The following is a 121,896-nucleotide window of genomic DNA, read 5'->3' as shown; positions in this document are numbered from 1 at the left end:
AGAAACACAGAATGGCATCCACCTCTGAGTGGGAGCAGAGGCAGCAGAGGACTGGGCAGAGGGGCAGGCTCTATAGGAGCGGAGCATGCGCAGTGAGTGAGCCAATGGAAAAGTGTCCTGGAAACGTTTGGCCATTAACCCTGGGTCAGGGTGGTAATTGCCAAGTCCCAGGGCTGGGGGTAGACCAGGGGCAGGGTGATTTCCCACCAGCCCGTTACCTTACATTTACTTCCAAAGAATAGCGGCAGACATTATGTAACCTGGTTACTCCATCCTATAAACCTGGTATTTACACATCACTTAATCTAATCTCTCGATGGTATTCTAATTTGGTCTTTTGACACAGGTGAATACACACATGCATTTTCCCGTAGGGGTTAAGGCCCGGTGTATTCCTCAATCTCTGTCACCCTAATTCTGATTCAGGGTCATTGACTGATTGGCTAGGCTGTCTGATCAGGCAGCCCCTCGCTCTGCCTGTCCTTTCCTCCTCAGCACAGGGTTCAGGGGTTGCATGCCACCACACACAGCTTTTATGGAGTCCAAATTCAGGTCCTCATACTTGACTGGCAGGCTTTACTCCCTGAAGCTAAGTCTCCAGTGCCCTGGGTGGGGTCTGTCATAGGCCCTTCCCCATCAGCTGAGGGCACAGCCTGGGATGAGCACAGGGTCTGTAGTAATTACCTTTTTAGCCTCCTTTATAGAACGCGCCTCTTTGCTTCCTTTTCTAGTCCCTTAAAATCAAGTCTCCCCACATAGCCATGCTGCCCTGTAACTTTCTGTCAAACCCAGGGCAGGTCTGTACCTTAATGCCCTCCACCCTTGGCCTCTGTGGCCTTGGGGTGCAGGCATGCACCATTGTACCCGCTCCTTGGCCTCCTTCAGTCTGGAATGCCTCCGTATTTGGGAGTCAGTCAGAGTGCCTCTAGACAAAGGCTTTATCACACCCTCTCTTGCAGGTTGCACAGGTGAGCAGTGTCTCCCTGAAGATGCCGCATCCCAGCACAGCCGATGCCCAGTCACCTGCTCGGCACCATTATGTTGTGTTGAGGGTTTTTTGATTGCTTGTGTAGAGAAGACATTTGTGTTAGCTCTCAGCTTCAGAGACATCGGCCCATACTGGTTAACTGACTCCATTAATTTGGATCTAAAGTGAATCCAAACGCGGTGGCGTGTGTTGGCTGGGGATGCTGCTCAGTGTTTACCCAGCATGTACAACACCTTGAGTTCTGTCCCCTCTGCTGCATGAACTAGATGTTATGTTGCATGCTTTTAATCCAGCCCTCCAGAGGTGGAGGCAGAAGGAGCAGGATTTCAACGACATCCTTACACACATAATGAGTCTGAGGCCAGCACAGACAATGAGACCCTGTCTAAAATATAAAGAAAGAAATGGAAAGAAGAGGCTGGAGAGGTGGGCTCAGCAGTTCAGAGTACTCACTCAACTGCAAGGGCCAAGTTCAGGCCCCAGCACCCACAGGCTGGCTCAAACTGCCTTAACTACAGCCTGTTTCTGGCCTCTTTGGACACTTCATTCATATGTGTGTGTGCACGAGCATGTGCTCATTTTCACACACAATTAAAAACAAAATTAATCTTAAAAGGGAAGAAAGGGGTCAGCGTGGAGCTTGGTGGTGGAGAACATGCCTGCTCTGTGCCAGAATCAGGGTTAGGTTTCTAGGACCAAAGACTAGAAGCAACCAAGTAAGCTGTCATTGTTTGAATGTGATAGAACTATGTACTGTCAATCAACCAGGGACACAGGAGATGTCCCGGGCCTTGCTGGCCAACCAAGCTAGCCCCAAACCAACCATCTCCAGTAACAGTAAGAATAATGGTGGGAACATGGCCTGACATCTTCCTCTGAGGTCTGCATGTGGCATAGAAACACACACACACACACACACACACACACACACACACACACACACACATTAAGTAGATAGTAAAAGCATTTCACTTTAACATTCACAATCCCAATAAACTTAAAAAGGACGAAAGCACAAGATTGTAAGGAGTAAGGTTTTTTCCGCCTGCCGCCGAGTCTTGTCCCGCCGCCGCGCCAGCCCCAAATAACACACAGAGACTCTGTATATGATATAATTCTGTTGGCTAGTTACTAGTTTCTTATCGGCTAGCTCTGTGTTAATTATTAACCCATTTCTATGTATTTCCACGTGGTCTTACCAGCGAGAGGCAGGTGGTGGTTCTAGTCTCTCCAGACTCTCCATGTTGACCCCTCCTTCCTCTTTCCTCCTTGTCTCCTAGTCCCTCCTACCTTCCTTTCCTATTGGCCAGCAGTGCTTTATTCATTAATCAGTATGAGAAACATATATACAGAATGACATCTCCCATCACAAGATGCTATGTAGCCAACTTGATCTGTCATAATGAATCTTCAAAAGTCTGGGAATGAGAGAAAACTTGCTGTGTACTGCCCTTCCTAGAGTGATGAAGGGTGGGCATGTCAGCCGCATCCCCAGTCCCTCAATGGGGAACTCCAGACAGGGGTTCTACCACTGAGCAGCACACCAGCCCCTTACTGGATGCTGTGTTTGCTTCCTTATCCTAGCGCTGGAGCTGTATGTGCGTGTTTGGCTATGCCTGTGGATTTGAACTCCAGTCCTCTTGATTGCAAACTGAGCGCTCTTCTCCACCGGGCATCTCTGCACTTTCCTTTTTATGCATTTGAGGCATGTTTTGCGTATGTTGGTTCTTCTTTATCATCTTCCTGAATGTGGATGAGGGTGCACCACCTTTCCAGTGGTGATAGATGCATTTTGAGAATATTTTAGTCATATGGCATTCCTAACCCTCAAATTGGAACGCACCGTGTTCAAGTCCCAGAGCTGGAGCATTGCTGTAACACAGGGCACAGTTCTTCCCATCTTGAAAGGAGGGTCACAGTCTCAACATCCCTGTGAAAACCATGAAGTTACCATCAGGCTACAAGTAGAAGATGTGTATGAAACATAAATGACGTCTGTTTGTCTTGATGTGCCGCCTCCTCCTTCTCCTCCTTCAAGACAGTTTTTCTGGGTAGCCTTGGCTGCCCTGGACCTTGCTCTGTAGATCAGACTGGCCTAGATCTCAGAGATCTGCCCTGCCTTTGCCTCTCAAAGTGCTAGGATTAAAGGAGTGTGCCACCACTGCCCTGCTATGATGGACCTTTTACTTTTAATTGTGTGTATGTGTGTAAGTCTGTGTCTGTGTATGTGCACATGAGTGCAGTGTCCACAGAGGCCACAAGAGAGCATTGGACCCCTGGAGCTGGAGTTACAGTGCTGAGCTATGTCATACCGGTGCTGGGAACTAAACTCTGCTTCTTGGCAAGAGCAGCAAGCAGTCTTCACCCTGAGCCTTCTCTCCACCCGCCCCCCAAAGTTATTTTCAATAAGAGAACTAACTGTATTTAATTGCACACCTACTTTGTGCCAAGCCCTCATCTAGTCCTTTGCACCTATTAACTGATTTTACGGTTAGAGAAGAGCCATAGATAGCATGCCTAGGAGGTGGCTCTCTAGAGTTCAGGACCCAACCTTCCGAGCCTAGCAGGCCTTAGATTGAGTGTCATATCCCTCAGGCTTAAGGCTGATCTTTGGAGTCACCATAACGCCTGGTCAACATGTTTTCCTGGAAACGTTTCCCAAGTTCATCAGCGGACTTCTGCTCTATACCACCCTGCCCTGAGTGTCAGCCTGGGCTGATTGGACAGACAGACATCAGAGACAGAGCCTTTAGCCCGACTCTGGCCTGCCATTCCAACACATCATAAGAGGTGTGATAGGCTCTGGGTGTCCTGGGCAGGGTTGGGGAGTTTGGGGGTGTGGAAGGGGGAAGGGAAGACAGGTGTGGGTGAGGAAATCACACAAGGTGTGGTGTTATGTTTATAATTCTACTACTCAGGAAGCAGAGATGGAGGGGGCCGGTTCGGGCATGGAGGACATAGTCTCAGGAGACCAAGGACTGAGGCTCAGTGAGGAAGTGTTTGCTTAATGTGTCCACAGGTGACTTCCCTCCTCTGCAGGGCCAGAGCCCGAAGTTGACACTGGCCATCCTTGCACAGACGCTTTATTGTCACACAGGCTCTCTCACTGTCCTGGGACTGACTGAGTCAGCTGGAGTGCCTGCCCAGTGAGCCCCAGGGATCCTCCGGTCTCTGCCTTCCAGGCTGGGAGTTGGTACATCCAAATGGAAACACATTGCTTCCTCTCCCTTTAGTAAATTTGGGGTCCGTATCTCTGGAAATGCACCTCGCCTCTACAGGTCAGCCTTGAATAACCATGTAACCCATACCTCCCAGATGCTGGGAACCCAGATGTGCACCACACATGGAAGCATCTACTTTTAGAGCACAGTAGACTCACAGAGCTTCTCCCAGTCCTCTTGTTTTGTTTTTGGGTTTTTTTTTTTTTTTTTTTTTTTTTGGTGTGTTTGTTCTGGGGACTGAATTCAGGACCTCACACATGCCCTCTATGGCAGAGCCACCTCCCAGGCAGGGGCTGTACTCCTAACCTAGTTTCCCTTTTAATGAGCTGCTCTTGGTGAGGTCGGTGCTGCTGACATCTTTACAGCTGACATCTCAAGGGCCGGTCAACAGCTGCTTCAACCCCTCCCTTTCCATCTTCATCACCGGGGATTTCCAGCAGAAAATGTTCTACTCTCTAACTTCTGCCCAGGCTGAGTGTCTGGGGAAGAGGGTTTTACCATGCATGCTGTCCCTGAGATCAATATTCCAACAGTGGATGGAATCCCTTGGGTTCAGACTAGAAGTCCTTTGTCTTAGTTAGGCTTTCTATTGCTGTGAAGAGACACCATGACCACAGCAACTCTTATAAAGGACAGCGTTTGATTGGGGTGGCTTGCGGTTTCAGAGGTTTAGTCCGTTATCCTCATGGTGGGACATGGTTGGGTGCAGGCAGGCGTGGTGCTGGAGAAGGAGAAGGAGTTCCACATCTTGGTCAGCAGGCAGTGGCTGTAGCTCTGTGCACACCCCTCCAACAAAGCCACACCTCCTAGTAGCGCCACTATCTGCGGTTATGGGGGCTGATTACATTCAAACTACCACAGCCTCTTTCATAGTCTGTGAACAAATACAGTAACTTTTGAGACCTGCTTCTGCTTCTAGAAAGTTCTCCTAGAAATCCATCATCAAAAACCTTCTAGTATAGACATCAGCATCTGTTTCCCACATGGTGAACTGTGAAAAAGAAAGACATTTCATTTGCACATACACTGACATGTGACTGATTTACGGCCTATAGGTTGCAAATATGTATAGGAAATGTAACTTCTTTAAAATGACCTTCAATAAAAAGGTATCCTGGCAGTCGGGGGACCAAGGAATACCACAAACTCACAAAGCCCACACAAGAGATTTATTGGTAAAAACACAGGAGGCTGCCTGTGCTCCGGAGAGAAGCAGCAAAGGACTGGGTGGGAAGCAGGCTTTATATAGGGTTTCTTGGGGGTGTGGGTAGAGCTTTCCAGGCTGGCCTGAGATTAGTGGGATTTTGGGGCCTGATCTTGGGCTTTTTACTCTGTGGGGCGGAGCTTGGTTGCCAGCATCTTGAGGGGCTGGGTTCAACTGTTAGAGCATTCTGGGGAGCACGGCCTGGCAGGTTGGATGTCCTCAGGAGTGTGTTGGAGGTGTGTGTGGGGGGGGGGGGGAAAGCTGGTCACTCCCATGCCTTGAGGGGCTTACCAGCAAAACACCATGCTAGTTTTTTTTTTTTTCCACATAAAAGTAAATCTTGTTTTTTAAAGAAAGGGGAAGAACTCTGCTGTCCTTGGACATTGCAGAATGCACTTTGAAAGAATCTCTGTGCTCTAGGGATAGACAAACAGAAGCCACATTCATTCAGAAACATCAAAGCCATCCTCAGAGGAAGATCTGTAGACTTAAATCTCAGGAGGAGAAAACAAGGTCCAAAAGGAAATTAGCAAATGGTTCAAGAAGCAAGAAAAAGAATCACAAAATAAATGCAGGACAAGTTGAAAGGAGACAACGGTAGAAGCTGAGGAGGGACGAGTCTTGGTGAGACGCAGGTTCTGTGGTAGGAGCAGGCGTTGCTTGTTCTTGCTGACACACGCCTTCCCTTCCGTCTTCATCTCATGTAGCTCAGGCTAGCCTCAACCTCACGCGTGACTGTGGCTAGCCTTGAACCACCAATCCTTCTGCCTCCGCCCGCGTCTGAAGAACTGAGCTCAGGTGTGCACCACCATGCCCTTCTGTTTCTCAGTGCCTAAAACACATCCACCAAAGTTGAAAGGGAGTGTGGATGCAGGAAAATGGGCTTCTACCCAGTGAGCCTGAGAGACAAGGGTATTGTGGGGGTGGCTCCTGGGAACCAGGCCACAGGGTGAGTCCAGTATGGTTTGACACCCACAGGCCCACTCCCAGGGTTCTCTCACTTCCCAGAATTCCCACTCCCTTGGCTCCCTCAGTCCCCACGGGCCTCCCCGTAGTTCTGCGGAATGTCAGTCTTAGATCTGCCTTCCTCTGGAAGGGAGAGTGGGACCCCGAAGTCAGCTTCCTGATGAGTAAGTACTTTAGCCTCTGTGGTTGCAGAAGTCACAGGGAGCCTCCTGGGGACAGCAGGCTGCCCTCTGGGCAATTGACTGGAGCATCTCTAACACGATCCCCATGAGAAGGGGACTCCTTTGTCAGATGAGGAAGCTCACAGATGCTCACTGCATCCTAAGTCCCAAGTCCCAGATGGGCATCTGTAGGCATGTAAGCTGCCGGAATGAGCACCTTGTTCCTCTGGTCACAGATGAAGCTATTTAGCTCAGATTAAGTTACTTACTGAGGGTCACACAGCAAGGGAGTGATGGGGTCAGGGCTCGGTGGGTGTGACTGCATAATACACTGAATTAAATTCGTAGGACACCTGTCGGGTAAAGGGTGGACAATTGGGGGAGGGGCAAGTATCTTAGGGGTGGTGCTAATGTTTGAGAGGAAGGGCCTGACATCTGGGGAAGGAGCTAATATCTTGGGGAGGGGTTGATTCTCCCAGAGGGTCCATCTTTATACTTGAGAGCCTTGACTTCTCTTCATCTCCTTATTCAGCAAGCATGGGCTTAGCACACAGTAGATACACAGGCTGCTTCCCAGGAGCTTGCAGCATGCAGTGCCAGAGCCAGCACCTTACAGAGGGAGGCTTTGTTCTTAATCACCTCCATGTATCTCTCCCAGAAGGCGGAAGGTGACAGGGGAGGCAGAGGCCCCAGTCTAGGTTGGTTTTATCTTCCCAGCCATAGGCGACAGTCTGTCACCCATGTTGGGAAATAGCTGTCATGAGCTCTTCGCCCCCTGACATCTCCCCACCCAGTGCGGAACCTGCCCTGGAAACAGGTGCAGGGCCTGTGGCTGTTCCCCCAGAGCCTGCGTTTTCTCATCCTGTGGCTGCTCAGAAGGTCTGGCAGACCCGTTGGCCAGGCAAGATTCCACCTCAGACCCAGGGGGCCTGCAATAAGTTGTCCTCCAACACCAGGTGTGAATTCTGGTTCTTATTCTTGTCTGTAAGGATGGAAAAATACAGCCTAACACTCCAATGACCCCAGGAAGCTAGAAGTTTAAAAATGCTAAATATAAATACCTTAAATTCTAGACCCTGTCCTCAGCCAGTAGGTGAAAGGTCACACTCTTTGCAGCTTACCTGACTTTGTAAACTGTTTGTGAAACTCCTGCCCCAGTGACCTAACCTGACTGCCATTTGTCACCCCACCTAGGAGCCTGCACAAATGCAGACCTCCAGGGCTATAGAAAACTGGTCTATAAAGCGCCAGCTTGGATGGTTTAAATTGATTGGTCTGCACAGCGGGGGCTCTGCATGCTCTGAGATGATTGGTTTACAATGCGCAGGCTTTGCTGTAACCCTATAAAAGCTATCTCCATTCTATACTCAGGAACTTCAGTCCTCTACCCCTGTGTGGCACATGACTGTGGACCCCAGTGCACTTGGAATATAAAAGACCCACACACACACCACACACACACACACACACACACACACCACCACACACACATACGCACCACACACACACCCACCACACACACACCCATACCACACACACCACCACACACACGTACGCACCACACACACACCACACACACACACACACCACACACACACACACACACCCTCTCCTTCCTTGTCCCCCTCTCCCACTTCCCACAGCAACCCCAAGACTAAGCCTGGGATATACAGGCAGGCAAATCACTAAAAAAACATAAAATTAAAATTTAAACCTAAAAATTATATTTATGGACTCACATGGGAGGTGTAAAAACATGTGGTGTTTGTGTGAAGGTCAGAGGGCAGCTCATAATTCCCTCTGCTCACACTCAGACTGTTAGGTTTTGTGACAACTGTCTTTACCTGCTCAGTCATCTTGTCTTTTTTTTTTTTTTTTTTTTTTTTTTTTTTTAAAGACAGGGTGGTACACGCCTTTAATCCCAGCACTCAGGAGGCAGAGGCAGGAGGATCTCTGAGAGTTCGAGGCCAGCCTGGTCTACAAGAGCTAGTTCCAGGACAGGCTCCAAAGCTACACAGGGAAACCCTGTCTCGAAACCAACAACAAATAAGACAGGGGCTTCTGTAGCTCAGGCTGGCCTCAAAGTTGCCAAATAGTTAAGGATAACCTTGAACTTGTGAGCCTCCTGTCTCCACCTCCCAAATTCTGGGATTGCAGGCCCCAGAGCCCAGGGCTTCCAGCTAGCTGGGCCAGCGCTCGGCCAACTGTATTCACCCAAGGCCTCATGTAATCCAGGTGTTATTTAGATCTCAGTGTGGGGCTGCAGAGATGTCTCAGAAGTTACGAGCATGGGTTGCTCTTCCAGAGGTCACAGGTTCAGTTTCAAGCTCCCTCAAGGTGGCTCACAAACTTCGATAACTCCAGTGCTAGGGGGCCTGACACATTTTCTTGCCTCCACAGGCACTGCACATACATGGTGCATAGACATACATGCATGCCAAATGTCCATGTGCATATAAGAAATAACCCTGTAAAAGTGTTGCCCTATGGGAGGGGGGAGTGCGGGCAGAGGGAGGAGAGGAGGGAGGGGGCTGGGGTTGGAATGTAAAAAATAAATTAATAAAAAAAGAGAAAAAAAGTCACACTGCACAAAGTAGATGCCTAACCCTTACCCAAAGTGTGGCTGGAACTCATTCTTGAATGGCCATTCTTGGTGGACCCTGCGTTCAAGGACAGTGACTCTCTCCCAGCCTGACGAACTAAGTGATAGCCAGAGGAGGGCTTCTCAGGGGGTGCCACTCAGTGAGGTTTTGAACAGGGTTAGGGTATCTGCAGCAATGGCGCCAGATTCTACACTACACTAAAATAGCCGGGACAGGCTGTGTGTGTGTGTGAGTGTGTGTATGTGAGTGTGAGAGAGTGTGTGTGAATGTGTGTGAGTGTGTGAATGTGTGAGTGTGTGTGAATGTGAGTGTATGTGTGTGAGAGTGTGTGAATGTGTGAGTGTGTGTGTGAGTGTGTGTGTGAATGTGTATGTGAAAGAGTGTGTGTGAGTGTGTGTGAATGTGAGTGTGTGAGTGTAATGTGTGTGTGAGTGTGTGTGAATGTGTGTGAGAGTGTGTGAATGTGAGTGTGTGTGTGAATGTGTATGTGAGAGAGTGTGTGTGAGTGTGTGAGAGTGTGTGAGTGTGTGTGAATGTGAGTGTGTGAATGTGTGAGTATGTGTGTGTGGTGTGTGGTGTGTGTATGTGTATGTGGTATGTATGTGTGGTGTGTGTGTGTGTGGTGTGTGTGTGTATGTGTGGTGTGTGTATGTGGTATGTATGTGGTATGTATGTGGTGTGTGCGTGTGTGTGGTGTGTGAGTGTGTATGTGTGGTGTGTGGTATATATGTGTGGTGTGTGTGAGTGTGTATGTGTGGTGTGTGAGTGAGTGTGTATGTGTGTGTGAGTGAGTGTGTGTGTGTATGTGTGTATTCTGATGTGGGGGCTTTGTCCCTCCGGCTCCACTCAGCCCATGGAGGACCCTGGGGAGATGCAGCAATCAACACCTCTGGAGATTCTGTACCTGCCCTGGGCAATTCTTTCTCCTCTACTTTCTGGTGGCAATTGTCTCTTACCTCCTGAACATGGCCAGCCACAGCCTGCTGGCTCAGGCTGGAGAATCCCTCCTTCCTGCCCCTCTGTCTGCTTCCTGGGTTGGCCACCAGCTCACAGCTGACATCATCTTCCTGGGGCTCCTGCCTCTCAGCCTCACCTGGACCCACTGGGTCTTGCCTTCTGCCACCTGGATCCTCATCTGGCCTTCCTGACTCAGTGCCAGTGGCTGGCTGCTGGCTCATGTGGCTGCTGACCACTGTGTATCCTTGCTCCAAGCGTCCTGGGCACTGGACCACCGTATAGCCCGCCAAAGTTATCTGGGCTGGTAGGTTCTGGATCCTTCTGGGTTCGGGGTGCCCCTGGGGGTACTGAGTGTCTTCCATGCAGGAGCAGCTGCAGCTGGCCAGGGTCTCTGGGAGGCCGCCGCTGCTGAGCTCACCAAGAGCCACGGCGGCCATGCTTGGTCCCCTTTCACCTTCTGCCGCTGCTCAAGTCCCTGGGCATGTGGGGGTCCCGACTGAAGCTGGGGGATGTGTGGGCGTTGCTGAGCCCTCTGGGGCTCACTCTGCTGGGATCGACTAGCTTCCGCAACCCACTGTTGTACGTGCGTGGGGAACCCACGCATTGGGAGTGGAGGCAGAGAGGCTCTGGGGCAGCCTGAGGGAGTGGGGGCTCCTGGCAGAAAGGAAAGTACAGGAAGCGGGGTGGGGAGGAGAAAGACTTAGTAAGGAGGGACAGAGACCCAGAGGAAGGGGTGGGGTGTGCCTAGAGCACCCAGGTAGGAGCAGAGAGAGCAGCTGGTCCTGTAGGAGTCTCACAGACGTGGCAGACAGAGGTTCTGACAGGGAGCAGGGGTGTCAGACAGGAGGCTCCCATGAGGCTTGTAAATAGAACTGGTGCGGGGTGAGTAGGGAGGGGCAGGCAGGCTGACTAGGAGACCACAGGTGTGAGGTAGCCAGATGCCCTGGTGGAAGAGTGTCCCGGTCACCAGCCACCCCTGCTGGCCCAGGACTGGCGGTTCCTGAGGCCCAAAGCCCAGTACCAGTGCTGGGACGGCCCCACACATTACCCACAAACCTGGCTGATTGCCCTACTGGGTGGTCCCGAGAGAGGACCACCAGCTCTGGACCTCTGGGGGAGCTGCTTTCTGGCCAGGTGTCAACTCTCCTCTGGGATTTGGAAATTTCCAAGTCCCTTTGGGAATGGAACCCAGGACTTGAGCCCTGACACCCACCAAGCTGCACCCCACCCCTCAATGGGGGACTCTGGGCAGGGGCTCTGGCACTGATCCATGCTCACTGGGGGATTCTAGAAAGTGCTCTCCTCTCATGCCACCAAAGGTGAGCTCCACCTAACTCCAGGTTTCTGTTGTTTGGTTTGTGTTTGGGTTTTGAAGACAGGGTCTCGTTCTGTAGTCCAGGCTGGCCTCAAACACATCATTGTTCCTTTGTCTCAGGGGCCCCTTCCAGTGCTGGGATGAGCATCTTACAACCGCCATATCTGGCTGTCCTGAGCCTTTGACAGTGTCCAAGGAGGCAGGATAGAAAGGGGAAATGAACCTTCACCACCAGTCAAGGATCCTAGCACAATCAGTATTTGCAGGCCAGCAATGATAGCTCAGTGGTAAAGAAAGGCACCGCCAAGCCTGATAAGCTGCATTCAATGCCCAGGGCCCACGCAGTGGAAGGAAAAACTCCAACTCCTGCAAGATGTCCTTTGACTGCCGCGTGAGTGCTGTGGCACACTGGCCACCTTCCCATCCAAAAACAAGCAACAAAACAAAATAAAAACACCAAGACCTATTTGTTGTGGTGACTGCCTATGAGAAACCAGTATTCCTTCTCCACAGAGCTATTTTCAGTAGGTTAAAACAGCAGCAAACCTTGGGTCTGCACCCAGGCTCCTTTCAAAGCTGTCAATTGCAAAGGTTAACGAATTTTAAGAGCAATTTCCTGGGGGATCTCACAAACGACACTAAACACTTGGTGTGCAGATCTAAGCACCCCCAGCTCCCCTGTGGACTATGGTTTCATCTTCACAGCTGTAATCTTGTCTAATGAACCCAGGAAAATGTCTTGTTGTGGTTTTGCAAGAAAAGGAGAAAAATAAAGTAAGTAATGTTAGAAAGTTCCAAACAATAAAGTTGAATACGTGACCAGACACTCAAGGGTGATTCTGTCTTGAGAAGCCCATACCTGGGTATGTAAGCCGGCCCCCAGGCATTTCTCTATTTCCCAATCTTGTCTGGGGCTGGAGAGGTGGCTCAGAAGTTAAGAGCACTGGCTGCTTTTCTAGAGGATGTGGCAACTCACAATTCCCTGTAACTTAACTCCACGGGGATCAATGCTCTCTCCGTGGGCACTGAGCTCATGTGCACAGACACATGGTCGAAAATAACAGATGCATTTTTAAAATCTTATTTTTGTACGTGCTTGTGAAGGGTCTGCAGTGGCATGATGCTGTTGAGGTCCCTGCCTTCCACCTTAATCGAGACAGGCTGCTGTGGTGGTTTGGATGAGTGGTCCCCATAGGATCATAGATTTGAATGCTTGGTCACCAAGGAGTGGCAGAATTTGAGAAGGATGAGGCGGGCGGCGGCATCACTAGCAGTGGGTTTTGAGGTTTCAAAAGCCCACACCAGGCCATTGCCTCTCTGCCTGCCGCCTCTCCGGGGATCAGTGGATTGGAGGGCTTGCAAAATAGATATTGCAAAGGGCACCTGAGCTGTGTGGGTCGCAGCAGGTGGAAAGCCATGGGTGTTTTGAGTTACAGGGCTAAGGATGTAACAGAGGCGCCTGGTGGGGGCCTGAGAGCAGGGACTTCAGCTCTCAGCTACTTCTCCAGCACCATGCCTACCTATGTGCACTCCCTGCCATGATGAACGCAGATCAGTCCTGTGAAACTGGAAGCAAGCTCCCAATTAAACGCTTTGTTTCACTAGTTCCTTAGTTACGGCGTCGTCACAGCGATGGGACAGTAGCTTAGGTGTCTTTGTGCTGTTTCCACTGTGTAAACCTGAGTAGCTGCCCTTGGAGTTTCCGGGGTTCTCCTGGGCGCCTCATGCTGCCACGCCCGGCTTCATGTGGGTTTGCAATGTCAGGCTCAGGTCCCCACTTTACCTAGCAGGCACTTTTAACCCACTAAGCCATGCCCTCGCCCCTAAATTGTTCTTTTCTTCATTTTTTTAAGAGATATACTTTTGACACTATGCGTGTGAGTGTTTTATCTGCACTGTCTTGTGTGTCACACAGCGCCCACACCGGCGTCAGGTACCCTAACCCTGGAGTCACGAGAGGATTGCAGGACTGCTGCGTGTTTGCTGGGAATCCCACAGGCCTTTGCTCTTAACTCCTGAGCCCCATCTCTTCAGCCCTAAAATCTTAATTCCAACTCTGTTTCACACTGACTCAGGAGGCTGGAGAGATGCTCAATGTTAGGGCACCTGCTGCTTTTGCAGAGGACCTGGGCTATGAGTTTGTTTCCCAGCACCCATGACTGGCGGGCTGCAGCCTGTTACTCCAGCTCCAGAGGATCTGGCACCCTCTTCTGGCCTCCATGGACACCCCTACACATATATCCATGAACATTTACACACACGCACACACACACCATATACATGTAATTTAAAATAAAAGCTTGTCCTTTTATCCCAGTACAGACAGGCAGAGCTCTGTGACTTTGAGACCAGTCTGTTCTTATATAGTGAGTTCTAGCTAATTGGACTCAGAAGTAATTGGTTAATTAAATTATAATCTTTAAAGCACATAATGCAATTCTGACACATAGCATTTATTTTTAAAAATAAAATAAACAGTGAAAAATTTTAAAAAGTTCCATCTTTGAGTAGAGCTCTCTGAAAGAATTTCTCAGGCGGCAGAGCTGCCTCTGGGAAGGAGCAGCTTCCTCCCAATAATGAGCGGCCTCAGAACCCCAACTGCCCATTCATAGCACCCTGGGGAACTTTCAGAGCAGAATCCGATACTCTCTCCTTCCCCCGCCCGCCACCCCCCCACCCCCAAGCTCAGTGGATCACCATAGTGCCCGCCTGAGACATATCCATCTGCGCTGGACTGCGGTTGAGAAAATGCTAAATTGATAGCTCCCCGAGGACACAGAAACCTCACAGGAGGGATGTGGATGACCCAAAGGTTGACTTGGTTGTGCGGTTGAAAAAAACCCTGGCAGCCAAGCCCACCTGGGGAGTGAGGAGGGGAGGCAGGAAGGTTTTCAGCAGATGCTACTAAGTGCACCTCAGCTGTGTGGGGCACAGCAGGTGGAAAGCCACGGGTGTTTTGAGGTATGGGGCTAAGGATGTAACAGAGAGGCCTGGTGGGGGCCTGAGAGCAGGGAGGGTGGTTCAGAGCGTTCACTCTACTGACAGGAGGCCGCCCAGGCTTGGGAAGAGCCTGGGAGAGAGCCCAGGCAGGAGGACCAGACTGCTTTGCAAATCCAAACTCCAACCCCGTGGCCACTTATCTGGTAAGATAGTCCGACATCGCCACCACGCGGCTATTTCTGATTTTGCATCCAAGAGTCATTGCATTTGATGACAGAGGGTGCGGTTCCAGGCTCTGGTCAACAGAGGGCCTGGTTGCCAGTTTGGCTTGGTCTCAAGTGCTTGTAAGCCACTAAAATAGCATGGATCTGAGCTAAACAGATTCACAAATCTGTTCATGATTGGAAATTTCTAGTCCTTATCCTGAAGACCCAGTGCATTCCTTGTTCAGAAGCTACTGTCTCAGATCCTGGATGGAAATGAATTTGCTTGGACAGGTGTGTTCCTCAAGGCATTCACTCGGGGAGGTTGGAGAAGGTGACAGGGAGGTGATTGAGTGTGGGCTAACAGATCTCCTATTTGGGGTTCTGGACACTTCTATAAGAAAGGGATTTGATCATAGGTGTTTGCTAAGTAAAATGGAGAAGTGTCAGCATTCCTTAAAATAACAAAGAGGGAAATTATGTCCATCCAGACTCCTGACACACTGCCATGTCCGCTCAACCTTTGACATCCAGCAATGCTTAGTGTGGCCTTCTGTTAAGCAGTTTTCAGCTTGGCTGGCAGGAGTGCTCAGAGAGAGGAGACAGCACTAAGTCCTGAACAAGCTGCTTGGTGCCAGGTGGAGAGCATGGCCACCCTCTGTGCTCCAGCACTCACAGCTGAAAGCCCTTCAGATACCCACGTGCCCTTAAAGACTCCTACTCATCCCTCAAAACCCAGATCAGACACTGGGTCCTGATCCTCCAACTAGAGGGCATTGCCACTTCTGCCTCAGTTTCCAAAACTGCCTCAGACCCAGGGACCCAGGGGTCCAAGCTCCAGCCTCCTCCCTCAGACTCAAGAGGTGCAGGGCCCAGCCTCCTCCCTCAGACTCAAGAGGTGCAGGGCCCAGCCTCCTCCCTCAGGCTCAGAGGTCCAGGGCCCAGCCTCCTCCCACAGACTAGGAAGGCCAGGGTCCAACCCTCTCCCACAGATCTAGGGACCAGGTCTCTACTTTTCTTCTTCTGAGATTTTGGCTGATTGTGCAGTCCGTGGAGCTGTGGGAAGCAGGGTTGTGGGGCTTAGGGAGTAGGAAGCCTTGGTCTGATGCTGCTACATTTATTCGATCTCAGAGGCTAGAGCGGTGGTAGAACAGACAGAGGCTAGGCTGGCGGACTGGGGAGCCACAGTGCCGTCTCACTGCTGAGCCTAGAGCAGAGACAGAAGCATGATGGAGACATACAGTGACCCAGTGCAGAAAAGCTACACAGACCCTCCTGCGCTCCATCCCCCCTCACCTTGTTGAAGAAGTAGATGGAGGCTAGGATGGTGAACACGGCCATGGCCAAGGTCACATTCTGAGGGAGGAGGTCAGGAGTCAGCTCCCTTCCCTCCCTGTCCCCACCCCTGCCCCAGACCCTTCACCTGTCCTCACTTCCTGCAAGTTCATGGCCATAGGTCCTAGCCACACAGCGGCTTGACCTCCCTCCCCCAGGCCTCTGAGTCAGACAGGAAAGAGGCCCCAAGAATGGGAGGAGGTTGTCGGGGAGACCAGAATGGTGACCATGGTGACCGGGAAAGGGCATTTTGGGTAGAAGAGACATTCACACTGGGGGGTTGGGAGAGGGGGATGTGGGAGTGGAATGTCACACATGGTACCTAAATCCAGCATCAGGACCTATGAGAATGGAGAAGTCAGAACTAGATCTCCACGCTGAGTTCTCTGGAGTGCACTGGGGAGCCAGGGGAGCAGGGGAGGAACAGATTGGCCCTGGTATCTGGAGACAGGAGAATGCCGGTATGGAGACAGGTGTAATGCATCCTTATGTCTGCCAGATGCAAAGGTGGGGGCCGCAGCCAGGAGTTAGAGGAGAATTTGGTCCCCCGTTTGTGAGGGTGGCAGCGGCATCATGGGAGTGTGAAGCCTGGTGGGGGTGGCAGGCTGACGCCTGGACCACAGGGCTCTGAGCACCCAGTGCTCTTTGTAGATAGAAACACGTACTGAACTGCCTTTGCCTTCACCGTAGCGGTGATGCCCCAGCCTGAACACTGAGGAGGGAAGCCCAGGGTGGGAAGCCTCCTGGAGGGAATGTCTGTGTGGGCTTGAACCCCAGCTCTGACACCTGTCAGTGGGTTGACCTCAGGGAGTCACTTTTGATGTGTGAGCCACTTCTGTGTGAAATATAAAGAAAACATACCCCCAGTAAGGGGCGAGGAGGTGCTCGGTGGGTAAAGCACTTATCACATAAGCATGAGGACCTGGGTTTGACTCCCTAGCAAAGGTGAAGCCAGGCTGTCACCTTAGCACCGGAGAGGAGGGGACAGGAGGATCCTTGGGACTTGCCGGCCAAATCAGTAAGCTCCAGGTACAGCGAGAGCCATCAGATTAGGTGAAAAGCAATTTAAAAAGACATTTGACATTGACCTCTGGCCTTTACACACAGAAGAGAATGTGTTTCTCTGGGCCAGGGTGGGAAGGCTTACCAAACTCAAGACAGTTTTCCAGGCTCACAAGTCATGTGAGCAGTAGGTGGCGCTGGAGGGAGGACACTCTCCAGTGGGGCTGCCTGAGAGGTGCCCAGAGGACTCCGGTGCCGGAGCTCCTGGCATCATTCCTCTGTAGGGCCCTCTAGAGCTCCAGCTGCTTTTGAGTCACAGTCTAGTGAGTGACCCCATGCTGGGCTCAGATGGAGTCATTTCTGGGGTCCACTGTTGCTCTCTCTGTCGGAATTAGAGTTCAGTCACCTTTGGCTACATAGTCAAAGAGAGTTCAAGGGTAGCCTGAGGTACACCAGACTCTGTTACTAAGTGAATAAACCAATAAATAAAATAAATAAGGGCTGCTGAGATGGATCAGTGGGTAGCCTGTTGACAAGCCTAATGATCTGAGTTCAGTTCCCAGAACTCACACGGTAGAACAGAACTGACACGCTTTCCTGTGACTTCTGCATACGTGCCATGGCATGTGGGTATTCCCATCCCACCGTGTAATTTTCAATGAAGAAAAAGAATAAACACACATACACAAAAGGAGAGCAGCTGGGCATACCAGGTTACACAAAATCCAATGGAGAAGGAATATAGCTGTCTTTGGGAATGGAGTTCTCCTGGGTAAACTGAGGCGGGGCGCAGGAAGGAGGAGGTGGGGCTGGGAATATGAGGGATCGAAATGGCCAAGTTGGGGGAGGGACAGCAATGAAAGGTATCATGATAGTGGGAGCCATTCTGGGGTTAGGGAGAAACCTGACACAAGGCAAACTCCTAGGGACCCACAGGGTGATCCCAGCTAAGACTCCAATAGAGGGTAAGATGCCGGCACTGGCCTTCCCCTATAATCAGATTAGTGACCACCGAAACTCCCATCACAGGACCTATATCCAGTAACTGATGGAAGCACTGGGCTGAGCTCTGGGGTTCAGTTGAAGAGAGGAGGGACCATATGAACAGAGGGGACCATATGAACAGGGGGGGGGGTAAAGATCATGATAGGGAAAACCACAGAGACAGTTGACCTGAACTAGTGGTAGCTCAAGGACTCTGGACTGGCACCTGGGGAACCTGCATGGGACCAAACGAGGCCTCCTGAATGTGGGTGATGGTTATGTGGCTTGTCCTGTTTGGGGGCCCCTGGCAGTAGGACCAGGTCTTATTCCTAGTGCATGGGGAGGCCATTCCCTGTGGTGGGATACCTTGCCCAGCCTGATTCAGCAGAGAGGGGCTTGGTTCTGCCTCATCATGGTATCCCAGACTTTGGTGACTTCCCAAGGGAGGCCTTATCCCCTCTGAGGAGTGGCTGGACGGTGATCAGGGGAGGTGGGAAGGGGGAAGGAAGGGAGGGGAACTGGGGTTGGAATGTAAAATGAAGAAAAAAGAGAGTGGAATCCTGGAACACAGCTCCAAGGGATGGGAAAGGCAGGTATCGCGGTAAAGATGCCACAGAAGGACTATCTCACTACAGGCAGGGATGAGGTTCTCCTTCATAGCTGGTGGTGGATGCACGGGGCCTGAGGACACCTTGATTCCCAGCCAGTCACACAAACTGTGGACCTGATCCATCATAGCAGCACAGGAGGCAGAGTATGCTGACATTTCTGGGGACCACTCCACATTGTTCCTGTGGTTCTGTCACCTATGGTTGTCTCCTGTTTTGCATTGGGATTAAACTGTTACATAGACCAGGCTGGCCTTGAGCTCAGAGATACACCTCGTCTCTGTCTCCTGAGTACGGGAATAAAGGCAAATACCACTGTGCCTAGGTGGGACTAATCGGACTTTTGGAGCCCTGGCAGCACACGCCTGTCATCTGAGCATTTGGGAAGCTGAAGTTGGAATAAGTTCCAACTACAGAATGAGTTCAAGGCTAGCCTGGGCAATGGAGTGCAATTCTGTCTACAACATTTAAACATTTTAAGCAGGTGTTGTGGCTAAAGCTGTGGCTCAGAGATACAGCCCTTGCTCAGCATGTGCTCAAATGACAGCAGTACCAAACAAGACCCACCTGCTTTCTTGGTTGCTTTCCTGGGGACCTGGTTCAGGTTCTGGAACCCATGTGGTGGCTTATGGCCATCTGTAACTCCAGTTTCAGAGGATACAGCGCCCCTCTTCTGGTTCTGTGGGCACTGCATGCACATACAAAGATGCATATAAAATAAAAATACACAAAATCATGGCCCGATGAAGCTAGCGATGCATGCCTTTAATCTCAGCACTTGAGAGACAGAGAGCTGTGAGTTTGAGGCCAGCTTGGTCTATGTATGAGTTTTAGAACTGCCAGAACTACACAGGACGACCCTGTCTTAAACCACCATCTCCAAACCAAAACAAAAAACAGCTCAAAAATTAGACAGCCAGACTCCCAATTCTTGACCCATAAAACCCATGAGCAAAAACAACTGCCTTAAGATGTTGAGCTTGGGGCTGGGGAGGTGGCACATTGGCCTCTCAAGCGTGAGGTTCTGAGTTCGGCTCCCCAATACCCATGTTAAATATTTGGCCTCTCACACACACACATTGCTAAAGTCTTAGGGCCATTCATTAGTTGTAAACACCACTTACTAACAGTTCTTTCTGCAGACGGGTTCCCTTAAGTGCTTAATGCTCTTTAAACTCAGCTGATCCCTTCTGTGAGATGGAGGCACACAGAGCTATAGTAACTTGATATCATACATCTTCTAATGGTGAGAGATCTGAACCTCGCCTGACTGACTCCTGGCTTGGGTATTTTGCTACAGGGCCCTGTTGGTTTTAACCAACTGTACATGGTATGTTAAGAAAGCGAAATCTTCAAGAAGTCCAGGAAGGCCTCCGAGAGTCCTGACATTTTAGAAAAGGAACAGGAGACATTGGGGAAGCAGGGCTGGTGGGGGTGGGGTCCCCTGTAACTACCTCTCAGCTTTGCCACTTCCTAGATGTTTCCTCAGGCAAGTCGTGGTCCTGTTGTGCCTCAGTTTCCCCATCAGCACAGCAGGGATGCTGGTGGCCAAATGGGTATCTCCTGGGGGGGGGCCTGTGAAGATGAGCTGGGTTAATCCCAGGCCTCCCCAGTCTGGGGCAGTGCTGGGGAGCATGCTGGGGCCTGCGTTGCTTGCAGGGGGCTGAGTCGGAGGCTAATGAGCAGGTAAGGCCACAGTACAGACGGAGGCTGAGCTCAGCGTCTGCTCTCTGTGGAAATGGCCGTGCCCGGGTCTCAGGGCCACACCGCTGGACCTTTGCTACTGCTGCTGCTGTTGCTGCTACCACCGCAGGCCCTGCTGGAGGGGCCCCTGCTATTTGTGGCTCTGGTGCGCAGCCTCCCATCCCACCTGACCCACTCTCTGCCTCCCAGATCAGCCCTGACCTGGTTCTCCAACATCCCCAGGTGTTTCGCCATGGCGACCGGGCCCCACTGGCCTCCTACCCCACAGACCCACACAAGGAAGCTGCCTCTACCTTGTGGCCTCGAGGCCTGGGCCAGCTGACCAAGGTGAGGAGGGAGAGGGGGTGAGGAAGAGGGCTGGGGGACAGGTGATGAGGGTCTGCTGAGGCTGCCTCTGTCCCCAGGAGGGGATCCGCCAGCAGCTGGAGCTGGGCCGATTTCTGAGGAGGCGTTACAAGGCCTTCTTGAGTCCAGAGTACAGGCGTGAAGAGGTACTTTGCTAACCTTTGACCCCAGTGCCCCCTTTGGCCTTCAACTCTTGTTTTTGGTCTCTATCAATTTGATCTGCACTCCCATGGGCTTCTGAGTCAGTAGAGAATCCGTACTGGGCTCTGACCCCTCAATGTATGACACAGTCTGACCGCTGACCCAACTGCAACCTTTGTCTTGAGTCCCAACTACTCCATCCTGACCTTCTCACCTTTGAACCTGATTTGATCTTTTGGCCCTTGCTTTACCCTCCTGTTTCTTGGGGGGGTGGGGTTTCTTGTAAGGGATGTGGGCCTACACATGCTTGTCAAGCCCTCATCACTGAGCAACACCCCCCAGTTCCAACCTCCAACCTTTGATCTCTGCCTTCACCACGTCTGACCTTCCTTTTCTGTCTTCTGACGTCCTTGGGCTGCGTCCTCCGGCTCCGAGTCCTCTGAGGACTGGGTACTCTACTTTAGCTCCATGTTATTCAGCTCCCACCTTCTTTATCTCGACTTTTTACTTCTGACCCCCCTTGATCTGACCTCCCTTTAACTCTCAACACCAGTAGATTCTTGCAGTCCAACACATCCCCCTCTGACCTCTATCCCTGACACTTGAACTCACCTTGAGTTTTGACCTAACCTACTCCAAACAGAACCTGAAGCCTTTGATTTGGGACACTGCCCACCCCTCTGCTGCCTTCGTCCACCCCAGGTGTACATCCGCAGCACAGACTTTGACCGGACCCTGGAGAGCGCACAGGCCAACCTGGCCGGGCTGTTCCCCGAGGCTGCCCCTGGAAGTCCTGAGGCCGACTGGAAGCCCATTCCAGTGCACACAGTGCCTGTGTCTGAGGACAAGGTCAGGGGGCTGGACCTGATGGGGAAACACAAGGGCCCTGAGTTCACGGTCATTCTGGGAATCTTAGTAAGCCTTTCCCAAAATGAAAAGTTTAACAAGATTAACAAGAGAAATAAGATGCTGGTCAGTGATAGGCACCTCCCCTCCAGCTTAGCCCAGTAAGGGGCTAGAGTGTGGCTCAGTGGTAAAGCTCCTGCCTAGAATCCCCCAGTGAAGGACTAGGGTATGGTTTAGCAGTAGAGGGAATGCCTAGCTTTTCTAAATTCCTGGGTTCCTTAACCAGCACCACACATATACAAAGGGGCAGAAACAAAGCATAACACCGAGCAGGAGAGGGGTAGAGGCAGCTGCCAGCCAGGTGAACCCATTTCAGATTGTCCCTGGTGGAACTGTCCAGTGGGGTAAGCTGTCATCCCTGACCAGCAATAGCTGGATGCAGGGGAAACTGGGAGAGACAAGGGCCAGAGAGCGTAGCCCCACGGCCAACTGGGAGCCCCCAGACTGGCTGTGTCTTCCCTGAGCCTCAGTCTCCCCCAGTTGCTGAGATTCCCCATGCGCAGCTGCCCTCGATACCATGAGCTTCTGCGGGAGTCCACAGAGGCAGCCGACTACCAGGAGGCCCTGGAGGGCTGGACGGTGAGTTTGCTGCAGTGGGCTGGTGGGGTTGGGTGCCAAGCAAGGATTGGTCAGGCAGCCCTGCATCTCCACTCAGGACTTCCTGACCCGCCTGGGCAACTTCACTGGGCTGTCACTGGTTGGAGAGCCTCTCCGCAGAGCATGGAAAGTTCTGGACACACTGATCTGCCAGGTAAATCTTTCTCACCTCTCCAGTGGATTATTTCAGATTTGCACTTGGCCTGTTTGTTAGTGATTTAGTCCTGTGTAGCCTTGTTTCTCATCTGCATGGTGGGGACAGTGATAGACTGGTAGGACGTCATATCACACCCCTTTCCTGGTACCATCCATTGGATCTTTCTAGAATCCCAAATGCCTGATTCTAAGGCATCTCTGGGAAGGGCTTGGTCAGGACTCTGGTCTGGCCCACACTGGTGAGCCGATCTTTGCAGGCTTTGAATGAGGGTCAGGGTCTGGAGGGTTGGCTGTCAACAAAGTGCTTGCAGACAAGCATGAGGAGTTTGGACTGCCAATACCTACATGGAAAAGCTGGATGCAGCAGCTTACACCTAAACCCTGGTGCTGAGGAGGCCTTGACAGGAGGCTAGCCAGCCTGGCTTACTTGGTGAGTTCCAGGCCAGTGAGACTCTAGAACTAGGTGGGCCAGGCCTGGGGAACATTGCAGGTAACCTCTAACACACGCAAACACACACACACACACACACACACTTGCGTGCATACACACTGTACACATGTACACACATGACAAAACCAATGACCGGGGAGGTGACCGGGGAGGTGACCGGGAACTCCCTCTTGAGGCCCTCTCTCCTTTCCTCTCTTCAGCGTGCCCATGGTCTCTCCCTTCCGTCCTGGGCCTCCCCAGACGTCCTGAGGACCCTGTCACAGATTTCAGCTCTGGATATCAGGGCACACGTGGGGCCACCCAGAGCAGCAGAAAAGGCCCAGCTGACAGGGGGTGAGGTGTGGGCCCATGGGTTAGGGGAGCTGTTCTTCAGGCAGGGAGGAGACATACAATACTCTGCTCCTGTCACTCAGGGATTCTGCTGGATGCCATCCTCAGCAATTTCTCCCGGGCCCAGCGCCTGGGGCTGCCCCTCAAGATGGTCATGTACTCAGCTGTGAGTCCCTGGGAAAGACAGACATTGCCGCTCCATGGGTAGCAGGGGTGGTGAAGACCATGTAACCTAAGCCTACTGCGTGTGTCTCCTACAGTGTTTATGGGACTGCATCACTAGAAACACAGGAAAGGTGGGGGAGGGGGTCAGTGGAGCAGGACTCCAGGGTCCCTGCAAGGACAATATGTGTGTCTGGACAATCAGAATGCCCATGGTGTGGATGGGAGTGGTCTGGCGTTATTTCTAAGGGGGAACAATGTGGCTGTTAGGAGCATTCTGAGGTCCTAACTCATCTCCCCTCAATGAAATTATCTGCAGCATGACAGCACCCTGCTGGCCCTCCAGGGGGCCCTGGGCCTCTACGATGGCAACACCCCACCTTATGCTGCCTGTATGGCCTTTGAATTCCGGGGGAGCTCCAGGGACCCTGAGGAAGACGACGGAGAGTGAGGATGGGAGACGCCTTGGCACTGGGTGGGAGGGAGGGACTCTTAAGGGGGAAATGGGCGATGGCTACTGTCCTTTTCACCTTCAGGAATGTCACCATCTCTCTCATCTATCGAAATGACACCTCCCGCCCACCAATGCCGCTCAGGGTCCCTGGGTGCCCAGCTCCCTGTCCGCTTGGGCGCTTCCAGCAGCTGACTGCTCCAGCCAGGCCTCCAGCTCATGGGGCCCCCTGCCATGGTTCCCACGAACCTACCAGCCCCCCAGGTGACAGCCCTCTGCACAGGGGTGGGAGTGGGGAGTCCCCAAGACCTGGGATTCACAACCCCCATGTTCTTCCTGCAGCCACAGTGCCCCTGCTGGCCGGAGCTGTGGCAGTGCTGGCTGTGCTGAGCTTGGGGCTTGGCCTACTGGCCTGGAGGCCCAGCTGCCTGAGGGCCCTGGGAGGGGCCATATGAGGGGGGGAGATGGATAGACACAAAGCACCCCTTCAGCCGCTTCAGCTGATCCTGGATCCCAACACGTGTGCTCACCTGCCGCTCTGACTTGTCACTTACTGTGCTTGCGCGTGTGGGGATGAAGGCTGGGTGGGCCCCAGGAGTTATTCACAGTCCTATCTATGCAGTCAGGCGCTACACATACAGGTGGCATGCAATAAGCATGTGTGCAGGTGACAGCCCGTAGCCTGAGACCACATAGACCCGAACCGTCCTTAAGGGGTTCTACCCCTAGTAATCACTTCTCACTGGTGGCAGTCAGATGGGGCTGCCTCCTAGATCACATAGCACACTAAGTATGAGTAAGATGAAGACAGGCATCTCCAGGCATTGACTAAGGTCACCAGTATCTTCTGGAAGCCCCACTCACTCTTACTACCCTAAGCTCTCCCTGAAGAGGGACAGTCCCTAAGGACCTGGTGATGAGCTTGCACTCAGGACTGCCATCCCCCAAACCCACCCGCTCCTGACCAGCAACCATGTTACTGGCATCTCCTGGAGTCCCACCCCCACTGTGTAACCATCGCTCCCCAGAGCCCTCAGCTGACACTGAGAAAGTCAATGTGAGTTCCCTGTCTTGAGAGGTGGCCAGGCTCCTATCTGGGGGAGTTATAAGACCCAGAATTGAGAGGAAGTTAAATACCTTGGAATCTCAGGATAGCCTGAGCTAAAGGGTCTGGTTCATAAGAACAAAAAAAAAAAACTCAAACCAAATGCAGGTACAAGGTAGGGGCCAAGGCCAGCCGGTGGCTGTGACTGGCTCCCACCAGCCCGCCTTTCCTCACCAGACCGCTGGAGTATCCTCTGGAAACAGGCCAGGGGTGGGCAAGTACGCCTGTGCCTCACCTGCCCTGGACCCAGCTCATCACCCCGATTCTACCCACGCCGCGAACAAGTCAAACAGCACACCTCACAGAGGGTAATGAAGCAGCCATTTAATAGGAACTCACGAAGGCAGAAGCTCCAGGGCTGCCCATCTCGCCCCTCCATTAAATTCAGATCTACACTGGCCAGGAGCCATGTGTGCAGCCAGGGACACCAGACCCAGCTGGAAGGTGCTTCAAAAGGGAAGGGCATGGCTAAAAGAAAACGGGGACAGGGCCCCCAAAACAAAGTCTTTACAAAAGGGGGCTCTCCCCTCCCCCAAACCAAAGTGTCACATAAGCTCAAAATAAAATATAAAGTAAAAATGCTGCATTAGAAAAAAGTTTACAATGTTAAGCCTTTAAAATAGGGAGACTGGCCCTAAAGTGTTAAACACCTAGTAAAGGTCCACGGAAGCGTGGCCCATACCTAAAATATTATGTAAGTGTTGCATTGAAAAAGTAAAAAATTCAAGATGGCCTGTACGTAGTGCTTTGGGGCCCATGTGGAAGCAGAGGGGTGGGGACCCTGCTGTGGCCACCTACCTCAGCATGGCCTTGTGTTCCAACTCAAGGGGCTTAACTGAGGGCCACCAAGCACCCTAGACTCACAGCACATGGACGGTGTGGCTGGGGACGTGCACACCCCTCTTTGGGGGAGGCCACTGAACTTGGCACAAGTGCTAGAGGACAGAAATGTGGGGAAGGTGCTTTGCCAAGCTGTTTCCCAGTGGCCGAGGTTGCAGGCAGCCTCTGTGCAATTCCTTTCCCCACCTTCAACCCCGGGTACAAGTGTGCTCTCGAAGCCAGTCTCCGGGTCTAGTCATGCCTCACAGGTGGCTCTTCCCCACAGGCCTGGTCGGAGTAGGGAGGTGGTGGGGGCTGCTCCTCAGCCAGCCCATAGCTGGGGTGGCCACGACTGCGCTTGGCTTCTTTGATGTACAGTTCCAGGAGCACCTTGGTGGGCTGCCTGTCCACCTGCTCCCGGGGCACGCCATGGCTGATCAGCCAGCTTAGGAGGTCCTTTCGAGTTGGATTGGGCCCCAGCATAAGCTTGGTGCGGCCTGGCTGGCTCTGGCGCCAAAGCAGGCCCACATCAGCAATGGTCTGGATCTCCATCACAGCCTCCAGTACCGTCATGCCACGCACCAGCAGGCTGACCAGCGAGAGTCGTAGCTCAGAGGGTGCGGCTGTGAGCAGGCGCCTCTGCAGGCCCTGGGTGAAGGCCACATCCTCTGGGGCCAGGTCCACAGGCCCCTCTGGGTCAAGGTAGATCCACTCAATCATACCCAGCTCACGCACCAGCTGGATGCCTTCCTCCATGGTGGTCCAAGGCCTAAAGGGCAGCTCAGTGGCCTCAAAATGCAGGGAGGATTCCCAGCGCTGGCGCCAGGCCTGCAGCAGCCAGCTCAACAGTGTCTGGCAGCCACCCCCTCGCAGGGCTTTGCATCGATAGTTAAAGATGGCATCATGGGTGAGGTCACCCAGTAGCCCCAGCTCCCCGGAATTCAGGGACAGGGCAGGGCCTCCCTGGTCATATACCCTCAGGATCCAGGTGACCATGAGCTCATTGGGGTTTTGCTTGAAACGCCGTGAGATAGCCAACAGCTCCGTGTACGTGTAGTAACGGTCCCCCCGGCCCATCTGGGTGGGTACCAGCACCCTCTCCGCCATGGCCCTATAGCCTCAAAGCAAGGCTGATGCAGAGGCTGCAAAAAGACATAGGGCATGCTAGTAGGTGACAAAGGGTCACGCTCCTGCCCAGCATCCTCCTAGAATGGGAACCCCTCAGAACCCCCGGATGTCAAAGGTCCCGGGGGCGAGCAACATGTCACCAGGGTGGTCAGAGCCCAGTGCTGTGCATCATGGGGGTTACCAAGAGCAGTATGACAGGATGCCTCATAGCAACCTGGTCCAACTTCTTCACCCACTCCTATGTCTGAATGGAGTTCATATGATTAGCATTAGGACCCGTACCCCCATCCCTGACAACCCTTCTGTTCTTACCTGGAGGAAGCAGCTTATCTGCTGGAACTGCCTGTAGGTTAAGGAGAGGGAGGGGAAAGAGGTTGGTAAGGTCAGAAAGACCATGATAATCCTATTCACTCCTTGTAGTAAGGACCCCTCAGTACCACAGGTGTCAAAGGTCCTGGGGAGCTCTGTGTCCTCAGGGTGATCAGAGCCCAGTGCTGGACATCACAGGGGTCCCCAAGCATACACTGACGGATTTCTCACTGCACAAGGGTCACTAAATGCTTAAGACCTTCACCCCACCTTAGGCAACCCTTCTGCTCACCTGGAGGGAAGCCGGCTGTCTGAAGGAACGGCCTGTCTGCTGGCAAGAGCGAAGGGGAAAGAGGCTGCTGAGATGCATGAAGAGCACTTTCCCATCCACCCCACTGTAGCCAGGACCCCTCAGACCCAGGGTGTCAAAGGTCCCTGGGGGCACCATGTCCTCACAGTGCTCAGAGCCCAGTGCTGGACATCACAGGAGTCCTGGTAATTATCAACACCCTCCCCAGAACCCAGTGGTCCCACAGCCACTCGCTCTCCCAAGGGTATAATGTAGCCCAGTGCCCAGAAATTCAGGCAATGACAGTTTCTGAGAAAGTAGACCCCTAGGGTGTGCAATACTTCACCATTTGCATGTTTGTCATAGTCCCAACATGCCTGTATCTACCTCCCAAAGTAGACCTCACACACTTCCACAGCTCATCTACTCACTGATTTTTATATGTAGCCCAGGATAGATGTGAACTCAGGACACTCTTGCCTCAGCTCCCCGGAATGCCGGGACAATATATAGGCAAGTGACACAATTACACCTCACTGCCCACCCTGACCCTGCATGCTGCCTTCCATATGCTCTGCTGCAAACAGACTGAGGTCTCATGGCTCAGCTCCAGACCTGTTTGGATATAGTCAACTTGTGCCTCAATGGCTTCTGCCCTTCCTCCAGGCCTATTCCCCCAAACCAACTCTTCAACCTGACTGAGCTTGAGGCCAGCATCACTCTTGCACACTGCAACTTGGGAAGTACTGACTTTGCCAGAGCATTCTGTGGAGGAGCAACGATACCTGCCTATTGCTTGGACACTGGCCTTTTCCTCTACCAACATGGTCTTTCTATGCAGCCCAGGCGGGGCTTGAATTCGTGGTCACCCTGCTCTGTTATGCCTCAAGTACTCACGGTTATTTAGCAACCACAAGCATCAATTTTGTGCAGAAATGATCTGTTCAAAGATGTAGCCACGAAGAAAGAAAAATTTAGCCCCAGCAATTCTCATTCAGGTGCTTTTTTGTTTTGTTTTTGTTTATTTTTTTGAGAGAGGGGTTCCGTCACCTCTGGCACCTGCCTCTGCCTCCCTAGTGCTAGGATTGAAGGTGTGCACCACCGCTGCCTGGCTAAGATGCTTTTAAGCTCCACATGGTTCCGGGGTGGACAACAGGCATATTTTTGTCTTGGCCTCTTCATTCTGACTTAGTGGGATGTGGACACAAGGCTACAAGCACTAGGTCTCCCTATCCAGCTCTATTTTCTCTCTTTCAGTTCTCATATCTTTGCCCATAGAGACTCCATGTGCTCAGTGATAAGCAGGACACCTCCTTACTAGCCCAAGGCAGTACAGTCAGATACAAAATATCAAGGTTAACAGCACAACCATTGTTCTCCCTGTCCCCAACACTCAAGAAACAAGGAAAAATTCTCCCAGAGCTGAAAATTTGTTCTCCCCCGCCCCACCCAGAAAACAAGTCCTGTCTTCTGATAAATCTTATTATTTCAGTAATGACTCCTATGTAAAGTCAAGGTTCTTTTTTTAAAAAAGTATCATTTTTATGTGCATGATTTGCTAGGATCTAAAGGATGATCAAATGCACATTGCATTCAGTCCAAAATCCAGTGGGCAGATGATAGTGGTGACAGCCATCCCCCCACCCCCATCAACTGAGTTTGAAAATCAGGTCCTTCCGGCACCCTGCCCAGTCCTTGCCCCTAGAGAGCAGGACATACCACTGCCTGCCTCTGATGTGTGAGCTCCATCTCGCACCTAGATTTACTGACCAGTATGGAGAGCGGCAGGGCTGGAATCTTTACCAACTAACTAGCTGACTGGCCTCATAAGTGAGAGTTTTAATATATAACACCCCATAATTTCACTGGTCCATTAAATCCCAAATCACAGAAAGTCACCTAAGAGGAAGGTACACTATTTTAGGTGCAGAGAGATCAAAAAGTAAAGGTTCTCACCACAATGAGATGATGGTAGACGGCGACTTGGCTTCAAGAAACACCTGTAATACAGGAAGGACTTGGTGAGGGTTTATGTGTGGAAACAGGCCACAGACTTAGAATATCAAAGCCAGAGCCCCTCAGACCCCCAGGTGTCAAAGGTCCTGGAGGGGCACTGTGTCCTCAAGGATGATCGGAGCCCAGTGCTAAACATCATGGGAGCCTCAGACCTTCTGCCATGTCAAGGCTACTTGCCTTCAGGGACGGTGGCCAAGCTATAAACACAAAATCCACTAGATGCTCCAACTTCCCCAGTGACACAGGTCCACAGAGACTTCCTATGAACCCACGGCATGCAGAGGACTCTGAAGCTCCCTGTCTGGGCTGTATCTGCTAGTAACCTTGAAAAACAAAACCTGTAAAGACACAAATCCCTCTGAAGAACCTGGTGGGAGGAACTAAGAGGTCGTCCTATGGAAAAAACAAAACAACCACACACAAACACCCAAAACCAAGCACTAAGATGTAAGTGATATACACAAAGGCCTTACTCAGCCAGATTTGAACCACCCTGTGAAAGGCATCTGGGAGACGATTTCCCATCGAACACAAAGAGAACAGCAGGATCCCAGGAGGAAAGAGTCTAAGTGTGATAACAGAATTAAACAGGAGGCAGAAAAACGCTGTTTTAGAGGCGAATATGTGGATGGCATGCTTGTACCATCAGGCAGGCCCAACACTGTACCAGTATTCTTGCAGGTAAAAAAAGGCCTGACTTCCTTTCTCCTGTCTACTCCTACCTGCTGCTCCGAAGCAATCCAGTCCTCCACGTGCACGTGCACTCACTTCCGCCTCGGTAACTCCGCATCTTGTGTGTGCCCCTACACCCCATCCTCCTCCAGCCCTCAAGTGTTCTAGGTTGCACAAAAATGTCAAAATCCCACACGGGGGGAGGGGCAGTGGTAGAGATTTCCTACGGAGAGAACCTGCAGGTAGCACGAAGCTGTCACCGGGAGGAAAATTCTGTGCTGCACACACCCCCTCCCTGTCACCTAGAAATAAATGGGTAAGATGGCGGACGAGACCCGCGCCGTGAGCAGCAGAAATGGCGTAGCCCGCCCGGCGAAGGCGCAGACAAAGGAAGGCCCGCCCCGGCATGCCCAGCTCCACACACCTGGCGTAAGGCATCGGCCCCGACAGTGCCCGCGTCTGCCCCTTCAGGGGACGCCCCGGTTTCAACCCGAGCGCGCCCGCCGCCCCAAGCAGCGCCCTTGAGCCCGTCCACGCGACAGACAAGCCCGTGAGACGGCCACGATGCCCCCGACACGCCCTTCCTCGGGCGCAGGGCGGCAGCGCAGACCGCGTGGCGCCTAGGCCGCCGGGAGAAGACTCACCAGGACGACGCCACCTCCCAGCCGCGCTCCCTCTGCGCGCGCCACGGCCGCGAGGCCCGCTTTATAGCGCGCGCCGCCTGCCAGCCCCACCCACTGGGCCGCACGCCCCGCCCCCAGCGCGCCTCAGGCTCCTCCCCGAGGCGGCCCTCAATGGAGCCTTTGCTGGGGATCACGCCTGGATGGTGGAGGGAAGAATAAGCGTCGGTTGCCGCTGGAATATCTCCGATCAGGAGATGAGATAAGTTGTCTCCAGGGAGGAAGGAAAGGATAAAGGACATATCTGGACAGCTCTTCCGTCATTCTCGTCAGGCAGTTCTGAGGCAGCCCCCCGGGGGTGGTCGGGACGAGAAAGGCCCCCGGGGAGTAGGCGGGGCCAGGACCGGAAGCCACGGGTTTGCCAGCGCGGCAGGGGAGCAAGTCCCCGCCCCCCGAGGCTGGGCCCGCCCAACAGCGATGGCGGCCGGCGCGCGGGAGGCGGGGCCAAGCAGTGACGGACAGACTTAGAAGGAAGCCCCGGAGTGGTGCAGTTGGAGGCGGAGATGCTCTGTGATGGGCGGGGCCGAGCAAGGACGCCGGAGCAGAATGGCGCGCTGCCCTGCCCCTGTCTGTGGCTGGGTGGATCAATCGGGGTGGGGGACGAGAGCTGGGGCCCGGGCCTCGGTCTAAGGGAGGAGGACTGAGCGGTGGACCCCAGGATCTCAGGGAGGAGGCCCAGGGCCTGGATCTCTGGGACTGAATGAGGTGTCTTTTCATAGCAACAGAAGTAAGACACTCTTTCTTCGTAGCGTGGATTCCCTCACCTTTCATCTGTTTCCTTATGGGTACCTGTTGGGACTGTGCCTGTTTGGTCACTCTGTAGCTCTAGTGGAAGGCATGTGGTTGTAGCTTATCTTTATTTAAAAATGGACACATTTCCTGGGAATGTGGCCTCACTTGGTAGAGTGCTTGCCCAGCTTGTAGGAAGTGTTAGCTTCAATCCCCAGCGTTATGTAAACTAGGTATGGTTGTGGCCACCTGTAACACCAGCCAGAGATTCACAAGTTACGGTCCATTTGCCTGCAATGCATGAGAAAGTGTCTAGATTTTTTTTTTTTTTAACATGTCGATCCCAGTTCCCTCTCCCTCTCTGCCTCCCTCCCTAGATTTAAAAAAATTTTTTTTTATTTATATGTGTGTTTTGCTTGCATGTATGTCTGTGGTCCACAGGTGTGACCTTCAGAGGTCACAAGAGTTGAAACAGTGGTTAAGGGCAGTTGTGAGCTGCCATGTGAGTTTTGGAAATCAAACCTTGGTCCTCTGCAAAAGCCAGTGCTCTTAACAACTGAGTTGTTTGTTCAGCCCGTTGCTACTTTTTGATAACTCAATTGTGCAGTTTTTTTAATCAAATTTTTATTTTCGTGTGTGTGTGTGGGGGGGGAGGGGGGTTGTATACCTGTTTGTGTGGGTGTAGTACCTGCAGTGGCCAGAAGAGGGTAACAGATTCCCTAGAGTTGTGAGCCACCTACCTGGATGCTGGTAACTGAACTTAGACTTCTGGGAAAGCAGACACTCTTAACTACTAAGCCATCTCTCTAGCCCTTTGGTTGTGTAGTTCTTGGATATAAACTTTGTAGATAACATTATCATGTGATATCGAAAGGTTGGACCTGTATAGATCATTGCCTCTACAGACAAGGAAACTGAGTCCCAAGTCAACCTTGCTGTGAGTCAGAGTAACAGAGTCTCTAGACCTATGGGGATATGCAGACCTACCTCTGCAGGAGGTAGGTGGTCTGGGAAGTGATGGGTTTCTTACTTGGGTGTTAGCCCTTCCCTGTTGGGCAGCTAACTATTGGCCCTGTGCCTCCCTCCCAAAGCCCTGCATTGAGCAGGCTTGTGTCGTGGGCCTTTGGGAGGAAGAGTAGGGGTGGGGGAGAAACTGCAGGAAAGGATGAGTTGAGGATGTGAGCAGGATTTTCTCAGAAAAGGTGAGTTATTGATTATGGGACTAAAGATTGGAGCTGCGGAACAGTGAGACACACCTTTAATAGCATTTAGGTGACAGAGGCAGGCCCACCTCTGAGTTCCAGGCCAGCCTGGTCAACATAGTGTGACCCCGACTCAAAAAAAACAAAAACAAAAACAAAAACAAAAAAAAAACAAAAACAAAACACCGCAGCAGAAATCAAAAGAGCTAAAGGTTGAAGTTAAGGCATGGGGTAAGTCAGTACTAACCCTCTATGTGGCAGGGTGGTGGCATTCACCTTTGATTCCAGCACTCAGGGAAGGCGAGGCAGGTGGATCTCTATGAATTTGAGCCAGCCTGGTCTAGAATGAGTTCCAGGACAGCCAGGGCTACATGGAAAAACCATGCCTCAAAACAAACAAACAAACAAACAAACAAACAGCTCCATGTGTATGCCAAGGACCCTCACCCCAGACTTTTTTGATGACCTTTGATGTTTTATCCAAGTCCCTTTTCTACCCCTCTTCTTAACAGTAGCCCCAAATGGACAAGGTGGAGTTGGAGGGAGAATGTAGGGGGGTATGGCAGTTCTACAAATTCTTTCAACATACAAAGCCAAGTAATGGATTATTCTGGGCAAAAGATATTCTTCTTTAAAACATAAATTATTACTCTGGGCTGAAGGGAGTCAGAAGTTACATAACTCATGAGTATAGGGCAGGAGGGCAAGTTTGTCAGGCAGTTGACAGCCATTGGTATCAGTTCATTGTCATGCCTTAAGACCACAAGGCCTGGACTGCCAGGATGGACCAGAAGTTCATGTAGTTCAGATAGGAGAAGAGACCTGAGGAAAAGGACAGAGAAGACACAGGGGTCAGTAGGCTTAACCCTCACTGTGTGCCCTCACAGTCCTACCTCAGCCGCTGCCCCATCCCTAAGCCCACAATCAACCCCACCCTCATGTTGTCCCCAACCTACCCCAAGTCTACAAGAATCCCCAGACCTGGCTCCAAGCCAGCCCCACCCTCCCTGACCCTGTGTGCAGCCTGATCCCTATTCCTAACAGTCCCCAAGGCATCCTCTGCAGCCCGCCAGACCGGTCATGAAGAAGAAGAAGACATCGATCCAGGCCAGGTAGAAGCTTCTCCCCAGCATGTAGGTCATGCCTTCCTGTAAGAACTTGCGGGCTTGCATCAGGTAGAAGAGGACCCCCAGAATGATGCTGATCCCTGTGTAGCACAGACCAGGACCCACAGCATTAGTCACATGACTGTGGCTTTCTCACTGTGGTGCTGGTTTGTTTGAACTGTGTCTGCAGCTGAAGGTGACCTTGAGCACGGCCAGTTTGGGGATGGAGCCCAACGCTCCGGGCTCCCTAGGCAAGGGCTCTACCAACTGAGCTACCTCTCCAGCCCTCTTTGTTTTCCTCTTCCATGTCTCTCTCTCCATTTTCTTTCCACTTCCCTCCCTCCTTCACTTACTACCTTCCTGTTGGTTGGTGCCATTTTGAGATGAGAGCTTGCTTTATAGCCCAGGCTAGCACTGGGCTCATCAGGTAGTTCAGGCTGACCTTGAACTTGCTGGAAAAACCTGTTCTAGCCTCCCAAGTTGTAGGACTGCAAGTATGTGATACCACATTGTCACCAAGCTTCTTTGGTCTCTGGGCCCTCAACTTCCAGCCATGGCCACCAGACAGCAGGATGTGAGACACTGGAAGGTTTTGGAATTTGAAGGCCAGGCCTCTTACTTTAGAGCAGCCTCTAATGTGCCTGAACCCCAATATTCTCATCTGTACAGTGGGTATGAATGCTGACCCATCTGTGAGGTCCATCATGAGGGAATGTGGTGATCGGTATGTATTCTGACCCATGGTAAAACCTCAAAGACTGGAGTGATTCTCATTATTATTGGCTCCTTGATGTTGGGATTCTGGAGCCACAGAGAGAGAATTCAATTATTTTGGGTAATTCGAAGAATAGACAGGAATTGAAGATACTTTGTGAAAAGAGGGGAAAAAAGAAACTCTGATTTAATAAAACTGGGGCTATTTTTTTTTTTGAGTTGTTGAAAATAACATAAGTGCTTTGTGTTCAATTAAAGGACAGGATAAAAGTATCTCACCGAAAATGCCTCATTTTTAACTGGGGTGTGCTCTACCTACTGTGGCTTATGTTATTTAAGATTTATTTTATTTTTTAACTATATGTACATGTGTGGGGGTTGGTGTTTACAGTTGGGTGCAGTGCTCAAGGAGGCCAGAAGAGGGCATCAGCTCTCCCTACAGCTGGCGTTCCAGGCGTTTGTGAGCTGCCATGTGGGTTCTGGGAACAGTCTTCCGCGAGAGCACTGTGTACTGTTAACCACCTTTTTAGTCTCAACAGTTATATTTAGGCACTTAGAGGTGTGGTGCCTTCATCCCAGCAATGGAGAGGCTGAAGCAGGAAGGTGACTGGGATTCCTGGGCAGCTGGGCTAGAAATTAACAGACTCACTAATAATTTAGCAAGTGCTACCAGACAAAGCAGACACCAGCTAGCCACCAGCAGACCGGTGTCACATGCTCTCGGTTCTCAGCGGTGCGCTTCTTCTCCAAAAATGTTTTGTGAAACAACTGGAAGTTGTGGTCAATTATTATGAAGGACAGCACACCATCATCACTTGTCGCCAAATTAAAATGCCCTCGACCTTTTGCAGTCTGGGCATGTGTATGGAAACAGATGTTCAACTCAGCATTGCCAGACTGGAATCACTTGAGAGAGGCTGGGGGATGATCATAGTAAGGGTTAACAAACGGGCCTCAAGTGCTGACTCCTCACTTACCATCCTCACAGCTCAGGGTCCTGAATGCCAGCGTTTCAGACCTGTGCTACCATGCATGACAACTTCAAAAGGAGATCACAGAGTACCTCATTGACATATTCCTGGAGTTGTACAGTGTCCCTAACCCGTGGGCCTCACATGGATCCTACAAACTTGTCTGGAGGTTTTACCAGGGGATTTTCAGTTATTTATATGACCTTGACCAAAAAAAAAAAAAAAGGTCCCTTCTCTACTGGGTAAGGAGGGATTTATAGTGGAGGGGTGAGAAAGAAAAGGGACTAATCAGATCAGATGAGCCAACCTTGGGACTCCCTGGGGTGACAGAGATAACAGAGTTAACATGTTCTTGTTGGGCACTCACTGCATCATCACTGACAGAGCACGTTGTCTCAGTTGGCAGAGCGAGCGCTTGCCTAGCAGCAGAGTGCCTGCCTAGCGTGCATGAGGGCCTAGGTTCCATCTCCAGCACTGCAGAAACTTGGTGTGTCAGCACTGTCATCCTAGTGCTGGGGAAGTGGAAATAGGGAGAGTGCACATGCACGGACACACTGGACATACTTGGCTGTGCATATGTGTAGATCAAGGTCAGCCTCAGCTACGTGAGACCCACTTACGAAAAAGAAAGAAAGGAAGAAAAGAAAAAGGGAGATGTATGCCTACTCAAGAGATGACATAAGTACGCCTTGGAGAGACGAAGTAGCTGGAAGGAAATGCTGTTGGGAAAGTGGCTATGTGCAGAGCTTGGCGTCCAGGCTGTGCCGGGATGGGACCAGCTGGAAGATGTCCTTGGATGGGGTTGAAGAAGGGGATGGGGATCGCCTGGGATGAGTTTCAAAGGGAAGTTCACAGCTGGTAGGTTGGAGTGCAGACTGAGGAGGAGGTAAGGCTATCGAGAGAGTAGGACTGAGGGTGAGGCTGCTCTTCTTAGAAGGACAGGGCCGGCCAGGCTGACCGTGAGACAGCCGTGAAGGGTAATGAGGCTTAAGGCAAGCTGGGTGTGGAGATCTGTGAAGAGGCTGAGGACAGTAAGGAATGTGGTTTGGGAAAAGATGGATTCAGGATGAGGGGAGATGGAACTGGTGTCAAGGAGGAGGCCTGGGGGGGTTGGATGTTCTGGCTATGAGATGGGAATTAGAGATGAGTGTGGTTTCAGGCCTGGACACAACATGATGGGGATTTGTCAGGCGGTAGGGCTGGGGCCCAGGGTGAAGATGAGGATGGGGTGGGCTGAGTATAGAGGGGATGTGGCTGGCCTTCATGGTGGGCACCCGTGGGAGGCATTGTAGTAACATGCCTGTCATGAGGCTGCAGATGAAGAGAGAGAAGTCCATCAAGGGCATGTTGGTGCTGGGGAAGAATATGGTGCTGATGAGACCCATACACACACAGAAGCTCATGACACCGGAGATGAGGAGGCAAGCCCAGGCCAGGTCCAGCAAGTCTGGGAAAAGAAGAGAATCACCAACACCAAGCCTGTGTTGAGGAGATGGCGTAGCGGTTAAATGCACCCACTGCTCTTCTGGAGGGTTTGAGTTCAATTCCTAGTACCCACATTAGGTGACTTACAACAACCTATAACTTTAGTTTCAGGGAATATGATGACTTCTTCTGGCTTCTGTGAGCACCTGCACTAATGTACACACACCTACACATACACACACACACACACACACACACACACACACACACAGATTTCAAAATAGATGGGCATGGTGGGGCATGCCTCTAATTCTAGCTCTTGGGAAGCAGAAGGCAGATCTCTGTGAGTTTGAGGGCAGCCTGGTCTACAGAGTGAGAACCTGTCTTCAATAAATAAATCTTTAAAAATGAAGGTGGAAAGTGATTGGGGAAGCATCTGACATTAACCTCTGGCCTCCACACTCATGTGTGCACACACACACAGGCACAGACTCACACTGACACATGCAGGCACACACACGCACACACACACATTTTCTCTCTCTCTCTTTCTCTCTCAGAGGCCAGAGGAGGGTGTTAGATACTTGGGTCTGGAGTTACAGGTGGTTGTAAGCCACCCAGGATTGAAGTAAGGACCCTGAAAATGAGTTATTTGCTTTGCTGCATTCACTGGTGAAACAAACCCTTCCCAGGTTGCTTTTAGTCATGGTGTTTTATCACAGTAATTGAAACCTCTACTAAGATGGTTCCTGAAAAAAAGACACCTGAAGTTGTCTTCTGGCCCCCACACACATATGCACACATGCACACTTACGCATCCACACACAAGCCAACATTGAGTTCTAAAAATGGGCATCGGATGAATCAGATCTTGCATGTAAGATACATTTCTTGGCCAGTGACATCAGATTCTTGGGCATGAAGTTGTGTGAGCATCAGAGAGTAGCCTAAGGGGGGAGAAATTGTTCCTTGTATTTCCCTGGGACAAAGAAGAGACCTGAGTCTTGGAGGGGTGAGGGCAGGGCCAACCTTACACGCATTCTTATCATATTCATTCATGCAGGAGATGTCAGGGCAGCGCATGAAGAAGATGGTGTCGATGGGGATGGTTTTGGGGCCCGTGGGGTCCCCTGGGGGCACTAGAGGCACTTGGAAATGGATCCAGGGTTGCCACAAGGCAATGAGGTTGAGCATCAGCATGCCGGTCACGGTCAGCACCAGGCTAAGGTACCGGCTAATCTTCTTGGCTTCCAGCAACAGTCTCCAGCCCATGGGCAGCAGTGACCAGCGTTTGCTCTGTATCCTGTGACAGACCATGTGATCAACATCAGCAGGCAGTCCATCTGCCCTGCCAGGCACCCCACAACCATTTTTCAAATCCCATCTGAGAAGCCAGACATGGTGGCACACGCCTTCAATCTCAGCGCAGGAGACGTGTGTGTGTGTGTGTGTGTGTGTGTGTGTGTGTGTGTGTAAGAGAGAGAGAGAGAGATCTGAGTTCAAGGTCAGCTTGGTCTACATGGAAAGACCCTATCCCAAAAAAACAAAACACCCAGGCTTGCATCTGCTCAGGTCCCTCGTGGCTCATTTCAGTACCCTCTGACCCCTGCTGCACCTGCAGGTTCAGATGCAGTTGTTTAACTTCGTTCATGCTTGAGTGTGATCCCCTCTGGACCCCTCCTTTACTTACCTACTGGAGCCCATTGTGGGAGAACTGTTTGACAGTTTGAGGAAACTGCCTAGAGTACTCTGACTGGACATCGAATAGTGTGAAAATCCCGTCACACTGTCCTTGGAGTCCCAGACAAAGGACTCAAAACTTCTGACACTGGCCTCTGGGCTGAAGGTTATGGACGGGGGAACATCCACACTGGGCCGTGTTTGTTTTCTGGTGGACTTGTGTGACTGGGCCAAGGAGAGGTCGCTGTCAGTGTCGGTTTGTAAGCTGTAGACTTCTGAGTGGATGCTACACAGGGTATGAGAGTTTAGGAAGTTGAGCTGGCCATTACGGTAAAGGGAAGAGCCCTCTCTGGAACGGAGCCAGCGTTTGTAGGCATCAGATTGTATGTCTTTTGTATTGAGCTGGAGACTCTGAGAATGGGTCTCTTGAGTGCTGAACCTTCGAGGAGGAATGGTGGATGAGGAAGACACCGGGGTGCTGAACCTCCGAGAAAAAAAGAAGGATGTTGGTGGTTCCTGGATGCTCACCCTTCGGGCCATAGGTGTGGATGCTGATGGGTCCCGCTTGTTGAGTTCTTGAGTATGGATGATGGGCTTAGGTGCTTGTGTGTTGACCTGATGACCTTGGGTGTCATCTGGGTGGCTGGAGGTCACTTTCAGAGGCTCTCGGGTTTTATTTTGTCTGTTGTTGGGAGCTGCTGTCCCCTTTCTTTGGGGACCAGAGGTGTTTTGGTCCATGTGGAGAAGCAGGATGGTCTAGTCTCTGAATTCAATTCACTCAGTTTACAGCAGCCTCTGCTTCCAGTCACTCCCATGGCATCCTGGACACTTATAGGTCTGACTCTGTAGCTCCTGTTATCTGTCTCTCTGTCCCCAGATAGCATTCAGGGATCTGGGGCTGGGCAGCAGCTGGGGGTGGGGTGGGTTCTATGACAGTTGGAAGGGTTCCAAGAGGGTGCGGTTGGCCATGGCCTCAGACTCCACCATAGACTTTCGTGAGTGACCTGGGTGTTAGGGCTAGGCCCCTGGGACTGGATGGAGTCTGAATTGGGTGGGACAGGGTAATGCTGGCTTAGTGAAGGTTTGGGCTAGGCCTGGCTAGGATCAGGGATAGGCAGGCTTGAGAGTCAAGGCTGGCTCAGCGGCATGTTAGAGATGAATTCTAGTTTCTAGAAGATCTGAACTTATAATTCCTTCCACCTACTTGCGTCTTCTCCTCAGTTCCCAGGCTTGCTCTCAGCCAGTCTCTATCTTGGTTTCCCTCTCTACCTCCATGTCTCATTTTGTTCCTTTTTCTGTCTGTTTCTCTCACTTGCCTTTCATCCTCCCCTGAGACTTCACAGAAGGCTAAATCTGCTCCTTGCTCTTGAATACTTCAGTTCTGGGGGGAGGGGGAAGAAGACACAGCCCAGTAAGCACCAAGGCAGGCAGGCAGGCAGGCAGGCAGTCAGGCAGGCAGGCAGGCAGGCAGGCAGGCAGGCAGGCAGGCAGGCAGGCAGGCAGGCAGGCAGGCAGGCAGGCATCCCAGGCAGGGAGAGGAACTTTTGAGATCCTCTTCCCCCAGGTGGGTATAATGGTGTAAGCTTGCAGTCCCAGCACTCAGAGACAGGACAGCACTGAGTCTGAGCCCATCCTGGGCTGCTGAGTGAGAAGCTATGTCAAAATGCTAATAACAAAAACAACACTAGAAAACATCCTGCTCTTCCCCTTACTTTCTGCTGATGAAATACTACTCTCAGACCTTTATATGTTTATTATAATAACATCCATATTATTAGATTTTATTTTCACATCAGTTACAGACAGTTTTGAGCTGCCACATGGTGCTTGTAATTGAACTTTGATCCTCTGGAAGAGCAGCCAGTGTTCTTAACCACTGAGTCATCTCTCCAGACCCCATTTATATTTTCTGATGTGTATGTGTGAGTGCCTGTGTGTGTATGTGCACCATGTGCATGCAGTGCCTGCAGAGGCCAGAAGAGGGTGTCAGATTCTCTGGATCTGGACTTAAATAGGCAGTTGTGAGCCTCCTAGGTGTGACTGCTGAGAGCTGAACCCTATTGCAAGAGCAGAAAGTGCTCTTAACCACTGAGCCAACTCTTTAGCTCCACATTTAATTATTTAGTGTGTGTGTGTGCGCGTGTGCGTGTGGTGTATCAAGGGAGTGTGTGAAGGTCAGAGGACAACATTTTTTTAAACTTTTTTTTTTTTTTACTTATGTGTTTTTTGGGGTGTCTTTGCTGTGTCTGCATTTATGCCTACAGGCCAGAAGATGGTATCAGATCTCATTACAGATGATTGTGAGCCACCATGTGATTGCTGTGAATTGAACTCAGGTGTTCTGGAAGAGCAGCCAGTGCTCTTAACCTCTGAGCCATTTCTCCAGCCCCAGAGGGCAACTTTAAAAAATTATTTATTTATTGTGCATTAGTTTTTGCTTGTGTAAGGGTGTCGGGTCTCCTGGAACTGTAGTTACAGACAGTTGTGAGCTGCCCTGTAGGTGCTGGGAATTGAACCCTGGTCCTCTGGGAGAACAGTCAGTGCTCTTAACGGCTAAGCCATTTCTCCAGCCCTCAGAAAGCAATTTCTAAGACTCGATTTTCTCTTTCCACCACATGGGTTGTAGAAACTGAGCTCAAGTCATCAGCCTTGCTGAGAAAAGCCTCCATCTGTCGATCCATGTCTTGTTGTCCCCTTATTTATCTAATCTAATCTAATCTAATCTAATCTAATCTAATCTAATCTAATCTATCTATCTATCTATCTATCCATCTATCTATGTATGTAGCCCTGGCTGGCCCTAAACCCACTGTGTAGCCCAGGTTGGCTTCAAATTCATAACAATCCTCCTGCATCAACTTCTCAAGTCCTGAGATCATGGACAAGTGCCAGCATGCCAAGCTTGGCCCCTGTTCAGTGATTATGTAATATAGAAAATCCAGGTGTTACTCTTCGGTTTGCTTGTTTTGAAGCAGAGTCTCTCTGCATAGCCCTGGCTGGCCTGGCACTCACTATGTAGACCAGGCTGACTTTAAACTCACAGAAACCTATCTGCCTCTGCCTCCTGAGTATTGGGATTAAAGGTGTGCACTACTATGCCTGGCTCTAGTAGATGTTGCTAATACTTTATTTTTAAAGGTCAAAGGTGAATTTTGAGATGTGCCTGATCATATGATGCGTTCTAGTTTTAAAGGCGTTAAAACGGCATCTTCCAGTCAGGTTTGGTAGTGCTGGCACTTAGCAGAGGCAGGCAGATCACTCTGAGTTCGAGGCCAGCCTGATATATATAGTGAGTTCTGGGTAGGCCAGAGTTGCATGGTGAGACCCTGTCTCAACACCAAAGAAAGCTGCCATTCTAAAATGGCATAAAATGTGGTGTTGTTGAAATACTTTTTTGGCTACTGGAACCAAATTTCAAAACAAACCATAAACACTTGCTGGACTAGCTGGTACACTCCTATAATACCAGGACTAAGTATGATGAGGCAGGAGGATTGCCAGAATGTTGAAGTTAGTGTGGTCTACATAGTGAGTTTCAGGCCAGTGTTGAAATCCTATCTAAAAACAAACAAAAACAACAAAACAGAACCCAGGGCCATAAGATGACTCAGCAGGTAAAGGCACTCAGTGCCAAGCCTGAGACCTGAGTTCAGTTGCTGATTGGAAGCTAGGGACTCCCTCGGGTTTTTGTTTTTGTTTTGTTTTGTTTTGACCTCTACATGTGTTCTATGGTATTCATGTTCCCCCCTTCCTAACCAACTAACTAAATAAATGTAAAAACAAACACACAGACAAACACAGACCAAATCCCTCAGACCAAAGCCATAAAGCCAAAGCTGGGGCCACAGCTCAGTAGAATGTTCATTTAGCATAACGCCCTGGGTTCACCCCAGCCTGGCATGAAGCAGGCACTGCCTGTCACCTCTGCACTGGGGAGGCGGAGACAGATAGATCAGAAGTATACAACGATCCTAAGCGATCCTAAGCTACGTAGTGAGGTCAGCCCAGACTGGGCTCATGTGAGACCCTTTCTCAAGACAGCAACCAGAAAATGCCACACACCCCCTCCAGAAGCACCATGACGAGTTCAGCTCCGGAGCTGGATATGTTGGTGCACACCCTTAATCCCAGAATTTAGGAGGCAGAGGCAGGTGGATCTTTGTGAGCGCCAGGTCAGATTGGTCTACTTAGTAAATGCAGGCCAGTGAGACCTACTTAGGGAAACTGAGTCTCAACAAATTAAAAAAAAAAAGTTCAGCTTGGGTTCTGCTACAGAAAAGGAGAAATGCATGGCCTTTGCCACCTACTTACTGTGTGTCTGTTGCATGTTTCAGACCTACCCCTCCTGTTGGACATCTACATAATTTCAACTCTCACAGCATTATCACATGTGATCTGGGCATGTGCATGTGTGATCCACTCCAAGAAGGCCAGGCCATCCTATATCCAGGCCAGCTAAGGAGCTGGTGATCATTGGCCCCCAAGCTCTTCTCTGAGTCCTAGGACTCTATGCCCAAGTTTTTCTGGAAACCAAACTGTTCTCCGCTACAAAGGATGAGAAAGGAGTCACCATTTTGTTACCATAACTGCAGAATTCATCCATTCATGAGTTCATTCGTGCACTCATTCATTCATTTATGTATCCATTCATGCATTTCCCATTCATGCATGTTCCCATCAATGAGTTCATCTGTCCACTGATGCATTCACTCACGTGTGTATTCACTCATGCATGCATCCATTCCCACATTCACTCGGTCGCTCCCTTCACCTAACAAGCACCACAGCCTTTCTGCTAAGAGATGGGAGGACAATGGAGCACAAAATAGATTTTCCACCCTCACGTAACACTGTTGCAGAGGGTTGGTGAGGGGAAAAACAATTAGCAAGTAATTGTAAATCTGTGATTTGCCAGTGAAGGGGATGTACCTCACACCACTGAAACGTGTAACAGGCAGACTGACCAGGGACTGAGTGTTCTGTGGACTGAGAGTTCCTGGCTGAGCCCAGGGAAGGAGATGGGCAGAAGAGAAATTGAAGGGTGGGTGGCTGTGGAAGGCCAGGCAAAAGTGAGCAGTGAGGGTTGGGACAATGGCACACTCAGTAGGGTGCAGGCAAGGCATGCACAAAGCTCCAGGTTCCATCCCCAGCACCACATAAACCGGAAGTGTTGGTGTACACCTGTTACCCCAGCACTTGGCGGTGGAGGAAGGAGACCGGGAGCTCAGGGTCGTCCTTGGCTCTTTAGTGAGTTAGAAGCCAGCTTGGGCTACATGAAACCTTGTCTCAAACAAAAGCAAAACCCAAATCCAAACCCACGAAAGTGTCTCAAGAAGAGGCACACTTGCATTGAAGCCCCAGGGTAGGGCAGCTCTTGGAGATAGGAGAAGCCGACTGGACACATACAAGGGACAGGGGAGAGGACTTGAGATAAGACTGGTGACCGAATGGTGGCCCAGCATGGAGTTGGGGTTAGCAGCGGGGTGGTGACGCATCAGCATCAGAAGAAGGCGCCAGGGAAGGAGTTAGGGTTCCTGGAGATGAGCTGGGGACAGCTTCCACAGGGAGGAGGTTGCAGGCGGGGTGCAGAGATGGAAATGAGAATGAGGCTAGGTAGTGGAGAAAGGCCCAGGTCCCCAGAACTCTCTCCCTCCCCAGCTGACCTGCTCTGTTCCTGGGAGGAGGACCGAAAGCTGGTCCTTCGTGGCTGGTCCCTCGTCTTCATCTTCCTGGCAACCTTGTTGGTGTTCAGCGTGGTGGATGGGCGGATGGCCTATGTGCATGGTCCTTACACTGGCTTCATCGGCCTCTGGATTGACTGCAGGAGGCACAAGTGTGCCAACGTGGGCCAAGTCACTGGTCAGTGCATAGGCCGTGTGTCCACTCTGGGTTGGGCCAGCGGCACTCTTCCTGGAGTCTCTGTGTGTGTGGGGAGGGGGGCAGTAGCTTAGGGCTCCTATGGGGGCATTATTGTTGGAGGGTAACTCTGTGAGGGGCCGTAGAGTCATTTTAGAATTTCCAGGAAGTGATTTTGGTGATGTGCATGGAGGGAATGTGTTTTCTTTTCATTTTGGGGGGATGCTGAAGATAGAACCCAAGGCCTTGCACACACTCCAAGGGGACTCTACTACCGAGCCACACTCCCCCAGCCCCTAAGTGAGAGATTCCAGACAGGTGCTGAGCTACTTCCCATCCTCTGCCTTGTTTGAGACAGGGTCTCATGTAGCTCTGGCTAGCCTCCAACTCCATGTGTAGCTGCAGGTAACCTTGAACTTCTGAGCCTCCTCACAAGTGCTGACTTTACAGGCATGGACCACCAACACCCAGTTTATGGAAGGGCTGGGGATGGAATGAAGGGCTCCAAACTTGCTAGGTGAGCATCGCACCAGGGGAGCTATAGCCCCTTCTTTTGCTTTGTATTTTGAGACAGCTAGGGTCTAGGTCTCACTGAATTGTTCAGGCAAGCCTTGAAATGGTATTCCTCCCCAGCCACTGGAACACTAGGATGACAGTGTGTGCCGCCACACCTTGCACTGGGGGTGTTTCCAAGACTTGTGCTCCTCATGGCATGAGAGGGAATGATGGGAAAGAGAGAGGACATGCGCCGGTGTGCGTGTGTGCATGTGTGTGTGTGCATGTGTGTGGCATGTGTGTGTGTGTGTGCGCGTGTGCATGCCTGCGTGTGCGTGCATGCGTTCGTGTGCGTGTGTGTGGCGTGTGTGTGCGTGCGTGCATGCGTGTGTGTGTGTGTGTGTGTGTGTGTGTGTTGGGGGTAACTGTAGTTATCTCTCCAACTCTCCTCCCCAGTTTACATTCACATGAGCAAGGGCTTCATATTTCTGGCCCTGGCACTGTGCCTCGTCCTCCTGCCCACTATGTTCCTCTCCTTCCGGCCAGTCTGCCGCCGCTTGAACAAGATCGACTTTGTCTTCAGTTTCCTCAGCATTAGCATCGGTAAGTGTCGGTGAGGACAGGGGTGCTTGGGGAGCCCCCACCTCACCCCAGAGCCGCCTCCTTCCCAAAGGTGTGGCTACACTTCCGAGGGGTATCTCTGTGTCTGTCTTGGGCTTTCTCTGTAACTCAGGCTGGCCTTGATCTCACTCTGTAGTCCGTGATGGCCTTGAATACATCACTCTCCTGAACAGCTGGGATCAAGGGCCTGTGCACACCAGTCCGGGCTGATGGCTTTGCTTCCCATTTTCCCTTTCCCTCTCTCCGAGTGAGTGTGTGTGTGTGTGTGTGTGTGTACATGCGTGTATTGACTTAGTGTGGCAGGTCAGGGAGGTTGTCTCCTCTTCCTGGGGCCGGGGGGGTTTCCTGTCTAGCCTCCTGTCCTTCTCTGGCCCCACCCCAGTGCAGGGCTCCTGATTCTCCTCAGCTTGACGCTCTTTATCATCAACTGCGATAGGCTGCGCCCGAGGCCACAGGTATCCTACCTGCTGGCCTTCTACCTGTGCTGGTGCGCCAGCGTCTTGATGCTGTGGGCCGGTGAGGGCGGGGCCTCGGATGGAAGGGCGGGGCCTGGGCAGGGCAGGGGAGGAGCCCAGGAAAGGGGGTCAGCCTCCAGGGCCAGGGTGGGGCCTGGGGTGGGGCTCAGAGTCGAGTGCCCACCGGGTTCCTTCCCACAGGAGCTCTGTCCTTCCTCAACCAATTGAGACTATGGACCTACACTACACCTCTTGTGGAACGGAGGGTCAGCTACTTTCGTTGGGCCTCAAGACGCCTAATGCAGCTGCAGCCCATATCTGACCACAGCTTGGAGTCCACCCAGAACCAGTGTGCTGCAAGTAGTTTAGCGAACTACCATGAGGCTCCCCCTGGGGGGAAATCCGCAACTTCTCAAGACACTGAGGAGTCCCCACAGCCAGATGCCACCACCTCTGTCCCTGTGACTCCGTCACCATTAGACCTCCCTTGAGGTCCCATGCTTCCCCTGAGAGCAGGCAGCACCCTCAGGAGACAGGTGGCAAGCCCCGCTCCTCAGCGCTAGGACCCACCCTTTGCGGTCTGAGTCTTGGCAAGGACCCCCACTCTGGAAGTCCTATGTCCCTCTGAGCAGACACTGGTCCACAGTCCCAAGCAGCCAGAGCAGTGTGGTTCCGGGCCCCAAGCGGGTGATGATCCGCCCAACAGGCCACGCCCCTAAGCCACTCTCCATCCTTTGGTCTGGCCCCACCCAGGGACCCCAGGAGGCCACTCTGCAGCCCAGTCTTGGGGGCGGTCCCTGTCCTACTGTGGACAGACCCCTCTTCAGGAAGTCAAGGTTTGATGTTGATGTAACATCCCGTCCCCTTCCTGGCTTCTCCGACTCAATAAAACCAGGTCGACAGTCCAAATTCTCAGTGTGGAACGGCTAGGCCTGACCTTCCTGATGTCTCTAACTTCACCTTTGCGATCTGAGCCTTTTCCTTGCCAGAGCCCACGCATGTGGCATCCCTGACCTGGTCTCAGCCTGTTGTCTGCGTTTGTCTCAGCCCATCCCTTTGACCACATGTACACCTGTGCCTTGCCACACGCTTGAGGTCCACTGGGGAAGTCCTGGCCTCAGCTGGTTGGGCCTTGACTTGGTACCCGGCTCCAGAAGGCCAGAAAGTGTCAGAACTTAAGCTCATTTGCTGCATGGTGGGTTTTATTAGGAGCCAGGGGATGGTGTGCCACTCAGGAGTTTTGCTTGATAACTTCATTTATCCAGGGGACGAAATCAATAACTTTAGTGTAGATGCCCGGCTTCTCCGGTTTGCCGCATGGGGCAGGGCCCCATGACGTGACACCTTGGAGTATACCGTCACAGATCAGCGGGCCCCCTGAGTCACCCTGAAAGCAGGAGAAAGCAGGAGAGGGTCAGAAGTGAGGAAGGTCCTGGCGGTTGTGTTCTGGACTGAGGACAGCTCTTGGGGGCCCTGCTTTTGCAGGAGCATGGGGTTCCAGTAGGGGGAGGACAGGGCAGTCCCTGAAGCCAAGTCAAAGACAAGTAGTACCAGCTGCAGGGTTCTCCCGGCCCAGACCCAGAGCTCATCTCTTCCACAGGGATGCGTGAGAGGCAGCTGCTGGATGGGGGCTGAAGTGGGAATCAAGAGTCTTGAGTTCCCTCTTTCTAGCCTTCATCACTGCAGGGAGGGCTCACTCACCACGCAAGTGTCCTTTCCTTCTTCCAAGTCCCCTGCACACAGCATGCAGTCTGTCACATTACGGGTGTGGGCTTTGACACACTCCTCAATAGGCAGGAGCTCCAGGTACACACACTGGAGTTCGTCTGGGTATTCGACTGTGGGCCAAGGGCAAGAGGGTGGTGAGTAGGCTCCAGCCCTGTCCCCTGTGCCCCTCCTGCAGACCCACTTGTCCTTCTGTAGGCTGGGTGGCGCGGGCCCAGACTTACACTCAACGGGTTCAATGCTGCCCCAGCCTGAGGCAAGGCAGGTGCTCCCCACTGTGGGTCCCTCGGTGGGCAGGCTGAGGACCTTCACGGAATCTGTGATCTCGGCAGGCTGGGCGAGGTGCAGCAGCATCAGGTCATTGCTGTAGTCCTCCTCGAGGAGGTTTTGGGAGTCCTTCTTCAGGAGGTCCAGGTTGAAGTCAGGGTGAGGGAAGCTTTTGTTGACAAACAGGTGCTGTGCTGAGGGTTCATCCTCATATAGGTTGTTGCGGCCCAGCCAAATCTGGTAGTTGCTAGGGTTGGGGGGAGAGATGGAGGGAATGAGAGGAGGGAACCAGGGAGAGTGGGCAGTGCAGGGGAGGAAGGGGGAGGGGGAGGGGGAGAGGGAGGGAAGGAGGGAGGGGGGAGGAGGGAGAGGCAGAGACAGAGACGTGTGTGTGTGTGTGTGTGTGTGTGTGTGTGTGTGTGTGTGTACAGAGAGAGAGGAGGGAGGGAGGAAGGGAAGGAGGGAGGGAGAGGGAGAGGGAGAGAGAGAGAACATAAAGGGAGGGTCAGGGAGAAGGGGGAGGGCTCCAGAGCGGCTCAGCTGCAGCTGTGACTGGGCTGAGCTTCCCCAGCAGGCAAGGCCTGGACCACAGCCCAAGGCCTGAGCTCGCTTCCCCCATAGCACCCTGTTCTCCCTCTGTACTCAGTTGCCCTCACCCAGCTCCAGCTCAGACTCGCCATTCTCTGTGTGTCCTCAGAGTGGACCGAAGGTCCTAAGGGCCGAGCTGTGCGAGGAGGGTGAGGACCCCTCTGACATCTGTATTTAGGGAGATCCCTTCCTATTCTCAGGGAGCCCCTTAGGCCTGTTCTCCAGTTTGGTCAGTAGTGATGGGGGAGGAAGAGAGAGACCCAGACCCAGAGAGGGCTAGGCAGAGACCTAGACGGGGAGACACACAGTGACAGATGACCACAGAGACACGCGGCTGTGACTACAGACAGGAGACACACGGACAACAAGACAGAAAAGAAAGAGTCAGGAACCAAACACAAGCCCGAGGGAGCACAGAGAGACCCAAGAGGTCATGGGTAGAGGGGTCTGGGCCCAGTTCCGCCCTCCTTTCAACTCTCACCTGGTCCCTCCTCACCCTGCCCTCAGTACCCCAGCCTGACCCGGAGTCATGTTCTCTGGCTGCAGCCCTGCTTCCCTGGCCCTGGCCCTACTCACTCATTGTAGCAGTGAGCAGCCGTGAGCACCCACTGGGGATGCACCAGGATGCCCCCACACTGGAATCTGGTGTAGTGGTACACAGCTGCCTGCCAGGGCTGGGAGTTCTTCTCACAGGCAAATCCTCCAATGATCCGCGATTGGATGGGAGGTGCAGCACCTGCAACAGAGCGAGCGGTGGGGGGGGAGGGGGTGGCTCAGAGACAGAGGTGTGCTGTTGAGGGTACAGTTGGCCAGGGCTGGGATCAGAGAACATGGCCAGGGGATCTGGGGGAAGGAACCTTAAGGTGCCTGGTCCTGGATAGGGAGATCTCTGTTGTGGGGACAGAAGTAACTTAGCTGCTGGCATCTGGAGCAAGAGTCAGGTATGGTGTCAGGCTTGAACTTGGGGCTAAGGGATGACAGGACAGTAGGAGGGGGGGGGGATTCCAGAATCCAGTGGCTCTTAGCTGAATGAGAGTGGAATCAGAATAGGATTTGGCATTTAGAGTCTCCAAGGCTTGAGAAGAAGTCAGGGACTGGGCTGGGTTTGGGAGGTTCTGAAAAGGCTGGGGTCTCAGAGATCTAGGCTTGAGTGGATAAATGAGCCCAGGAAAGGGGACCCAAGATGACTTGGGGGCTCTTGGATTGGGCATGAAGTGGCCAGCTGGGCTGGGGAGAATGAGGGTTCCCAGGTCGATGGGGTAGGGTTAGGGCTAGGGGTGGGCGCATGTTAGGGCTTGTGGTGGGGATGGTGTCTGAGAGGGATGGGGCTCCCTGAGGACAGAGTTTGAGACGGACAAGTGGTGAGAGAAAGAAACGCTGGGGTAAACAGTGAGGGGCTCCGTTTCTCATGGAGGTGGGGGACAATGGTCTGGGGGCATTGAGAGGTTCAGGGTTCTCCTGGAGGCAGCCATGGGAAAAGAGCGGAAAAGGAGTTAAAGGTCAGGCCACTGTGTGAGGGAGAGGAAGGCCCACTCCGTATGGGGTACTAGGACTAGGTAAAATCCTAGGCAGAGGAGACTGGAGCTGTGGGACTCAGTCAGGGCTTGACAGGGGCTGGGGCAGAGCAAGAAGTTAGCAGGAGCCTGCGGTTGAGAGAGGGAGGCCTGGGCCAGGCATGGTGGCTCTTAACTGCAGTCTCAGCATAGGGAAGGCTGAGGCAGAGGATTGCCATGGGCTTGAGGCAAGTCTGGGTTACATAAAGAGACCATGCCTCACAACTATCCCCAAGAGTTGGGGAGATGGTTCGGTTGCTACAGTATTGGCCATGCAAGCATTAGGACCTGAGCTCTAGAAGCCAGTAAAAAGGGCAGGTGTAGTGACGTGCATCTGCATGCCCAGAGCTGGAGAGATGGGAACAGCAGGATCCCCTAGGCCAGCCTAGTCAAATGGGGGAGCGCTCTGTTCCGTTCAGTGAGAAACCCTGCCTCAAAAACAAGCTGGTGAGTGATTGAGGATGTCACCTGTTCTCACCACCGGACTCCTCCTCCCCAAACCAGACCAAACAGAAACCAGGAGAAGGGACGTGGGCAGATCCCCCACTCCAGAAAGGGGACCCATCTCATGTCATAAGCCAAGACTGTTGGTGAAAACTGAGGGACTTGAGAGGATGGGGGACCAGTTGTTGGGACTGGAGGACACAGTTGAAGGCTGACAGCTTCTGGAAAGCCAAAGTCTCTAGGTGTGGGGTTTGGGGAAGCCCCTAACTCAGGAGTTGGACTATTAGGCTCTAGAAACACACACACACACACACACACACACACACACACACACACACACACACACAGAGAGAGAGAGAGAGAGAGAGAGAGAGAGAGAGAGAGAGAGAGAGAGAGAGAGAGAGGTAAACTGGAGGGGCAACCCAGGTCCCAAGGTCTGTAAGGGGCAGGGTTCCTTGGAAAGACTGGAGAAGCCCAGACAGTCAGGTGGCTAGGGAAGAGGAGAAAGTTCTGGAAAATGGGAGGGAACTGACGTGAGAATGAGGGCCGCCAGGGACAGGGGAAGCGGGAGGCGCAGGTGTGCTTCGGGATGCAGCTGGGGTGGGGTGGGGGGAAGCAGAAAAGAGATCCCCAGGGCTAAAGGAGCATGAGAGTCGGGGCTCTGGCCCCTCCCGCGTCCCCCCCCCCAGCCTCACCTGTCTCTCCCAGGGACAGGGCCACCAACAGGATCAGGAACCACATGGTGACAGGCGTCCAGAGGCAGCAGGCAGTGAGCTTGGAGCTGAGGAGCCTTCTCAGAGTGCCTTTAAAACCCTTATCCCCCCCCCCCGCCCCGCCCCTGCCCTGTTGGCACCCAGATGCTGGCCAAGGCCCTGCCCTTGCTGACAGAGGGAAGTGGACTCCCCACTCCCACCCCCACAGCTGTGGGAGGGGAGGGACCTGTTGCACCTGCTGTCCTGTAGGCCCTAGGTCACCCCGGACACCTTCCCAGGGCTGAGATTGGGCGGAGCATGTTCTGCTGTTCCCGGAGCTGTGTGTGATCTGGGGGCAATAGCCAGAAGGGCGATGTCGGGTTGTGGTGGTGGTGAAGGGGTGCAACGGGAGGGTGGAGGAGCATGTGGCCCCATCCCACATTTCCAAGGATGGTCCTGGACCTCAAGACCCAGCATACCTTCAGAAACCAGCGGGTAAAACAAATTCCTGGCACCAGTGGTAGCCAAGAGGGCTACACGCTTCCTGCAAATACAAACCTTGAGCTTGAGTCAGGGTTCTTACCTTCTTAGACCTGGAATCTACAGAGCTACAGAGAGCGTTGTATCAAGAAAATCAATAAAATAAAAATAATAGACGTCAGAATGCGTATTACCACAGCCTGATCACCTTTTGATCCAAGGATATGAGAAGTCAGGTTCTCTCAGGGGAGTGTCACTCACCCACAGTGTTGGGGCACAATGATCTTTCTATTCCTTGATAAGGGGATGTAAGATCATGTCCCTCAAAGTCCCAAAGATCTGCTAACTGGCTTCCCCAGTCAAGATTGTCACCACAGAGCCTGGTGCACACTTGGGAAATGGGAGCAGGAGGATCAGGAGTTCAAGGTCAGCTCAGCTACATAACGAGTTCTAGGCCAACCCGAGTTATGTGAGACCCTGTCTTCCAAAAGAAGTGAGTGGGGGGAGGGGGTGGGAACTGGGAACGTAGGTCAGTTGGTGGAGTGAGTACCTAGCTTGCATGAGGTACTGGGTTCGAGCCACAGTGCTATGTAAAACCAGGTGTGGTAGTGCATGCCTATAAAACCAGCAAGTGGGATGTGGAGACAGGAGGATCAGAAGTTCAAGGTCATCCTGTGCTACTATGAAGCAACAAATAAACAAAAATATCCTGAGGCTGGTGAGATAGATCAGTGGATAAGATGTCTCTACCAAGCCTGACAGCTTTTGAATTCAATTCCAATGGGAGAAGAAAGCCAACTTTTAGAATATATGTCCTCTAAGCTCTGAACACGCACAAAATAAATGTGTATAATAAAATATTATCAGCAGTTGCAATGACAACCCTTCCCTCAATCTAATCTGTTGATTTCTATGATCCAGATCAAGGGCTTAAACATGTAGTGATCCCAAGAATCACATTTTGGGGTCTCTGAAGAGAATCAGAAACTGTATTCTCATAAATGTGATGGTAAAGCCACAGGCTTCAAACAAGACATGGATGCAATCAGCAAGGCCGCTTACATTGTCAGAGCCTATACTTTATGTCACCAATGTGGCCAAGGAAAATAAAGTAGAGTGTTGGTCTTCTTGCTTTGGTCACCAGGAAGCCTCGAACTAATGACTACTCTTGGAAATCTAGTGTACAGTTTGTGACTGTGGACAAAGTGGCAGACACTGTTCTGATCCATTAAGATGAATGACTCTTTTAATCGTCATAGACACCCTAGGAGACACGTGTTATGGTAACCCGTTTCACAGAATGAGTGAGGTCAGGCCCCTGATCCAACATCTCACAGCTGGTCCAAATGAGCAAAATAATGTTCCCTGGCCCAGGGAAGGGGAACCTTAGGTGACATGGGACAGTAGACTTTATATCCTAGTCCCCCACCCATTTCCCATCATACCCTAAAGAAAGTCACACCCTTACAGAGAAAGCTGGATCAGCATTATTTTCTTCCTTCCTCCCTCCCTTCCTTCCTCCCTCCCTCCCTCCCTCCCTCCCTTCCTTCCTTCCTTCCTTCCTTCCTTCCTTCCTTCCTTCCTTTCTTTCTTCATTTCTTTCTCTCTTTTCTGACACAGGGTTTCTCTGTGCAGCCCTAGCTGTCCTGGAATTCACTCTTTAGACCAGGCTGGCCTTGAACTTAGAGATCTGCCTGCTTTTGCCTTGAGAGTGCCAGGAAAACACTGTTTTCTTGGTGTTAAGCAGGTGACCTCAGGAGGAGAGGAACCCTGGCTAACAGTGTGCAGAGGGGCCCAGCTCTGTCTCCAGGAGGAATGGGGTTGCTGACCGGCTATGGGGGATTCTTGGTCAGGGTCCCAGGTGGTCAGTGAGGGACCTAGGTCCTGGGCCAATGACTCAGTTCCTTTTCATGTTTTTCCGGATCCACTTCAAGTAGCTGCAGACTTTGGTGTAGACGCCAGGCTTAGTGGTAGTATCACAGGGGACGTCACCCCAGGATACGATGCCCTGCAGAGCACCACTACAGACCAAGGGCCCTCCAGAGTCACCCTGTGGGGATAGAGAGGGTTTCCTCAATATTTCATCCTGTGCAATGAGATGATGAATACTTCATCCTCTTGCCTCAACCTCCCACGTGCTGAACCACAGGTGTGTGCTATCATGCCTGGGTCACATGGTGCTGGAGATGGAACCCAGGCTTCCTGTGTACTAGGACATTACCAACCGAGTCACACTCGCAACCCACTGTCTAACTAACCATAATTCCTCATCTCAATGAAACGCCAAACCAACCTCACTCACCCTGTGAAACTCTAACATTACCCCAAACCAATCCAAGCCTACACTGACTCAACGCAAACCGAGAGCACTCAGCCCCCTCCCCCACAGAGGTTCAGCTCCATCTCACACTAACAGCCCCATGGCACTGAGTCAGATTCCGTCCAATCCATACATCTTTCCCATTCAAAATCCAACTACACCTGTGCTCATCAAACACAACCCAATCCTGATCTTTGCATCATCTTCAACTCTCCCCCAAACCCTCACCATCCCATGCCAACCTCAACATAGTCCCCATCCTGAGTCAAACCAAACTCACTCCCCTTTCTAGCTCCCCTCCATGCTTTCCCAGACCATGTAATCTACTCCATGTTCAAATCTCTAACCCCACTTACATTTTTACCATGATTCTAACTGCTCCTGGAATTCCATACCTAAACATAGCATTGTCTCTGGCCCAAAGCAAATTCCAGTAACCCTACTTGTCCTATTCTGTCTCAATTAGCTTCAGTTGCCAACTTGACACAGCCTAGGATCATCTAGGAGTCTCAGTGGTGAGGTTGCCCAGAGCATGTCTGTGGGAAGTTGTCTTCACTGTTGGTCAATATAGGAGGCTCTGGCTTACTGGGAGGCATTATCTCCTAGGCAAATGGGCCTTGGCTATATAAGAAATCGAGCTGAGGACATGGAGAATTGTCTCAGCAATTAAGATCCCTGGCTGTGCTGGGCATTGGTGGCATACACCTTTAATCCCAGCACTCAGGAGGCAGAGGCAGGTAGATCTCTGTGAGTTTGAGGCCAGCCTGGTCTACAGAGCAAGTTCCAGGACAACCTCCAAAGCAATACAGAGAAACCCTGTCTCAAAAAACAAAACAAAACAAAAACCCAAAACAAACAAACAAACAGAAAAGATCTGGCTGCTCTTGCATTGGACCCGGGTTTGATTCCCAGCACTCACAAGGCAGTTCGCATATATCTAGGCAAAACACTCAACACATAAATGTTACGAGTAAGGATTTTCCCCGACGGTCTGGTTCCACCGCTACACCAGCCCCAAATAACACACCGAGACTCTGTGTTTTATATAATGCTGTTGGCCAGTTACTAGTTTCTTATCGGCTAGCTCTGTCTTAATTATTAACCCATTTCTATTAATCTAAGTATTTCCACGTGGTCTCATCTTACCGGAGAGAGGGGGCCTGCGGTTCTGCTCTCTCCAGTCTCTCCATGTTGACCCCTCCCCAATACCTCCCCTCTCCTCCCTGTCTCCTAGTCCCGCCCATCTTGCCTTCCCACTGGCCAACAGTGCTTCACCCACCAACCAGCATGAGAAACATATTTACAGAATGACATCTCCCATCACACACACACACACACACAAAAAAAAAAAAAAAAAAAAAAAAAAAAAAGGAAAGGAAGAAAGCAAGGAAGGAAGGAAGACAGAAAAAGGAAGCCAGCCGAGGGCTGGAGAGATGGCTCAGCCATTAAAGGCTAGGCTCACAACCAAAAATATAAGAAAGCCAGCTGAACAGGAGCCAGTGAGCAAGCCAGTAAGTACCATCCTCCCGTGTTTTCTGCTTTAGGTTCATACTTGAGTTCCTGACCTGCCGTTCCTCAAAAGCCAGCTAGGATAGATCCTATTTCCCTTTTACCCAAAGTTCCCCACTTGGCTCTGACCTCACAGGAGTCTGTGCCACCGTTCTCTACGCCAGCACACACCATGGTGGGCAACACTCGACCGGGGTAGTCCTTGTTGCAAGATGCTTCGGAGATAATGCTGATGTTGGCACAATGCAACGTATCGGGGAGTCTCACTGAGGAGGACAGATGGCTTTGAGTGTATTCATTCCTTTTGGTCCCTGTGCCCTCCGCCCAAGAACCCTGGAGGACAGCGTTGCTGGAGTTCCTAGATCCAGCTCCATCCTTCCACGCACCTTGTGGCTTGTGGCTCTCTGCGGCTCCAGGCTTGCTGTCTGATAACAGGCCCCAGCCTGACACCATGCACTCCTCGCCAGTAAAGGGGCAACGTGTGGGCAGAGGCACAGGGCGCACCTGTCGTGACAGCAGGGCAGGCTGGAGAAGTCGCAACAACATGATGTCATGCCGATGGGTAAGAGCCTCGTAGCCTGGATGTGGGATGATTCTAGAGACGAACCGCACTTGCTCTGGGCCATCACGCTTACGAAGGTTGTGCTCACCCAGGTGCACTCTCATGAAGCTGGACCGGAGAGTAGTTACCAGAAAGGAGTAGACAAAGGGGTCAAAGAGCAGACAGCCTGCGATTTTCTGACCCGTTGAGAACCTCAAAATCTCTTTTGCTTCTCTCAAGTCCTTGAAGCCAATGGTTCCAGCCATGGCCCCTCTAGAACCCATGAGTCACAGGGTGTGGCGATACACGCCTTTAACCCCAACACTTGGGAGGCAGAGGCAGGTGGATTTTTGTAAAGTTTTGGACCATCCTGGTTCACAGTGACACTTTTCTCTCAAAATACAGTCAAACAAAACAAGGAGTCCCAAGTTAGGCACACATGTAGAACTCAACCTGATGTTTGGCCCTCTCTCCTCCTTCAAATAGAAAAATTCTCACCAATAGACCCCTCCCCCATCAGGGTCCCAAAAGATGGGACATTTGCAGACTTCTCTTTCCCCTTCAGGGATCTACAGGAGCAGAATCCACACCCCTTTGCGCCCAGGACCTTCACCTCTAGCCTCCCTGACGCTCAGAAACCAAGAACTTGGGTTACTTCTCCACTCAAGCCCAACAGTCCAGGTACCCCAAACCTAGACACCCCCAGCCACAGTCACACCCCACAGGGTCCCCTACCCTGCCTTTATACCGGGTTTGGCAGTGGGCGGCAGTCAGCACCCAGTGTGAGGAGATGAGGAAGCCACCACAGTTGAACCGGCCACGCTCAAAGATGGCCACTTGCCATGGCTGTGAATGGGGAGCACACTCCTCGCCTTCCAGTACCTTGTCACCGTCCTGAGCTGTGGGGAGACACAGGTAGGGAATCTCTCTCCGAGCCCTGCCTTTTCAGAATCCCTACCCCTGCCTCACCCTGCCTTCACTGTAGGCCGGCAGATCTTTGAGTCTGAGACCAGCCTGGCCTATAGCATTTCAGGACAGCCAGGGCAACACTGAGATGCTCTGTCTAGGGAAGAGAGAGAGAGAGAGAGCCCTGCTTAGGGCTGGGTTTGGCTTTCTGGGTAAAGTGTTTGCTTCATGAGGACCCAAGTTTGGAGCCTTCAACGCCCACATAAAAAGCCAGGTGTAGCAGCCATGCCCTGTAAGCCCAGTGCTGAGGTTGGGCAGGGGAGACAGGCTGATCCCCGGGGACTTGCTAACTGGCTGGTGCAATGGTGAAGTCTGTGAGAGACCAAGACTCAAGGAAAAGAAAAGAAGGGAAAAGAAAAGATGGAGGGCTGGAGAGGTGGCTCAGTAGTTAAGAGCTCAAACTGATTTTGCAGAGGATCTGAGTTCAGATCCTAGTACCAACATGGTGGTTCACAACTGCCTGTAACTCTAGCTCCAGGAGACCTTATTCTGGTCTCTGATGACACCTACACACATCTACCCACACACACACACACTCATAAAAGTAATAAATATTTAAAACAAAAATAAATAAATAAATAAATAAATAAATAAATAAATAATATGGAGGGAGACAGTGTTACCTTCTGCTTCTACCCACACTGTAGGTGGGCATACATGCATGCGTCTCTCTCTCTCCCTCTCTCCCTCTCTCTCCCTCTCTCTCTCTCTCTCTCTCTCTCTCTCTCTCACACACACACACACACACACTTGTATCCTGGTTTTGACAGTTGCTGCCTGTACTTGCCATGAAGCATTAACTCTTGTGTTTGCATGTCCGTGTATGTGTGGGTGCACACATGTGCATGGAGGCCAGAGGACAATCTCTGGTGTCATTCTTCAGCCATGTGCACCTTGACTACTGAGACAGGATTACTCTCACTGAGCCTGGGGCTCACTGACTTTGCTAGGCTGGCTGGCCATTGGGCCTCAGGAACCCGCTGTGTCTTCATCTACCGAGTGCTGCATTTCATACATGGCTTGTGACACAGGGTCTGAGGGTCAAACTCAGGGCCTCATACTTGCACAGAAAGCAGCTCACTGACCGAGCTGTCTCCCCAGCCAGAAGTTGATCTCTTAGTGCTTGTTTTTCTCAACTGTAAAAATGTGTGGGTGGCCATTAAAATAAAAGGAGTCTACAGATGCCTTTGTGTGTGCCCATGTATGTGTGCGAATTGTACCTGGCACATCGTAACTGCTTGTAACACTATTAATTGATTTAGTTTTTCAGTGTTGTGAGGCAGGGTCTCACCCTGTCTTATAGCCTGGCTTGAAACTTACAATGTAACCAGGGTAGTCTGAACTCAGGGCAGCCTTTTCTCTTATGTCTTTCAGGCTCTGAGATTACAGTCATGGACACTTGTTACTTTAAACAAAGGACACCCATTTATTTATGGGGATGTCTATGTGGATGCTCAGGTTGGTGATGCAGGTATGGCCAAAATATGGCAGACATCTGCACAGACCTAGTTACAACAGCCAGCATGAAAAACACAATTTAAAGGCTGGGGACATGACTCAGTTGATAGGACCTTGCCTTGTGAGCATGAAGACCCATGTTCAATCCTTAGCAGCCAGGTAAAAAGTCAGGCACGGTGGTGCATGCTTACAACGTCAGTGCCTGGAGCCAGTAGGATCTCTGGAGCACTCTGGCCAGCCAAATGCAGCCTAATGAGTGAGCATCAGCACTGACGTGTTCTGTGTCAAAAACAAAAACAAACAAAAACAAAAACAAAACACCCGCCTGTGGGGCTGGAGATAAATCACTGGTTCAGGGTACTGGCTACTCTTTCAGAGGACCCAGTTTTAATTTCTATGGTGGCTTACAACTATCTGTAACTCCAGTTGCAGGGGACACACAAGGCACACATACATAAATGCAGGCAATGCACTCCCACACATAAAATAATAAAATAAAACATGGTAGTCAGTGCCTGAGGGATGAGCCAATATTGACCTCTGGCATCCACATACATGTACACACACATGTGCACACAATGTAAAGATGTGTTTTACCCACAAGTCATTCTGTCAAACTCAGAGACCCAGATACCCATCTATATGGTGAATACCTGGACTTGGACAGTCCTCCACCACCCTAGACCACATTCAGATACTGCCAGACATAAAGCTGAGACTTCAAGGTCAAAGATAGCTAGCAGGAGAGACCGACAGAGGGAACAGGTTCACTAATGTTTAAGGTCACTCTTTGAAGTGTAGTGGGGACCTGGCTTGTGGTTCTGGACAGCAAATCTCACACACACACACACGGGGACACACACACACACACAGTCAGAGACACAGAGAGACACAGAGAGACAGAGACAGAGAATGGCATCACAGATAAGGCTTCACTGGGACATCTGAGGCCACAGTCCCTCATACTGAGCAATGTGGCTGCTCCACTCCTCCAAGGTCAAGACCATGACAGACACTCAACTTCTGGGCTGGACTGTTTCAACCAAGCCAAATGTCCACACTCTGCCCTCTGTCCTCCAAGGTCAGGAACAGGGCCAAAGGGCCTAGGAGGCTGTAGGAATGCGGATGTGGCAGAAGAGGGGCTTAGCAGAGGAAGGGTGAGGTCGCCCTGTGGAGAAGGGCACTGGCTGAACAGCTGGGCATCGGGCTGCACCCAGCCAGTCCCAGCTGGAGGAGGGCGGAGGCCCCGGCTGGGTGCAGCAGACAGCAGGGGCAGAGCACGGGGAGAACCCAAGGGAAGGCTCACCTGCCATGGGGGAGGCTGGGGGAGGGCTGAGAGCCCTGGGCATAGGTCGTGTGGGGAGCAGGGGAGTCGTTAATGGACACCCCCTCCAATTTCTCCAGGGAAGGAAGCATCAGGTTACATTGAAAATTTCCACAAGACATGGTAGAGGTTGGTGTGGAGCTGGCCTGTCACCCAGGGTGACCTTGGTTTAGCGGCCATCCCTGCTTGCAGCCTGCTTCCTGGTCAGTGAAGGCAATAGGGGTTCTCTCCTTCCATGCGTGGGTCCCAAACTCAGTCAGACAAGCTTGACACGCACCATCTGCGCCATCTCGCCAGTCCCAAGCTTGTTTTGGGGGACAGGTTTTCTCACTGAACTTAGAGCTCACAGACTGGCTGAATGGCAGCAAGCCCGGGGGTCCCCATCTCCTCCCAGCCCTCTACTGCTGGTTTTTCGTGTGGGTGCTGGGAATCTGAACTCAGATCCTCACGATTCCACAGGAGGCACTGTATGCACTGCGCCATCTCCCCAGGCCCCCTCTGCCTCACATGGTCCTTATGTGTGAATGTGATGGCCCTGCGTGGAGTGTCCCATCATACCCACACACCTCAAGGGACACCGCATTGAGGTTTTATGGAGGACAGTTGCCTCCATCTTGTGGTTGGGAAACTAGAGTTGCAGAGTTGGGGAACTGGCAGTCACAGGATTCAAACCTATATCCTGTGTGCTGTTGGTGTCTCAACCAGCCTGATTGCATCACCTACATGGCATGATTAGGACTTCATGGTGACTGACACAGGTAGAAAGTACTTGAGGCCCAGAGAGGTAAAAGTTTCCCCAAGGCTACACAGCAATAACGAATTGCCTTGGAACTCAGGTTCAAGGGTTCAGGTGGCTCAGCACCTCCAGAACTTCCTCATGGTTGAGGATTCAGGGACATTTAGCAGGTGGCTCTGGTGGGGTTCGGATAAGATCATAAAGGGGTCTCTGGGTGAAGTATGGGATAGCAGGTCCTAGGTTGCAGACCTAGGGAAAGGAGAGCCCATTTCATCAGACCACTACCCAGCTTTGGTGTTCCTCACCTGCAGACACCAGCAAGACGAAAGCAAGGAGAAGCCACATTGTGGAGTTGGGTCCTGGGCTTGGAGACCTGGTTGGGGGAGGATGACAAAAACTGGGGTAAGGCTGGATCCATCTGTCCCCATCACCATCCCTGAAGGCAGAAATGCATCCTCACATGTGACACACTATTCTGTCTTTTTGATAGTGTCTTCCTATAGATCCAGGCTGGCCTCAAACCCACGCTCTTCCAGCCTCAGCCTCCCGACTGTTGAGATGACAGGTGTGCGGCACTATGATAGACTAAGAAACCTTTTACGGCTCTGCCTCCCATCTCCCGCAGCCTCCACCTGGCTCCTTCCTGGTACTCATCTCTGGAGGCCCCTCTGCTCCTTTCATTGCTGGCAGAGCCCTGCACATTCAATAACCCCCTGGGTCTCTCTCCCTCATCCCCATGGCCCGGGATCAGGCCTCCATCAAGGCTCCCACAGGCACTCTTGGGTCCCCTTAAGTCTAGTTCTCCTGTAGTCTGTCTTGTAAACAAAGCCCCTAGAGAGCTAACCTCCATCTCTCCCTCCTTCCTTTCTTTCTTCTCCTTCCTCTTGGGTAGCAGGGCCTGACCTATGCTGGCTAACTGCACTGAGCCATGCCCCTTGCCCCTCATTGGTGGATTTTAGAAACGCACATTCCCACCTCTCTTTTTACTGCTCATTTTGAGACAGGGTCTCATTAAGTTTCCCAGCCTATTCTTCAAGTCTGCATTCTCATGCCTTAGCCTCTCAAATGCTGAGCGACAGGCATCCACCACCACACCCGGCTTCTCCAGGGTCTTCCTAACCCAGAGCCGCGGGCTTTTCTCTCTGCCTCACAACCTCCCCTGGACTTCTGGAAGCCCCCAAATAAAGTTCCACATGCTCAGCAGTTCTTTGAGGGACAGAAGTGCCTCCTCCCTTTCCTGCCTGTCACACTGGGCTTCTGGGACCTTCCCTAGGCACAGCCAGTGCTGGACTTTTGTCCTGCCAGTTTCACACCCTCACTTTGCTCAGTTCGTTCCCTGCCCCTTTGACCTTCCCTGGCCCCTCCCCTGACTCTCTGTGGGGTCTCCTCATCAGACTGAGAACTCCTTTGGAGCAGACCCCACCTGACTGACCCTGGGATCCCAGGTCCCACCCAGTGTTAGGGTCTGGCCCATGGAGAGACCTCCGGAAGCCTGGGGGAGTAAATTCAAGTCCTTTTCATCTTGCTTCTTGCTGTTTACTTTCCGTTCATCCTGACTCTTCCCACACACGGGAATCCAGAGGGGATGCCATTGAGAACCTGAGCTGTCCAAATTCCCTGCATGGTAGGTAGCACTGACTGCAGTGACTGAGACCTTCCTGTCCCCAGCTCTGCTGAGCCTGGGACCCAGCACTGGGGGACACCGCAGGGAGCTCTGAACTGACCTGACCTGTGGTAACTGCTGACCATGCCCTTGGCTCTATGACAAATGTTTTCAGGGACATCCTCTCCGGTCTCTGCTTCCCCTCCTCCCCCTTCAGCCCAGGCTCTTTCTAGAAGATTCGAGACGTTTTACTTGGTTCAGATTCAACTTGAAGCTACAGGAAAAGGACACATGAGACCCAGTGCCCTTGACAACTCCAGGGCAGTCTGTGCCTTCTAGAGACCAAAGCGTTTTCAGGGTCCCCTCCCTACCCCCACCCACTTTCCCAAGCTTTTTCTCAAAGATCTCACCCCCTCCAGGTCCTGCAGTGACATCCAGAGCAGCTGGGATGCCAGAAGAGGAGCAGACACCCGAAAACCTGCATTTATAAGCTCCTGGCCCAGCCTGGGTCTGGGGGTGGGGCTGGGTAGAGTGGAGTGAGGGGCATGGAGGGTCAGGTTTACAGGCTGGACGCCCTGGCGGCAGGTGCGATGCCAGACTAGGTTGGTCTAATGAGCGTTTATTAGTCTGAAGCCATTGTCTGAGTCTGTAAAGAGGAATTCCACCCAGGAGCAGCTCCCTCAAGGGGAGGGGTTAGGAGGACCAGTGCAGAAGCCTGGAAGACTGTGAAATGCAGAGCCTGGGATTCTGGTGTAGGTGTGGGAGCTATACTCTGAGGTCATGCTTCTTGGGCCTGGGGGAGAGTTTTGAGGTTTGATTCTGTTGTGTTGTTTTGACACAGGGTCTTGCCAAGCAGCTCAGGCTGATCCATCTGCCTCAGCCTCCCAAAGGCTGGGATGACAGCTGTGTGCCACCTTGGAACTGGGATCTGGATTTATGTTAGCTTATGGACTGGGAAGGTCTCATTTGTTGTCATGGTCTCAATTATTTGTAATTTTAGCCATTAAAATATATTGAATTTGCACACGTGCGTGCACATGCATGGACTGTGGGTGTCTTCCTAAGTCACTGTCCACCTTCTCCGTTTGTTTTTTATGTGCATGTGTGCACACGTGGGTGCTCGTGGAGGCCTTAGATTCCCTGGAGCTAGAGTTATAGGAGGCTGTGTTGGTTACTACCTGACGTGGGTGCTGGGAACCAAGCTTAGGTTCTCTGCAAGAGCAGCCTATGCTCTCAACTGCTGAGCCACCTTCCCAGCCCCTCCAGCTTGTTTTTTGGTCAGAGTCTCTCAGTTGGACTTGCAGCTCCCTGGTAGACCTGGCTGGCCGGGCAGCTGGCTGCAGAAACCCACCTGTGCCCATCTCCACAGCACTGGGTTACACGCTCAAGCTGGATTTTTACATAGCTTCTGAGTATCGAACTCCGGTCCTCGGGCTTGCATGAAAAGACTTGATTCACTGAGACAAGGCCCGCCCTAGAGAGTTTACTTGTGGAGTCTGATGTCCAGGGCCTGGAGTCTCTTGTGTCTTGGGGTCAGAACTGTGGGTGACTTTTGAGGTCTCAGGCTTGTGCTCTGCACTGTTCCTTTATTCCGGGGTCACCTCCCTCTCCCCCCATTGATTCCCTCCCCAGGCATGATAGTGGAGCCTGCAGTCCCAGCCCTCCCTCAGGGGCTGGAGGCAGGGGGATGGAGAGTTCAGGATATGCTTGTCTACACAATGACCTTGAGGCCAGCCTGGGATACTCAAGACTTGCTTTAGTCAACAGCAGCAGCAAAACCAAAGAACAGAGCCTGCGCGGAGCCAGGCCCAGTGTCACAAGTCTGCATACTACAATCCCAGCACTTAGGAAGCAGGCGCAGCAAGACGGAGGAGGGTTAAGGCCGCCTGAGCTGCCGGCCTGAGGTAGGATGAAATACCATCTCAACAAACCAACCAGCCTCTGGACTCAAGACAGCCTGACTTCTGGTGTTCTGGAATGCCAGTGTTGGCTGTGGAGCATACGCTCAGAACTCAGCTAGGCCCCCGGGGCTCGGTTCTGGATTCCCTGGTGTCAATCCTGGGGTCTGGAGCTTGGCCTCCAGACCCTGCATCTGTAGGCTGGCATCATCAGAGATGACCCAAGGCTTCTGGTATCTGTGGCTGGTCCTGGTGTCTCAACCCCCAGAGGGCCTTGAGCAATGGCCTAGAACCTCAATAATGAGGTTCCTGAAGCAGGAGGGACTGAGCTGAGGTCACACAGCCAAGCATGGCATCGGTTACAGGCTCCGTCCCTCCCTAGGTCTGGGAAGCTGTTGACTTTATGGGATAAACCTGCATGGCTGGCTCAACCCTTCTGGAGCTACTGGACACAGATAGCTCTAGAAATTGGCTTTCACATTCTAGGACATCTTGTCTACCTACCTCCTCAGAAACCCTGGAACCCAAGGTGTTAGCGTTATCTGGAATCTCAGGCCTCCAGGTACTCTGGAACCCTGGAGCTTCAAATCCCCCAGGGCCCCAAGTTTAAGTCTCCATCCTAGGCCTGAGGCACCCTGGACCCCATGGCTAATGTAGTCTCAAGGCTCCCTATCCACTATCCCCTTGCCTCGTCCTCACTCTGTTGTGTAGCCTCATGCTGAGATGAGGGTCAGTTGGGCATCTCTGTGGGATGCAGGCTTGCCCAGTGCTGTCCTGAGATCATTGTGTTCTCCTGTGACGGCTTCTGGGCTTCCCTCCTTAATAGAGAGACTGAAGCTCAGATGCGGCAAAAGTTACGTAGAAGACCAAGGGGAGGAAGTCTAGTTTTCCTATTCCTAGCCCCCAGCTACCCCCATTCTGGGAGCACCCTGGGCGTGGGGTGTGAGGGTGGGAGTGGTTGAGGGGGCTCTCTGGGATATACTGAGGGTTCCTGGGCGGTGGGAGGGGGGCAGCTTGCGCTAAGTTTTCCACTATGACGCATGCCACTGTGAGCCTGCCCAGGCAGGTACTGACCTTGGCTCTAAGACACACAAAGGGACAGCCTAGGTGCTCTCACACCCTGCCAAGTGAAGTCTGGGGTGTGGGCTTTGGGAGTGTGTCTTCCCCGCCCCCTAGCGGTGACCTCATCTTCGTGTCCGGCCTGCCCCAGGCTGGTTAGGTGTCTTGGCTGACCCACAAGTCCTTGGGCCTCAGGCTGGGTGTGTTCTTCATCCTCTCTGGCTCCCACCCTGGGTACCTCTCCTTCTCTGCTTTTCACCCCACCCCTCCACCTCCTCCTTCCCACCCTCCCCCCCTCTCCCTCTTCCGTTTGTCTCCTCTTCCCTCCTTTTCCCACTTTCTTTCCCTTGCTTTTCTTGAGGACACCCAGGCCTTCCCGCAGCTGCTTCCTGGGATCCCCTTCCCCAGTGTCTTCAGGACCCTGACTCATTTCTTCCCCTGGAATCTTCACCCGCCGCCTACCTACTGTCCTTACTGTTAGGTCTCAAACCTGGGACACAGGCTAAGTGAGGTGCCTGACACTAACGTTGCTGCCAGCTTCTCCCGGCCTCTCTCAGTCCCTACCTATTACAGGATCCCCCAACTGGCATACCTGGCCCTACCCGAAACTTATCCAGCCCTGGGACTGGGATGGCCTTTCCCTTCCTCCAAGTGCTCTTCCTTGTATAACCTTAGCCATTTTGGCTACCAGCCCTTTTTTGGGCCCTTTGGCCCTTTTAGTCTCTTGGCCCCAGCTCTTTATTCCTGGCTCTCCCCTCTCCTCACGACCGGGTTCTTAAAGAAGTCTGGTTCTTTAAGCTCTCCCACCTATTTACGATCAACTTTTTCCTCCACCATACCTAGGAGCAGTCACATTCTCCTTTTATCTTTTTTTCATTCACCCTTGTAGTTCACCCACTCCAGTCCTTTCCTGTTTGCCCAGTCCCCACATTTCTGTCCCCCAGCCTGGCTTCAGCTCACATTCTAATCTTTTCTTGGTCTGTCACCATGCCACCCTCATGGCTGTCCATGCGACCCATCACCAATGGTCTCCACAGCCTCCGGGCTCACGACCCTCCTCTGATGTTTCCCTTGGCCCTGGATAATGGCTGTGCCTTGAAGTCTGGAGGTGTAGGTTTTTGAGGTTCTTTGCTGGAGACAGTGCCTGTGAATCCTGGTGTCCAGGGAGAGCAGATATCTCAGTTGAGGGAAACTGATCTCCCAAGTCCCGCTCTTCACTGGTCCAGTCGACGGTGAATTCAGAGACAAGCTGGATTCACAAAGCCTGGCTCATACCCATTCTATTTGCTTATTTTCCAGTGTCAACGGTGTGTGCGTGCACATGTGCATGCATACACACAGACTAGAGACTGCCTTTATCCTTCTCCATCTTAGTTTTTGAGATAGGGTGTCTCTCTGCATCTAGAGTTCACCTGGGGGTTTAGACTGGCTAGCCAGTGAGCCTCAGGGACCCTCCTGTTCAGGCCTCCTAAGTGGTTTGATTCCGTGTGTGCCCTGCTTTTTTTATGTGGGTGCTGGGGATGAAATTCAGGGCCTCATGCTTTTCGGTGAGTATGTTACTAAATCCTCTCCTCGGTCCCCAGTCAGTGGCAGAGTCTCATGCAGCCCAGGTTGCACTTGCTGCATAGACAAGGGACTTCTTTCTCGGTCCTCTCGCCCCAGTGTCCCAGGGCTGGACTTACAGGTGTGTGTCACCAAGCCTGGTTATGCCTAGCTGGGGATTGTATCTGGGCTTCGTGCATGCTGGGTGAGTACTCTACTGACTGAGTTGCATCCAGGACCTCTGTTTATTAGTCGTTAATCTGAAGACCCTGGTGTCTGTTTATCACCTTTTAAGACACTAATCAGAACAGTGCTCCTGCTGGCTCACACGTGAGGCTTTTTCTGAAACATTAAATTGCTTTTTCAAGTTCTCATAGTCAATGATGGTTGGATTCATCACACACAAACAGGCTGTTCATGAGGGAGACTGTCCCAGTCCCCAAGACACCGATACTGGGGGCTAAGATTGTGGTTTCCAGAGATCCTGTTGCCATGAGGGTGGGAAGCAGGCCTCGGCTGTCTTAGGTTAGGGTAATGGGAAGGCAGAGGACCTCCCTGGGGTAGGGTGAGAAGATGCTTGTGGAGAATGTGTGCCAATCTTAGAATCAGGCTCATTCTTAAAACGACTAGTCAGCAAAACAAAACACAACAAAACTCAAAGCAAAAGCAAGCAAGCAAACAAAAACTAGTCCACATGTGTGATTCCGGCATGGGCTCTGGAACAAAGTGGGCTGAGTTCAAATCCCGCCCTTGGGCCCATCGCTTAGACTTTCTGTGCCCTGTTTCCTTCACTTACGAGGCAGGGATTGTAAGTGAGTCTCTACAGAGTGGTGTTGGTGGCTGCAGTCCCTGCCAGCTGGGAGTCTGTGTTGAGTTACAGTCTCTGGGCACAGAGGTCAGAGGAGAAGATAGGGTCAAGGAAGAACACATTTTGTCATCTTTCCTTCCTTCCTTCCTTCCTTCCTTCTTTCCTCTTTCCCTCCCTCCTTCACTTCCTCCCTTCCGCCCTCCCTAACCTCCCTTCTTTTTTTCTTAGGGCTTCTCTGTGTAGCCTTGGCTGTCCTGGAGCTCAGTCTGTACATCAGGCTGGGTGGAACTCACAGATCCACCTGCCTCTGTCTCCTGAGTGCTGCGATTTAAGGATGTGTGCCACCACCACCCAGCTGTTTCTTTTTGATCTCACAGGTGTGGTACTCTTTTCTTTACCCCTAAAATCCCTTGGCCATGACCCTGTTTACAGTTGAGGGAACTGAGGCACCGGTGAATGTGGGAGGTCCACCACAGAGCAGAACACGGTGCCAGAGTGCAGGTTTCCCAAGGCCTCCTTGCCAGGCTGGCTTGTGCAAAGTGGGACTTGTACTTGGAGGGAGTAGCCACTAGGTGACGCCAGAGTGAACCCACAGGGACCTCCCGCTCTCCTGCAATGAACACTCTGGAAGATCCCAGTTTGCAGCAGGTGCTGGGATCCTCACACTTGTAAGTGCTTTATTGACCAAGTCATCTGCCCAGCCCAGAGACTCACATTTTGAAAATTTTCTTTTTCAGCTGTTAAATTTTTCCTGCCAAGTATTTTTCTGGCTTTGCTTTATGTTTTCATGTTTAATATTGTTAACATCTTGTCCTATCCCCTTCCCCTTCAGTATGCTTATTAGGACACTTCCAATTCAACTTGGAATCTGACTTAAATATTTCGGTCATCAAATGCCCCTTCACACTTCCCAGGTACACTTACCAGGACTTCATGCTGGATTGTCCCTGGCTCTCCGGTCCCTGTGATCTCCATCAAGAAGAAGCCTCTGATATGCACAGGGCTTTGTGTAGAAGATGGGAGAGTTTATTGCGGGGGAGAGACACAAGGGTGAGCATAGATAATGTCACAGTCTACAGTTTATGCGAGTTCCACCGTATTCCTAAAGCTTTGTCTTGCCCGTGTGACCGACAGGCCTAGTTGGGAGGGGTAGCAGAGCATCCGTGTTCTTTCTGAGCCTCCCATTAGGGTGTAATCTCACAGGGTTTCAGCTGCTGGGGTAACGCAGGACATCATATCCTGTCCCGGAGCCACAGCTGTGACTCAGACCCTGTGCTGCTGACCAGCAATTAAAGCTCTGTAGCCCATGCTCCTGCGTTTCATAGGTGACTGGGAGGGAGAGGTCCAGTCCCACCCAGTGTCCTCCAAACCTGCTCATATCAAAGCGGCCTCCAAACAGTGTGGTCAGAGCTGGGACTCGACAACAGCTTCTGCCTCAGAGTCTGTCCACAGGGTCCCAGCCAATGGAAGGCTCCCCAATCCAGCCACTTTCTCCATCAGTGGGACCACCAGCAGCAGTACCTCACCAGGTTAGATCATGCCAGCCTTCAAGGATGTTGATACCGCAATTCCACTCTCCCCAGGAGAACCAGAGTTCACTAACCTCAGCCAGGCTCTCCGAGTACCTCTCGTCAACCTGATCCCCAATACGGTCTTGTGAGGCCCCATATGCCCAGCCAAGCCCTATGGTTCCTTGTGTCCAGCAGGGAGTGTTGGGTGTCCCTCTACCCTGTGGACTCAGGGTGGGATTCCTTTATGCACAAGTGTACAAAGAAAGAGCAATGGATGGAGTCACCACCCTGTCCCCAGTAAGAGCAGGGTCTGTACCCACATCTGTGCTTTCTTCCTCCTGTCCCTCCATGGTCAACCTAGCCCAGGGTGCGACCTTTCTTCCTCGTCCCTCCACCCCTCTTTCCTTCTTCCTTCCCGTCCTCTCTCCTCCATCCTCCCCCCCCCCCGGGTTTCCTCTCCCCTCCACTTCCCTGTCCTTCCTCATCTCACCTTCCCCTCTCCTTTCCCTTCTCTTCCTCACCCCGTCTCCTCCTCCATGCCCTGAGCAGTAAAAGATTCCCTGGAGCCCAGGGACTCTGACTATGAGAGAACCCTCACTTGAGTCCCTTCTGGGGACAGCGTTGGATGCCTCAGACTTCCCAGCCTGAGAGGCCTCAATACACGGGAGACCTGGACATCAGCAGCAATTTGTGCTGTGACTGCAGATGTGACCCTGGATTTGGGTACCTGGGGTCCTGGGCCATGCCCTGGCGACACTGGAGATGGACAGTGTCATGTCACTCGCGTGACCCCTCTGAGTACAGAGCACGGGAGTAGAGGCCAGTGAGCACCCCACACAGCAGGCTTGACCAGCCGTTGTGGATAGGAGCCCTCGGGACATGTCCTCCCTGACACTGGGCAGGCCCTCACACTCCACTGTCCGCCCGGGAGCTTATCTCTGGATCTCCGTGTGCTCATTGTCATGGTCCCCACCCACGACTCACCTTAGCGCCACATCTTCAGAGGCTGTGAATCCTTCTGCTCATTGCGGTCTGTGGTCACTAACACCCACAGATGAATGAGCTTCTCCACTCTGTGGCCCTCCTCTCTTGCCCCAGCCTGTGTGACACGGTGTCAGATGATCTGCTTGGAATGGCCCGAGATACCCCGGTGCCTCTGCTGTGCCCAGTTGCGCGAGCCTTGGGTCTTGCTCAGGGCTTGACGGATTTGTCACCGTGGGCCTCAGCCCTATCTCCCGGGTGACCCTCTTCCTCCACCTCTGAAACACCACCCCCCCCTTCTGCTTGAGCGGCTTGAGTGGCACCCCACACGGCACCACCCCCTTCTGCTTGAGCGGCTTGAGTGGCACCCCACACGGCCGAGGCGCTGGGGACACACGGAGAGCTGTAAGCAGGGACAGGGAAAGGCTGGCTATGACCTTAGAAGGGCTGCTTGGAGGCAGTGCATTAGGAGAGACTGAGGCAAAGGCCTGTGAGGAAGATGGTGGGGTGAGACCAGGTAAGGATAAGACTTGGAGTTTCCACCCACCTCAGCGCTGAGATACTTCTGTCTTCTTGCAGCCTGATCTCATGGACACCAGAGGGCGCTTGTGAGCAGAGTCAGCTTTTCCCTGCTTTGCTCAGCACCACAGAGGGTAAAAGTATCCCGTGTGGCCTAGCTGAGACCCTGAAAAGAGCGACTTCCTGTCTGCTTTGACCCCTGCTCACACTCTGTCTGCTGACACTTATCCAGTCACAAGCCCCTTGGCTGTCCCTCAAACTCTCCAGCGCAACTCCCCTGGGGACCTGGCACTTGCTTTCCCTTCTGCTCCCCCCCCATACCTAAGGGTTACCCCCACAGGCGTTCCCTCATCTCCCCCTCCTTCCACAGTGCTCCCCCTGCCCTCCCAGGCCTCTTGCCTGCCCCACGGCTCCTTATGACACCCTACCCCATCATGTCTGAGCTGAGCTTCATGTTTGTGGCTGCCCTTCTGCGTGGAGCTGTGTTCTCCACACCCAAACCTCCTTCCTGGAGTGAGCATGGGGATTCAGGAGGCCCCTCAGGAGGGGATGCGCTTCAGTGGAATTGCTAGCAGTTCTGCAGAGGTGAGACTTTCCTGAGTCCTCACCTATGCTGGGGCAGGCTTTTGGGTGGTACAGTTGCCTTTGGGTCACCCATGCTCCCGAGGCTAACCCCAGGAACTCACGAACTCACCAAGATGGATGGAATAGCATGTTGCCTTCTCTGTCTGTGATGGAATAGTTGCCCCAGGATGAGCAATGCAACATCCCATCTCTATAACGGTGCTCTGTGTGGGAGGGGTGCTCTCTGCTCACTGTTGGCTGCCCAAAGTCTAGGGTGGCCATGGGTACCTGGGAGATGCCTAAGAAAGGTGTTTATGGGCTGAGAGCCCTGGATGTGGGACAGTGAGAGACATGTGTGCCTCGGCGAAGAAGGGGCAGGACTGTAGCGGGGAGCCTTCTGGACATTCATTTCCAAGCAGCGGAGAAGATGCTGGCTGGGCTTCAGCCAGGGAATGGGGCTACTCACCATGCAAGTGTCTTTGCCGCCTTCCCCTCTGCAAATAAGCTGTCTTTCAGGCATCAGTTACAGGAGGTAGAGGTCCACACACTGCTGCATGCTTGCACTTCAAGCTGCAGGCCAAGAGAGCACAGCTGTGGTAGATCCACGGCAGCCCAGCTGTGGTAGGTCCATGGCAGCCCAGCTGTGGTAGGTCCGTGGCAGCCCAGCTGTGGTAGGTCCACGGCAGCCCAGCTGTGGTAGGTCCACGGCAGCCCAGCTGTGGTAGGTCCACGGCAGCCCAGCTGTTGTAGGTCCACGGCAGCACAGCTGTTGTAGGTCCACGGCAGCACAGCTGTGGTAGGTCCACGGCAGCCCAGCTGTGGTAGGTCCACGGCAGCCCAGGTGTGGTAGGTCCGTGGCAGCCCAGCTGTGGTAGGTCCACGGCAGCCCAGCTGTGGTAGGTCCACGGCAGCCCAGCTGTGGTAGGTCCACGGCAGCCCAGCTTCTTCCGGAATTGTGCTTCCTGCTACAGACAGGCTGAAGGCTCTGGTCCAGGTGTACACTTATCTGGCCCGATGCTGCCCCAGCCAGACACCAGGCAGAGGCTTCCTAGCTCCGGCTCCTTGGTGCGTAGGCTCAGAACCCTCACCATGCATGCACGGCACAGCTACAGGTAGCTGGATTCTCTCACACCAATCAACAGCCAAGAAGCTACCTAATAGGCATCATTTTCTTGATTGAGGTTATCTTTCCTCTGATGACTGTAGCTTGTGTCAGGCTGACAAAAAGCTAGTCAGTACAAGGAAAGCTTGTGCTTGCAAGCCACCTGCAACAGAAGAGGAAAAGCAGCAGAAATAGATGGGAGGTGTATGCATGTGTGCGCTTGTGTGTGTGAGTGCGTATGTGTGTGTGCCTCTGTGTGTGTGTGTGTGTGTGTGTGTGTGTGTGTGTGTGTGTGTGATGGATGTCCCACTTGTGACTGAGCACCCCACTGATGTTTGTTCTCTGAATATTGACCAGTTGTGAATTTCTGCATTAACCACCATTCACTGCTCAAAGAGGCTTCCCTGATGAGGTCTGAGAGCTGCAATAATCTATCAATTTCAAGGCATTTTGATGTTATGTCCATTTAGCAAAAATGATAGTTAGGTTCACTTGGGGATTGTAAGCTCCTTAACTACTGGGTTTTGGCCAAATTTACAGTACCAAGCATGTATGTCTTCTTCTTGTAGAGTTAGACCAACATTCTCCTCCGTCTTTTTTTGAGACAAGGTCTTAGTATGTAACTTACTCTGTACTCCAGGCTGGCCTTGATTTCACACATATACTCCTGTCTGTCTCCCAACTATTGAGATTCCAAGTGTATGCCACCACACCCTGCCTAGTCCAACATTCTTGAGAGACACTCCAGACAAAGGGTATCTTTCTTCTATTTTTTCTGAAGACATATAAACACAAGATACCATGCAGAATTTCTTTCTGAAGTCACTCAGCTTGTATATGTGTACTCTTCCCTACAAGAGAAGCTCACACCATCTTCCCCAAGCCCCTCTTTCATGACATCTGTGTTCTCCAACTTCACCCAGGGTGTGCAGTTTTGCCTTATTGCTCAGGAACTCGGCATGTGGCTTCGTTCTTGAGGAGACAAATCAATCTATTGCAAGGGGAAGTATCGCAACCCTGGGAGTCTGCAAGCCCTGTTTGGCATGCCTGCATGATGAACTCTCTCTCTCTCTCTCCCTGCATACATGTATCTTTCTCTGTCTTGTTTACTTCCTCTGTGTTCATCCTCTCCCCTCAAATGTAATCTATGTCCTCATATAGTGAGTAAGCTTCAACCTCAGGTACCTGACTTTCTGGCAGATCTAGAGATAAACGTATTTTCTATCCTGGCTTCTTGCTGTATTCTCAATAACTTTTGCCTTTCAACTCTGTGTCTGGAGTTTGTCTGGAATCTGGTCTACTGCATCAGTCTACAGATGCTGAATTTCTGGAGTCTGGGTCTGGGATTCTGAATCTCTTCTTATAGGCTTCATGGATGGATAAAGGTTTAGCCCTTGACCATCTTTATCTAGTTCTGTGAATATGTCTGATTTAAAATATTATTTTAGATAGTATTGTTACATAATATCCCAACACTTAGAGATATCCATATGCATTTTGAGTAAATAACTCATATGCTTTTGTTTAAAGTATTTTTCACTAAGGACTTATATTTTCTATGTTCCCCTTCTTGTTTAACATCGGAAACAAACCCCGCCTCACAGATTAAGAGAATGGGAGCTCTGGGTAAGTCAGTTCTTCAATGACATGGCAGTCTCGGGGTCTGGGAAAGAGGGATGAAGCGTTTGACTCCCCCGGCTGTGGGAAGAAGAGTTCTGTTCAAGAAAGAGAATAAGGGCGGTGGGAGAGAGGAACAGACCCTCCACTCTCACACACAGACCCCCCCCACACACACACATAGATGGAGACAGGAGGAGCCTGAGACACAACTACAGGGCGACAGGGCGAGAGCTGTCAGGCAGTGTTGGACAACAGAGGGTGAAGGGACCCACACAGTAGGTCCCGAGACACAGCAGCTCCAAGCTCGGAGTCTGGGCGAGTCTCCAGCCCCTGTGAGCCTTTAAGACAAGCAACCCCAAGGCTAGAGCTAGAGGGGCGTCATGGAGTGGTAAAACTATACACCCACAGGCAGGCACGGACAGGACTTCCCGAGTTCCCACCCTCCTCATCTTGGAAAATTCACTGGGGCCCCTGTGCTCTGCTGGCCCTGTCTTTGTTAGCAGCTCCTCTGCAGGGTGGGGCAAGGCCGGCACAGAACGCATGCGCACGCGGACACAGGCCTGGAGACCAGGACGGGTGGTAGTTCAGGAGTGGGTTCTGCTTGGCATCAGCCCCGGCAGTGTGTAGCTCTTTCCTTTGCCTTGGGCTTGACCTCACTATCTTAGATCAGAGTAGCCGTGCTCACCCGAAGGAGACTCTCAGAAGAGAAAACCACCAACATTCTATGGTAGAAGGGGTCCTGGCTCTCAGGCTGAAGTCTGGTGCTGGACCAGTGTGGGGGTGGAGCCTCCTGGAAAGAGACTTCAGATCTGAGCTTGTCACAGCGCCTGGCAGGAGAGACTGCAGCTGGGGATGATGGGAGGTACCGCAGCTTGAACGGTACTGCTCAGCCTCGCTTGCTTCTTGCCTTTTATTGAAATTTAAACCTTTGGGTCGGGGACCTGAAGGTGAACTTAGGGACAGAGGTGTCACTGGACCTCTGTTTTTCTTCCTAATGTGGCACATCTTCTGTTTTTCCTCTACTCTGTGTCTGTCTAACAGATATTTGGAGGGTGTGCTGCCCAGTCTAACTTGTTAGAGCTGTCGTAGTCCAGGCTCTAACCCTAACAACCCCTGTAATACTCTCCGAAAGCCTCCCTGAGCCTCCATGAAGCTATTCAAGAGATGAAATATTGGCTGGGGGTCAAACCTCTTCAGTGGAGTAGCTGGCTGTGAATTCCATAGGTAACACTGAAACAGGTAGACTCTGCGGGATGTTGGAGCGTATCCAAGTGACAAAGGACTCAAGGTCAGAAACCCTGGCTTGGCAGTGTTGGACCCCGAGACAGACACACTTGGGGTCACCATTTGCCCTCTGGCCTCAAGTGAGCTGGTTCTGCAGATGCTAGGTGGTGATGCTGATGGCCAATAGAGTGGCTAAGCTCACTCAACTCTGATGAGCCTAGGTACCAAACCGCTGCCCCAAGGGCCTCACCAAGAGGAGATAGCTACACACCCTAATACACACACTACTCAATGCTAAGTGCATTGAACCATTACCCAGTGCACACACAGGAGCCTCAGCCCCCAAGACTGATTTTGAAACTATTCTTTGGAAGCAGAGGAGGGTAACATGAGTCTGCGCAGATGGGGCCCGGGATAGTAAGTGCCTTTAGAAGGAGAAAGAGATGGGCTGGAGAAATGGCGTGGTGATGGAGAATGCTGGCTGGTCCTCCAGAGGATCTAAGGTCAGTTTCCAGCCACAGAACCCCAGTTCTGTGGGAGTCTGGCTTTCTATTCTGGGCACTGGCACACACACATAGACACAGACACACATACACAGATACACACACAGACACATACAGGGACATGGAGACACACACATACACAGACACATACACACAAAGGCACACACACACACACACACACACACACACACACACACACACACACACGAGATGAGAGACAGGAGAGAGAGAAGAGATTAAGAGACACAGAGAAAAATATCCAGAGACGAGGGGAGGTAGGTAGAGACAGACAGAGGTGGAAAGAGGGATAGAGACACAAAATATGGGGAGATAAGGGAAGAGGGCAGGAAGAGACAGGGGAGGGGGAGAGAAGGAGCTTTTAAAGGAGAGGGAGGGAGGAGGCGGAGGGGAGGGAAGAGAGGGACGGAACTTTTATAATTAGAATGGCGCCTTGCAGTCAGACTCCAAAGGTTTCTGTCATGATTTCTAATGTTGACCTGGCCACCCTGGGCCACTTTGACCTTTCAGTCAGGACCACTGTTGAAAGGGCTGCTCAGTCCCCACCCATGGTCTCCTCTAGCTGGCTGCCCTCACCAGGCACTGTAGTGTTTTGGGGGAGTTCTGGGTCTGCCCACTAGATGACAGCAGCTCCCTCCAGTTGGAAATGTCCAAGATGGTCCTCTACACTGTACCTCTGAGAGGCAGACCAGAGCATGGACGGACAGGAGACAGGGAGCCAGAGGGACATCCAGAGACAAGACAGATTGGGAGAGGGTATGAACTGTGAGCCACAAAGAAGCCTCGGGGTGAGTTAACGACAGACATGACCAGAGGTGTGTGTTCATTCAGGGCTCCGCATCTGCCTGGATGTTATTCCAAGCATTTGGTCATCACTGACACATTTCAATAACAACCACGTCTGTCAGGTCTTATTAATACTCCCAATTCACAAGGGGAAGACAGAAGCACAGAGAGAGCGATTAACTTATCTGCAGCCACACAGCTAGAACATGAGGCATGGAACCCTCACTGAGGGACTGGGGAATCGGTCCAGTCAATAAAGAGCATGCGATGCGTGTGAGGACCTGTGTTCGACCCCCATGGCCCATGTAAGGTGCTGGACACGGGACCAGAGAGGTGGCTTGGCAGTTGAGTGCTTGCTGCTGCTCTCACAAAGGACTCCAGTTTGGTTCCCGGCACGCACACTGGGCAGTTCACACCTGCTGTAACCCATCTCCAGGGCCCAGGCCTTCCTCTGGCCTTTGTGCACACCAACACTCACATTCACAAGTCCATGTTCACACAAATAACTGGAAACAAAATAAGTCAGTTTTTAAAAATTAAGAAATACGTTACATAAGGCAAATTGTGATATGTATGGTCTTGGGCATGGTGCACACTGAGATCGTAGGATAAACTCAGGTTTTCAGTGTGTGTGTGTGTGTGTGTGTGTGTGTGTGTGTGTGCATGCATGTGCGTGTGTGTGTGCGCGTGCATGTGTGTGCGAGTGCATGCGTATGTGTGTGTGTGGTGTGCGTGTGCATGTGCCTGTGTGTGTGTGTGTTTGTGGTGTGCGTGTGTCTGTGTGTTTGTGTGTGTGCATGCCTGTGGGTGTGTAGTGTGCATGTGTGTGCCTGTGTGTTTGTGTGTGTGTGCGCGTGTGTATGTGCATGTGTGTGTGTGTGTGTGATGTGCGAGTGTGTATGTGCATGTGTGTATGTGGTGTGCGTGTGCCTGTGTGTTTGTGTGTGTGCATGCATGTGTGTGCGTGTGTGTGCACATGCGTTGGTGTGTATAGGGGCTCAACATTGATGTTGCAGCCCTTTTCAATTGTTTTCCTACCTTGTCTCTCAAGCCCGCCTGATGGTGCTTGTCTCAAGCCAGCTTGCCCTGAGGACGCCCTGTCTCCATCCTCAGAGGCTGGAGGGACAGGTGGCCGCCACAGCCTCTACTGACGGAGCCATCTGTCCAGGCGCTGCTGTCATCACAGTCTAGAATTTCCCACCCACCATCCCCCAATTCTTCTGTTCCTCCTGCTTGCTTTGTTTGTTTGGTTTTGTTTTTTTCCCCTCCTTTTGGTCCTAAAGTCAGTTTTTATTTGCTTTTGTTCAAAGTCAGGCTCTCACTCTAGAACCTGAGCTGACCTCAAACTGGAAATCCTCTCGTCTCAGTCTCCCCAGTTCTGGGGTTTTTAGGCTGTCCCACCACGTCCGCTCTGTTGATTCTGGTTGTTTCCCAGGGCAGGGTCTTGTGCAGCCCAGGCTCGTGGTCTCAGACTTGCTGTGTTGCTGAAGATGGCCTTGGATTCCTGCTCCTCTGCCTTGAGACCCTGGAGTGCTGGGATTACAAATGTCACCACATCTGCTGCTCATTCCCATTTATACGGAGTAGGATTTCGTTGTTTGGATGGAGCAGTTTAAGTCACTTCATGGGACATGTGTCTTTTGGGGGCATTCCTGACGTCCTTGCTTTTTAACTTTGTGTAGGGATTGACAGTAACAAGTGACATCATTGACACATCCCCCTCCATCTTGTCAGGCAGCTAACTTCCTTACGTATGTTTCCATGGTAAAGATGAGGGTCAGTGTTTTCCACCGGCTTATCCGAAGCCCCTACGATCCTGCTGCCTGCATCATGGGCACTCGAGACACATTTGTGTAATGAGTGAAAATGAGTTAAGGTTTTCCAGCATGGGCCATTGTGGCACGATCAGCTGTGTCCTTCAGTCGGGTCTCCTTGTCAAGGCACCTGCCGGGGTATGTCAGGCAGAGGAGACTGATTTTTCCTCCTCCTCTCTTCTCTCTCTTCCCTTCTCTTCTTCCTCTCTTACCTCCTCATCCTTTCTTCCTACTGTTCCCTCTTTCCTGTCTTCCTTCTTCTCCCCTCCTTTCCCCCCCTCTGACCACTCTCCCCCCCCCTCACGTCTAGGGGATTCTATGCCATCTCTCTCCATACAAGTCTGTGTATCTACCTGTCTGAACGTGTTTGGGGTCCCTCATGGAGTCAGCTGAGGTCTGAGCTCTGAAGTCACCCATCCTGGTCTCGCCCACCGGGGTCCCCGGGGTCTGCGGTTGAGATCATCAGGACCGTGGGATCCAGACCAGAGGTTGGCCAACATTTAGTTAAGGTCCAGAAAGTAATGATTTTAGGTTTTGTGGGCTAGACAGTTTCTGCTACAATTATTCACTCCTGCTGTCCTCGTATGAAAAACAGTTCCCGCAGGGTGGATTAGGGGCACAGGTGACTCACTGGCTCTCTCTCTCTCTCTCTTTCCCTCCCTGCTTTCTTCCTTCTTTCCTTCCTGGGTCTCATGTAGCCCAGGCTAGCTGGAGATGACCTCGAAAGCATGATCCTCCACCTCCACCTCCTGAGTGCTGGGATCATAGTATGCACCACTTTGCCTGACTTTCCCTCTCCCCTCCCTTCTTGCTGTAAGACCAAGAGTGGCCTTGAACTTCTGATCCTCCTGCCTCCAGTTGCATGACTGGCTTTTATTTATACAAACAGGAGGTAGCTGGCTCTGGTATGCAGCTCAGTGTGGAGTGTCAGAATAGAAGTGAAGATTCTGGGGTTCACCGGCTACTCTGAAGCTCAGAGCTTGGGGGTCCCAATCTGATCTGGGGCATGAGAAGCCTAGAATCCAGAATTTAAAACTGCGGCTGTATCTTGACTTTAGAGAAGAGAACCTTTGGAGGCAGGCCCTTGATCTTAGGTTGCTACTGTGGCAAGTGTCAATGTGATGTGAACAAATGCCAAGGTTAAAAGGAAATGACCAGCAACATTAGGGCTGACAAAACAAAGGGGCGTATATCCAGGTATGAGCTAGCCAATGAGTAGGTCAAGGCAGTCAAAGTCAGCCTAGCAGGTCCCAGCTGACTCCCCTGAAGGCCCCACCTTCTTGAGGAACACCGAGGGTAATGCTGTTTCTTTTTATATATTTTTGCTTCTAATACAGCTAATTGTAACAAATCAAATTATGAGTAAGAATGGTTCCTAATGAGGAGCCTCCGTGTACTCCAGAAAAGAGGCCATGCCACCAACAACAGCTGTAGGTAAGGTGACCAAGAAAGACAGCAGCTACATCTTGGTCTCCATCAGGGGTGGTAATTCACAAAAGCTGCATCCCTGGATTGTCACTGCTTGTATGACTTGGGGGAGCCCTCTTGCGAATCCTGTAAGTTTCAGGAACTTTTCAAGACTTGTAAGTTGTATCTTCTTCCTGAGTCTCATGAGCCCCACCTCCTCCCTCCAAGAGGGAACACCTTGGTTCAGAGAAAATGCCACATGACACAAGGGGCCACTGACCCTTAGGACATTAATAGAGACACATTGGCTTTCCCTCTCCAACCTGGGCTTCCTCTGTTCCTTAGGGTTCCTACTCACTGAGGTCCATCATTGTTCCATGGGAATGAAGAGGCCATGTACCTTTTCTTCAGGGAAAGATGTGCCAAACCCTCATATATGGGGGACTGGAAAAGAGGTTCAATGAGAATGAGCCCTTGTTACATAAGCATGATGACCTGAGTTCAAATCCCCAGTACCCATGTGAAAAGCCATCGGGAGCAAACACAGGAGGACCTCTTGGGTTCACTGGCTGCCAGCCTGGCTCCTGGTTCAGCAAGAGACCCTGTCTCAATAGACACTTGATGTCTTCCAGTGGCCTCTACACACCCCACACACGCTAGCGTACATAACACACACACACACCCCCTTCATGCATGAGCTTCAAGGCACCAGCAATCATCAACATTATTAAATTTAGAAGCCTCACTATGAGTGGTCACTCCACACTGTCCCCTCCTCCCAGCTCTGGCATCTGTTTCTGTGAGTTTACCCATTCTGGATACTCCATGGCGACGCCATTATAAAATATGTGAAATTTTGTGGCTGAGTTTTTTAAAGATTTATTTTATGTTTAATGTGTTTACTTTGTGTACACATGTGCATGTACATGAATGCCCACAGAGATCAGAAGAGGTTGCTATGTCCCCTGGAGTGAAGTGATAGGCAGTTGTGAGCTGCCATGTGGGTGCAGGGGATTGACCCCAGGACCTCTGTAAAAGCAGTCAGTGCTCTTAACCACGTAGCCATCTCTCTAGCCTCTTTAACACCTCTTTTCTTTTTTAGCTTTTAAAAGAAGATTTATTTGCTGTCACCCTCTTTTTCTTTTTAAAAAAATAATTTATTTATTTTTTTATTTCTCCTGTGCATTGATGTTTTGCCTGTGTGTAAGTCTATGTGAGGGTGTCGGATCCCCTGGAACTGGAGTTACAGACTTTTGTGAGCTACCATGTGGGTGCTGGGAGTTGAACCTGGGTCCTCTGCAAGAGCAGTCAGTGCTCTTAAGCACTGAGCCATCTCTCCAGCCCTGCTGTAAGTCTTCTAAAGATGATTGACTTAGTAATTATCTCTCACATTTTTCTTCTCTAACTGTGTGATGATGGTTATGCATCTCTCTCTAAACATAGCAGTAGGCACCTAAAGTAAGCACACATTTCTTTACTATTCACTTAAAAAATAGTTCCTGATTTTCATTATGTGTCTCACTTTAGCTGTGTTCCCTCCCCCCCCCAGTCATGAGCATGTGGTAATTTTCTGGTTATCACTTTGTCGTGACTTCTAGGGTAATTACTTTGAGGCCAGACAATGGGCTGTGTATATTATAAAGCTGATTTTGTTGAGATTTGCTTCGTGGGGCATCTCGGTATCTGGCTCATTTCTGTAAATACTGTGTGTGGTTTACTTAATTGAGGGATGATTTTCCATTGAGCGTCCCTCAGTGCAGTGCTTGGATTTCAAATGAGTCGTGTAACAAGACTTGACAAATGCCTGCTGCGGTGAAACGCTCACGATTGTAAATTCTTCCACCAGCTCTGCGTGTTCTCCTGTGCCTCTTCCCAGAGTATCTTGATGCCTCTGTTGCTGTGATAAAATACCCTGAGAAAAAGCAACTTAAGGCAGAAGAGGGTATATTTGGCTGTCGATTCAAAATCACAGTCCTTCATTTTGGGGCAGTCAAGGCAGGAACTCAAGCCGCTAGTCACATGGCATCAATAGTCAAGCACAACAAAGAATACATGCACCCTTGCTTGCTTGCTCTCAGACCGCTTACTCCTTTCTCCACATTGCGGTTCAGGACCCCTGCCTAAGGAATGGTGACACCTACAGTGTGTTGGGTCCTCCTATGTCTACTAATAATCAATATGTTCCCTGTAGACATGCCCATAGGCAAACTTGACTTATGTAATAGTGCATTAAGACTCTTTCTGTCTGGGGAGATGGCTCAGTAGTGGAACACGGCACAGCTCTTGCAGAGGACCCAAGCTGGGCTCCTAGCACCTACATCAGCCTGCACATAACCATCTGTTACTCTAGCTCGGGGGATCCAACACCTCCTTCTGGCTGGCCAAGGCAGACAAAACTAGAGTTAAAACTAAGCAGAACACTTTCTTCTCATGCTAGCACCCACCCTAGCACCTACGCACCACTGGTTAGTTGTACTGGTCCTGGAACAGCATGTAAATGGGTCCATGTAGTATATAACAGTCTGTGCATAGCTTCCTGGTACACAGGGGTTTTCAGACATAGCTACTCATTGTTTATATTGCAGTTCTGTCCCTTTTAATCACTGGGTGCCATCCATTTCACCCCTAGGCCACCATGTCATGCACTAACTGGTAGATGCTAGCTTTATTTCCAACCTGACTCCAAACAAAACATTTGTGTGGGAGGAGTAGGGGACTACAGGATCTCATGCAGCCCAGTTGGGCCTTGAACTAGGGAGGTAGCTGAGAATGACCTTGAATGTCTGAGTCTCCTGCCTCCACCTCCGAAGTGCTGGAGTTGCAGGCATGTACCACCATACCCAGTTCATGCAGCACTGTGGATGGAGCCCCTAGCTCCATACGTGCTAGGGAAGTGCTCTGCTGAGTTGCCTTCCTCGTGCCTAAGCAAGGTTTCCATTCTTATTTCTTCGCATGGATCTTAGATAAACAACTAGGGTTGGAGCTGCTAACCACCAAACAGATACATGTGTAAGAATCTACTAGAGGGCTGGGGAGATAGATTGGTAGGTATATCACTTGCTGTGCAACCATTGAGGGTCTCAGTTTGGATCCCCATCACCACAGGAAAGCCAGACGTAACAGCGCCTGCTTCTGTAGTTCCTGTATCCACCAAGCCCGTGGTGAGACAGGAGGTGTAGATAGGAGAATCCCTAGGAACTGGCTTGCCAAATTTGGCAGAAAACAAGAGAAGGACTCAAGGTGGAAGACAAGGACCAACACTCAAGGTTGTCCTCTGGTCTCCACTCCACATATGTGCTGTGGTACTCATGTACCCACAATCATACACACACACTTAAAAACAAAGAATCTGTGAGGTTGCTTTCTAAATTGGTATACTTCTTAAACCCTCTCTAAAATTCCTGCTCTTTGTATAATTGACACTTGGGCTGGTCACATTCCGCAGTGTCAGCCATCTTGGTAGGCATATGTGAGAGAGATTATATGTTCTGTAGACAGAGGATGCATTGTTTCATAGATGCTAAGGAAGCAAAGTGTGCTGATTACACTGCTTGAATCATTTGTATACCTACTGATTTCTATCTTGGCTGTCCTATCATTTATTCTGAGTCACTGTAAAAATATTCTCTGACAAGGAACTTGATGCTGCCTTTAGTAACTTACTCCATATTTTATGTATCTGAGAATCTGTTAAATGACACATAAAATTTTTTGATAGTTGGGTGTGGTGGTACACACCTATCACCTCAGCACTTGGGAGGTACAGGCATGAGGATCAGGATTTAAGATCACCTTTGGCCACATAATGAATTTCAGGGCAGCCTGGGTTACATAAGAGCCTGTTGCAAAGCAAAACAAAATAAAGAACAGTAAGATTGAATAAACAAATAAAAGAGGGTAGTGATTTCCATACTTCCTTTATGGGTACATCCACAAATCTAGTTTGTTTGTTTGTTTTGAGATTAGGTCTCTAACCTGGGCTGGCCTTGAACTCTTGATCTCCCTACCTCAGCCTCCTGTATGCTTGTATTGCAGAGATGTACCTCTTTGCTAGTATAATTTATCAATGGAGAGCTCAATAGCAATTCCTCCTATTATGCATGCTGAGTGTGTGCCTTTCTCTGTCTCTGGGTCTTACAGCAGGCAGCTCAGATTTTTCCCATCAGCTCCCAGCTATAGCAGCCGAGTGCAGAGGCAGGTACAGTGAAACCTTCTTAAAGTGTAGGAAAGAAGGCAAAAACGCGCTGGAGAGATGGCTCGTGGTTGAGATCACTGGCTATTTTTGCAGAAAATAGGGTGTGATGGTTTGAATAGGCATGGTCCCCTAAAGACTTGTGTGCTTGCATTTTTGGACAGAGGAAGTGTGTCACTGTAGGAGTTGGCTTTGAGGTTTGAAATGCTCAAGCTACACCCAGTGTTTCTGTTGTCTGTGGATCAAGATGTAGAACCCTCAGCTCCCCTAGTACCATGTTTGCCAGCATGCTGCCATGCTTCTTGTCATGGCAATAACGGACTAAACCTCTGAAACTGTAAGCCAGCCCCAATTAAATGTTTTCCTTTGTAAAAGTAGCCATGGCCTTGGTGTCTCTTCACAGCACTAGAAACCCTAACTTAGACAGAAGTCGGTATTGCTGTGATGGGCCTGGCCATGCTTTTGTTTGGGGGATGTGGACTTTGGATTAGTAAAGCACTTGGGTGCTTTAAAGGCTTAATGGACCATCCTATGGAAGATAGTGGTGTTGTGGTGATTTGAACTGTGAGGGCCCGGATCAAGGGTTTTGGAGGAGAAGAATGTTAGTGTGTGGCCTAGAGACTAGTCTTGTGATATTTTGGTGAAGAAAGTGACTGCTTTTTTTCCTTGTCTGAGAAGTTTGCCTGAGGCTAAAGTGAAGGTTTTGGATTAATTCCAATGGCAGAGGCAATCTCAAAAGAGCCTAGGACAGACTCTGTTGTATGGTTTTTAGTGTTTACTCTTATGAAGGTCTATAATGAAAAGGAACAAGCTGAGCAAGAAAAGGTACAAAATGTACAATTTGAGGAGAAAAGGGGCACCAGAAAGTGGAATGGAGCTAAATCCTGTGTTCAAGAAAATGAGCAGATTAAAAAATGGAATAAAGGGAGTGGGTGACCTTGGGGCAAGAGCCCATCCAGCTAAGCTTCTAACTTGTAAGAAGGAATTAAAGAACAGCTTGGGTCTAGGCATGGTGGTGCATGCCTTTAACCCCAACATTCCAGAAGCAGAGGCAGACAGATCTCTGGGTTCAAAGCCAGCTTGGTCTACAGAGCAAGTTTCAGGACAGTAAAGTTTAGGCAGTGAAGGAACATGGAAAGTTGATGAAGATGTAATCGAACAAGGGGACCGTGTTCCAGCTCCAGCAAGCAGCAGGATTTTGGTAGCTTCAGCCACATGGTTCTGGCTTTAGAGTCAAGGATACAAGAAAGGGGTTAAGGACTCTCTCTCTGTGACTAAGGAAAGCCACTGAGATCAGGCATGTGTCAGGGGTGTCCTTGTATAGAGGCTCAGAGAGGCCATTGCATGAAGCTGTGAATTTGAAGCTTGGGTCTTTGGAGACCCGAGATGTTAGAGATGGCAGAGCTGTGGGACACCTGCTGAGGAGAGCTGCTAACAGGGAGTGGGACCAGCCCAAGAGACAGAAGTGTGCTGAAGTCAACAAAGCTGAAAGGCGTTGGAGATCTGAAGAGTGTTTTGACATCAGACATGGAGATGCAGAGTTTGAAGTTTGCTCAGATTTTTTTTTTTTTGTCTTGCTTTGGTCTAGTATTTTCTCATTATTCTCTCTTCCCTACATCTTGGAATAGTAATGTATATCCTGTGCCATTATATGTTAGAAATATAGAGATTACAGTTAAGAGATTATATGAATCTCAGAAGAGACTTTGAACTTTCAAACATTGTTGAGACTGATAGACAATGGGGATTTTTGAAGTTGAACTAAATTCATTTTGCATTAAGTTATGGCTATAAACCATGGGAGCTAGGGAGTGGAATGTGGTGGTTTGAGTAGATATGGTACCCATAGACTCATGTGTTTAAATGCTTTGCCCATAGGGAGTTGCACTATTAGGGGGTGTGACCTTGTTGGAGTAGGTGTGGCCTTGTCAGAGGAAGTGTGTCACTGTGGGAGTGGGCTTTAAGGTTTCATATGCTCAAGTTATACCCAGTGTGGGGAACTCAGTTCACTTCCTGTTGCCTGCTGATCAAGATGTAGAACTCTCCAGCACCATGTCTGCCTGTACGCCACCATGCTCTCTACCATGAAGATAGTGGATTAAATCTCTGAAACTGTAAGCCAGGCCCAATTAAATGTTTTCCTTTATAGAAGTCATGGTGTCTCGTGACAATAATAGAAACCCTAACTAAGACATAGGACTTCGATTCCCAGATAAGTTCAGTGGCTTATAACCTTTTGTAATTCCAACTCCAGGTGATCTGCTGCCCTCTTCTGGTTTCCAAGGGCATTGTACTCTCCCCCCCACACACATACATACACACACACACACACACACACACACACACACACACACACACACAAATCTTAAAAATCAAAGACGAAAAGCCAAAAGCAGACCAGTCACAGCAGACGTTGTAAAACTGGAAACTCATTTTTAGCAACGAGAGGACATCCATAGAACTGGTGTCTCTTAACATCACTGACAGGCTGCTACACAACAACCCAGTGGCTTCTGGTCTCTGCTCCCATTGCATGGATGGGAAACCACAAAACAAAGAGGAAAAACCATGTGCTGAAATATCCCACGAGCGGAAAGGGAGACAAGGAGAATACTCCAACCTTTTATTTGTGGATCCCTGAGGAGACAAAAGGTGTTTGGGGAGGGGGTAAGCCTAACAGTGGCAAGGCTGGGTCAACACCGGGCTACTAGAGGACACTGAACACAGAGAAAAGTGCAGGCGAGTTCCACTCTTGTGTCTGAGGGAGGAGGCTGGGCCTGGACCCCTGAGTCTGAGGGAGGAGGTTGTGGTCTGGACCCCTGAGTCTGAGGGAGGAGGTTGTGGTCTGGACCCCTGAGTCTGAGGGAGGAGGTTGTGGTCTGGACCCCTGAGTCTGAGGGAGGAGGTTGTGGTCTGGACCCCTGAGTCTGAGGGAGGAGGTTGTGGTCTGGACCCCTGAGTCTGAGGGAGGAGGTTGTGGTCTGGACCCCTGAGTCTGAGGGAGGAGGTTGTGGTCTGGACCCCTGAGTCTGAGGGAGGAGGCTGTGGTCTGGACCCCTGAGTCTGAGGGAGGAGGTTGTGGTCTGGACCCCTGAGTCTGAGGGAGGAGGTTGTGGCCTGGACCTCTGAGTCTGAGGGAGGAGGCTGTGGTCTGGACCCTTAAGTCTGAGGGAGGAGGCTGGGGCCTGGACCTCTGAGTCTGAGGGAGAAGGCTGGGGCCTGAACTTGTGGGTGGGTCTGAGGGAGGAGGCTGGGAGAAATCTCGAGTCTGGCTCTCTGGGCAGGCTTCATGTGAGTGGTGTGGTCAGCCCATAGCTGGTCTGAATAGTGGTCTGGATCCAGTTAGTGAACTTGCAGAGATTGGTGTAGACACTTGGTACGCCAGGCTGCCCACATTGTCCTTGCCCCATAGACACGAGCCCTTGCAGAGATCTGTTGCATACTATGGGACCCCCAGAGTCCCCCTGAGAGAGAGAGAGAGAGTCCAGAAGAGTGTGAGCTGAAGATACACCTGAGGTCGCAGAGCATCCTCGCAGACGTGGTAGACAGACAGGAGGAAGGCAGCCACATGCCCTTGCCAGAGCCCAGAGGCCACCTGAGCAGGAATCATGTGTCCACACAACTGCCTGCTTCCCTGGGGCTTGCTGTGGCCATGTCTGTCTGTCTGTTTCTTTCAGGGCTTGCTTATCTGCCTCTATGTCTCTGTGTTCCGTATGCCTATGTCCTCTTCATTTTACTCTTTCTGTTTTATAGTACTGGAAACAGAATCCAGCATCTTTGTGGAGGTGCTCCATCACTGGGCCACGCCCCAGCCCCTCACTGGGAGACTCTAGGCAGGGGCTCCACCACTGAGCCACACCCCAGCCCCTCACTGGGGGATTCTAGGCAGGGGCTCTACCACTGAGCCATGCCCCAGCCCCTCACTGGGGGATTCTAGGCAGGGGTTCTAACACTGAGCCATGCCCCAGCCCCTCACTGGGGGACTCTAGGCAGGGGCTCCACCACTGAGCCACACCCCAGCCCCTCGCTGGGGGATTCTAGGCAGGGGCTCCGCCACTGAGCCATGCCCCAGCCCCTCACTGGGGGATTCTAGGCAGGGGTTCTAACACTGAGCCATGCCCCAGCCCCTCACTGGGGGACTCTAGGCAGGGGCTCCACCACTGAGCCACGCCCCAGCCCCTCACTGGGGGATTCTAGGCAGCTGATTTGCACTAGTCAATATTCCCAGTCTTCTTTTCACAATTTTTTTTTTTGAGATACATCTCACTTAGTTGTCCAGGCTGTATCTTCCTCAGCTTCCTGAGTACCTAGGCTTATAGGTTTGAGCCACCATGCCTGGCTTCCTCTCCACTCCCCCACTCCTTCCTTTTCAGACAGGGACTCACTGTGAATATCTGGCTGGCCTTGAACTCACAGAGACCACCTGCCTCTGCCTCCCTTGCTGGGATTAAAGCGGTGGGCCACTACACCTGGCTGCCACACTTCTCATAGCCATCTCAGTGTGCCTCAGGCATCTCCCCTCCCCATCTCTGTTCCACCCTCCCTGTATCTCACATTGCATCCCGTATCTCACATTGCACGTGTCCTTTTGGTCCAGCCCTCCTCCAGCACAGAACATGCTGAGATGGTACACAGGATCATACAGCAGCCGGCAAGTCTCCTCTGATACCACCGAGAGGTTCACACACTGCAGAAGGCTGGGCAGTCTCCCTGAGACACAGAATGGAGAGTCAGCCTCTTTCGGCTGGGTGGGAAACTTCTGAGAGAGGGCAGTCATGCTCTCAGCAGCTCACCGTTCTTTAGTCGACCCCAGCCAGAGACTAGGCAGGTATCCCCAGGGGTGGGGCACTGGGAGGCCACAGGGATGCGCCTGATGGTGTTAGACTCCGTCACTGATTCGTTCAGCTTGATGAGCATGAGATCGTTGGCATAAGGAGGGTCATTGTAGTTCGGATGCTGGATGGAGAGGTGGGCCTCTAACATCCGGCTGCCAGGCTCGTGGGAGCCTTCCAGGCTGTGCAGGCCCAGTCCCACGGTGTAGGAACTGAGGATCACCCAGCAGGTGAGCTATATACAGTGGCATCGTGTCTCCCATCTCATCCTCCACCCTAAAGCAACAGTGACCTCTGGCTTTGCCTTTCCCTTCCCACTAGACTGTCCGGGTCTAACTAGGTAGGGCTCCCCTCCTATTGGTCAACACTGTGGTCCCTTGAGCGCCCTCTGCAGGCAGAATCTGATGTTGAACCCCCCCTTCCCCTCAGCATCCAATCCCACCACCCTCACTCACTCCTGTAAGCAGTGTGCTGCCGAAAGCACCCACTGCGGATGCACTAGGACGCCAGAGCAGAAAAAATAATTGTCTTCTGAGAACAGTGCGGCCTGCCAGGGTTGAGAGTGTGGACGACAGTCTTGGCCTTGTATGATCCGGCCGCTGGCACTTGAGGCTAAGGATCCTGGGGATGGAGTTAGAATTGGGTATGGCGTGTGGAGTAAGAGCGGTTCATGGTTTCTAGGACGAGGCAGGGTTCAGAACAGAGTTTGTTAGCACGGTCGGGAGTTCCGAGTTGTGGGGGTGATGTTTGGGTGAAGGATGAATCAGAGGTGGCAGAGGGGGCAGGGAAGGGCGGCGTCTGGGTCTTGACTGGGAACAAGCTGTGAATCCTGGGTTAGAGTTCCTCCCAGCAGCGTCTGAGAGGCGGGGAGCTCTTACGGCCTCAGGGTGGGGCTATGGCAGGGGACCAGTTCAAGAGGCTCCCAAGGGTAGGATGTCGGAGGAAGGACATGGTTTTGTGATAGAATAGGGGTTCAGGATACAGCCTCAGGGTTCCTGGGGTAAGATTTCATATAGGGGCTTGGTCAGGGATTCAGGGGTGGAGCCAGGGGCTGGGGTCAGAATGAGGAAGCAGGACCAGGTGGGGTTTGAGTGCAGCTAGCTATGTGGCTGGGGCTTCCCAGGGAGGAGTCATGGAGACTGGAAGAAAAGTGTTTGAACGTGGGTGGTCAGGCCAGAGTCCGGATTGAGTGCAGACAAGGCTCACTGGGACAGGGTGTCAATTAGGGATCAGGGTCTTCACCTCCTGAGAGGGGTTAGGGTGACCACATAATGTGGGCAGTTCTGGGTATCGAGCCGGAAGGAGAATCCAGGCAGGTTCTTACTTCAGGGATGTAGGTATTGCCGGGGACAAGCTGAAGAGGCTGCACCAGGGCTCTTAAGGGGCAGAGTCTGAGAACTGGAGTATGGGTGAAGCTTCAGGGTCAGAGGAGACTCTGAATTACCATGGAGGGGCTAGAGTCAGGGCTGGATGGCGATTTGGTAGATAGGAGAAGGGACTAGTCCCCAGTCACCAAGAAAGTGGTGCATGGAGTGAGACAGGGCTCAGAGGGGTGTGGTCAGGGCTCAGAAGGGTGGGATCAGATCTCAGAGGAGTGGGGTCAGAGCTCAAAGGGATGGGGTCAGGGCTCAGAGGGGTGGGGTCAGGGCTCAGAGGGGGAGTCAGGGCTCAGAGGGGTGGGGTCAGATGGATGGTGCAGATCCCTTGAGGGGAGTTAAGGCCCAGGGGTCTCCTTGGGACTGGGTCTGGGAGCACACTGGACACAGGGTTATCTGTCAGGAGGGTGGGTCAGATTGGAGTCTCAGGCTAGTCTTCAGGACCAGGAACCATTTCTCTCTCATGCACAGAACCATACCAGGAGTCTTTCAGAACACACAGCCCTTCACTCACCTGGCCCAGATGAGACACATGAGACATTCCAGGGGCTGTTCTGCTTTGTGGCACAGATGTGCCTCCACCCAGCCTCACCGCAGTCATACCCAGCCACAGCCCGTTTACCCAGACATCATTATCCCAGGGGGACTGGGGGCTCAGTTGCTAGAGTGCTCACTTAGCATACACAGAGCCTTGGGCTTGGTGTAACTGGGTATGGTGCTGCACACCTGTGAGCCGAGCCCTTGGGAGGTAGAGGCAGGAGGATCAGAACCTCAAGGTTGCTCTTAGCTTTGGTGAGCTCAAGGCCAGCCTAAACTATGTAAGACTAAAAGCAAAGCAATGGGCCAGATATCAACCTCAGCATGAAGGAGACAGAGACAGGCTTACTTCTGTAAGTTTGAGGCCAGCCTAGTGTACATAGTAAGCTAGAAAGAAGGAAGGAAGGAAGAAAAGGATCATCCAATCACCCAGGAACTAGGCACAGATCCCATTTTCCCCTTAGTGGCACAAACTGTCACCCCTTCTCATGACCCACCACCTTTACGGGCATGACCTCACACCCACTGTCACCAGTCACATCATACTGCCCCAGGACAGTCAGAAGCAGTAACACTGAGTCATGCCTGAATGCCGGCCGACAGTGTTCCTTCAGGCACACTCCACTTGCTACACACTCAGATACCTGTGACCCCAAGGATGAGATGCCCCAGGAACCAGCCCCAGGGGCTTCTTGCCATGATCGTCATGCTGGCTCCTGGAAAGGAAAATAAGTGACTCTGGGGATGGCAGTCCCAGTCCCTCCATCTTCCCCAATGTCCCCATAGATCTCCCCTTTGGTTTGTGTTTGTGGGGTGTAACTGGGCAGAGAGATGGGGTGCGGGGAGAAAAGTGGGGAGGAGGGGGAGGAAGTATCTAACCATCTTGGAACAGTGGGGAGGGAAGGGAGAGATGGAGGCACAGATCTTCTTCACTTAGGACACATGAAAGACACAGACAGGACATTCAAAAGGTCTGGTCAGAGGCAGCCTGAGAGGTAGAGGTCAGAGCCAGAGGTTTGGAGTAGATGAGAGACGCTGCAAGGAGAGAGGGAAGAGGGAGGACAGGGGGGGGGGCACACTCCTTACCTCCTGCCTCTGGGCTCCGGATTCTGCGATCCTGCTGGCTGAACTGAGCTGAGCTGCCACCCACAGGGGCCCCCACAGGGCTTATAAGCCTACTCAGCAGGGGCTGGCCCTGCCCCCCAGGGGATACATTGCGCGGGTCAGGTGCTGCAGACTCCAGCTCAAAGCCCTCAGGCTGGCTGATGGTGTCTGGGGCACAGGAAGGGAACAGTGCCCAGAGTCCAGCCTCTCTTGCCTCTTTTCCTTCCTCCTCCCTCACCGTCTTCTCATTCATTCCTCCCATCCCTCATGCTCCTCTTAATCACTAAATAAAATTCCCCTGCATCACTCCCATATTCTGCCTCTTTATGAGTTCCTCCTTGTGTGTCCTCTGAAAACTGCCCCCGCATCAAATCCAGCTGCATCGTGTACTTCCTTGGGAATCTTATTCCTGACCAGCTTCTAGGCCCTCTGTTTTCCCATGCGCTGAATCAGGGTAACCATCGCTCCATGCCTAGCCTGAATTCAGATAACACTGCAAGCAGATCCTTCCTGCCTCTGCTGGTATTCTAGCACAGAGGCTCCTGGGAAGCAGAGTAAGATGAAGGCATCCATCCCTTAGTCAAAAGCAATCAAGCAGCTGTCATGCTGACCAGGAAGAATGAAGATGTCTCCTGGGACCCAAGTCCCAGTGAGGGTGCAGACATAGACAATTCAGAAAACCCAGAGGGATGGGGATGAGTGGTGGCTAGTAGCGTCCGAGGAGGAGATATTTAACCTGGGAACCAGGGAACTGGGAGGGAGAGTGGGGCTAGGCAGGTGAGAGTTGCAGCAGAAGACATCTCGGTATTTCTGTGGGAAACAAGACAGACAAGGAAGCTGCAGAAATGGTTTAAACGTCAAGATTAAGGGCTTGAGTTTGTCTACTTTGTACAATCACTCTTTGTGAGGCGTGGCAGAGGTAGGGTTTGGAAGGCAGGACCATGATGAGAGGAAAATGCTGAGATTCATGTGTGAAATGCTATCGTCTAGATGGGAACTGCTGTGGTCCAGACTAGAGATGCGGTGGTCCAGACTGGGAATGCCACAGGGAAATTAGATTCAGGAGGGAGATTCTGAGGTGTGAGATGCTGGGATCCAGGCGGTAGTGCCCGGAGCATCGGGCCTCACAGGCACATACTGTGAAGGATGCGGCCAGCACTGAGGCCAGAAAGGGCAACTAAGTGAGAGAGGAAACAGGTGGGTGGTGTTTCTTTGTCTCGTTTCTCACTGGTCAGGTGGAGGTGACTTGGAATTATTTGGGAACAGATTTAGACAGTGGGGGCATTTCTGGTCTCACAAGCTGGAGTCATTTGCACTAAGATGGAAATCCCTTCCAAGGGGCAGAATCCAGTCTGAGGTGTGGGGTGTAGAGGGGAAGAGGCAAGGAGGGACAGATGTCAGTCGAGAGGACTGGGAGATACCAAACCACAGAAGGATGGAAAGGACCCAGAGAGATGGAACCTTGGAGATCTGAATATGGGAAGAGCAGAAACACATACCCAGAGGGATGAAAAACTGAGCCATATGCTAGCCCCTCACTGGGGTTTCCAGGCAGGAGCTTTACCACTGAGTCATACCCCAGCCCCTCACTGGGGGATTCTAGATAAGGCTTCTAATTTTGAGTCATTCCATATCTTAGCTTTTGTTGTCTTTCTATACCACCCTATACATCTCTCAGAGCCCATTGGAACAACTCAGGCACAACTTTGCTAGTGTGTTAATTCTTCTAACATCTGTTTTCCTCCAGTCTTGGAGTCTTGAGGATGGATCCCTGTGTCTTGGGTTTTGTGATGATGTTTGCTATGGAGGGGCTAAAGGATGGATACAGGCATACAGATAGGAGTAGAGAGTCCAGAGGCAGCGGCGAGAGGGGGGTAGACCGGCAGGGAAAACTAAACAGTAGTAATAGGTTACATTGTTTAGTTAACTTCTGGGGAGCACCGCCTCTGCCTCTGCCTTCAGGGTTTGCACACAGTAGGACTGGAAGATTCCTTTCCCAAGGTGCTTGGGCCAGGAGAAGCTAGGATTACGGAATACTCTGTGTGTGTGTTTGTGCGTGCGCTCGTGTGCATGCGCGTGCATGCGTGTGTGTGTGTGTGTGTGTGTGTGTGTGTGTTCATGTGTGTGCAGTAAAGCATGTGTGAAATCAGAGGTCAGCCTTAGCCATCGCTCCTCAGGTATTACCCCCCTTTTTTTTTTCTTTCACTTTTTGAGACAGGGTCTGTCTGTGGTCTGTAACTCACCGACTCAGTGAGGCTGAGTCCCCAGGGATGCTCCTGTTTCTGCCTCCCCAGTGCTGAGATTACAAGTACCATCACACCTGGCTTTTTGTTTTGTTTTCTTTCATTTTTAACTTTTACATCTGTTTTCCGGGGATAGAACTCAGGCCCTCATGCTGGCAAGGCAAACATTTTACCCAGTGAGCCATCTCCTCAATCTGATTCTCAAGGATTTTCAAACACATGAGCTGTCAGAGAGACTGGAGAGATGGCTCAGCAGTTTGGCTCACATAGTTTGGTTCCCAGAACTCACATTAGGTGGCTCACAAATGCCTGTAACTCCAGTTCTGGGAGGGGGGCTGATGCCCTCTTCTGGATTTCTTGGTCACTACACTCATGCGCACATCCCCTCACACAGACACATACTCTTAACTAAAACATTTTAAAAATCATCACATGTATTTATTTATGCATCTATGCATTCATTCATTTATTATTTATGTAATTTATGCTATGAATGCCAGTGCACACTTATCAAAGTCAGGGAACTTTGCAGAATCAGTTCTTTTCCTCTCCTGTACAGGTCAAGGGGATGGAATTCAGATCTGGGACAAGCACCTTGACCCGCTGAGTCAGCTTGGGCCCCCTCTTTAACTTTTTCTGAAACAGTCACTCTGTGATGACTCAGGCCGGCCCTGGCTTCCTAAGTGCTGAGCTGACAGGTAACAGGTACCACACACACAGTGGTTTTGCATGATCTTCCTAACACGCCTTGTGGCGTGGAATTTATGATGGAGGGTGTTGTTTTTGTGTTCTAAAACTTTAGATTTTTAAGTGTTTTATATTTCCTGATTTGGAGACACTGACCTCTGACTCGTTTCCCTTTTGATGATGACATTGTGGAGTAGAGAGGCCTGTGCACCTCTCTTGCAGATAAAGAAACCGAGGCACAGAGAGGCAAGTAAATACTGAAAGTCAGAGCAAGGCCAGGGCTGGAGAGATTTAGATGGATGAACAGAAAAATACAATGAGCTAAACATTGCCTGCACTGTGAGAAGGTGACTAAAAAGTCAGCCTCTGAGAAACTTGGGAGTTAGGGATAGCATAACAATAATAATTCAAAAACAGAATGGAAGACTAATGTTTCTATATCACGGGCTCCTTTGCATGTGTTGCTGGAACTGCTTTACAAACGTAACCCCTTGAGGCCCAGTATTATGTCCCACTAGGTAAAAGAGGAGACAGTCAGAGAGGTCAAACAACCTGCCCAAGGCCACACAGCACAGTGGCAATGAACTTGAGGCTTCTAGCTTGAGAGCGAAGGTGTGTTGATCACATTGTTATGTTGTCTCCCGACTTCAGGTTGGACGGGTGTGGTGCTCCTGCAGGGACACAGGACGTAGGGAGGCTGGGACACCCAGGCTTGACATCCCTCACCTGAGCCACCTCCCAGTCCCTCCACACACTGTGCAGCCTGGGCAGGGGAAGACTGCAGATACCAGGGTCTGTGGTAGGGCGCCCGGCAGAGCCCACTCCTGGCAGAACTGGAAAAACAGGCTCTTCTGCTGCAGGCAGGTGAGCCAGGCTCCCGCTGAGGAGACTCCTCCATTTAGAACCACAAACCTTCCTGGCTGGGGTCCTGCAGGGGGCCCAGGCAGCTTCTGTTACCTTTTAAATCCCCACCCCAGGCCTTCCAGACAGCTGTGGGTTGAAGCTGAACTTACTTCAAGGGCAAGGATGGTGGCTGTCCCTGCTTCACACGATGCCACAGAGCTGTCTTGGGACCTGTCCTGTCACCTGCCATCAAGTATGGACAAAGATTGAGGGAGCCAGTGGGAAAACCCAGTGCCTCCAAGGAGGAGCCAGGACCAAGTCGGGGCAATCTTCAGGGTCCCCTCCACAAGGAAAATGGGGAGGCTTTGCAAGAGAGAGCTGGAGCTCTCAGCAGCCTGGGGGAGGCTCTGGCTTGGAGCTGGCACAGAGAACATAACTGAACCCCAACAGTGGGAAGGAGGGCTTCAGTAAACACCCCACAGTCAGCTCAGAGCTCAGAGGTGGCTGCTACTGTGGCCAGGATGCAGCTCAGTGATGTGGGACACACATCACGCAAGGGGACCTGGGTTTTGTCCCTAGTTGCTCTCCAACTAGGGAAAGTGCCCCTGCTTAGTCTCAGAAAGAGCCTGGTTTATCAAAATACGAAGGGAAGAGAGCTAGGGGTGTGGCTCAGCGGCAGAGCGCTTTCCTAATAAGCACCAGGCCCTGGGTTGCATCCTGAGCATCACAGGGGGGAAAATAAAAAACGGTGTCAGCCACCACTGGAGGAGCTACGGGGTCATCATTTGACCTCTCCCGAAACGGGAGGAACTAGAGTTCTCAGTTCTGCTTTGTCACTGAGTCTGGACTCCATCACCCTGGTTAACACGGCTGCCTGCCGGGATTGAAGGGTGGGTCTTTTCTTTAAAGGTGAGACCTTGGCTTCTATATTCTTCCCGAAAGGGAGAGAGGGAGAGGGACCCCTGCTAGCCCTCCACACGGGAAGGCTTCCAGTTGCTTGTGGTCTCCTCTGACTTTGTGTGAAACCTCTAGCTCCCTGGGGTCTTACTCCCTGCATGCACTGACAGGCTTTTTTTTTTTTTTTTTTTAAACAATGGGTGGCCTGTTTCTGCTGTTGTTTTAATCAAACACCAGCATAAAAAGGTCAGGAGGCTTTGAGCTGCTCTTGTAAAGACCACACATCAGCTAACAATGTGAACACACCCCCCTGCTCATGGCCTTATCTATCTTCAGGGTGCTGAGCCCTGGGGCATCTGACAGTGTTACCATATTTTCATTTCCTGCCTGGCCCTTTTGACCTTAGCAGACTGGGGATGGAGGGAGGAGTGGAGACAGATAAAGAAAGGTAAAGGAGATCGCAGGCAAGAAAGCCATAAAAAACAATAAAGACAGGCAAAGCATTCTCGTTATGGTTTTTATGGATCGTGACCAAGCAACTTGAGGAGAAAAGTTTTTATCTCACATTACAGGTCATACTTCATCCTTGAGGGGAGTTAGAGCAAGGACCTGGGGCCGGGAGCTGGAGCAGAGGCCATGGAGGAGCAGTAAGCATCCTTCCTCTGGAACTTCTGCTGTGTATTCTGTGCAAGCCCATTGGAGCTCAGGCCACCTTGAGTCCCAGATGTCTGATAGTGACAACACAGAGGGACTTTGGTACGCTTCCATCTGACTGTGACCGTGCCCTGGCTCTTCCCTCCTGGAGTAAGAAAGCAGGTAACTTACTTTGATTTGACAGGAGCCCCCAACGTGGCCCTGTTTCCCTTACAGCAGATTGATTACATCGGACCACTTCCGTAGTGGAGAAGGCCCTTTGTCCCTACCGAGACAGATAGGATTTCTGGCTATGTTTGCCTTTCCTGGATGTAAATGCCTCTCCCAAAGTGGCCATCCAGGGCTTCCAGAATGCCTTATCCAAACCATAGTAGTCCACACAGCATTGCTTCTGAGGATCCCATTTCACAGCTAAGGGAATGTGGCAGTGTGTTATGCCCATGGAATCCCCTGTTCTTACTATGTCCCATGCCATACCGAAGCAGCTGGATTGATAGAGCAATGGAATGGTTTAAAGATCCAGCTGAAACACAGGTTGGGTGGTAATAGCCTGGAGGGCTGGGACAAGGTTCTCCAGAAGGCTGTGCTTGCCGCCAATATATGGTCTGTTCCTCCCAAAGCCAGGTGCACGGCTCCAGGAACCAAGGCCTGGAAATGGAAATGGTTCCACTCACTAGGAAACTTTTCGCTTCCTGTTCTCACAAGTTTATGCTCTGCAGGCTTAGAATCGGAAGGAATGCTTCTGGCTGGACAATTGGAAGTTAAGAGTCTCTTCTCGACTATTTTGAGGTCCTGATGTCCTTGAGCCAACTGGCTAAGAAAGGTGTAGCAGTTTTAGAAGGAGTGATATATCCAGACCACCAGGGGGAGATTGGGCTGCTTCTCCATCACGGACATAAGAAAGTGTGTCTGGAGGGTAGGGGATCCTTTAGACAATATTTGGTTTTTACCATGTCCTGTGATTAAAGTCACAAGACCCAATACAGGCAGGGTGATAAATGACCCAGACCCTTCAGGAATGAAGTTATGGGTCACCCCTCTGGGAAAGGACTCAGGGCCTGCTGAGGGGTTTGCTGAGGGTGGAGGAAATACAGAATGGGTGAATACAGAAGGTAACCATACCAGGTAAGGCCATGTGGCTAGTCACAGAAATGAGGACTGTAGCTGACAGACTTTCCTTTCATTTGGAAGGCATATGCTTCTGTATGCAGTGTGCAGATACTTGGGTTTCATTTAATGTAGCATTGATTGAGATGATATTAAAGGTTAAATGTTATAAAACATTTAACATATCACAGTGGATCTGGCCCCCAGGCTCTCCCAGCCTCCCTCAGTCCCTACCTGTTATAGAGTATGGAGTGCGTACCCCACCCTGTACCCTGAACTCTCCAGCCAGGGCCTGGGCTGCTCGCTCCTTTTGTACATTTGGCCTCCTGGCTGCTAAAACTGCAGGAGTGACTTAAGTGAGTTCCCTTCCCAACCTGCCTCTAAGGTGTGCAGGGATCATTTGCTCCTGCTGGCTTCTATCACCCATCACATTCGATTCCAGAGTCTTCCTCTTCAGCCACTTCTCCCCTCCACCTTATCTAACCATCCATCTCTCCTCACCTACCCAGTAAGTGTCCTCTCTCCCTGTGCCCTTTGGACCACCCACCACATGGGCAAGTCTACTTACTAAAACACTTGTGCCTCTCCAGCTGCCTTCTCCTCTACCTGCTTTATCTGTGGCGGCTCTCCCCTCCTACCGGGTGAGCACCAGTACAGAGCTCCCTGCTTTGTCTGCTTTTACTATGAAAGCCACACCTGTATGCTGGGAAACGCCCTCTTGCCCTACCCCGCCCCCATCTCACGGAAAGGGACGCCTCTCTTTTGTGATTTGGGACATTTCTCTCTGACAAGACTGTTTGAGGAAGGCCTGGTTTGAAATTCTTGCTACCAGGACACTTACGGCTCAGCTCTGTGCTGGCTCCTCTCAGCTCCTTCTTGGGACTTCCTCACCTCCTCCTAGGAGTTGCCCGTTCAACAAACTGCTAGAAAATTTAGATAAGTAACAACATATGTTTGATAAATAAGGTCTGTTTGGCAAGATTTATAAATTCCCAAGGGCTACTCAGGTTCACGACAATATTTGCTTAGCTTCTTTGTCTTTGCTCAGTTTGTTTTAGCTACTTGGATGAACTAAGCCATAGAAAACCCTGCAATATTCTATAACGGTGCACCATAAAAGCATGAGCAAAGTTTCCAGTCTCTCTATGTACCGTATCTATTATTAAAAAGTTTATTTTGAAACTAGAAGAGCTTTGTTTCAAAAAAAAAAAAAAAAATTGAGGCTAAACCTAAAAGATATGGGATGTGACATCCTAGTCTTATAAAAGCTACTAATTTATTGTAAACTGCTGTAAACTGTAAAAATACAAGTTAATAGTGTTCAGAACTATACCTGCAGTCATGTTAAATACTAATGTAATTAATTACATGAACACAGATTTCAAAGTAACTTTTTTACTATTCTTTCATTTAAAGGAGCTCTCTTTACGGTGCCCTCTCTTAGTAATCCACTCCCTAGGTCTTATGGTGAATGATTGGATAGGAAACAGGTATAAAGTTTATGTAAGGACTGAGGATGCAAAAGCTTAAGTTGTGAGGATCTAAGATGTTTTAGGGCTCTAAGAAGGTGTTTTAAGGTGCATAAATGCAGGTTATGAGGGTCTGAGAAAGTGGACGCTTAAGTTGTGATAAGTGCGTGACTGAACTCTCACTATGCTACTGTTATACGAAGACTCAAATGTAAGGAGTAGGTTTTCCCTCCCGTCGCTGGTCTTGTCCCACCGCCGCGCCAGCCCCAATTAACACACAGAGACTCTGTATTTGATATAATGCTGTTGGCCAGGTACTAGTTTCTTATCGGCTAGCTCTGTCTTAAGTATTAACCCATTTCTGTTAATCTATGTATTTTCATGTGGTCTCCTCTTACGGGAGAGCCAGCTGGTATCCTGCTCTCTCCAGACTCTCCATGTTGACTCCTCCCTCCTACTTCCTCTTTCCTCCTTGTCTCCTAGTCCCACCTATCTTGCTTTCCTATTGGCCAACAGTACTTTATTCATTAACCAGTATGAGAAACATATTTATAGAATGACATCTCCCATCACCCAAAAGTTCAGAGTTTTAACACCTTAATGGAGTTCTGAGGAGCTATTCATCTCACTCTGGTAATCATTGACTGCTGCTATCATAATCACAAGCTCGAGATTTTAAATTCACTTTGCTTTTAACTATAGACTTAAAAGTGCTTCTCATTGTGCTAAAAACATCTGTCTAATCTATATACTCCCAGTCTTCTGGTTAGATGAAAAAGTATTAATGCCTTTAACCAAAATAATTTTTGGATTCCCAGGCTTTTACTATGACCAAAGGTGTGAGCCTACTGCCTTTTCTGCAATGTGGATTTCAGCACAGTTCACAGACAATGGGTGTGCAGAGCCTGGGCAGCAAGTGAAACAGCCTGCTCTTCTTGATCAACATTTCATACTTTTGAGTCCCTTACAAGACACCTCAGTGTCGACAGGAAGTAGTCATAGATGATTATGTCACCCCTCATCATTCATTTATTATCAACAAAAAGGCTGGGATGTTGTTTCAAACCCAGGATGGACCTGGCCCCCAGGCTCTCCCAGCATCCTCCCTCAGTCCCTACCTGTTCCAGGGCATGGCTGGCATACGCTGCCCTCTACCCTGATCTCTCCAGCCCAGGGGTGGGCTGCCCTTTCCTATATAACCCTATTTTGGTTACCTGCCCCCTTTGTACCTTTGGCCTCTTGACTGCTGCACCTGGTTCCCCCCTCTCCCCAAGTCCCCACATGGCCCAGGTCAGACCGGACATGTCCAGTATGGACTCCTCCAGATGTTTCTGCCTCTGGGTATGCTCCCTTTTATCTGCAGTAGCCTTCTCCTGCACCACACCCAGCAGCGGGCATGCCCTTTCCTTTTTCTTTCTATGTTTCTTCACCCAGGGCCCTGTATATAAAAGGGAGAGCGCAGCCAGAGGCAGGGGCATCTGAGAGAGTCCAGAGTGGCCATGACCCTGAGCCATGTGAGGAGATGGGGAATGGAAGGGGAGGGCCGAGGAAACCACCAGGTATAGCAGTCCAGGGGGCAAAAGGTAAAAAAGGTGGGTAACCAAAAGGGCTGGATCCCCTGGGCTGGAGAGTTTGGGGTACAGGGCAGGGTAACAGGTAGGGACTGAGGGATGCTGGGAGAGCCTGGTGGCCAGGTCTACTTTGACCTCAGCCTGGGTTTGAGACTCAATAGATCCCAGGAGACAGAATTCCTAGTTTCAGATGCCGGCGTTTGGGGCTGTAAGGTTGGTGTTTTCTCTGCTGGGTCTGGTTGTGCTTTGGTGTGGTTGCTCATTTGATGTGGCTTTGGCTGTCTTTTGGAATAAGGATGCTGACTTGGTTATCATAGTATGTTGAGTATACATACTACTTGTGTTACCACTCTAGTTGGCGGCGGAGCCTAAAAATTAGGCGGGCTAAAGTCTTCTGCCATGGCCGACCTTTTGCAGAGCATCAGGCAATTTATTTCTTGAGGGTATTCTGAGGGTTAAGCAAGGTCATATGAGCAAAGGTCACATGAGTTTAGGCGGTGTAGAGTCACGAGGACAACCTGTGCTCAGAAACGTCATCTGAATAATAGCAGATGTGGGTAATGGAAAGCAAATCCACTCCTGTTTACTGCGCCTGGAAGGTGCAGGAAGCACATCCAAGAACAGAGGAACAGGGGTCACAAGGCTTGCCATTTCCTTGGAGCGTCTTTTCCACACCCTCTCAGAATTCTCACACAGCTTCATTCATGGGCCATGTTCTGACGCCTCCCCTTCTTTATTTTTTAAATGAAGTATATCCAGGGTGGGTCTTAATAGATTTTATGCCCCCCCAATAATGGGTTTTTCTACTGACACAGTAAACCAGATCAGGCTGAGTTGAAAAACATAACAGGTTTATTTGAGCAAAGCAACTCTCCAGGAGAGTTCCATAGTCCCAGAGCTTGAGGCTGGAGGAGCTGTCCCTGCCCCCAACTGAAGCAAGGGGACTTTATAGTTTGTAGACAAGAGGTGATTTTGTGCCTCAGCATGGTCAAGCACCGGCTGCTGAGGCAGGGATTTGGGCTGCTGATGGCAACAGGGAAGGAAGTTGCAATAGTTGCTAAGAGTTCAGAACTAGGGTCTTTGATGCTTTTTCTTTGTTTGGGGGCTCTGGGAGGGCAGGATTTGGAGGGAGGGAGGGACAAAGGGAGGGGGGAGGAAGGGAGGGACAGAGGGAGGCAAAGATGCTTTCTGGCTCCTGCAGGAGTGAGCTATAGGTTCCAACCAGTTTTGATTTGAGATGTTGTTGATAAATCTAGTGTTGTTTGATGCATAAATATCCTATAAGTAGGCAAATTATAAACACAATGACTAATATTAGATCAGTGGAAGCATTATGTGTTATACTCCGCAACTGGAAACAAGGATCCATTCCAAAGGTGTAGCTCATCAGCCACACCTTCGGAAATAACTGGTAAATGTTGTGAAAACATATCAAAACCTTTCTGCTGTAGCTGTTTAACGTCAAAACTTATATTCCCTTGCAAATGTTGTAAATGGTATTTAAAATGTATAATTATTAGTACTGGTGCAGGTAAAATTATAGGACCTTGTCTGCATAGAATTTAAGGCTACCAGCATCTTCCAAATACGCCATTGTTCAAGTCCAGGTCATTATGAAACCAAATCCTAGGCCTGAGGACTAGTCCTCCCTCATGTCTGTCCATTAACCCTGTGGGTTCAGAGTGGAAAATAGTATAATTATGAATATGCCATAGAACACATTGACTGTAATTACAAGACTATAATATAAGGTAGTTATAAGCAAATCTTCCGCGAGAACCCTCATCAATTACCAAGTGATCATGTTGAATGATTTCCCCTTTTTCATCTTAGCATCTGGACCAAAAAATAGGGATACATTAATAATTTTCACAAGAGTAATACAAACAGAATCTAAACTACATCGGGTACTATCAGAAAAGTCTAGAGACTTTCTTGAAAAAAAAAAAAAACCCATATGATTAGTAGTTCTAGTGTCTAGTAAAGTGATGGGAGATGTCATTCTGTATATGTTTCTCATACTGGTTAATAATAAAGTACTGTTGGCCAATAGAAAAGGAAGATAGGAGGGACTAGGAGACAAGGAGGAAATAGGAAGTAGTAAGGAGGAGTCAAGATGGAGAGTCTGAAGAAAGCAGTATGCCGCCGGCTCCCCGGTAAGAGAAATACATAGATCAGCAGAAATGGGTTAATAATTAAGATAAAGCTAGCCGATAAAAAACTAGTAACTGGCCAACAGGATAATATCAAATACAGAGTCTCTGTGTGTTATTTGGGGCTGGCGGCGCAGCGGCAGGACAAAACCAAGCGGCAGGCAGAAAAACCCGTACTCGTTACAGATGGCGCCCAACGTTTCTTGGTAACAACATTTTTCTCAGTTAAACTCTGCTTTGCTAGAGACAAACAGATATTCGCGCGGCTCCTTTAAGGGAAGATTCCTGACTCAGCTTGAGCGGCAAAAAACCACACAGCTTTCAAGAAACTCTGCTAACAATTTATTGGTGTGTATGAGAGATGGCAATGGCAGTGACCACATCTCCAAGCCGACAGCATGCTTTCTGGATGGCAACACAAACCAAGGCGGTGAGCATAGCTCTCAGTGCTGACGATAAAAGTACCCGCCACCATCTTTGGTAAACCGTGGCAGAAACAAATACTTTCATTTTAACAATGTTGTTGTTTAACAGATAAAGACTCATGGCCAAAAAAAGATAAAGATTTACAATAGAGACAGATTCACATTAAAAAAAGGTACTAAAAGTTTACAATGTATTTTAAAAAAAAAAAAATACATAGGCTTGGAAAAAAAAAATAAAATGGTTTTAAAGAGACAAAGAGAAACTGGGTGTTGTAGCACACGCCTTTAATCCCAGCACTCAGGAGACAGAGGCAAGCAAATCTCTGTGATTTGCAAAGTAAACCTGGTATACAGAGTAAATTCCAAAACAAATAAGAGTTACAAAATAAAACCCTATGTCAAAAAATAAAAAAAAATAAATAAAATTAAAATAAACAAAACAATAATAAAACCATGTAAAGATAAAAAGCTCAAAAAAAATCTGGTTACTGTATGCTGTTGTGTTGTCTCTACATTGTTTGACTGCTGAGAAAATAACAACAACTAATAAAAAAAATACTACTAAATTAATTCAATTTATATATTTTAAAAATACTTTGACTCCAACATTTAAGTTCAAGAACAAGTTACTAAAAAAAAAAAATTTCTATTTTTGTTTCCACAAAAAATAAAAAGCTATGAATTCCTTCCAAACTAATGTGGTTTAATCAAGCCAGGCCCCCTAAAACAGTCACTGATGATCCAACATTCAAAACAACTTAGACAAAGCAGCCTCAAAGACTACAGCCAAGATTTCTACAACTTCTCAGGATCCCCCATGACAGCGCCCCCTGTCAGCAGGAAGTAGTTTGGAAAGAACGACGCCCAAATTCCCAAATATTGTTTATAAATGTTTGTTTTCATTATTATGGGATTGGTTATAAATGGTTAACAACCAATATTGTTTTAAAGGTAAAAAGGGGATTATGGTATAGATATGAATACTTTGTTTTGGAAAATGGATTTTCATTTATTGATACAATTTAAGGTCAATTTTGTGATGTGTAGGTATTGTGTTTATATAACTCATTTAGAAATGTAATGTATAATGTAGTACAGATTATAGATAATTACCTATGATACTCAAAGCTTAGAGTTAAGTTAGTTTTTCAAGATACACAGAGATGTATTTGAGATAGATAGGAATTCTTCAAACCTTTCAAAGACCTACAGAATATGGCATTTAAAATAGTTTAGGGTTTTCTTGACAACAAGGCACAATTGCTCTTGGCAATACCACCTGCAACAGAAAGGAAGATGGACATTGAAAAAACTCGTTATGGAGTTTGCTTTCAATATGGCAAGACTAGCCATGTGGACAAGATACTGCTCTTGTCTGGACTGTTTGACTTTGTGCTATATAAACTGGACATACAGGACCCATAAAAAAGTGATTACTGATTCAAGATGGACATTGCTATAGAGTTCCTGCTTCATGGAAGAGTCTTCGAGACAGTATGCAGGACACGGAAAAAAGTGACTGACAAACTGCCAATACAAGAAGACAGTATAAAGTTTTCTGCTTTACTGGAGAGTCTGTCAGACACACTATGGCCTATGGGCTGAAGATGGAAGATTACAAAAGAACTTCGGGTGACCAGGCAGTGAGTTGTTTCTGTCATTTCTAGAGTTTATATATTATCCTTCTGTGGTCTTTGAAGGAATTAAAGACAGATAGTTATGGTTATAGTTTTCATTAGTTAGGATTAAAGATAAGTTACTTAGACTTTAGACACACAAAGATAAAATAGATGATGAAATATTTTCTTCAAATCTTACTAAATGTTAATGGACTAAATATTGTTAACTGTGATTCTTACTTGATAACTGTTGTATAATATATTTTGCTATGTTAAGGTTAAAACCCTTCTTTTTATTTAGACAGAAAAGAGGAGATGATGGGAGATGCCATTCTGTATATGTTTCTCATACTGGTTAATAATAAAGCACTGTTGGCCAATAGAAAAGGAAGATAGGAGGGACTAGGAGACAAGGAGGAAATAGGAAGTAGTAAGGAGGAGTCAAGATGGAGAGTCTAAAGAAAACAGTATGCCGCCGGCTCCCCGATAAGAGAAATACATAGATCAACAGAAATGGGTTAATAATTAAGATAAAGCTAGCCGATAAAAAACTAGTAACTGGCCAACAGGATAATATCAAATACAGAGTCTCTGTGTGTTATTTGGGGCTGGCGACACAGCGGCAGGACAAAACCAAGCGACAGACAGAAAAACCCGTACTCGTTACAGTAAAGCTTAAGCCCATACTTGCCTTCTAATAGGAATACAAATGTTATAACGATCTATGCAAATAGGAAGCAATTCAAACCTCAAGGAAAAATTAAACACAGACTTCTTCAGACAGATGAGTGAGTCTAACGTGGTCCCATGGTCCAGGTACAAGCACAGAGTAAAGATAACAGGAGCTGGGTCCATCCCATCTACAAGTCAAATCAAAGGAAGATGAAGGTCACCAGACAAACATCACCGTGCTCAGGGACACCCATCACAGAAAGATATTCTCAGGCGATATAGGGCTCTGAGTGTTTAGAGAACATCTTCTCCCTTGGTGCATAAGGCCTTAGCTTGGCCCCACGTGGACAGGCGATGATATGTTTGGTATTTCATTTTGGCTCTCAGGGGCAGGGTTGCTATCTTTCTACTGACTTCTACTGTTTCCTTGTCCTCTGCCATAGTCCTTGATGGCCCAGATCTGGGGGAACTGCACAGGCTTCCATAATGTTTCAGGGGATCCATGTGTAGTGACAGACACACATCCCCTCACGAATCCCCGATCTAACCAGGCTTCCAAGTCTCAAACCTATTCAATCCACACAGACCTGTCTGAAAGCAGTCCCGATTGCTCTGAAGAGAAATGTTTCCAGCTCTTGAACAGAGGATATCCCCTGGTGCTCTCCCTTTGTTTGTAAGTGTAACTGTTGTTTTAATGTTCTCTTACGTGCCCTTTCAATATAGGAGCAGCAAATTACTGACAGCTACACCTCTTGGATTAGTCCCAGGTTCATGACTGTGACAGTGTGAGAGAGCACACATAGGACATTCTAGTGGTTCCTGTGGGAATATGCACATGACAGGATGTGAAGACAAAATTAAAGCGGTTTCCATTTCTGGAAGTAATCATACAACATAAGCAGAATCTGAAACACTTAGTTAAGGTATGTGAACTACAATAAATGGATCAAAACAGCCAGTTCCACCTGTTGGGCTGAAGGAAAAAAGTATTAATAGATTGATGACTATCTGGACCATGAATCCTTCCATTACCCTTAGATGAGCCATCGATAGAATAAGTATCTGCCTGTGGGATGGGGGGAGGTTGGACTTTTTTTTTTTTTTTTTTTTTTTTTTGTCATCTCAAATTCAGTTTGCATGTGAAAATCCCATAGTTTTCCAGCTGGATAATGATCTCTTCCTTTCATAGTAACCTGTGAGTGAAATTTGAGGATCCATAGAGTTCTGTAACATTCTTAAAATTGGTTATTAGTTAAGTATCATCATGGATCAAATCTATGTAATTGTTGACATTGGGTCCTCTCCTGATTTACTGAGCAAGAAGAATAAGGCAAGGTTAGTATTTTCTGGCCCTTGTGATGTAAATTAATCCATCCCAAAGGCCGGTAGGAGACAACTTAAACTTAATGGGGGAAATAAGTAAGTTTAAGACAGTGAAGGATCCACACGATACACAAAGGTGTCTTTTATTCTAGACTCAAAATGATGTAGCTCTTCTCTGCCTCTCAAGATAATGTTCTGGGACTGTTCAACGCTGCCTCTCCTAGAGTTTTAGATAAACTGGTTAGTATAAAAGCAATCTATTAAATCCAAATCTATTAAAGGCCAATATTTAGAAATAGCTGAGGGTGTGGGTAAGCTGAGGGTGTGGGTAAATCAGGCTGTAATGCTCTCATGGGCCACATGGTGGCAGTAACATATGCAAGTCAACAATCTCCATTCTCTGAATTTCTTTTTAATTACAAACATGAGAGAATTCCAGGGAGGAAGGGGTTTGTTGTAGAAAGCCTTTTCCCAAAGACCAGTTGGAACGTAAGTGGCATGTCTTAGGACTGCCATTATGCCTTCTAGACTCATGCACTGTAGTTTTGTAGCATTTTGTTTAATCTCAGAGCTCACAGCCCCAGTCCAGGATAAATTTACCTCCATAGCAGGCTATTCAGCTGGCCATTCTCCTTAGTTACAATAGATAAAGCAGCTCAGAATCAACCAACCCTGTAAACGTATTGTTTTTCCTATTTTTTTAAACCCAACAAAGTGTTATCATTTTCCTTCAGTAAGGTGCTTAAAGCTACGGTTTTCTCTGTACTGCCAAATCCTCCCTCACACAGTACACTGTTTTTGTGAAGGGATTATGTGAGGCAATGATAAGAATGGTACAATCTTTTCCTCTTGCTTTAAATCGACAGTGGGATCATGACCGCAATTTCCCTGTGTAATCTTCAACGGTTCCTGTATGAACCCCAATTCCTTCTATGCAAAAACTGCTGTAACCCAACAACCGTCCAACCGCTCCAAGCAGCGTGGACCCCACGTGCCCTGTGTGTCACTTACGGACATCAAAGAGGCGAGCTGGCAATGTCTTAAGGGAAAGGAGCAACAAAGCTATACTTTCTTGAGTAGAAGCTTGTAATGAATTTGATTACAATCCGAAACTAGCACAAATGTTACCATTTCTTGAACATGTACCCTCTCATTTTTGTACATTCTTTTGTTGTAAGGGCAATTTACACCATTTCTCTAAGTGGCCAGGTTGGCACAATAGAAACGTCTTGCGGACATCTGCCTTTGAACAGCATAGGTTTGTAAAGAGCTAACTTTGCTCTGTGTTTGTAGATTCCCCACACTGCTACATAACTTTACAAAGTCCATAAGGCTCTCCCCAAGGCCTGATTAATTCCTTGGCAATCTTTACTGACGTTTTCAAAAGCCAACTGTTTTAATAACAAGTTTTGAACCTGTTTTCCTTTTTATTTGTTTTTCAGTAGCATCTTTGAGTCTTTCCATGAAATCAGCCTGTGGCTCAGAGGGACCTTGTATAATTTTTATATAACTGGACCCAAAGTCATCACCCGGATCAGTTTCCATCCAGGCAGCCATAGATACATCTCTCAGGTGTATCTATCTACCGGTCCCTGACAGCATTTTGTAAGTGACATTTACAGGCTTACTCATCAGCCCTAGTTGTAGAATCTTTTCATGAGCTTCATCTTCAAGCTACATTTGGCACTGAAGGAATTGGGAGAGCATAAGAACCATTTTAGCAATTATATGAAAATCACTTGGCAAACATTGAACAACATTTTCCCAACTAGTAGATTCATAAGCAATATGGGGCAGAATGCCCATAGAAAGCACAGGCCTTAAAAAAAAAAAAAAAAAAAAAAAAAACCCTTCACTATGTCCATATCTAACCCTGAAAAATGCTTTGATTTTGTTGAAATTTCACTGGAAATATCAAGTGCAACTTATAAGGCTTGCCCTGGCTTGCCTAGGTTGTCATTGGCTCTTTCATAGGCTCTCCCAAGTCCTCTTCAAAAAGTGGACAGAACTTGTGAGAACAAAGGTTATGTTTCAAGTTTTAATTACTGTGCCTAAGGGATCATGAAACAAAAATGCCTCTGATCTGCAAGTCCCTTACCGGAGGACAGACAGTTCCTGAAATGCTGGAGGCCGTTGTTCATGGGAGATAACAGGCCACGCGTTTTCACTCCCCGAAACAAGTTTGACCCATGGGCACCCAATGTACTTGATTACATGTGTTTGGAAGTTCATCGGACTCCTCCATGGCCTCTGCATCAGCTCCTGCCTCCAGTTTTCTTGTCTGGAGTCCCTTTTATGATGGATTGTGTAAATGAAACAAACCCTTTGCTTCCCAAGTTGCTTGTGTTCATGGTGCTTTATCACAGTAATAGAAACTCTAATTTGGACAACCATGAACTCTATTATCACCACCGCCATTACCGCCATCACATTTCTCATTGTCACCTTCATCACCATCACCACCTCTGTCATCACCATCATCTTCACCACTGTCATCGTCATGGTCATCAAGGCACCACCATCACCACCACCAACATGGCCTAATTATCACCACTGTCATCGACCCCATTATCATCACCATCTCCTCCTTAATACCTTCTGTTATTCAATGCTTGTTATCCACGCATGTTACCCGATTCAATCTCACACCACATAGGACAGGAACTGTTATTACCCCCTCCTGGAAATTAGAGAAAGAAGCAGAGATTCTGGGCTGCAAGTGGTGGGACTTCCTTTGTGGGGATTCTGTTGCTCTGTCCCGTGTTCCTTTGCACTGCATTCTACTGCCATCTTGTGGTGACAGACGGACAGACAAGGATTGTGGAGACTGAATTGGAGATTCCCTGGGCCGACTTCTCTGGGACCCGGCACCCTACTGTGCCCTGGAATATCCATGAGCTACTGCCACCCAAGCTTGAAGCTTAACACTTGTGTCTAGGTCCTCACCTTGGGTCTCTTAGATATTAGAAAGAGAAGGGCTCAAGTGTGAGCTGAGTATTTGTGGCTCGGTCTTGGCTTTGCTCAGTGAGGCAATGATGGCATCTCGGGGTTGTATGCGGCTCCTATGGGTATGAATAGCAATATTCTGCATGCACGATAGCACAGCAGGAGACAACTTTAGTCCCTGCTACTGATGTGAACATGGGTTGAGCCAGAGATGTCACCTGTTACTGGGGGACTTGGAGCTCCATTTTTTGTAGGTACTTGGTCCTCTGTGTACCTGTGTGTGTGTGTGTGTGTGTGTGTGTGTGTGTGTGCAAGGACCCTGCTCTGATCACTATCATCAGAGGGGACCATCCTGCAGCATCGAACAACTCCCCTCATCTTCGTTTGCCTTTCCTCTCCTTTTCGGTTTGCTGTTTATGAGAAAGGGTCTCCAGCACCCAGACTGGCCTTCTACGTTCTCTGTCATTGAAAATGACCTTAAATTCCTAATCCTGCCTCTGTGCTCCAATGCTAGAATGACAGGCGTGTGTCACTACACCTGTTTATGCAGAGCTGGGTAAGGAAGCCAGGGTTCCATGCACGCTAAGCAAGCACTCCAGCAAATGAACCCAGCCTCAGTCCAGAAAATGCTTTAAGTATTTTTAACTGGGGAGACGACTCAGTCAGTCAAGTGGTTGGCAAACACAAAAGGGCACATTTGAACCTTGGCACCCACATCAAAAGCTAGGTGCGGCAGTGCATCCTGCAATCCAGTGCTGGGGAGGCAGAGACAAGTAGATCTGGAAGTTCAGTGGTTAGTCACTCTAGGTGAATGGGCAAGCTCCAGGCTCAGTGGGAGACCCGGCCTGGCCTCAGAAGTTGAGGTGGCGAGTTGTCAGAACACGGTTCAAGAATGGAGCCACGTAAGGAGAATCTGAGCGCTTGTGAGAAACCCAAGAGAAGAAGGCAAGGGTCTCATGACCTCCATTTCTTCAAACACGGAATTGCTCTTGGAAAGTGTTTTCACGCTCCTCCCAGGTGTAGTGGATAGGAATGAGCTTACTTCAGATTATTCATCACAACTGGCTACTACGGAAAAACAAGTGTCTGCCTCGTGCAGCTTGTCGGCCACGAGACTCCACTTAACCCTCAGAGTATAAATTGTCCGATGCTCTGAATAAAGTTGGCTGTTGCGTGAGACTCTATCCTGCCTCATTTCTCAGCTCCATTCTCTCAGGTTCCAGCACCACTAGAGCAGTAAACAGAGAGATTGTGGACCTCTGGCCTCCACATGTACACACACACACACACACACACACACACACACACACACACACGTATGAGCACATACACAATTTTAAGAGTTTTAATTATGTGTATTCCTATGAATGGTAAAAAAAAATCTCCTCTTTGGTAGAGGGCACTGTGAGAGACTGGATTAGGTGCTTTCTATGAGGTAAAGCCTTTGGGGGTTGCCATACTGGTTAGTCCCAACTAGGTGACCTGAGAGGTGAACAGCTGGACCTTAGACCCCAGCTGGACAAGAAATTTAGAAGAACAGAGGCATCAGTTTGGCTAATTTGTAGGGATGGACTGCTGAGAAAGACAATTTTAAACTGTTTAAGATTAGATTTAGGGAGATATAAAGGGTAGATCCGAGCTGGGTGTTGGTGGCACACGCCTAAAGTCTCAGCAATCAGGAGGCAGAGGCAGGCAAGATCTCTGTGAGTTCGAGTCCAGCCTGGTCTACAGAGCAAGTTCCAGGACAGGCTCCAAAGCAATACAGAGAAACCCTGTCTCCAAAAAACAAATAAACAAACAAACAAAACCCCAACAACAACAAAAACAAACAAACAAAAATCAAGAACAAACAACTAAAAACAGTAGATCAGAGGCCAGAGCCTGGACAAATAGGTGTGGGCTTTCCCAGAACCCCTGTGGTTGGACAGTCCAGGTAAGTTGGGTAGAGAGTGGGTGTTATGAGTATGTTTTTCTGCTGGTCGTTCTGGACCCAGCTGCACCAGCCCCAAATAACAGAAATGCTGTATTAGATATAAAGCTGTTGGCTAGTTACTAGTTTCTTATCAGCTAGCTCTGTCTTAAATATTAACCCATTTCTATTAATCTAAGTATTTCCACGTGGTCTTATCTTACCGGAGAGAGGGGCTGGCATCCTGCTCTCTCTGTCTTCCATCTTGAATCTCCTCCCTACTCCTTCTGGAACCCTCCTTGTCTCCTAGTCCCGCCTATCTGGCCAACAGTGCTTTATTCATTAACCAATAAGAGAAACATTTACAGAATGACATCTCCCATCAGGTAGGTGTTAGGGTCAGTCTAGGTGAAAGCAAAAATGTTTTGTGACTGGGTGTCAAGGAAGATAGAGAATAAAGCATCCTTGAGGTCCAGGAATGAGAAATGGCGGTGGGGTCTCTGGGGGAATGGTGGACAGTACTGTGTAAGGTTAGCTATGACAGGGTTGATGAGTCAGAGATCTTGAACCAGATGGTAGGTCTCAACTGCAAGTAAAGGGGTATTAAAGGGGAAAGATGTGGAGTGAAATAGTTTTTTTTAAAGAAGGTCAGAGATGATAGGCTTAAGTCCTCCGAGGCTCTGGAATGAGAGTGATGTACTGGGTAGGGTCCTATAGCTGGATGATGACAGGGGAATGGTGTTTGGCAACAGAGGGGTTTTGACTATCCCAGGCTGTCAAATGTTGCATGAATTCTAATTGTTCTTAATAATAAAAACCTGGAGTCAGATACTGGGGGTGGAGGGGGAAGCTGAAAGATCGGAGAAGTAATGCAGTGAGCTATTAGCTCTTCTACCTCAGACTGAATGGGCGATCCTGTCTTCAGACCGTCGCCTCAGGCTGAATGCTCAGACTGACTGCCTAGACTGCCCTCAGGCTGCTTCCTCAGACTGCCATGGGCTCCTGTCTCTTCCTGCCTTGTGTTCTTCTCTCTGCCCAGCCATATGCCTTCCTGTCTCCACTCCCTTAGTGCTGGGATTAAAGTTGTGTCACTCCAAAGTGCAGGCATCACCTTCCTGTGAGCTCTGTTTCTCTCTGGATCCATTTTGTGTAGCCTTGAACTAACAGTGATCCATCTGCCCCTGTCTCCTGATTAAAGGTGTGTGCCACCACTGCCTGGCCTCCATGGCTAACTAGTGTGGCTAGCTTTGCACTCTGATCTTCAGGTGAGCTTTATTTGTTAGATCATAAAGAAAATATCATCACGGTCAGAGGAAATGTGTTGTAATCAGTAGGTTGGGTAGCTAGGAGGAGAGGAGAGGGGCTGCTGGTGAGCTTGGGGGTCAGTTGAATGGGGTAGAAGATCCCTTCCCGATAAGGGGACAGGGCAGGTTGGCACCATGGATGGGACAGGTAGAACAATCTTAAAAACGCAATTGAGTGGCATGGTCTGGCGAGGTTGCTAAGGCTGTCCCCTGACCCTGACAGCAGGGAAATGAGAAGGAAAGGTAGATTAAAAACTATCTTGACAAGTAAGTGGCCTTGGTGTCCAGAAGGAAGGAGATGGACACACTAATCCTGTGAAGACTGCCCAGGGCTCCCTGTCCGAGATGACTGTGATTGGGTCAAGGGAGACTGGGCCCCTTCATTGTCCATGGCCAGGCCTAAGGGGCTGGCTGGAGGATGATCTGGGTCTGATGTACCCTCACTGTGATGGACACAGGGACAGTCAATTGCTCAATGTCCCTGCTGATGGCACTTTGTACATGGCCAGAGTGGCTGCAGGGTTAGGGAAGGTCCTGTCCCAGTGGCTCTCATTACCACATTTGAAGCAGGGACCTGGTGGCCCTTAAGTCTTAGGAGGCAAGGGGGCCCTGGTAGCCGCCAAAGCCGGCTGAACGGCCTTGACCAACATTTGGTATTTCTGCCTTTGGCTTTTTCATCTCTCCCATGGTACACTTTAAGACCAGCACCAAGACTTCTGCCTGTGAGCTTAAGGATCTTCTCTCTAGATACTTAAGCTTGACTCTAATGTTGGGAAATTCTGGGAAAAGAGATGGGTCATAAGGAGTTGTTTACCCTCTGGGTTTTGGGGGTCTATATTGGTGTATTGTAAGAGAGCCTTTGCGAGGTGTTCTAGGATTTTATCTGCACGTGTCTAGCCTACTCCCAAACTCACCTGTGCTCCTGGGGAAGTAGGTGGTTAGTTAGAATCGTGTATATGTTGTGGAAGGTGAGATTGTAGGACTGGGTGAGATATTGGAATTCTTTAATGAAAGTAGAGTTAGAAGTATAAGACCCATTTAAAAAAAATCTTTTTGGGAGAGTTCACTTAATGGAAAGGAGACGTGTACCTTCCACCCTGGCAACCTACAAAGGGAGAAAGAACTAGGGTCCAGTTAGGCCAGGTAGGGAGAGACAGAGGGAGTTCCACTGTGGATCAGGAGCAGGTAGCTGGGGACTGAAGGCAGCTGGAGGGGTGAACGTGGGTGCCAGGGTGAGAGGGTTGGAGCAGCCTGTTGCTAGAGAGGGAGAAGAGGAGACCAAAGGAGCCTGAGCAGGAAAAGGAGCTGAGGGTTGAGGCCAGTAAGATGAGGGCTATTAGCAGGTTCAAGAATGGTGGAGGTTTCCTCTTGTTCAGATTTCATAGCTTGAAGGAGCTGAGTGGGGGGACAGGAAGAACAGAGAAGGCTTGGATTGAAGATAAGGGAAAGTTTGGACATAGGGAATCTCTCTCCATTTGTCCACTAGCTGGCAGGAGCTGTAGAGGTCCCTAATAATGTTAGGGTCTTGGGTGCCTCTGGGTGGACATTTTGATAGATTATCTAAGGGGTTTTGAGGCTAGATTTGACTGAGAAGGTGGATAACTTTAGGTGCCTTAAGTTGGGTCTAGGTGGAGGAGGGGTCAGTTTCTCCAAGAGGCTCCCCAAAGGGAGCCAGGAGGTATGGATGACGATGCCATTCCCATAGGTGAGGAAGAAATGGGGGGACCATGGTCTGAAGTCCAAGGTGTTCCCAGGACCTAGGAGGACTGAACGAGGAAGGGGCAAGCCATACAGTGGGTTGTCACCTCACTGGTCAAGGGCCAGAGCTGAAAGTCCCAAGAAGACAGCACCTAGTACCAGGGCTTTGGAATGAAGCCACAAGTGAGAACTGAACTCAAAAACAAAGTCTCACCCAAGGGACGTGGTGAGAGGCAGGGTCATTGAAGAGGGTCAACCATAGCCTTAACCACTGTGGCTGGGGGCACCTCCATCTCCAAGAATACCAGAGGCATGCAGATGCTCAACGCTCACTTCCTTGGATTCAGGAAAGCGTTTACCCCAGCTAAAGGGAAAACTCATCAATTGCTGATGTTGGATGGGTCTGTTAGCTGGAAGAGTCTGCTGCTACTGGGCTGTGATTAAAGGACAGGGGCCCAATGTGGCTTTGACCCTCAAAGTCGGGAGCACGTAGGTACCAGGATACCCTCCCAAGTCACGTGGCACTAATAGGGTTTGCAGTGGGAGGAAGGGTACTTTGGCAGTCAAGGAATGCCACAAAGTCAAACCAAGCAACAGGCCCCACTAGGGAGATTTGGGGGTGGGGGGAAGAAAGGGATACAGGGGTGGCTTCCAAGCGAGGGTGGAAGCAAGGGAGAGCAGGCTGTGAAGACACTGGCTTGAGCCTAGGGGGAACGTGACCTCTGGGGACAGGACAAGTGTGGCTGGTGATGCTGTGACTGCTGTTACTGGGCTACTGAAGGAGGTCTTGAGTGGGGTTTTCAAACACCTTCCCTAGCTTAACTGTTATATCTTCCAATCCACCAGGGAAACCACCATGATCTCAATCTCTACAATAAGGGAAACGGAGGCTAAGGGAGAGTAGAGTCATGTTCAAAGTCACATAGGTTTGATCCTAAGTATTTCGGATTGTGTATGTTTGAGTGTGTGTGTGTGTGTGTGTGTATGTGTGTGTGTGAGTGTGTGTGTATATTTGAGTGTGTATGTGTGTGTGAGTGAGTGTATGTTTGACTGTGTATGTGTGTGTGTGTGTGTATATGTGTGTATGTGTCTGTGTGTGGGTATATATGTGAGTGTGTGTGTGAGTATGTGTGTGAGAATGTATATGAGTGTGTGTGTATATGTGTGTGTGTGTGTGTGTGTGTGTGATCTTGAACTTCAGATCCTCAAACCTTCTGTTTCCTAAGGGCTGGTACTACAGGGATATTCCCCTGTGCTTGGACTATGTAGGATGGAACCCAGGGTCCTGTGCATGCTACACAAGCACTCTATTGAATTACAACCTTGGCCCAATAAAGTTTAATTTGTGGGTTATGAAGTATTTTCAAATGGAAAAAAATAAAATGTTTGTCGATTAGGTATAGAGTGGTAAACATCCATCCAGATGACACCCTCCTACCTGTCCCTCCTCATCCCTTTTCAAAATACAAAAGTTAAATGCTGATCCTTGTGGTGCAGGTTTGTTATCCTAGCTACTGGGGAGGGTGAGGAAGAAGAATTACAACTTTAATGCTAGTCTGGGCAACACAATGAGACCTTGCCTCAAAATGAAAAGTAAGAAGAGGGCTGTGGAAGAGCTTCAGCGGTAGAGCTCCCTCGCTCCCTCCCTTTCATCTCCCTTGCCTCTCTCTTGGGTTTTTGGGATGGGCGCTCACTCTAGCTGGCTTTAAACCCTGTCCTCAGCTAACAAGTGCTGGGATTACAGGCATGAGCCAGCATTACCCCCCCCCCCCATTTGTTTATTTACCTGTTTTTGGCAGTGTTAGCTTCAGACCCAGGGCCTCCCAAAGGTGTTCCCCAGAAGCCCCACAACAGCGTGCCTGTGGGTTTGTAACAGTGTGCTGTGATCCCTTCTGCCTGTGGCCACCCTGTGGTGTTACTCTGCCATCCTGACTGATCCCTGGATGACTGCAGGTTCCTTTAAGACTCTGAGGTAAGATGTCTGTGCCCTGTACCTTGGATTCTGGCTCTTCTTGCTGGGTGCCAGGGCTTAGGGCAGATGCTCTCTTGGGCAGAGGGAGGTCAGGGAGTGGTTACAATTTCACTGGTGGGAAGGTTCTCCCTGGCATTCCACACCCAGATAAGCATCTCATTGTTGGCTGCAGAGGCTGCTGTGGGTTACCTTTTATCAGTAATAATAATGCCAATGATAACAGCAACCACTGAACTGAGGGGAAACTGAGGAGAGGCTGAGGAGAGGCTGAGGGGAGGTTGAGGGAAAGGGAAGGGAGGCTGAAGAGAGGCTGAGGAGAGGCTGAGGGAAAGGGAAGAGAGGCTGAGGGGAGGCTGAGGGGAGGCTGAGGGAGGCTGAGGGGGGCTGAGGAGAGGCTGAGGGAGGCTGAGGGGAGGCTGAGGGGAGGCTGAGGGAGGCTGAGGGAGGCTGAGGGAGGCTGAGGGGAGGGGAAGGGAGGCTGAGGAGAGGCTGGGAGAGGCTGAGGGGAGGCTGAGGGGAGGCTGAGGGAGGCTGAGGGAGGCTGAGGGAGGCTGAGGGAGGCTGAGGGGGGCTGAGGAGAGGCTGAGGGAGGCTGAGGGGGGCTGAGGAGAGGCTGAGGGAGGCTGAGGGAGGCTGAGGAGAGGCTGAGGGAGGCTGAGGGAGGCTGAGGAGAGGCTGAGGGGAGGCTGAGGGGAGGCTGAGGGGGGCTGAGGAGAGGCTGAGGGAGGCTGAGGGAAAGGGAAGGGAGGCTGAGGGAAAGGGAAGGGAGGCTGAGGGGAGGCTGAGGGAGGCTGAGGGGCAGAAAGGTGAGATGAATTTGGTTCAGTTTTTGGTACTTTGCCAAATGCCTGTTAGCAGAGCTTAGAACCACAACAAACCCTCAGCTAAGACACGCAAATGTGTGTGTGTGTGTGTGTGGGGGGGGGCGAAGCTAGGTAGAGGTGAGGTGGCAAGGCAGAATTTAAAGATTAGAGATTAAAGGAGAAATGGGAAGACATTAAAAGTGACTGAGAAGAGGAGATGTTTGGAGAGGGAAGGAAGGGGAAGAGACCAGAGGTTTAAGCTGAGAGATGGGAAGGGAGATTATCATTTCAAGATAGAGGAAATGTAAAGGCAACATCAGCTTTGAAGAAAAAGAAAGGAAGGGGGCAGGAAATGAGGAGGAAGCCGGGAGGGAGTTGTTTACTTAGCTCCGAGGGAGCCTGTGGAAGGGGCTGCCTGCGGCACACTTACTGAACCCATTTCTACTCTCTTTCCTACTCAGTACCATGTGCTTCTGGGCCTTGCACGGTACCAGCGGTCCCCAGAGCGGCACAGAGTGAGCCATGGCTCCCGGGATTCCAATGAGCCCTGTCACTGTCCCTGAGCTCACAAGCTGCCTGCACAGGTCAGCCTTGCTGCTTGCAGCTGAGTCAGCGCACCCTGGACTACCTCAGATATGGCCCTGCAGACCCCGAAGCAGAGCAGTTTCACAGCACGTCCTGGCGACTCCTGGAGTAGTTCAAGGTGGAGAGGCCTTGACTGGAATCGGCCACTTGCTCTCTAGCTCCGCCTGGAGGTTAGGTAAAGAGTTCATGGGGCGGAGTGGGGGGATGGGGTGAATAGGGAAGTAGGGTGAGGGCTGGGTGTTGGAGTGAGATGGGGGAAGTTGCAGTGGTGGTGGTGGGTAGCGGGTGGGGTAGGGACAGCTGGTGGAGGTTGGGAGTGTTTGGGGGGTGGTAGGTTGAGTGGGTGGGGAGCGTGGGGGCGTGAAGTGTGGGGATGTTGTGAGACTGGGGGCCTAAGAGGCTGGGAAGATGGCTAGCCACTTGTACCATCTGCCAGTTGCATGAGATTATCTTAGGGGACAGCTCAGCTTCTGGAGATGTAGGGAGGGGACAGAAGGCTGGGCATGTAGCTCAGTTAGTACAATGCTTGCCCACCTGTGAGGAGCCCTGGGTCTAACAGGTGCTCCCGAGAGCCCCCTCACAGGATACAGCCCGAGTTTATTTTTCCACAGAGACCCACGGTGTCCCATTCACACATCTGGGTGATTTGTCGGCCTTCTGTTCTCCAGCCATTTGTAGCTTCTAGCAGCTACTAATCACTCAGGGCCAGACACCCCCTGGGGAACACCACACAGGGCACCATGAACTTTAGTATCGTTGTCATTGTTATTATTCACACAGTGACTCCCATCTGCCAATGGTTTCTTCTCTGCCACATTGAGGGAAGAAACAGGGCTGAGTTTTCTGACCCCAGCAAAAGCCTTAGAGTGAGACCATTATTATTGTTGTTGTTTTTATTTGTTATTATCATGTGTTCTTTAGCTGTTGCTTTTACATTTATTTTTATTTTATGTGTATGGGTGTTTTGCCTGTCTACGTGACAAGGAGTGTGTCCAGTGCCTGTGGAGCTCAGAAGAGGACGTCAGATCCCTTAGAACCAGAGTTATAGGCAGTTGTGAGCTGACACCTGGGTACTCTGGAAGGTCAGCCATGGGTCTTAACCACTGAGCCATCTCTCCAGCCTGTTGATTTTGTTTTGAGATAGTTTCATTCTATAGCACGGGCTGGTTTGGAGCTCACTCTGTAGTCTAGGATAGTATCAAACACGCACTGAGTCCCCCCACCCCCACCCCAGACTCCCGATGAGTGCTGAGGTGACAGGCACGTGCCACCACTCCTAATAGCCAGTTCACTTTAGCTGCTGATTTTCTCAGGTATTTCCTGTAGTACTAGAAAGCTAACCACACTTAACGTAATCACGTTGTGTGTGCGCGCATGTTATAGACCAAACCCATTACACCACCAAAGCTAATTCCCTGTTTCTTCCACTGCTTTCTCTTTAAAAATGTTTTTCTAATTATGTGTGTGTGAGTGGGCCTGCGCACAGGAGAGCAGGCACTCACATTGCTGGATTCCTCCAGAGCTGGATTATAGGCAGCTGTGAGCTGTCCCACATGGGTGCTAGGAGCTGACCTTGGGTGCTACTCAAGGCAGCAAGTGCTTTTAAACCCGAGCCATCTCAGTCCTCTTTCACTTCTTAAAATGTCAGCAGCAGAGCTTGTATTGCAAGTTGGTGAAGCCGGTGCGTGCCGGTGCGTGCTGGTGCGTGTGGGTGCGTGCATATGGAGAGGACCTAAGGCTGGGCCTCCTCCCCCAACCCCCCATGGCTCTCCCATGAGGCTATGTGCCAGTTCCCTTGCAGCCGAGTTCAGCTGGCTACAGTAAGGCTACGGAAACATTTATCTCGAGGCCAAAAGAGTGACCACAAACCTAGAACATAAGTTTATGTTATTCCAAACTCCGTGCTCTGACGTGGAAGCTGCTCATGAAGTTTTAATAGTAACAGAACAAAGAAAGTCATTAATCAAGACACTGAAAATCCATTGGTGGAGATATCAGGGAGAGATAAAGCACTCATCAAAAGACACCAGGAATTAACAGGCTGGTTATGGTTACTTAATTTAATGTAATTTTATAGCCCAATAAAAAGATTTACTTTATAATGTGTGTGTGTGTGTGTGTGTGTGTGTGTGACAGTGCACAAGTCTGTAAATAGTTGTGGGTGGGTGTCCTAGGAGGCCCCTGGAGCTGGAGTTTCAGGCAGTTGTGAGCCATTCAATGTGGTTTTTAAGCACTGAGCCATCTCTCTAGCCACTTAATGTTATTTTAAAATGTAGCTATTAGACGTTTTAAAATCACGTTAAGACCTGTGCTATATTTTCATAAACAGTGTTGGAGTCAGCGTAGTGGTACCTATAGTCCCAGTACTTGGGTGAAGTGGGAGGTTTGAGTAGGGTTATCTGAAGACAATATTCAGTGCCTCAGCCAGGGTTATTGCTGTGATAAAACACTCAAGGAGCAAAGGATTATTTCTACCTCACACTCCATCATTGAAGGAAGTCAGGGCAGGAACCCAAGGCAAGGATGAAGCCGAGGCCCTGGAGGATGCTGCTTACTGGCTTGTTCAACTTGTTTCCTTACAGCATCCAGGACCACCTGCCCTGGGTAGCATCACCCCCAGTGGGCTGGGCCCTCCATATCAGTCATTAATCAAGAGAATCCACCATAGATTTGCCCACGGGCTGGTTTGGTGGGGGTCTTTTTTCCCAATTGAAGTTCCTCTTTCCAGACGGCTTGGGCTCGCATCAAGCTGACATAAAGCACAGCCAGCCTGGCTTATAGAGTGACACCTTTGTCCGACAAAGCCAAGTTCAGCCTCCTGCTCTGAGAAGCCAATGAAAGCAGCCCAGCTGATAGTGGAAGGCAGAGAAAGAACACTCACTCACCCTGGCCCCATTGGGAAGAGGACAAAGAGATCCGGTGACCCCTCTAGTCCATCTTGAGGGCCCTGAAGTGAGCCTGGAGTGTAAACAGAAGGCTAACGATGTGTACATCTAAGCCGCCTAAGACGCAGTGCCGCCCACCATTGCCCGGTCACTGTCTGGACCTCAGTCTCCAGGGTGAGGTGGTCTGACAAGCTCTTAGAATTGCCTGCAGTCTCCTTCTGGTTGGCATCTTTTCCCTTTTCCCAGCATGAGATTCCTAGGGGGGAAATTCCCATTCTGTTGGGTCCATTGTTCCAATGATCTGACAGACACTAGTGTCTCTTTAGAAAATCTGTTTGTGCCAGGAAGGTATGGCTGGGTGTGGTGGCACACCCAGTAGCCCAGCTCTTAAAGGTAGAAGCAGGAAGATCAGGAATTAAAGGATAACTTAGCTAGGGAATCTTGAACTCTGTTTCCTAGAATAGAGTTGTGTAATTTTCCCTGGCCTTAGCAAGGCTACAAGACTACCAGATGGTAGACACTCTGC

General features: G+C 50.4%; 7 protein-coding genes, 4 non-coding genes and 1 pseudogene across 11 annotated transcripts; 3 read left to right on the top strand and 9 right to left on the bottom strand.

The window, feature by feature from the left end:
* Window positions 1–9,996: 9,996 nt before the first annotated feature.
* LOC127213764 (prostaglandin D2 receptor 2-like) lies at window positions 9,997–10,740 on the top strand (annotated as a pseudogene).
* Window positions 10,741–16,186: 5,446 nt separating this feature from the next.
* Acp4 (acid phosphatase 4) lies at window positions 16,187–24,216 on the top strand. The gene is made up of 11 exons (XM_051174223.1): window positions 16,187–16,211; window positions 16,345–16,400; window positions 20,414–20,518; window positions 20,596–20,682; window positions 21,380–21,526; window positions 22,064–22,162; window positions 22,239–22,334; window positions 22,988–23,120; window positions 23,201–23,283; window positions 23,599–23,726; window positions 23,816–24,216. Exons 1-11 carry the CDS (start codon window positions 16,187–16,189, stop codon window positions 24,183–24,185), a joined length of 1,329 nt encoding a protein of 442 aa, XP_051030180.1. The 3' UTR covers window positions 24,186–24,216.
* A 923-nt stretch (window positions 24,217–25,139) lies between these two features.
* Window positions 25,140–26,796, bottom strand: LOC127213695 (Friend virus susceptibility protein 1). The gene has a single exon (XM_051174159.1). It carries the CDS (start codon window positions 26,759–26,761, stop codon window positions 25,907–25,909), a length of 855 nt encoding a protein of 284 aa, XP_051030116.1. The 5' UTR covers window positions 26,762–26,796; the 3' UTR covers window positions 25,140–25,906.
* A 72-nt stretch (window positions 26,797–26,868) lies between these two features.
* Window positions 26,869–26,962, bottom strand: LOC127214045 (small nucleolar RNA SNORD88). Its single transcript, XR_007833767.1, has one exon. It is a non-coding gene; the product is annotated as a small nucleolar RNA SNORD88 (small nucleolar RNA).
* Window positions 26,963–27,205: 243 nt separating this feature from the next.
* On the bottom strand, window positions 27,206–27,295 carry LOC127214043 (small nucleolar RNA SNORD88). Its single transcript, XR_007833765.1, has one exon. It is a non-coding gene; the product is annotated as a small nucleolar RNA SNORD88 (small nucleolar RNA).
* A 200-nt stretch (window positions 27,296–27,495) lies between these two features.
* Window positions 27,496–27,584, bottom strand: LOC127214044 (small nucleolar RNA SNORD88). Its single transcript, XR_007833766.1, has one exon. It is a non-coding gene; the product is annotated as a small nucleolar RNA SNORD88 (small nucleolar RNA).
* Window positions 27,585–29,451: 1,867 nt separating this feature from the next.
* LOC127214042 (small nucleolar RNA SNORD88) lies at window positions 29,452–29,543 on the bottom strand. The gene has a single exon (XR_007833764.1). It is a non-coding gene; the product is annotated as a small nucleolar RNA SNORD88 (small nucleolar RNA).
* Window positions 29,544–33,433: 3,890 nt separating this feature from the next.
* On the bottom strand, window positions 33,434–39,339 carry LOC127213844 (uncharacterized). Its single transcript, XM_051174290.1, has 5 exons — window positions 38,586–39,339; window positions 37,930–38,198; window positions 36,771–36,917; window positions 33,755–33,886; window positions 33,434–33,501 (listed from the first exon to the last, which is right to left on the bottom strand). The coding sequence occupies exons 1-5, from the start codon at window positions 39,311–39,313 to the stop codon at window positions 33,434–33,436; spliced, it is 1,344 nt and encodes a 447-aa protein (XP_051030247.1). The 5' UTR covers window positions 39,314–39,339.
* A 184-nt stretch (window positions 39,340–39,523) lies between these two features.
* On the top strand, window positions 39,524–46,932 carry LOC127213761 (uncharacterized). Its single transcript, XM_051174222.1, has 6 exons — window positions 39,524–39,570; window positions 44,234–44,464; window positions 45,383–45,529; window positions 45,935–46,063; window positions 46,204–46,362; window positions 46,649–46,932. The coding sequence occupies exons 1-6, from the start codon at window positions 39,543–39,545 to the stop codon at window positions 46,930–46,932; spliced, it is 978 nt and encodes a 325-aa protein (XP_051030179.1). The 5' UTR covers window positions 39,524–39,542.
* A 297-nt stretch (window positions 46,933–47,229) lies between these two features.
* LOC127213897 (kallikrein-1) lies at window positions 47,230–51,320 on the bottom strand. Its single transcript, XM_051174353.1, has 6 exons — window positions 51,275–51,320; window positions 49,159–49,318; window positions 48,637–48,645; window positions 47,952–48,241; window positions 47,704–47,840; window positions 47,230–47,389 (listed from the first exon to the last, which is right to left on the bottom strand). Exons 1-6 carry the CDS (start codon window positions 51,318–51,320, stop codon window positions 47,234–47,236), a joined length of 798 nt encoding a protein of 265 aa, XP_051030310.1. The 3' UTR covers window positions 47,230–47,233.
* Window positions 51,321–53,557: 2,237 nt separating this feature from the next.
* Window positions 53,558–60,158, bottom strand: Klk15 (kallikrein related peptidase 15). Its single transcript, XM_051174221.1, has 7 exons — window positions 60,147–60,158; window positions 59,852–59,943; window positions 59,605–59,795; window positions 56,870–57,020; window positions 55,967–56,250; window positions 55,710–55,846; window positions 53,558–53,801 (listed from the first exon to the last, which is right to left on the bottom strand). Exons 1-7 carry the CDS (start codon window positions 60,156–60,158, stop codon window positions 53,649–53,651), a joined length of 1,020 nt encoding a protein of 339 aa, XP_051030178.1. The 3' UTR covers window positions 53,558–53,648.
* A 26,840-nt stretch (window positions 60,159–86,998) lies between these two features.
* Klk4 (kallikrein related peptidase 4) lies at window positions 86,999–91,209 on the bottom strand. Its single transcript, XM_051174347.1, has 5 exons — window positions 91,146–91,209; window positions 89,044–89,209; window positions 88,550–88,800; window positions 88,330–88,466; window positions 86,999–87,220 (listed from the first exon to the last, which is right to left on the bottom strand). The coding sequence occupies exons 1-5, from the start codon at window positions 91,207–91,209 to the stop codon at window positions 87,044–87,046; spliced, it is 795 nt and encodes a 264-aa protein (XP_051030304.1). The 3' UTR covers window positions 86,999–87,043.
* Window positions 91,210–121,896: the final 30,687 nt, after the last annotated feature.

The sequence above is a fragment of the Phodopus roborovskii genome, unplaced genomic scaffold (genome assembly GCF_943737965.1).
Source record: "Phodopus roborovskii unplaced genomic scaffold, PHOROB, whole genome shotgun sequence".
In the NCBI taxonomy this organism is placed as follows: Eukaryota; Metazoa; Chordata; class Mammalia; order Rodentia; family Cricetidae; genus Phodopus; species Phodopus roborovskii.
Note: the sequence above shows the minus strand (reverse complement) of the source record. Positions and strands in the feature narration are given on the sequence as shown.

Bases quoted from the DNA above. Each gene is read 5' to 3' on its own strand.
- LOC127213695 (XM_051174159.1), bottom strand. From the start codon at position 26,761: ATGGCGGAGAGGGTGCTGGTACCCACCCAGATGGGCCGGGGGGACCGT.
- Klk4 (XM_051174347.1), bottom strand. From the start codon at position 91,209: ATGACGATCATGGCAAGAAGCCCCTGGGGCTGGTTCCTGGGGCATCTC. The intron at 89,210-91,145 runs GTATCTGAGTGT...CTCCATCCCCAG, and splicing joins TCTCATCCTTGGGGTCACAG to GATCCTTAGCCTCAAGTGCC. The intron at 87,221-88,329 runs GTGAGATACGGG...TCTCTCTCTCAG, and splicing joins ACCAAAAGGACACGTGCAAT to GGGGACTCTGGGGGTCCCAT.
- LOC127213761 (XM_051174222.1), top strand. From the start codon at position 39,543: ATGGCCTCAGACTCCACCATAGACTTTC. The intron at 46,064-46,203 runs GTGAGGGCGGGG...TCCTTCCCACAG, and splicing joins CGTCTTGATGCTGTGGGCCG to GAGCTCTGTCCTTCCTCAAC. The intron at 46,363-46,648 runs GTAGTTTAGCGA...ACTGGTCCACAG, and splicing joins CCAGAACCAGTGTGCTGCAA to TCCCAAGCAGCCAGAGCAGT.
- LOC127213897 (XM_051174353.1), bottom strand. From the start codon at position 51,320: ATGTGGTTCCTGATCCTGTTGGTGGCCCTGTCCCTGGGAGAGACAG. The intron at 49,319-51,274 runs GTGAGGCTGGGG...GCTCTGTTGCAG, and splicing joins CCTGTCCCTGGGAGAGACAG to GTGCTGCACCTCCCATCCAA. The intron at 47,841-47,951 runs GTAAGTCTGGGC...CTTGGCCCACAG, and splicing joins CAGCATTGAACCCGTTGAGT to TCGAATACCCAGACGAACTC.
- Acp4 (XM_051174223.1), top strand. From the start codon at position 16,187: ATGTGGGAGTGGAATGTCACACATG. The intron at 20,519-20,595 runs GTGAGGAGGGAG...CTCTGTCCCCAG, and splicing joins GCCTGGGCCAGCTGACCAAG to GAGGGGATCCGCCAGCAGCT. The intron at 23,121-23,200 runs GTGAGGTGTGGG...CCTGTCACTCAG, and splicing joins AAAGGCCCAGCTGACAGGGG to GGATTCTGCTGGATGCCATC.
- LOC127213844 (XM_051174290.1), bottom strand. From the start codon at position 39,313: ATGGACCAAAACACCTCTGGTCCCCAAAGAAAGGGGACAGCAGCTCCC. The intron at 38,199-38,585 runs GTAAGTAAAGGA...GGTCTGTCACAG, and splicing joins CCCACAATGGGCTCCAGTAG to GATACAGAGCAAACGCTGGT. The intron at 33,502-33,754 runs GTCTGGCGGGCT...CCTTTTCCTCAG, and splicing joins CTTCTTCTTCTTCATGACCG to GTCTCTTCTCCTATCTGAAC.
- Klk15 (XM_051174221.1), bottom strand. The intron at 59,796-59,851 runs GTGAGCCTTCCC...TGCTGCACCCAG, and splicing joins CCCAGCCTCCCCCATGGCAG to CCGGGGCCTCCGCCCTCCTC. The intron at 56,251-56,869 runs GTATAAAGGCAG...TCTCCGGTCCAG, and splicing joins GCCGCCCACTGCCAAACCCG to CTTCATGAGAGTGCACCTGG.